Source organism: Dysidea avara, chromosome 10 (genome assembly GCF_963678975.1).
Source record: "Dysidea avara chromosome 10, odDysAvar1.4, whole genome shotgun sequence".
Classification (NCBI taxonomy): Eukaryota; Metazoa; Porifera; class Demospongiae; order Dictyoceratida; family Dysideidae; genus Dysidea; species Dysidea avara.
The window spans coordinates 9,253,205-9,396,629 of record NC_089281.1 but is presented as its reverse complement, the minus strand read 5'-3'; the positions used below and the strand labels follow the sequence as shown (position 1 = coordinate 9,396,629).

Here is a 143,425-nt window from a genome sequence, read left to right as displayed (position 1 = left end):
CACAAGACGTACTGTCATCTTCTTCTGCACTCCTCCTGTGCCTTCTGCGAGGTCTTACCTCAGTTTCTCTGCACAACAAAATTTACAGTTTATAATAGATGTACAGGTCTACATAATGTGGCTATTCCGCTGCTTAACCTAAATCCATCTACTCTCATGATGTATTATTTTGAAATATGTCAAGCGATTAGCCAATAGAATTAGTATTAAACTTGTTTGTCAAAGTCCCTTGACAAAGAAAATCTACAGCCTAAACTCCCAAGTACAGGCAGTGCTCAATTATTGGCACAAGATTACATGCTATGCTTCAATAATTTACGACATCTCTTGAACAGGTGGTGAACTGAAAAAACTGTCTTACTAACTCTAAAAATTGATTACAGTGGAATCTATTAATAGATGGACAACACTTGGGGACTGTGCTTGCTTGTATTTTATAGGAAGTGTCCTAGCTTTGCAGAGAGGTTGAGGTTATTTACCTTGAAATTATTAGTAGCTATAGTAGCAACAATCCAATTATTCCAAAGACTACATACACAGATACAGGGTGTAGTGACTATAATAGCTACACAATTAGACTGATAAGATAGTGTGATTACTTCTCTACCTAATGTATTCATAATGAAATGTTCCACAGCAGTCCTCCCAATATATGTATGACTTAAAAGAGTTAAGACATGTAAATATTCCAATAATTTACATGTTGTCTCTTGTAAATGGAGTTACCTGTACACAGTTCACATTGTTATTTGTAGGTATATATCAAGTCGAGTTTAATGGTGTGGAGGGTTGAGTTTAAGAACTGTAACCTGAGCTATTAGTAAAGGTGTGTTAGTACAGCAGCTAAGCACAAAAATCGCCCACTTTTTCATAAAAGCACCAAACTTGGTACAATATTCGCTTGATTCGTACTATTTCATATTGGATATGGTGTCATTAAATTACCAATCATATCACGCTCAACAAACCTGATAAATAAAACCTATTTAAAATGTATTGAGGAAGCCATAAAAGTTGCTTGTCAGTTTGCATACACTAGAGCCCAACATGTGTTAACTCCCAATGGTTTTATACTGGATGTTTTCATGCTGTAAACATGTTTGCACCCCTAAATGGTCATACTATATGTATGGATAATGCAAAAGCCTCATAACTCACTTGTTCTTACTCATATCAAAGCTTTCAACATTTAAAAGGCTTCACAGAGCTACTCTGACCCATGTAACAAGGGTTATTAACAAAAAATGAGGGCTCAGGTGAAAGGACTATAGTAATAGTTGCCAGATTAATTTGTAATAGGATGGCTGGTTGTAGGTTAGGTGGTAAGAAATACTGTGGTTCGCTAAGAGTAAAATAGTTTATCACACACATTTACATGCATGCACACACACTGCTACAAAAAGCAAGGGTGAAATCATATTCCTTTTCGTGTGTTGTCTGCTCACTCGATTATTGCTATAAAGGGTCTACAATAATAAAACTATGGCACATATATACATGCAGTATAGGACCACATATTAATCATGCAGGCATTCAATTCTGTGAATTTACAGATGCATTCAAGTCAACCAGTACTACCAAACAAAGAGCATTACTCAAGTGCTCTTTCAACTATGTAATACGATATGTTATTTAACCTGCACTCACTCGTTTCCTGGTGTGATAAATGCTCCTGTTTCTGAGGCATCTCCTTCAGCACCAGTACCATCATCGTTATTTTGATCATCATCAATACTGACCAGGGTTAAATTCTGCAATACGGAATAAAACACGATGTCATACAACAGCAAACTAGATCTAATCCCAAGCTAAGCAATGAAAATGGCGTGGCCTTCCAAAAAAAAAGCTAGTATGAAAAGGATGTGATATTAAGGGTGGCAGCCAAGGGTAATGCAACGCCAATTATACAGTATTACACGCAAATTAATTTGCATGTTGCAAATTGACATTATAATCACGTGATTACAGTGGAACCTCAGTTATCTGGACCCCATCCGGATTCTCGGTTAACTGAACTACAGAAATAACTGCTCTATCAGAGTAGTGACTGTTTTATTAGGATAGTTAATATTACTGAGAACGTTTTTTATGCACAGTTTCAGAGATATGGACTTTTCAGACTTACGCTGGCCCCAAGGGGTTTGGATAACTGAGGTTCCACTGCATTATGTATGTACTGTAATTGTTAATAATTTTGCAGTACTCTAATAGAGTACATGTTTTTCTGATGACTTCTAATACAATATACATAGAACAATCAGAATTTTCACGAAATTATAAAACTTTACTATTCTGGTGTAGCAAATTAAAAGTTTCATTTATATGCTGTTTTAGTTAGCAGTGGCTAAGCCATAAAGTGTTTGGTATTATGGGTGAAGGACCCTGGATCAAACCCTCAAGAATTTTTTGGACTTTTTGTGTACCTTTCAGTGACTGTTTTATTAGAGTATCTTGGTTCACTTGTTCAGTTTTTGTTTTCTATCTCCTCAGCTAATACTAAATCACAAAAGTTTGCACTACAATGGTCAACCTATCTGCACACCAAATTTCTGTAAGTAGTTCACCCTGTAAGTGTGACAAATTGTACTTGTAACAATCACTCGTAACCTAGTACTTGATATATATAATTAGACATTGTCAACAAACAGACCACTAAACACGGTGCTCTATAACTGATTGGAAACCAGATTACTAATGTGAATCATGGTGAGATGGAGCTGATGGTACCTAGGAAAACTAGGACAAGGATTGTGAAGTCTCCAGTCTGCTACAACAGCCAAAGTTTGGGTAGAGAATTGTTCAAGAGAGGAAGTGATGTAATGCATTCTCCGTAAACTAACAACAATACTCATTGCACTCAGTTACTGTTTAGTTATCAAAAGTGGCTGTTATTAGTAACTCGACACTTCCACTCTCATATCAACATTGTATATGGAGTCTCGCTTCATGATATAAATTTGGTCCAAACTTTTTTGTGAAGTGCACTTCCTTGGAAATGACAAAGATGATATAGTAAAAAGAGAGTAGCAAGGTGACATCACTACGGACAATCCTTGTTACAGGCTTGACTTGTCTTGGTTATGGATTCAGTAATTGACAGAAATCAGCCTCAGTTCACAAAAAGTCCTACATACAAATCTTCAACCATTGTGGACTTAAAATTCTCGTACCATATGTCAGGGTCCTTAATAATAGTGCTACAAAAATTGTTAGTGGCACGCCTGGGCAACCATAATGATGAAGTTTGAAACAAACTGGTTCTGTACCACCGTGATGTAATAATAGTGAAGAGGAAACTGTCAAGGTAAATTCACAAAGAACCGAAATAGAATTAGTGAGATAAGGCTACTCAACATCTGGACCGTAACATGGATTGCCTGTTCATAAAACCACTGTTGCAAATTCCTATTTTATGCTATATTATGATGATACTATATACGATTTTAGACAGTATAAATACACAAAATACAAGAGGGCCTATAATGACAGCATGCAAATTCCCAAATGTATATATGCAATACACAACTCCTATTGCATACATGTAAACATTGCCTTCAGTCAAAGTAACAGTTTAACACATCAACAAACTAAGTTACCAACATCTAGCCTGGGAAATAAAAAAAGTTACCAACAACCATTGCAACAGCTGCCTGGTGTACTGTATACACTTCTGATTAATTTCAAAAGACAGTCGTGTACACTCACTGATAAAAACACGTTAGAAACTTACGTCATTTGAACCAGTCGCTTGAGTAGGGCGCTCATCGTCAGACATGGTGTAGAACGAACTAAAAAATTAGAATAGATCTACTTGTAGTGCGCTTTAGTTGGAATCATATTGTAATCCACTGTAATCCCGCCCTCAACTTCTCCTGTGCAGTAGCTGGAGTACTACCATGGCTAAAGGAGAAATCGTTTTTGTATTTTTTACACTATCAGTGCTATTCGCAGGATGGCTGTGGCTACAGGGCCCCACACAAGATGTTCTACCTAGTTGGGAAGAATGGTTATACAATAATGGTCTGAAAGATGCTATGGTTGATTTGAAAGAAAATGGTGAGTTTACGTATATACACTTAAATTAAGGTTATTTCTACCAAGTTGGCTACTTGGTGTGCCACAAGGTTCAGTTGTTATTTCCACTACTATGGTACATATTAGTCTCGCCCCCAGGCTACAAGGGTCTGGTGACTCGTAATGCAAACTCTTGGCAGTGACGTATACGACCAAGGAATTCATCGGTCGCCAATCAGATTAGAGTATGCCTCTGACATCAGATGTTCCTATACTTTCACGTAACTAGAACTCACTTTGTTCTTTATCGCTGTGTCCCATTCACGGTCTACATCGATGCTTTTTTACCGTTCTTTAGCAGTGCTCCATCATCGCTGACAATTTGAATCCATGCCTCAGATTATGTCATATGTCGTAATGTCATATGGAAATTGTAAGGCTTTGTTTTATACTGCCTAGCGTTTCTATTGCGTGTCACCAGACCCTTGTGGTCTGGGGGCGAGACTAGGTACATATCTGGTGGTAGCTACTTCTGTGGTGCAATATTCCAATGTAAAGCTGTTCACTGATGATCTTACCATTTATAAACTACTGAAAGGATCATGAAAAGTTGTAAGATAATTTATACAGAATTTTTCTGTGGAATGTGAAACTTTGTAAAAATACTATACACCATCATATTAAACAAACCTACCTTAATAGTTTGCCTGAGTTCATATCAATTCTCATCACTGTCACATCACTACAGTAATATATGCCAAGGCACTGCTTGGGGTCGTCAAATACTTTGTGTTCATGTATAAATTAAAGGTGGACCGATACCGATACCGATACCAGTATCGGTATCGATGCCGATACCAGTGGTATCGGTATCGGATCGGTATCGGTAATACAAGGTACAGATACCACAATAGACACTCACCACTTTATTAAACCATCTCTAGCTAAGTTTCCAGTAGCTAATAACTTAGTTGAACTAATCAGTAACTTAACAAAGTAGCAAAATGAAGCCTCTGTTACTCTTTTCCAAGTATTGCTGCAATTGCTCCGTGTGTATTCTAATATATTAGAGCACGTGAATCCTTTGTAATTAAATGGTAGTGCAGTTGTTCCCCAAGAAATAAGTTTATGACTAATTGGCTTGCTTTTTCATCAAAAAGTTTGGTTGAAAAGCTGTAACAAACATTGTACAATTATCGGCCGCCCACGCAATTGATTGCCTTATCAATAAGCTTACAAGAAAACTACCTCAAATCAAGAAATTAGTAATCCACAATGATGTTTATCATGTTTAGCTGTTATACAATGAATATTTTAAAACTTGATTGAACTGAGATCAATCAATTACTGTGATATTTTAATAGCTAGCTATGTATCACAACAATGAAATTTCTATAATAAACTTGTCTAGGCTTCAATGTATAGTATCGGTATCGGCATCGGTATCGGCAAATAATTTCAGTACAAATACTCGTATCGGAAATATCGGTAAAAAGTGGTATCGGTCCATCTCTAGTATAAATTTGAGTATTTGTAATGGAACTTTAAATCTAGTGACTTGTGATCATTTTGCACAATTTGTTCAAAGTAGTGTCCCTAAGTTCATGCTTTACCTCCCTGTTATTTATGCCTCATTAGTTAGCATTAATAAAGCATTAAATTTGTATGGATAGTTATTGCTTGTCAAATATGCAATACGTAACAACTAGGTATTTACATTGGAAAGTGTTTTCATTTGTAATCAAACACTGCCCTGACAAGTATTTTCAATATATATTGTATTTAAATGCTAAAGGTAAGGGTGGGTGTTTCCAGACAAAATTTGCACATGAATTAGAAATTTGCTCATGGGTCACTCCATGTCAAATCACCGAGAAATTGTAGGGTCACCTCTCGGATTTCAACGAAACTTGGTGTGTTTGTGTTACCTATGGTGCTCATCACCCATACCAATTTTTACCCTCATACACCACATAGTTTCTGATTTATGACCACAAATATTTAGAATATTTCATGAAAAATTGGTCTGTCTTGCATTACAAAATTAACTGTAGCTCACCACTGTGTTAATATTTTAAAATAAAATTTTCAACAATTGAAGACTGTTAATTGAATCCATTAACTATGGGATATCAATGTAATAAAGGTACAAAAAAGCTCCATTAAAAACTTTAATCCTTAATATTTCAAAAAGTGCTGCTTCAAATTCTTTGAATTTTTTAGTAAATAATAATTAGGTTATGATCTTGTTGGTAGAATTTTTGTGGTGGGGCCACAATGGGTTCAAGAGATATAATTAAATATGTTGTGGTATGTAGTGGAATTTTGTAGTCTATTGTTGCAATATGGGAGTGTACACCTCTAATAACCACTGCTGATAAGGCCATGCCAACTTTGTCTTACACAATGAAGGTGTACAAGTACAGTGCAATCTCTGTTAGTGACCACCTGTATTGAAAGACCACCTAGCTTTGTGCTGCAATTTATATAGTTGGATTTACTGAATGGGTAATTCCATATCAGTTTTGCACATGGCCCCTCAGAATTGGACGAAATTGGTGTGTGGGTATCCCAGTGGTCAGATTTGTCTCTTCACCCATTGCTTGTATGGCTTCCCAGAAAGGCTTATTTAGTATTCTATTTTTGCTGTACTTATGATCATTCATAGCATCATACCTTGGGTGTTTAGAAAATGAATTGCACCACTTTAAAGCTCAAAGAAAAAGCTTTCATTTGGTATATTTAACAGCTTAATTTGATGAAGTTGATAATTGACCTTTACTCTACCAAAAAGTGCTGATTAGAATTTTTGTGGATGCTTGTCAGACATTCACCTATTAGTTGCAAAAGTTTCAGCTTGGGGTCTCTATGGGATTATGAGATAGATAGCTAGCGGTGTTTGCGGTATTATAGTAGATAACCCATGCAGTATTGCACACCTTGAAGCCCATTCTGCTGATTTAGGTTTGCAGACACATACGTAAGACTCTTTGATTCAACTGCAAGTTAATATAAATGTATGCATATATAAACAGGCTGTGACAAAGGCATGCAATACAAGTTTGTTACTGTGGTGATACAGTGCGATGCTGTTTGGTAGCAAAATATATTTTTGTCAGAGTACACACAACCACTTCTTGTCCTTGGGTCTACGAGAGTTATAATGTCATCCATTGGTATAGTGTGGATATTCTGGGGCTCTGGGTACTTGAATGTGTTCGATGGACCATGTGGATGCAGAAATGTCAGTTTCACTTCCTTAGTGTCACTGCAAACTTCAAGCACACAAGCTAACCACCAATTCTCTTCATGTAAACAAGTGACAAATCCAGCAAGCGATTCTGGTGAAGCTTCATTCTTTGCTAGAGCAACTTGCTCTTTCCTGAAAACATCAGATTATGAGTAAAATTTTTGTTTCCACTCTGCTATCTGAGATTGGCACAAAAGAGTGCAGTTTTCTGGTACCATGGATTGTACGTGAGAGTTGAAAGCATCGTCCCTGTTGTCTCGAGTAATCTTCATTGTTACAATACCAAAGTAAGTAGCAGGTATGTTGCTACATGCTCAATCGAACAACTGACGTGGTGTCAATAGCTGGTCATTGTACTGCCTTTGCAAGTTATATAAGCTGGCTGTATTTGAAAACTATACAGCTAAATAAATTGCAGTACAAAGTTTGTCTTTCAATACAAGTGGTCACTAATACAGGTTGCACTGTACTTGGATACCTTCATTGTGTAAGACAAAGTTGGCATGACCTTATCAGCAGTGGTTATTAGAGGTGTACACTCCCATATAGCAATAATAGACTACAAAATTCCACTACATACCACAACATATTTAATTATATCTCTTGAACCCATTGTGGCCCCACCACAAAAATTCTACCAACAACAGACCATAACCTAATTATTATTTACTAAAAAAATCAAAGAATTTGAAGCAGCACTTTTTGAAATATTAAGGATTAAAGTTTTTAATGGAGCCTTTTTGAACCTTAATTAAATTGATATCCCATAGTTAATGGATTACTTGAAAGATCAATTAACAGTCTATAATCGCTGAAAATTTTATTTTAAAATATTTACACAGTGGTGAGCTACAATTGATTTTGTAATGTAAGACGGACCAATTTTTCGTGAAATATTCTAAATATCTGTGGTCATAAATCAGAAACTATGTGGTGTATGAGGCTAAAAATTGGTATGGGTGATGAGCACCATAGGTACTACAAACACACCAAGTTTTGTCGAAATCTGAGAGGTGACCCTATGATTTCTCGGTGATTTAACATGGAATGATCCTCATTTCTCCTCAAGAGAAAACAGATTTTAGCATGCTTGGTGCCAAATTGTAGCCTGTGGACATAGGCTATTGGTGATATAAATTGTTGAGTGTGGGTGCTAGCTAGGAGAAAGAGCAGTCTTTGTTTGTAAGTTCAAAAATTTATGTGGATGGGGTTTCCGGACACCAGTAGTTGTACCTGGCATTGTTATGGTCGAAATACTGCATTCCATTGAGTGTCGTGCACTGATAGCGTTCTGATTGACTGGTTACTTTGTTTCTTATACATGTATGCTGTTCCAAGCTTTATTCAGATCTTGCGATGCTTTAAAAGATGTGGCATTTGATCTACTGCCTGGAAATCTGTATCAGCCCTTGCAGAATTGGCAATGTGGCCCAGCAGATCCTTGCTGCAGGCTGCTCTAGGGTGGTGTTTGTGTTAATTGTACACAAGTTAACACGATGCAGGTTGGATTCCATTTGTACTATCTGACTATCTCTAAATCGTATCCATTCACTGTATAGTGTGAATGATGATTTGTGCTGCCTATGCTCAATTAGAATTACAAACGATTTCCTCAGTCTTGCTTATAGATAGTTTTTTCACACAAAAATATTTTACGTGCAAAAGCAAATCATGATGGTTCTCAGCAATCCTTAAAGCTATCAAAACAAGTATTTTATAGCAGCACACAAGTAGGGTACTGTACTTGAGTACTCAACCATAACCTGATTGGTTTCCAATCGATTCTTCAGTAGCGGATTATAAATGAAGTGTCCGGAATGTGCAGCCCCCTTACTTACCTTATGCCTTGTGTATGTAATGTACAGTATTTGACTTCAAAGTCTGCTGGCTGTTACAACAATAGGGATGCCACAGAGGAACAATCCCAAAGCAAACAACGCATAAAGTTCAGGCACTCAGTATAGTATACGGGACAAACATTGGAATCCCCATGCTGATAAAGGTGGGAATTGGTCAATCAATGTGCTGCCTGTTGGTCAGCAGCTGATGGAATTCTGTTTCAGTAAATGGTCTGATAAATGTTTGCACTGGCAGTTTGTCAAAACATCTCTGTGTTTTCTTTTTCTATGATATTTTGCACAACTTACTAGGCAACATCCATATAGTCCCGGCCACTACTAGCCCCACTATAAATTCTGTAATGTCTGTCGCTGGTTATATGCCTTGATATTTCTCCGTTCATATGTATAGATCTGTTTGGAGGAAGCTCTAGGACAGCGGCGTGCGCGGAATACTTATGAGTGTGTACATAGTTACCAATCTGCATTAATCTGGCAGTAATTATCACCTGCATTATCACCCGCGAAAATCACTGAGCTATCAACACCTCCATGATAGCATTGTACTCCCCCTTGTATGTCATTCTATTTATCTATCTAACTAGCTATCCACTGCGTGTTTGGGGGTAATTTGGAGTACACCTGAGTGGACTCCTCGGTCCAAAAGAACTCTGTTCCTATACCCCCAAACCAATGGACACTCTTAACTTCATTCTTGGTATCGCTTCCTGCATTTTGGTTGGTGGTGGGGTGCATGTGAGCGTACAAGTACCTTGCTCTATCCCCCATGTGTCCCCCCCCCCCCCCTTTTTTTTGTCTATCATTTAGCTATTACTGTTAATATTACTATTTCTTTTTTTTACATATCAATATTTTTACATTTGAAAAGCTAGTTATTAGCTACTATTGTTGGTTTTTATCTTGTTATGTTGTGACTGAGGAGGGGGAGGTTGCTAGTGTGCTGGAGATTGCAGCCAGATGTTCTCTTGGGGTCCTTATGTACACCAGGAAGACAGAGCTACTCCATCTGCCCATTTTTCCTGATAACGGAATTTTCTATGCATGCTTGAACGGCGGAAGTCGCTGCTCCAATTTGAAAGCTGTGTCCGGCAAAGCTGTCCTGTGGAAGGCCTAGAGATGGGAGAGCCTGTCTAATTCTGGCGGTGAATGCTGACTTAGTGAGAGGTTTCCCGTTCTTGAAAAGGAAAAATGGGCCAGGTTTTGTTCCTCGTGTGGCCATGTACTGTAAGCAGGCGGTTATGGGGGCATAAGGACCATCCGGTTTTCCCAATTTAAACGTCCACTCCTTTTCCCAATTGGTCTATCTTTGATTTCTTGAGATGTACTTTAAGCGTTTGTGGATCCTCCGAGCAGTCTATTGCCACTTCCCCCCATGCAAGATGTTGAGTAATGTCGAAGGAAGTCGTTGTGGTCAATGAGATTTCTCCAACTCTGAAGAAGCCGAAAAAACATACTGTGGCTGCTGCCCAGAGCATTACAATGTCGTTGTCCTTATTGTATGGAGTCTAGTGTTCTTTAATTCTGTGTAGTATGGATGGGGTAATGGGCAGGTGAATCTTCACCTTGTCTGAGCTGTTTGCGTGTACTCTCTGAATGCCTGCCTGGACCAGGAGGAGGTGTGGCATTGAAAAAAATTTGCATGGTTCTGGTAGACCCATTGTTATTTGCATGTGCCTTATAGCCGATAGGTATACCTTAATAGTCTGAGGCGCCAATTTGTCACGAGATAGATGTGTTGTAAAATAGCATAGTAGTGACTCCAAAACTGGGAATGGTGTTATATAATGTGCAAAATTGTCGCAGGGCTGACTGGTAGGTCTTTCATGTCGAAGCTGATATTCCCTGCTCACAAAGGAATTGAACTTCTTGGTCCAGCGATGTGATGTCCAGTCTAGTTGAGGGTCCAGTAGCCACTGTAAAAGAGAAGGGGGAACATATGATGGGTGTGTGTCTGCATGCGGTAAGTTAGTGTGAAATTCTCTAAGTTGATTCCTAGATAAATAGTCAGCCGAGGTGTTTGATATTCCTGGGATATGTGATGCAGAGAGCTCGAAAAGTGTGCTTCAGTGAAGAAAAGAATTCTTAGCATGTGCATCAGGTAATCGTCCCTGCTATATCTGCTGTTCAAAATGCACACCACAGCTTTGTTATCACAGTGTGCTGTTACTGTGCTCCTTTTCCATTTATGCCCCCAGATCATTGCTGCAACCAGAATTGGGGCCAGCTCTTTAATAGCAATTTGTAGGTTAATTGAGTTCGTGTCCCATGGGAGTTGGAACCGGCTTGAGCCTGATCAGGTGCCGCAGCCCAAGGATCCAGATGCATCTGACGTCAGAGCTATTCTCTTTGAACTACTTTTTGGAATTATCCCTGTTCCATTCCAGTGTGGCACAAACAGTCGCCACCATTCCAGGTCTCCTTATTGAGACGTCTGTGATGGTAAGGTTTCTTGGTGCCATGAACGAGGGTTATAATGTTGCGAAGGAATGATCTACCTTGTGGAATGACTGTACATGCGTGCGATAATGCTCCTAGAAGTGATTCAAGTTCTTTCCTTGTACAAGAGTCGCCCTTGCTGGGTGTCCAGGTGGATAGCAGGGCCTTCAGCCTTTCCAGTTTGTTGTCTGGCAGGCGAAGCTCTTGGCGGACAGTGTCTATAGTTATGCCAAGGAATTCTATGGTGGAGCTGGGTCCGGCTTGTTTCTCCATTGCCAGGGGTATGCCCAGGTCTCTGCATACTGATTGTAGGATATGGAGGTTTTGCGCGCACTGTTCTGAATCCGGGAGGCCTAGCACTACGAAGTCGTCAAGGTAAGGCCACTCCAAATAAGACTGTAGTTTCCCGTCCTGATGTTTTCGTTATTTGGTGCGGGCGGGAGGCTTATTATCATTATTCATTATTAAAGATGTGACTGCTCTATTACAGTATCTCGATCTTGAGAGGATTTCAAGGTCACAAAAATGGCTTCTTTGCAAGCTAGCATCCACCAAAACCGTGTTTCATTGTGCTTTTTAGCAATGCAAAATAAAAGGCTCCATAAGAAGTTTCCAGAAGGCAGCACAGAAAGTGGCTTTGGAACAATAATGACATGCAATGTGGGTGCCCAGACGTGATGCGGGCGGAGGACAGGAAACTGCACTCTCATTTGGAGTGGCCTAATGGTACATGAATTCAACTCCTTGCTTTGCTATGCACCACTTTAGTGCATCCGCTGGGGCTGATCTTAAGCCAAACGAAAGCATTCCGTCCACGTAGATGTTTTCCCTCCTCCTTTTAATTCTTAAGAAGTGGCGGTCGCATAGGGCTACTGGTACCAGGCGGTATGCTGACTTAATGTCTAGTTTGGCAAGAGAGCTACGGCACAGTGCTACCGCTTGCCTAGCAACCTCTTCTAAAGTTATATACTTCAGTGAGCACAGCTTTGTGTCAATTGTGCTGTTGACAGAGGCTCCTTCTGGGAATGATAAGTCTGCGATTAGACGCCATTTATCTGGCTGGTGCTTCTTTGGGATGACGCCTAAGCGATTAATATGAACCACTGGGGCTGTGTGTAGAGCAAAGGGTCCCAGGAAATTACCCTGGCGAAGTTCTTTCTGCACGTACTCGTCGATTACTTCTGGATGTTTTTGCGTTGAGTGCACGTTGCTTTTTGCTGCTTTAAGGGGATCGGTGAGCTTGATGGAAAAGGCTCCAATGTGGAAGCCGTATTGAATCCCTTGAAGGATGTTCTTGAAGAAGTCTTTGTAGAAAGGTGGTTGCTCCATGACTTGATGTTCAGGGGAGTTCTTATACTTGCCAGACGAGGGTCGACGCTGGTACTTGGTTCCGTCGGCTCTGAGGCGTGCTGTAGGTTTAGCAGGTCACTTGTGTACTTGTATGTGCTGTCTGCACCTGGGTGGGGGATATGATGGAGCTGTAATTCTCACCTAGCATTTACAGATATTCACTATATCAATATAGTTATACATGTAATAGTTATACTTATCTACTGTTGTTAAACCGCACCGGGTAGGTGGGTGATCACATCCTTTAAGGACGGAATTATTGTTAGCACTAAGCAATGCACTCTGCATCATTTTTTATTTGTTTTAAAGGGAATTAGCTGTGTACCTACTTTGTTTTTAGTTCACATAATAAGAATTGGATATAATTTGAGCTTCTGACAAGAGTAAATGTGTGTTCCGGAGTACAGTGTTTAAGTCTCGTTAACTGCTGTTAATTATAACATGTGATCATTGAAAACAAAAAAAAAATGACATGTGTTAATAAAGCCTAGAATTGCCAGTTATAGTAATGACGCCCAGTGACTGCGGTCACTGGTTCAGTATCCCCTTTCTCTCTTGGTCCTCTTCTTGCTGTGTCCGTAACTTGTGAAAGTGTTTAGGGCATTTATGGTTATTGGGACATTCAGAGTAGGAGTGCTGGCATAGCATCCTGAGCAATTATGTCTGAATTTGCAAGGGTCGTAGGTGCACCTTTTCCCCTTATGGTCATTGTACAGTATACAGATCAGGGTAGCAGATCATCTTTGGGTAGTTGTGGGGGAAGTCGAGCTGCAGTTAAGTAAGGTTCTGGTTGCCTGAGCGATGCTGGGCATTGCGGAGCAAGGTGTGTCTCACTTAGACAGATGCTGCAGCGTGTAATAGCCCTGGATCTTCCAGTAAATATCTTGTTGTACAGATCTCCATCCTTTCTGCCCCAATTCAATGATTTGGCATTAGCTGCCTTCCTTCTAAAGCAGGTGTCGTACTGGACCCAGGCATCTCCGACGAAGGATTGATGGGCATTGATGATGGTCTTTTGATAAGCCAGGAAATGGTTCATCTTATGTGGATGAGCGGAGCATAACACAGATACCAGTGAGGCATAGCAGTCTAGCCATACTAGTATATTGTTAACTGGTCGGTGTCATGAACCTTTAGGTTGATGACTTCCATAGCAGTGGGCTTCGGGTTCTTCTGGCTCCCAACTACCCTGGATCAGCTCTGCCATGTCTATGTATTCCAGGTTCTGGATCTTTTTAACAATCTTGGCTGGGATGTCTTGTAGATATGGGGGAAGGGTTACACTTGTATCTGGGAATGTTGGTTGATTGTTGAGTAGTGATAGACGAGGGACTGAATAGGATGAGTGTGATGTGGAGGAAGCAATTTGCCCAAAAGTTGGGATTGACTGCAATAAGGTGGGTGTGACAGTTGTTCCCCATTCTGTAATGAATATATAATGTAGTATGCAATAGAGGTTGGTGGTAGCAGTTCGAGCAATTTTATTTGCATGTCTGCTTGGATTAGGGCTACTGAGAGGGGAACAGATCGTAGCCTTAATTATTTATTTATTTGTTTATTTTTATGTCTGTAAGTAAACTCCTGTTTAACTTTGTGAGGTTAAGGGTGTAGGGGGAATTATCTTGTAGTGATTTATTTATTTTTTAAAAACCTTGTGGATACCTGAGGTATGGATTGAGTATGACCAATAGCTTATAAGTTTTAGTTTATTTGTTATAATTATATCCCGTTACGAGGGTGATATCATTGTTATTACACGAGGCGGAGCCGAGGACGAGTGTAATAACAATGATATCATCCGAGTATATGGGATATAACTATTTTATATCCCAGTGCACGGGAGTGCGTAGAAGTTTACGGATAGTAAATTAAGTTCCAGTTTGAGTTCCTGTCACTGTGTTCAAGGTTTCGTCCGAATTGTGTGGAGATTCTACTTCATAGCTACAAGAGAGACCTTGCATACTGCCTACAAACTGTAGTGAAGGGTGGTGTTACGAAGCAGTGGTTCCAGGTACAATTCACCTTCGTCAGAAGTTGGTATGGTGGTGTCGCGTGGTGTGCAAGAGAAAAAAAAAGACCAACAAGTGGCTACCGTAGTCCGAGATAGAACAATAAAGCTAGAGGAAGTTAGTTCTTCACCACAGTGACCATTGGGAGCGATTGCTGGAGCAGACTGTTCTTGACATTTGTTCAACTATCGTATTGGTAACTTGTAGTGTTACTGTGTAAAGGATTAACAGTTTTCTTGTAAGATTTAGCTGGTTTTAGTGCTGTATTGGTGTGTTTTGTATCAATATTTCCTTATTTGGCTCTTTGTTCCATTGGTAAAAAATACCATTCACGGTTATTATGATGTCACGAATGAGACTGAGTGGCTCCGCAACAGGGTGATTAGTTAGTTATCACTGGGTGATAACTAATATATCGTACAGTAGCAGTGCCGCTCTGTCTAGCTGTATGGTAGTTATAACCCAGTGCAGCGCTTTGATACTCCCACGCACTGGGATTTAAATTTATTTATTATTTTTTGGTTTTCTTTTATTAGACCTCACCATTATTCATGATATAAATCATATAGATTGTTAGCTTGACTTTTTAGTTAGTGGTTATTCAGCTGGCTTCTGTTGATATGTTGCTTGACTTTGTGGTCATGCTGAGCATAGGGAGCGTAGAACCCAGCTTGAGCTCTTCCTTTTATATTTCTATATATACTTGCCTTTGCTTGTCATCACAGCTGTACATTGCGTATAAGTTTAGCTTGAATTCCTTTTTATTTTATATAGATGACACTTGCTTGACCTCACTGTTACTCTGAGTGTAGGTTGCGTAGATTGCTAGCTTGACACTATGTCCTTGCTTGACGTTGCGGTTATTCCAGGAGCGTAGATTGTGTAGAAGCTTAAGCTTAAACTTTAGCAAATGATTGAATGACTTATCTCTGATGACGCTTGCTTTGCCCCACTTGCAGATTGTGGGAGGGGGCAGCATAGATGACACTTGCTTTACCTCACTGTTACTCTTGAGTGTAGGTTGCGTAGAATGCTAGCTTGACTCTATGTCCTTGCTTGGCATCACAGTTATTCCAGGAGAGTAGATTGCGTAGACGCTTAAGCTTAAACTTTAGCAAGTGATTAAATGAACAATCTCTGATGATGCTTGCTTCGCCCCGCTTGCAGATTGTGGAAGGGGGGCACCTTAGTTTCTTTTATTGTTATCCTATTTTTTGGTCATTCAGTAAGCATGTATTGCGTAGGGCTTTTGGTACTCTGGCTTATGGCTAAGGTGCAGTTGTTGATAGAGTTCTATGAGTGTGTGGGGTGTGCTCAACAAATATTTGCTAATACCAGATAAAAATATTGGGCTTAATGTAGGTTTACTTGCCATTATGTTGTGCTTCTATTAGAATGGGATTGATTACATAGTCTGATATTTCCAGAGTTCTCCTTGACTAAGGTGTCTATAATTAGATTGCCTGGACTTCAGTAGGCAATTGGTCTTCACTATTGAAGTGATTTAACACATGGCTTCACCTACAGGGGTGTCTATTTGGATCCTCATGTGAAGAAACAGCACCTTTTAGGGGGCACACTGTGTCATTCTAAGGGCACAGACTAATCTGCATGCAGAACAATACCGTAGCTGACCCATGAAGAGTGTAGCTATGCTGACATATTAACGTGTGTGAAGGTGTATGCGGTGGATAGAACACACAGGCGGCGAAGCGTCATAGATGAGGTGGACATTGTTCCTTTTGACAATTTTATTCTTATTTCCAGCCTTAGGGAACCTTTGCAAAAGTGGGGGGGGGGGGGGGGAACTCGACGTGGCGGAATGCACTAGCAGATCCGCCGAAATGAACAACGTGACCTGGCCGCCTGGTTGTTCCATAATAACAGGTAACTCGCTAAGATTTCCCACTGTGGTGGAAGGGGTGTTGGATGATGACGACTCGATGGCTAACGATGAGCTCACGCAGGTAGAAGTGGTGGGTTGAAATTCCTCGCTTTGCTTTTGAAGACTTATCACGAGCTCCTTTATCCACTCCTCCTGTTCCGCCAAAAATACAACGTCGCCTTTGTCCACCATAGACTCCAAAACGCTAAGAGAAGTTCCTTTAAGCTGCTACCACTTATTCTGAGTCAGCAAAGTGCGACTGCAGAATGTGCTAGTAGATCCGCCGAAATGAGCAACGTGACTTGGCCGCCTGGTTGTTCCATAATATCAGGTAACTCACTAAGATTTCCCGCTGTGGTGGAAGGGGTGTTGGATGATGACGACTCGATGGCTGACGATGAGCTCACGCAGGTATAGAAGTGGTGGGTTGCGATTTTGCTTTTGAAGACTTGTCACGAGCTCCTTTATCCACTCCTCCTGTTCTGCTGAAAATGCAACATCACCTTTGTCCGCCATTACGACTTACAATAGACTCCGATAAGAGAAGTTCCTTTAAGCTGCTACCACTTATTCTGAGTCAGCAAAGTGCGATTGCGCCTGCGCTTGGCAGTGATACGTAGATGAGTGGTGGCCGCTGCAATTGGCCTCCTCCATTAACTCCGGTTAATTGTGTTAACCTTCATTATCGGTGTTCACATGTTTGTGAACCCACCATTCCGTATTGTCAAGAGTTCATATTATATATACTGAGGAGAGTGTCATACTCTCATATACCCCTGTAGAAGGGCGTATCGTGAAGTTATGATGTAGCACATCTTAGTTCACCCGTTTTTCTGTGTATAATTTGTGATGTCATTAGTTGAACATGGTATCGATTGAACGCATGCCTAACAACGTCGCTAGCAACCACATTAACTCCATCTCTAAGAGTTTCTCACCGCACTACAATCGTTCCTTTGTGGGTTAAGACCACTTTGTAGGCATTTCTTGCTAAGACATTCGCGAATACGGCTATCCTGAGCGTCAGGAGTGTGAAATGGTGCTAACGATTCTTGCACTTTTACAGCTGCCCGTATGTCACAAACCACAACATCTTGTCATTACATCATAACTTCACGATACGCCCTTCTACAGGGGTATATGAGAGTAGGACACTCTCCTCAGTATATATATATATAATTTATATATATATATATATATATATTATGAACTCTTGATATTGTATACTGGGTCTAACGAAAGTTGCTACTTACTTTAGATTACACTTATTTCTTTTGATGTTTAGACTTATTAGATAACCTGTTATATCACATATTTTCTATTTTGTTTTGTGTTAATTTTGTGTACACGTCATATATAGTGTATGTATGTATGTATGTATGTATGTATGTACGTACGTACAGGGAAGCACTGTTATGCCTTTTAGTGCTTTGATGCTCAGACAATAATTGTAATCTATATAATCTCTAGGTATCTTTTCACTACATTCACTAGTTGAAAAGGGAAGTGATCCCCAAAATATGGACTATTTGTCACATGCACAAAGAGATAAACTGGAGCTAGCACTACCCAAGTTGAAACTGTTGATTTGGCTAGACAAAAAAGGATTATACGATTTCCAACACATATTAGGTGATAAAGGCTACACAGACTTACATTCACTAGCTGAGATGGACATTAAAGCTGTTATGCTGTTAGCATTGCATATTAAAAACTTTCATCAGCATCAAAAGTTTCTTCAAGCACTTGATGAATTACGTCAAGAAGCTAAAGCTGATCTAAACTTTGATGGTAGTACTTCTCAAACAGGTATTGGCATGCAATCATAGTCTTTTGTGTATATGTATACTGTTGTAACTTGCATATGTGTAGCTGTCTAGTATTTTAATTGCATGTGATCATTTGCCATTCGATCATGTTGTTTTGTCTATTTCAGGTGTATTGTGGAGCATCTTAAAAGTAATTCTGTGGGTGATTATGGGAATTCTGGTGTGCTTGTTTATTGCTGTAGTTATAGGTAAGGAGTACACAAATAGGTACGTTATATCCTTGGTATATTATAGTTGGAGTGTTTATTGGACTATTTGTACTTTCACTAATTGATGCATTTGGAATGGTAGGTTATAATCCGTTGTCAATTAACTGGATAATGGATTAATCTTTTAGTGGTTAAATGGCAAAACTAGTAGTGTCGCACAGTACAGACCAACTTTTTTCAAGTGGCTATCAAAAGCCTTCAAATTATTACGCAGGAACAGTGCAGTTTACCGATCCTCGCTACCTCATCATCCAAAGGTTTGTACACTTAAAGAACATGTGACCATATTGATGCTATTCAGAGAACAAGTGAAGCTCCTTTCCGGCCTGGTATGTTGGCGAGGTTCACAGGACGTTTTCTGGATGTGTCCAAATGTGAAGTGGATTGGAGCCATGATGATCAACAAGTTGTAGGTGGAACTACTGTTGTAAAAATTAAGGTACATATATACTGTACAGGAGCTTATATGACTCATGTGACTAAACACAAGTGCATGGTACAATTTTATTTATGCTCCATCAAACTCATTCACATGCTACCAGAGTAATATCATACAGTACGATAGTACTGTATAGTAGGGGTTGGTAAGAAATCATATGGTTTCGTGGATTTTTGCACCTTAAAAATGGATTTGCAATAAGTTTTACCCCAAAAAAACCACCTGGAATGCATTAGTACTGTTATAATGATGCTGTACCTTGGGTAAACGGAGCGAAAAGTCAAATGTTTCGATGTACAGTGAGTATTAAAAATTTTGAAATTCACCTACATTTCGTCTGCCAGCCTGCCTGCTGTAAGACCCGGTAGTGCTAGGTGTACGGCTCCAGAAATTTCAAACAGTCAAGGTAATGTCGTCGGATTCACGAATCTGTTGTTCCGATTACGTTCTGTCCACTGCACCATGCTGTTTGCTTTCATCATTCATCCGCTTATTTGTTCTTCTCGAAGGATAATTGATAATTGAGGCGCTTAATGGTTGCGGCACGCGCCACAACCCAAACATGTGATTTTAATGAAGTGTGAATACATGTGCGTAAGATGAGGGTGAACTGGTGTAGTACCTAAGGAGTTATCTCTAGCATTTGTTAACGCTGGATAGTTGTCTTTTTGTGAGGTAACTATAGCTAATAATGTCTTTGAGGGGCACATCTACTTCAGGATCCAGACTTCTAAAAGCGAGGGTTCCATTCTTATAATGGTGGACTCTCCAGCAATGTTTTACTGTAAAATCATCAACATTTATGCCATTAGAAATGCAGCTGAAACCTTAAACAGTTGCTGTAATAGCCTTAAAAGACAAGACGATAATTATTTTAGAGGCGCTTATTGTGTACGAAGGTGAAAGATAGTTGCTTCAAGTGATATTTATATTATGTGGAAACCAAAAAGAGTATAATATAGCTAGCTAGCTAGACAAAAAAAGTAAACAAACTAGCTATTACAAAATTTCAAAAAGAAGTAGAGGTTGATATAATATATAAATATTATACTACAAAAAGTAAGGAAACAAGATTAGATGACTACTTGCTAAAATGAGACACACTTTAATCCCTACTTTTGGCAAAATTGCCAAAAGTAGGGATTAAAGTGTGTCTCATTTTAGCAAGTAGTCATCTAATCTTGTTTCCTTACTTTTTACTGCTGGATCATTTCTCATTTCAGCTGTAACGTTTTTGAGCTTGTTTCCTTACTTTTTGTAGTATGTATATTATATCAACCCCTACTTCTTTTTGAAATTTTTAATTTTTTAAATAGCTATCTCCTTTACTCTTGTTACTTACTGTTGTGAGTGCAACTTGTAGGCAGTTTGCGAGTATAAATATAAGGTAACTTACATACAACAGCATAGCCTTATACATTACAGTGTTTTCAGCATGCAGTTATCAGTATGCATGGACTTACTGCATGTTTGTGTTTTCAGTGTGCTTTCAGTTTGTCAAGCAGAAAGTCACTTTGTGCGTGCGTTTGTCAAGCAGAAAGTCACTTTGTGCGTGCGTGCGTCCATACGTGCACGCACGCGTGTGTGTTTAGCTCATTTCCATGTGATAACATTGCCTTGCTGTCTACTTGTTGTATTTAGCATGTTGCCCTCAAATCCCCCTATATAGAATGCATACTTAGCATACTTCATTTCATGCATAGTGATTATCAACCCTTTATTAGCCCTCACTGTACAAATTGTTGCTCCTGTTAACACCCCTACTAAATCCTGATCTACCCTGTGTACTGTAAGTCACACTCATGCACTACACACATATGTGTTGTTTGTAAGTACCATAGATTGGCAGATATTTCTGGCACTAATTTGCAACAGTACTAGCATGTATTCATTGTTCTGGTAGGTAGGTTTATTGAGCAGACTATCTTGATGGAACAGTGCTAAATATGTTGATGATGTACTCTTAATAGAGTAGTCAATTAGAGCTGTGCACTTACAAGATTTTGATCACTGTTTTATAATTAAATAAGCTTTGTTTCCTGTCATTTCACTACCTGGGCTGCATCAACTTTTTTTAGGTACTAGCCGCTTAATTGGTATAATCAAATTCCACTATTTAAGCATGGTTTTAAAAATAGTAATATTTCTTTATGGAGCACATGTACTTGTGATTGTGCATGTGATTGACATTAAATTCTTATCAATTTAAGTGGGTGACTATTGATACAGTGGAACCTTTCTTATCCGGGTGGTCTGCTACATACCACCGTCCATATCAGAAATGTCCATTAACATGCTATTGTGCACTTAAATGCAAGTATTGTTGTTATTACTATCAGTTAGTGCTATGCAGTTTAGTGGGCAGAAGAAGACGTCACTATAGAGCATTCATGGTCACTCTCCTGGACTGTGAATATTCATTATCACCTAGTGACCAAGTAGTAGTTATTATTACCACCAAACAGACAAACAGCAATGTTTAGGCTTGCTCCTTGTGCTTTTATCTGAACCAAACTTCATTATGGTCAATAGACAAGCCACATGACCAATTTGGGCTGTCCAGACAATGGAGGTGCATAAAGGAGGTTCCACTGTACATAACAAAATGCATCATATCAAGCCAAATTATGATGATTGGTATGTTCAGCACTCAAAGGCTACTCAAATGTTAGTGTGTATTTGAGTGAAATAATTAGGAACTGATTATCAGTTATTTAATATTGATCACTGGTTATTGAAATTTTGTGATCGATTGATTGGTTATTCAGTGACACAATAGTCAATGTTGTAATACTCTAATAGAGCAATCACTGTCATAGATGTACTTTAATAAAGCAGTCAATTTCACTGCACATGCTAATATGTGGCCTAGCTGGTCTGGGAAAACCAGTCTTATCACCTATTTAAAAGTATTGAAAAATGCCAGTTTTAATATGCTTTAGCTTGCTAATAGAAATTTTCTCATGTTATATACCAATTCCAGAGTATCTACTATACAAGTAGCCAACAGCTTGATTTCCTGCCATTTTAGATAGTTTTAAATTCGATGTTGACTGTATCAGGCAAGCTCTAAAAGAGCTGGGTGGCAAGGGCCAGAGGAGGGCAAGTGTCTGTTTTAAGAAATTAAATAGGAAAGCATAGGGATAAGTTAGGCCAAGTTGGGCCATTCAGGTCTCAAAATTGACTGAAACAAAAGGACATTTACAGCTCAAGTCTTATTCAACACCACAGAGCTGTACAGCCACATACAACCATCTCCAGGCTGGCCAGAGCTTGTATGGACCACCACTGTACTTATGGTAGCTGTCTCTATAATTTTTATTTGTTTACATTCTCTATTAATGCATCTGTAAGAAAATCACCCAAGGAGCTAGTGTGCATGACAAAACCTGTTTCTTTGCATCATACTCTGATACTCTACATCCTAAAAATAACTATCCTGTTTTCAAAAGCTAAGCTTGGGTGTATCCATTCACTGGACTGGATTACTGGATTGGGCTACTGGACTCAAACATTTTAGCCTTTTATAGCCACAGGAGTCTTTTAAATATTACATCATTCACCACAAGACATATACTTGCACACAAGATATATAAATCTTGCGCATTATTCACAAAAAACTACACTAAAACTTTGTTATCAAAAACAATTTGCCCACCGCTAGCAACGAGATACAAGCACTGTGCACTGTTAACACTGCTAAATACATCTGTCTATCTTCTTTTGTAAAATAGCACACATTGACATAACATTCAGTCAGTTTTACACCTGCAATTATACTGAATTAATGTAGCATCGCCTAACCTTTCAGTATAGTCTGCATATTCACTATAGAATAGCCACCTCCTTGGTTTATAATGCTTGTAAATAGCAATTAGCTAGAGAAACGCTTCCCAATCTATGTAACAGGTAGGTAAGGCTACATCTTTGTTACATGTAATGTATATAAGAAGAATTCAACCTATTGATCATGAACTTATGTCATACCACTAAATAGACCACTAAAACTAGAATACAGTTAACTGTATGTGACTTGTGAATAGCAGATTCAATGATCTCCAGCATTCACCAAACTACCAGAGGACTTGTTGGTTACCAGCTCATTGCGGCTGGCACAAAACCAGTAAATGCAAGACAATTAAGACACTGGAACCCTGAGTGTGTGTGGAATACAAAGTAATCTAGCTAATCACTTTTAGTGGTTGAAAAAGGTAGTTGAGCAAACTTTATGTTAGTCCAGTATTCCAGTCCAATAGTCCAGTCCAGTGAATGGATATACCCGCTAAGCTCTGGTCCAGCTTGCAAACTTGAACAGATCGTTATACTCTAATAGAGCAGTCACTTAGTATAGCAGTCAGTTTCTAGTGTTGTTTTAATTAACTATAACTAAAACTAAATAATAGTTAGACACCAAGACCAAGGGAACTAAGCGATTTAGTAACCCTGATGGCCCGAGGCTGTAGCGTCCCGAGCGCAGCGAGGGCGCTACTAAGGGCCAGAGGGGTTACTAAATCGCTTAGTTCCCGTTGGTCGCGGTGTCTAACTTATTTAGACTATGGTTTAAAGTACATACCTTTATAGCCAGAGCATTAGGGTGGGGTGAAAGAGCAATGCAGAACAGCAGAACGGTTTCTTCCTGAAGTCCTTACAGCGCCCACAAAAATAATTATTCGACCGGTAACCAGAGTAACAGCTAGAGCTATAGTAGATATGCCGCTTAGTCTACTATTTCTCCAGAATAATTCGCAGAACACGGAGAAGAATTGTATTACAGTATTATCAAGTACTCCAGTGTACCTTTCGTGTTATAATTATTTTTCCCGTACAAAATTGCCTGAGGGCGGGTTACTAAATGAACATGTGTAGGTGACTAAATGAGCATGTCAGGTGACTAAGTGATTTAGTAACCCTCTAAATGAGCTATATCATAGTCTAAAAGTACTTTTAGTAAGACAAATATGTTGTAGTTACCTAAAACTATAACTAAAGCAAATCCATATTATAACTAAAACTAAATCTGTTTTTAATAATTTACCAAAACTAAATAATAGTTAGACACCAAGACCAAGGGAACTAAGCGATTTAGTAACCCCGATGGCCCGAGGCTGTAGCATCCCGAGCACAGCAAGGGCGCTACTAAGGGCCAGAGGGGTGACTAAATCACTTAGTTCCCATTGGTTGTGGTGTCTAACTTATTTAGACTATGGTTTACATACCTTTATAGCCAGAGCATTAGGGTGGGGTGAAAGAGCAATGCAGAACAGCGGAATGGTTTCTTCCTGAAGTCCTTACAACGCCCACAAAAATAATTATTCAACCGGTAACCAGAGTAACGGCTAGAGCTACAGTAGATACGCCGCTTAGTCTACTATTTGTCCAGAATTATTCGCAGAACACGGAGAAGAATTGTTTTACGGTATTATCAAGTACTCCAATGTACCTTTCGTGTTTTAATTATTTATCATGTACAAAATTGCTTGAGGGTGGGTGACTAAGTGAACATGTGAGGTGACTAAATGAGCATGTGAGGTGACTAAGTGAATTAGTAAACCTGTAAATGAGCCGAACCACAGTCTAAATCTAAAACTAAAAAGAATTGAGAAAGATACTAAAACTAAAAGATTTTCTTTTGCACGACTAAAACTATAACTAAAACTAAAATGTTTTCATGTTCTTAACTAAAACTAAAACGACACAGACAATATAACAATAACTAAATTTGTAACTAAAATTAATTAAGAAGAATTACTATAACTAAAACTAAAATCATTGAAGAAACTAGCTATGACTATATTTAACTAAAACTCCTGGCAATTCGTAGTTCTATTACACTCTATAAAAAAAAAGAAATAGTTCATCAAAACGGTCAATCCTCTCAAACTGTGGCAGCCGCCAGATTATCCCGCTTTGACCTTTTCGCTGCCTGCAATGTGAGAGTGAGGCAGGTCTGCAAGAGATGAATGAGCAATGTTAACACTGAGGGTCCATTCATGTGGGCAGGGAGGGCAGTGTCACATTTGCTCATTTCACTCATGTAATCATGATTTAACTTCAGGCCCTTTGGACCCTTGTCAAATCAACAATTACATTTTGTGAGATTCGCTGCATGTAACACTGGTAGACTTCAAAACCCCTGCAAGAAACTCACCTTATTAATCACACATACACATTACAAGGCATGTGAAAATAATTATATATACACACACACACACACACACACACACACACACACACACACACACACACACACACACACACACACACACACACACACACACACACACACACACACACAAAGTAATGTACCTCTGCATAGAATAACCTTAACCCCTCCCCTCCACCTTAGCAATAGCATGTGCCATTCATAAAATTGTGTATGCCATCTTGGCTACCATATAAACCATCCGGTTACCATAGATATACCATAACGGTTACCATTTATTAAAGACACATTTGTTTACAGGAATAATTATGTCATGGAGCAACAAACCAATTACAAATACAACCACAGAGATGACGCAGTCAGTTCAACACTTTGGAGGCATAGCCATCATCTGCGACTGGTCTGTAGTAAAATCACTTGAAAGTAGAATTTTTGACTAGTCTACTGTCTGTAGGATATCACTAATCTGTACACCCTTCCTCAGTGCTGCTGAACTTGATGTTCCTCTGACTGAATATGCCTTGAATGTCTTGGTATCAATGCCTGCTCCTGATAGCATCTCCTTGATCCAATGAGCCAGCCGTTGGGATGTGACTGGTTTATGGGGTTTTACATACAAAAGAGAAAGCGGTTGTGGATTGTTTGGGGTTAACTGGCAAAATGGTCTCATACTGACAAAGATATTGGACCACACATAAGCTACTATCTTCTGTAAATGCTCTGAAGAAGCATTCCTTTGGGGAGCTGCCCACTTTGCGCTTCTTAGTCAGAGAAGCTAGCATAAACAGCACACCTTCAGGTCTGAAATATATGAAACGTAGGTCCATCGCTTACAGTTCTGACGTTCTACTAGCCAGGATTAAAGCCATCAGGTGGGTTAGCTTTCCTGATAGTGTCTTGAGTGACAAATTAGCATTGTTTCCCAATCCTTTGAGGTGTCGCACCACTAAGTCAACATCCCATGTGCAAGTGTATCGGGGTCTCAGAGGCCTGGAGTTATAAATTCCCCTTAGAAGCTGTGAAACTAATGGGTGCTGGCCTATGGGAGATCCCTCTAGAGGTGCATGGGTCGATGAGACTGCCGACCTGATGACATCAATGGAGCGGTACTCAAGACCATCCATAAACAATTCGGTTAGAAAGTCTAGAAGGTGCTGTATCCCACAATAAATGGGATCGACTTTCCTTGAATGACACCAACTATACCAATGTTTTCAGCCTGATTGGTAGGCTGTGTTGGTTCCTTTGATCCAGCCTGCGGCCAGCAACTCTGCAGCTTGCCCAGAAACTCCGATTGAAGTGTGTTGTCTCCAGTTACTTTGCAGGCGGCAAGACAAAGAGTCTTCTGAGGATGCGGTTGATTGTTGTAAGCTCTGGTGTTTGGGCAGGAGGATTGGAAGATCCACAAGCAGTTCCAGCAGGGCTGGGAATCATGGTTGAGTCCTCCAGCATGGAGTTATCAACAACACTGTGCACCTCTCTGTTCTGATCTTCTGGAGGCTATCAGAACAAATGGAGGAAAGGCATAGCCCATCAGCTCTGACAGGCTGATCTGTAGTGCATTGGTTGCCATAGCAAAGAGGTCGGGTCTCCAGCTCACGTATTTCTCTAGCTGGTTGTTGAGCCATGAAGCAAATAGATCCACCTGAAATGGCCCAAACATCTGGCACACGCTTCTGAACACCTCTTCGTCTAGTTTCCATTCTGCTGAGGTCTGTACCAGGCGAGACTCTCTGTCCACTACCCAATTGCTTGTTCCAGGTAGATACTCTGCCTACAAGGTTATTCTCCTCTGCAGACACCACTACCATAGATGGCAGACTTGTTCGGTTAGACTTGGGGAGTGGGTCCCCCCAATCCTGCTGACATAGAAGCTGTTGTCCATTCGATGGTGGACATGTATGTTCTGTTTGTCTTTTGTAAAGGACTGCACTGCAAAGGAGCCCACTAGAAGCTCCAGATGGTTGATGTGGAGACTCCTCTCCACTGGTGACCACAGTCCTCCCATGCGCACACTGTTGCAGACTGCTCCCCAACCTGTCAGGGAGGTATCTGTGTCTATTGTCATGTCTGGTACCTTGGGGTGGACATCTCTGCCATTCCACAAATGTAGCTGGGAGCTCCACCACTTCAACTTCTCTATATAGAGTGGATCTAGGGTCACCAGGTCGTCATACGATGACGACCATCTGAGTGACTGGATCTTCAGTTGCTAAAGACTCCGGTACCATAGTGGTGCTGGGAACACTGCCAGGGTAGTATCACACATCTTTCCCAGTAGCTGAGAGAGACTTCTGAGGGATACTGTCTGTTGAGACAAGAGGCTCCAGGACCTGCTGCATTGGGGAGGAATAGCTTCATGGCCACTGAGTCCACCTGAAAACCCAGGAATCCGATCTGCTGGGAGGGCACTGGTTGGAATTTCTCCCTGTTGATAGTGAAGCCCAGCAACTCCAGTAGTGACACTATGTGGTTCACTTGGGATTGTAGAATCACCAATGACTGGTTCATTATCAGCAGGTCATCCAGGTAGATGACGGTTCTTAAGCCCTGTCCAGGCCATCACAAGTTTCTGTAGCTTGGTGAAAACCCTTGGAGCACTGGTCAGTCTGAAGGGCAAGGGCGTGATTTCATAAGTGTTTCCCATCCATGTGAAACGGAGGTATCGTCAGTGTTCCTGGCAAATGCTCACTGATAGGTACTGATCTTTCCTAGCGTTGATCTTGACCACTGCCTGCTTCTGTATCAGTGTCTGTATCTCCTCCTCTATTAGCTGTTGTTCTGGAGGTGACTTGGCCATTGTGTGAGATGGAAGAGTCTGGAACAGGGGATGGGAGAATTCCAGATGATATCCTTTCACTACCTCCAGCGTCCAAGTATCTGAGGTTATCTGTTCCCGGCTGTGCAAAACAGTGGGTTACTCTGCCTGCTGGTGGTAGTGCAGGCTGTGAAACTGTGCTCACAGAGGATCCTAGCAAACTTATTTGGAGGGATTGGCTTGGGCCGAGCGGCAGGGGGGTTGACCTCTTGGTTTCTGCTGATGTGACCTGTATTGCTGGTATGGCCTGTTGTACGGCTTGGTGTGGTGCTGGTGCAGAGGCACCTTTTGATTTTTAAAAAACAGCATAGGTCTGTCTTGTCATCATTCCAGGCTCTCTTGTGAGATGCCTGCTCTATGAAGACTTTGGCCAAAGCTTTCTGGGTCTCTTGAGGCTTTCTCCAGGAAGCCAGGTCCAAACAACTGGTCCTCCCTCTTCTCTGTGGCTAGTGCCTTTAGATTGGCGTTAATCCTGGCGAATGCTATCTTTCATCTCTCCAAGTTGACGGCATTTGATGGACTCCCAAGGAGGACAAGGGCACATTGGGTGAGTAGCAAAGTTTCCTTCTTGGATACCTCAGCCTGGGGATTGGTTAGGTCTGACCAGAGACACATGAGGGGTCCCGACACATCCAAGAGAGCCTCCTGCAGCTTGTACATAACTTTCTCCTGGCCATAATGGGGGTCCTTCCCATTGCTCTTGAGCTGCTTGACAATGTCATTGTCTAGTATTGGGACCACAAGGACTGGGGTGTTTGGCTTTGGGAAGTCGCTAAGGATCTCATTCCTTTTGCTGTCAGGCAGACAACAGTTACGTAAATATTTTCTTTAAGAAACTAACCATCATCTCTGACGGGGTCCAAGCAATGGCGCTTTGACTGTGGGGTCGAATTCCACAAACTCCAAGGCTTCGCTGTTGTCTAGGAGTCCCACAAGGTCTTCGTTGACAGACTTAGGATCCTTACCGGTCTCTAGATCTGTGTCACCAGAACTGGGGGCGAGTTGCTGTTGAGAAGATCCCTCCATGTGAGGGCCCGCCATGCTTGCGCCAAATGCCAGGTTCCAAGGTGCAAACATTGGAAAGGGGCACCACATTTGTGGTAGAAGACCACCTCCACCTGTATCCTTCCCACTAGGGGTCAGGACGGAAGGGTCAGGAAGTCCGAGCTTCTTTAGAATCTCCGAACGCTTCATCAGGTCCTTGAGAATATCATCTCCGTCTGTATTCTGAAGCTGTTCGTCCACCAGAGGGTCTTGCGAGGTGTTATCATCCACCACTTGGCTCACCATCTTCACGAGCTACAAATGTTGTGCAGCAAAAGAAAAATGCAGGATAACCTGGCAGCCGCTGCAGTTTGAAAGGATTGACCGTATTAATGAACTATTTCTTTTTTATAGAGTATAATAGAGCTACAAATTGCTGTATTTTGTGTGTTTGCAAAAGAAATACCAGTGTTATATGCAGCGAATCTCATAAAATGTAATTATTGATGAAAATGGCCATGACTAGCTAAAACTAAAAGTCCTTACTAAAACAACACTATCTTTTTCATACTACTGTAGGTATTATTACGTATTATATTCTCTTGAACAGTATGGTAGCTACACACTGTATATGCCTTGCCCTGGTGTTAGGTTGTCCCGTTGGCACATGTACTTGGTTGTATGTGACACAGTCCTAGATAAAATGTAAAATAAATAAATAATAAATAGATCTTCAAGCTGCCAAATGATTTTAGTGTACAGAGATCTGAATGTATAGAAGCATTAGATTGTTGCTGTTTATATACTTAGTGGTACGATGTAACTTAACTGGTTATGACAGAGAGCTGAGTAAACTACCACTGGAGAGAGCAAATTGTTCAGCATGGTTAAATAACTTTGTTGGAGTGGCTGGTTTACATGCTGTTATTTTAGGATGTGTATTATATCTCCTAGTTTAAAAACAGAAATGGAAATCCATACAAATTGGCTCACTCTGACAAGTTTGTGTGCCTCATTAAGCACAAACCAACAGCTACAGAAATTTCTCATGCTGTGGAGCCTTCTACACTTGTTGAGAGTGATGAAGCGACAATTTCTTTCACAACTAGATTGTCAGGACAGTATACTGTGCAGCTTAAAGTCAGTAACAGACATATAGTGGGTTCTCCTTTCACTAGAAAATATTTAGCTGGTGAGTGTTATATGGAGTGTGCTAAGTTTATAATATTATTTGCTGTTTTCTAGGTCCACTTGATTCAAGCAAGACAGTTTTTTTACGCTTTAGTAATACAATAGTATTAATTGCTGGCTTATATCACACTATTGCGATTGAAGCTAAAGACTGTTTTGGAAATACTGCCACTGTTGATCAGTCAAAGTTAGACATTGAAATAAGAAAGGTAAACTGTTTGTAGTGTGTGTGTGTGTTTGTGCTGGTTAGAACTTTTATTCCTATCTACTGTACAGTACCTAGTATGATTTACTATGGGCAAATGCCAACTGTCAAGATCAAGGGACTTTGGGTCCCCATGCATGAAATGAGCCTATAGAGATACACCAGTCAGAATTTCACTGCATGAGTAAGGGTCAGTTATGCAAAAATCAGTAAATCAATTGGTTATTGCTGAGGATGATTAATGATCATAATGATCAACTATGTATATGCATGCTACCACCAATTATATGCATAATTGGATCACTTGACCACAAAATTGTATACAGTTTTGGGTACATTGTTTTATGACATCATTTTATCTTATAGAATGGTTACAATGGAGCTATGATTAATCCAGAATTCTTTGCTGACATGAATGCTGCCTCTAAATATGACTTATTCTTGAAGGTGGAGCAAGTTGGCTTTTATGTTGGACGAGTAAAGTATAACAATGAAAGGATTGGACCAGCATGGTTCAAGTTGATCAGTCTTACTGGTTAGTAGTGTACATATGTGTACAGGTCGTGTACAGGTGTTATGTTTTGTTGCACACTATTTGTAGCTGAAGATATGAACAAGGTGGACAAGTTCATTGCAAAGAGAAGTCACAACTTGTGGTTTGAAGCAAGGATGATAACAGATGATCACAAGGATAAGAAAGTTTACTGTTACATATCTCCAAAGGTAAAAGCAATGCAGATTAGAAGTAGGTTCATATATTGCTTGGGAAAAAAGACCTCCCATGGACAACCATTTTGTGTAGGTCACAGTTTCTATATCATACACTATGATAGTAGTGTATAGTAGGGACCACAAAGGAGTGGGCGTGGCCCACGAAATAATATCACCCAAGAACAGCCTCAATTTCCCCTAACGACGATCAGGCAGTATTGGTTAGGTGAAACTAAGCCCAAACAAGCTTTCAGATCGACCCAAAACGTTTTCAACAAGTTGCTAAAAGTAATTTATTTAACGAAATTTTCTACTGACTGAGTAGTAAGTAAGTAACTGACTGACTGACTGATGCCTTCAGACAAGCGTAACTTGATAACGGCTAAGGCTATGGGCTTGATTTTTTCACTGTTTGACATCGCTTTGGCCCGACAGGTGCCTTTTGGCATACCACAGTACATGCAATGAATGCATTCTTCATGGACTTACCAGTGTCCTCCATTCATCTTTGCTGACAGCGAAAAGTGTTGATTTGGCGATAGCACATGGTGGCTTCCCTTCGTAATGGAAATCGTCCGTATTTGTCATAGTGGCTATTTTGATATTAGAGGTGCTTTTCAAACAGTTCTTGATTCATACTGCTGTGTAACGGGTTGAACATAGCTGACAATGAAGCGTAATGGATACTTCACTTTTCAGACGATAATTGATATAACTGGGGGGCGTGGCACCATTTCTTTCTTTCGGTATGCATGGATTGCAGAGGTGCTTTTCCAACAGTTCTTGATTCGAAATGCCTGGTAACGGGTTGAACATAGCTGACAACGAAGCGTAATGGATACTTCACTTTTCAGACAATAATTGGGGTGCACGGCGCCATTTCAGATGCGGTATGCGTGGGTTCACCAGTCATAATTATTATTTGAAAAAAAAAAGTTAACAAACAAGTACACAGAAAAATTTGGAAATTTCAACTAGAGTAGGGACCATAACACATCGATACAAAGTACTGAAACAAGCTGGAGTAGCACACGACATTAATTCATAGTAAAACTATAAGTGTTATATCCCTACTGTGCATTTCCATTATGGTATCTTGAGCACAGTAGGGATGTAAAACACTTCTTATAGTTTTACTGTGAAATAATATCGTGCACTACTCCAGCTTTTTTCAGTACTTTTTATCGATGTGTTATGGTCCCTACTCTAGTTGAAATTTCCAAATTTTTCTGTGTACTTGTTCAGTAAAGAACTCATACCTTTATTGCTGTACTACTGCTGCCATTGCTTTATTTATTGTTTTTTTTTTATGGCGGCAGTCTTATTCATGCCAAGTATTATTCTCCATCCTCTTCACCAGTGAGGGCTACATTCTAAGAATTGCACTTGTGAACAATGTGAAATCCATGACCACATCGTGCAAAGCCCAGGAAATTGGATACTGAGAATAAATGAGTTGTCATCCAATAGGTAGCTACAGAATTTTTATTCAACTAGGGATCATAAGAAAAAAGAGTAGTGAAACAAGGGAGGTTGCCTATACCCGAAGATATACTAGTGGACACTTAGACTAAATTAGGGATTAAATGTCTACTAGTATAGCTTCTTGTTTCACTACTTTTTTTTCCCTATGATCCCTGATCAACCTTAAAATTCCTAATTTTTCTTGCACTTGTTAGTTATTGTCATCAGCAAATGAAACTACTAACATCGTTGACTGTCAAGGTGCATGGAAATATGTTTTATGATAACCGTTTCCGAAGCTATAGCTATGTATATCAATTTAGCATGCAGCCTTTACACTGCAATCACATTGGAAGTGTACTGTAAGCCATGCTTGACAATAGATTAATCAATGTCTCATACTTCATCTGTCTCTCTCTTTCCAGCAACTGCAGATCAAAGAATACATGAAACTGTTATTGCTGTATATTCCTAAAAAGAGGGTATTTGCATCTCGTGTGTGCCCTCTTACAACCGTAAGAAGCATGACTTATGTATTACTGTTATAGCTATCTCATGTGTGTAGTTTGAGTTCTGTGAAGGTGATATGTTCAAGATAGATGATGGTTATCGTCCACCAGTCACTTTATCTTCCAAAGATAGGTTGATCATTGCTGCAACTTTCTCCAAGTATATTCTAAGTAATGTTGGTAAGCCTTAGTATAAAACCAATTGTACTGTACTGTAGGTAGACATATTAATTCTGATGCATATCCCATAGATAACCATAATGGGTGTGGAACCTGTTAATCACTTGAAATGACGACACCTGCATAATAGGGACACTTGGTAATGGTCCCCCTTATCATGTGAACTGACCTGACACTTTTTGGTTAGTCCCAAGGTGTCACATATTCAATCAGTGTAAACTATCTTCATCACAAAATAAGTCATCTTTGTGATGATGTCAATAGCTCACCTCAAAAACACTAGTTTTCAAATGGAACTTAAATTCCCAGTATCATTGTACTACTATTGCTCATACAGTACATTAGATCGAGTCAATGTCATATATCTGTTGTATGCTTAGGAGGTTCAGAGAAATTTCAAGACAAACAGAGTTATTTCTACAAAGAGGTTTGTCAGCTTAGTAAGTCTGCTCGTGATGAAAAAACCATCGAAGTTAGACGCACTAATCTCCTAAACGATGTATGTGTATTGGTTGAGTGAAGGTTACTATATATTAGTGCTGTAATTGTGCAGGCTATAAAGGCAACTGAACATTTCAAGTTTTCTGACTGGAGGAAGAAATTTGTCATCAAATTCAGAGGAGAAGAAGGTATCTATACTTAGTACAAAATACAACCCCTAAAGTTAAGAGTGTTCATTGATACATGGGAGATAAGACAAAATTAAAGAAGTTTCCTTTATAAATGTACTAGCTAAGCCTGTCACTACTTAGTACATTGTTGAGCTACTGTATAACTGCCAAGTACCTAAATTGTGTGTTAAGGTATCATTTGCAATATAGTTACATGTGAGTATAGATTACAAAAAGTCATTCTGCTGTTTGTACACACCATATGCAGACAACAGTGACAATAAATCCAGCCATGAAACTACAGTGAAAGCTCTATAATTTGACGCTCATTGAGACAAAAAATTGTGTCAGATTAGTGAGGATGTCATCAAGGTAGAAAACTATGTCAGATTATAGTGGGTGGTATTCTGGCACTACAGAGGTATCAGATTAGAGAGGTTTTACTGTATAAGAACCCCTAGTCAATTCCTGAAGGACGAAAATCATTAATGTGTCACAGAGTAGTGTTGTTAAGGAGCTGCAATGTTTACATCACAGTTTTGCATGTTGTTATAAATTCTGTGAGTAGGCAGATAATGTTGCACTGCATGTACATAGAGCAGTAGTCAGGGTAAATGTAAACAACTTGTTTTAGCTATATGAATTTTAGAGTATGGAGTTTGTCCTACTCACCAAGCAATGGCCACTAAACTAAACAGCACCTTAGTAACTACCATTAATGTTACAATGGCCATAGTTAGTATTCATATTCTAATAAAAATCGTACGGTTTTACCAAACGCAACTGATTGTGCGATCATTATGACGTAATGGATGACAATGATAGTCAGTCACAGAGCCACGCATATTGTGTCAGCTAATGCAAGCTGTGACCACCACACCTTACTATTACATCATCCCTAAGTAACTCCGTTACATATCATTTCCACTTTAGAAATAAGTGTGTGAGGTGGTGGATCGGACCTATGTCATACTTAATCATCCTGCAGTTCTTGGTGAAGTATATTTTTTGAAAGCTCTACAGTGTTTCGCTTTCCAGTCATTTACTTCATACACAGTTTATACCAAAGCCATTTACTAACTAACAAATTACAGATTTTAATTTTGTTCCTTTCAGGGCTGGACTGGGGAGGAGTGAGTAGAGAATTTTTCGAACTCTTGTCAGTGAAATGTTTTGACTGTTCTAACAAACTGTTTCACAGATTTAAGGACGACCACCAAGCTTTGGTTAGTCTAATGATATACATGATTACTTGTGAATATGTATCACTTTAGGTTCTGCCAAATCGATGCAGAGTCAGTGGTTTAAAACTGAAATATTATAAATTTGCTGGTTGCCTTGTTGGTAAATGTCTATACGAATCAGCTGTTTCCAGTCCGCTGTTAGTGAAAGCAAGATTTGCTCGTTCTTTTCTAGCTCAAATAATTGGACTAAAAGTCAATTACAAGGTAATTCCAAGTATTGGTACTCTAATTATTATTCAGGCTACCTTCTTTTAGTACTTAGAGAGTGACGATCCAGAGTTGTACAAAACAAAGGTGTGCTACATTAAGGATAATGACATTGCTGGGCTTGGTCAAGTATTTGCTGAAGAGGAATATACTGATTCCAGGTGTGAGCCACAAGTAAGCAAGAAAGTAATTTAATAAATCACCATAATACACCAAGCCAGTAGTTGAGATGGAAGTTTCATTGTAACTTCTAAGAAAAGCTGTTTACTTAGTATCCATGGCATATGGGAGGGAAATAGGTAGTTTCATGGTTGTTGAAGCAGAAACCTTGGATGAATTCTGTATTCAATATAGATTTCCCTATACAACAAAAATAAACTATTTTAGTGCTTGGTTCGTATCCATGGATACATCCATAAATACATCAGCATTAGTATTTAGAGCTACAGTACATCCTTCCTCTATTAGATGATCCCACTTGTACCAAATGGACAAAACATTGAAGTCACAAATGAAAATAAGATGAGTTATCTCAACCACTTAGCTGAATACAGATTGTGCAACAGAATTGAGGATGAAATACACTCCTTTTTAGAAGGTACAGTATATGATAGTATATTTATACAGTATGATCATTGCAATGCCTGGAATATTTTAAGGTTTAAATTCCATCATACCTGATGAATTGTTGTCCATATTTGATGAGACTGAACTTGAGGTAAAAGTGTAGATATAAAAGTAGTTATGAATAGTGTTGCGTCCTTTGTGTAGCTATTAATATGTGGCACAAATGATTTCAACTTTGATGAATTAAAATCACATACAGCCATAAATGGAGCAGGATCTTCTTTCAACAAAGTCATTTCATGGTTTTGGACCATAGTTAGCAATTTTACACATGAAGAAATGGCAAGGTAATTAACTCTTGTTGCTATATGACATTTTATTACATTTGTTCCTCCAGGCTACTACAGTTTACAACAGGTTGTTCGCAGCTCCCTCCAGGGGGGTTTAAAGACCTTACTCCAAAGTTCCAGATCTCTCCTGCGCCGACATATGGGCAGCTACCTACTGCCCACACCTGGTATGCAGTTATGGTACACATATTTACTAACATATGGTTGTGGCTTTTATTTTGCAGTTTCAATCAGCTGTGTTTGCCAGACTATGACTCTTATGAACAATTTCAGCATTGCCTTATGTTAGCGATTAACGAAGGTTCAGAGGGGTTTGGGTTTGCGTGATCATTCATTTGGTTGTATGTACAATTTTAATGAAATTAATCTATGGAACCCATCCAACCGGTAGCTTAGGTGACTTCACCAATGTATGGTATCTATATAGATGATCGCATGCACACATGCACATACTTTTACGTACGATTTCTTCGGTTGCTCCCTTCAACTGGTACACTAGCTGATACAGTAATACTCATGGAAGAAGAAACTGGCACTACTTCGCGGGTACCCCCGCGTCGGACACGGGTGGGCATTGTTCAGAAATTTAGTGATACCGATAGTGGTAGCTATCGAGGGAGCGGAGAAGCCTCTTTAGAGAGAAGGGAACCTACACGCGATGCTTTTCTAGCTCTACATCGTGCTGTTCTTCGAATTCCCAGCTCGGTTGAATTATCGGCTTCGTCAAGAGCGTCGTCCCAAGAATCGCTTGCTAATCCTACTGCTGTAGCACGATGGTCGGAGAGATTCGAAGAGGCCTTTCAGTCTGAAGAAAGTCTTGACAACACTCTTGATGGACCACAGGAAGAAGAAATTGACAAGCGAAGAAGAGCTAGTGCTAAAGTTCTTAATGGCCATGGCTTGCCGCCTTCCGAATCTAACACTCCAATTCTAAATATGCTCTCCCCTGATTGTCGCTCCATCACCTCGGAGAGTTTAACTGGATTTGAATTTGCTATGATGAATAGTAACAGAACCACTTTAGACCACTCTGCAACAAATGGAAAATCCGAGGGGAAAGCTACACGTCGTGAGGACAGTGTGGTGAGTTATCTATATAATATATTGATAGCTAGAACTGCTCAACCATTCATTTATGTAGAGGTCTTCCAAGAAAGTAGAAATTTATAGGACGTCGTCCTAGCTTCATCATTTTATATAGCCACGATATTTTACAGAACACTGGACGTATTTAATAGTTATACCATGGCTGCGAGGGATTTGCTGATATATATACACCCAAAGCCCGAGGGCTGCGGGTGTATAGTATCAGCAAATACCAAGCAGCCGTGGTATAAGTGATATATATCACTTTAGTCTCGCGTGGCCAGACCGCTTTTTTCTCTTTGTCATTGGGTAGGGAGAAAAAAGGGTCTGGTCCGGTTTGAATCCCACACTCGTCTTGACACTACCCGGATAATTGGGTAGTGTTAACCAAAGAAACATGATACATTTTGTATGGATAACGTTCTGATGGCTATTAGCCCACGCTATTAAAACCACAATCGATCTTCAGATGCTACTGTATAAAACAAACGGGATGAGTTCTCAGTGGTTCTTTCACCTATTAGGTGAGTGCACCCCAAGTGATATTAGTCTCGCGTGGCCAGACTGCTTTTATCTCTTTGTCATTGGGTAGGGAGAAAAAAAAATGCATCACGTTTCTTTGGTTAACACTACCCAATTATCCAGGTAGTGTCAAGATGAGTGTGGGATTCGAACCGGACCAGACCCTTTTTTCTCCCTACCCAATGACAAAGAGAAAAAACAGTCTGGCCACGCGAGACTAATATCACTTGGGGTGCACTCACCTAATAGGTGAAAGAACCACTGAGAACTCATCCCGTTTGTTTTATACAGTAGCATCTGAAGATTGATCGTGGTTTTAATAGCGTGGGCTAATAGCCATCAGAACGTTATCCATACGTTAAAACATCATTAATACGTTACCATGCTTCAACATGCAATATTAGAAAACTTGTGATTGTAGGATGGAGTTTATATTGTTACATTTTTGTACTAAGTTAAGCCAACTAACTTAGCTATTGGGACAGTAAGTAAGTTATTATATTAAGTTAAGTACTTAGGACTGTAAGTTACTAACCTATTTCAACGTAGCAGTAGTAGCTTTGCTGTTCCGTGGTCTGTTCAAAGGCTGATACGCGGTGGGTAAAAATACGCATCCACGATCGCCCAAACAATTATTTTGTGCCTTCATTATCCTTTAGTAACAACCAACTAGTCTATCTTATCAAAACTACTCAGCTTAGCAACCACTACAAATATGAGACCCACAATACAAAGCTCTATATATGTCGCTCAATATAACGAGTCAAAGTGCATCGATTCTTTGAACTGGCTGGGTATCAAAGTCATTGGCAAACCGCTTTCCCATGATATTGCCCAGGCAATATGCGAGTTAAGCATCGAGCAGCACCTCTGAACGCCCACGCTAAAGTGGTATATATCATTATAACTTGGTACATGTATTAACATTTGAAAGCTGCTGGTGCAATGAATGAATGTGTACACTGGTATTGTTAAGCACTATTATGACCATACTGTCTGTGGAGTCTTAATTGTGGCAATTCGTGTACTTGCCTAAAACCTTGAGCTCTTGGTGATAAAAGCATACTTACGACTACTTTCCTTGAAATATAGTGCTAGATGGTACAAGTGTGTCCATCCTTCACTGTTTCTTGAATGACCATAACTAGATGTCATTTTAAAATAATTAATACATCCATAGCTTAGCAGTAAGACTATTATTTTTTCACGTTTTCCAATATTACTCGTAGAATATCTACATGATGTAACAGTGTCCCATAAGTTTCGGATTCTTTGCATTCTCGGATTCTTATGAAGACCTCTATATACATAGTTTAATTATTTGCACAACTGCAATCACATTCAACAGGACTACCGACTTCTTTCATAGTCTTGCATAGCCAGACCTTGTATGCACCAGGTGCTTATTGATTTTTAGAGTATAAGCGCCCAAATCAATAAGCACCTGGTGGAGATAATCATTTCATCTCGTGATTTCAAAGAATCGCTGTTGTACTAATACAGCATTGACACCTCCTAATATTCTAAGGACAAATTGTACATAGTACCATACCAGGAACATTACAAGCCTTCTTGGCATGCTGCTTTCCTAACTAAGTTGTGTAATCACACTTCATAGGGTTATGTTGCTTGACCAACCTCCTCTGCATTGTAAATAAAATGTCTAGGACTAGTTGGTCCTTCTACTGTAACTCCTTGGCAAATTGAATATTAGTAGATACGCAGATGTAAAATTATGTAGCCAAATTTGTACTATTACATGTAGCAGCCACTTTTATACCATTTTGAGCCAGTATAGATGATCATAGTCGTGGAACAACCCCCACACAATGTCAAGCTAAAAGTTTGTTGGTTAAACATCTTAATTTGTGAATGAACCTTGGTGTCTAAATGCTAACTTATAGGTGATAGAGAAACTTCTGTAGCTAGGTGAATGGCATTAAGCAATCAGTTACACAGAGCCCTTATCTAATTACCTATTGTTTCATTCACTCCTTTGTTTAACACTGTAGTCAAGGGAGTTTCTTGAATGGATAAGCAAATCTATATTTTAGCATAATACCATCCTAAGACCTGATGTTATGGGTGACATGTCATTAATTTTGTGAAGTACAACAGACATGCTTCACTATAGCTGCTAATGTACACAAGTATCCATAGCATCACTGGACTTACTAACTACATGATTATATTGTGCTACCTGTACCATTGTAAGTGTTTATTATCTTTTGAGACATATGATAGTATAAGTTATTTGACTGTTTATGCCAATGATCAATGCCTTAGTTAGTTACACCGTACTTGTACTATGTTGTGGGTGGTGATAGATAGTATGACAGAGTCAAAGAGAAGAATTAGGGGCTTCATGTACTTTCTTGGCTGTACACAAAGCCATGCCATTTCGTTCTTGTTCAAGAGGTGTTTCACATATACTACCATTGACAGGTGAATTAATCCTATGCAAGGTATATTAACTCTTAAGTATGATTAATAACCCCTCCCAGTAATAGTAAACAAACGTGCATGTTTCTTGTACATGCACCATATAGACACACACAACTATGCCTTCCATCATTGACAGTATGGGATGTTTGGATATGCAGTACTATATACGTGCTACATGTGTGTGCATGAAGGCACCAATTTTATTCTGTTTAGTCTTTTTACCAATACTGTGTGTACAGTAGGCAAATCCTGTTCAGAGTTACTGACTCGATTGACCCACTGAGCCAAATGCAGCTGTAGTAATCCAGATGCAATCAAAACAGAGGCATGTGTCTACACAGCCTTCTTGTCCTTATGGAATAATTTACACTGACATAGTGAAATACCTACATGTATACCCTAGCTAGGGGGACAATTTCTGTAGTTGAAGTTTGCCATTACATGCGTTACAAGCAACGGACAGTACTAAAAGTGTCTTTAATTAATCCTCTCACTATGGAAATTACAGATGATTCTCATGATGGATGATGAGTACACATACAAAATTATCTTGTAGACAAGAATTGTGTAGTGCTGAGAGAATAGTTGTTCCATAATTTGTTCCCACCCCATAGTTTCACCCTATTGGTATCTCCACACATACCACACAAAGGACAAAGCTGTACACACTGTATATCACTCATCCCTTAAATACCCATACAATTGAACCCAGATAGCATGTTTACACAGTACAAATTTTCATACAAGGCCTGATCAAGAAAACTGATTGCCAGACCAAACACTACATCACAGTGAGACCACACAGTACAAGCATATTGGAGATTTCATGTCCATACAAAAAGGTAAGAACTGTAACAAAAAGTACTTATGTTCTAAATGCCATAATTACCTCAAGGGTTGACTAGATACCCTGGATTTTAAGTCCTTTATGTAAAGTACAGTATGAATCTCAGTGAAGAATGTTTTCATATATAGCACAAGCATCCTTACAAAAGAGACCCAACAAACTTGTAGGTATTGTTTGGCTATGAAACTGAAATAGGTGATCATTGATTTTTCTGGTATGCCAGGTGTGGGATTATCAGAGAAATACATCCCAAATGCCATTCATGACCACTTACCTCTTTCATATAGGAAGGTTTATGACTCCCTGTATTCACAGGCTTTAGCCTTCTCACTGGTCTCTAGTGGGATAACATTTAATAAAAGGTTGGGGTTTCCTGCTCAAAAACCATCCAAAAGCAACAGTTGGTAGTATTGGTTAGACATATTCAAGTTCCTATAGAATTTTAACAATTTTCTAATTACCGTATTGCCTTGAATTACGGCCGTCTCATATAAACGTCTGGTCCCTTTTAGTTGTTGGGGGTATTCAGCATCATAACAAAAATAAACGCCAGGTCTCAAATATACGTCTACTGCAGTCATTATTTTTAACAATTCTGGGTGGTGTTATAAACGATGAAGTGAAGATCGTTTTATAGAGTTCCTATTAAGCTTGAATCTGTATGCTGAGGGAAACATCAAGGAGAGTCCAGGAGAGTACAACACCAAGGTATGAAGTTGACTCGTGAAGGCTGATCAGGCATATATATACATAAACGCTGGTCTCATATAGTCGCCGGTCTCATTTAGTAGCCAGGGTATAAAGTTGCTTGAAAGAAATAAATGCCCGGGCCATAATTCGAGACAATACAGTAACCTAATTTTTCAAGTTCCTTCAGCCAAGCATACATGCATCTCAATTACAGCTGGTGCTACGGACTTGAGTGTTTCACTGTTCGTGGTTACTTAAGCCCAAGACATGCCTTTTTGCATACTGCAGCAGTTACAATGCATGCATATACTTACCTTTGTCCTCCTTTGTGTCCCATTTCTTTCTCTACTACCGGTAACATAGGTGTTATATTTGGAACTGAAGCAGTCATTTGAATCGTTCAGACCAACAAGACACACAGTAGTGTGTTGTGTGGCCAAAAAAGCCGGCACACCACACTGTGAGTATATTGACAGGAAGAAAGAAAACAGCTTTTTCACGCATGCATAGCTCCATGGCCCCTTCTCCAAAGCACACCATTTTTGCAATATAGCTGTCCGTCAGGTAAGGTACGCCACACAGCAAATTTGATTAAATTCACAACAGCCGTTTGCAAGATATGGGCATTCAAAGTTTCATTTTACTTTCTTCATTTAAAGGTGTACAAAAAAATGTCGAGAAAAAAACCTCAACAGAGTTCAAGCCAGGGACCTCCATACCTACTGCTGTTACACCTGCATCCTTAACCACTGAACCACTGCTACCTTGGCTGATCACCTCACTTAATTTCTGCTTTATAAATGAAATTTCTAGTGGAAATCTGCTTATAATCAAACGTTTATAATTTCATAGAATGTTCAGAACATTCTATGAATGTTCTACTAGAAGTCCTCAAAAAAATTTTTGCAGTCTTAAAAAGCCTGGGTGAAAAAAGTTGTGAAATCAAAGGTGGTAACCAAGAAATGGCTGCAACGATGTTAATGATAATAATGGCTGTATGCATTGGGGTCATTCCATACCAAATCAACCAAAAAAAATCCGACCCGTTTGGGTTTTCATGAAGTTTGGCATAGACCTGGACTCTACTAAGAAACTTTCTCACACCAAAATTTGGCCCATTCTATTGATCTCCCTTTAAGATATGGCTGCTCAAAATTTACTTTAAAATATTACAGCAGCTTACGTAGGTTTATTAAAATGGCCGTAACTTTGGCAGTCATTGCCACAGAACCTTTCTGTTTAGATATGCCAAAAGGCACATGTCCAGCTGAAGTGATGTCGTAAAGTGAAAAAATCAAGCCCATAGCCTTAGCTGTTCTCAAGTTACACTTGTCTGAAGGCACCAGTCAGTCAGTCAGTCACTAGAAAATTCCAAATTTTGTAACTTGAAAGCGTTTCGGATGCTTGTTTTTGGCTTAGTTTTACCTATTCATTACAGCTTCATCATCATCAGGGAAAAATGAGGCTGGTTTTGGGTGATGTTTTTTCATGTGCCACGCCCAAACTTTTGTGGTCCCTACTATACAGTACTATTGTACTTAGTGGTGTGCGATATATCGAAAAAATATCGATATCACGATAATTTATTAATATCGTTATTGGATCGATTTCTATACCACTTTAGCAGATTTCGATATTATCAAAAAGTTTCGATAATTATCAATATTTCGATAAATCAACAGCATTTAGTGTGTGACTGCGCAATCACGCTAGAAATGAAGTTTGGTTCTGTACAATCTAGCCACTTTAAAAGCTTGTCTACCAGTTTTCTAGGCTTAGTATTAGTTCTATGCAATAGTCTTGGAGTGCAAATTGTATTTGTAGCATATTTATAAATATCGGCCACCCACGCAATTAATCCACCTACACAATTAAAAATTATCAAAAATCGAATCGAAATTTTGATATTTACCCTATTATCGTATCGATATCTATCGAAATGAAAATCCTGATATCGCACACCACTAATTGTACTGTATGATTATTTCAATATGATCATTTTTGCACAATCTGTTACTTTCAACTGGTAGTAGGACTATGTTCAATAAAAATATTTTTGTTAGCATACATGGTCTTGTCCTACCCCCAGGTAGAAACCAATCAAGGATACCAAATATCTGCATTTATATACCTGCATCTAGATGATTCATGTTGTTATGCTTCTTTCTCCTCTAAATTTTTATATTTTACTAGGAATGTTTTGATGATGACAGAGAGGATTGTTGTGAGAAATGTACATGTTGTGTCAGCAATGGAAATTCCAAGGACAGGATTAGCAGCATTACGTGCATTTGTATTGTATTAGCACTACTTTCAGTCATCCTCATTCCATTTCTGATATCATGGCTGCTTTTCAGTTATGTAAGTTGCTACAGTATATCATGAACTAATAAGCACTTCCTTGTTTCATGTTGCGATATGGTGAAGTTCCATTAGTTGTAATAATACCATGGCTATGCATGAAGCCAACTATTATGTTGATGTTTCCACTTCAAATAGTTGCTGTATTATTTAAATATTTCACAGCTTTAACTTACTACAAGTGGCTGTCTGACTGCCTTAGTAGAGTGGCTGTCTGACTGCTTTATTAGAGTGGTTCACTGTTGTATAGCTACTGGGACTGTACCAATATCGATGCTATATTGGTACGAGTACTGATATTTCGAGTATTGGTTGGCTACGAGGTGTATATCACTAATATTTTTATTTATGCACAATGTAACACATGGAATTTGGGAAGTGACTTTATATTGCAGTGGTAATGTCTAAGATAACAGATATATGTGTGTGTGAGTTCAAATCACAAGTTGGTCAGCTTTTGTATTGGTTCATCAGAACACCTGTACCATAGCTGGACAATAACTAAAAATGTGGTATTGGTACAGCCCGAGTGTCCTGAAAAAATGCATGAAAAGCAATTATTCTTAAGATTAGCATAATGCCTGGTTTTGATCTCTCTGATGGGAGTGTCTGATACCTAACAAGCGTTGCAATGCTTGGTACTACAAATGTTTTGCTGAAAATTTGTTTATATATGAGAGTTCTTATCATCCCTACTTAATTAAACTTATTCGCAACTTATGGCACTCTACCTGATGTGTGATCAATTGGATTATAATAGTACTTTCTGTTTTGTGTACTGTATGCTTGTCACTGTAGAGTTCTCTACCTATGTACATTTTTGGGATCTCCTGTATCAACCTCCTATAAGGTCACAACCATAAAATTTTATATGTTTGTAGTCTCACCACAGCGACATGATTATGAACTGGCTACTGGTGAAGGGTTTACCAGTTACATGCGGCCCTTAAGTCTACAGTAAATGATGTGATTTGTGGTCCCATAAAGACGTATTTCTACTATGTAGATATACAACGTGGCACGAGTGCTCTGCTTGATACATGCAGAGGACGAGTGCACGTTCCACTCACCTAATAGGTGGGGAGAGTCTCACAAGGCAGCTGTACATCTAATAAATGCTAGGTTTCTAACATCGATTGTAGGTGACAGAGCCGAACGCTGTGGTGAAATTCTCCCTACAGTGTCTCAGCCACCAGAGATATTGAAAGTTAGTATGCTATGGGATACCTATAGCACTAACCTGCATTTGCTGTTCGACTCTCATCATGTAGTGCTCAGCATACAGTATGTGATCACTTGATCACCCATGATTCGAGAAAAGCAGCTAATAGACAGTTTGAATAAATAAGACTTTAACAGTACTAGTCTAATTCTTACTATCCACACTGGCTAAACTTTGAATCTGGTGGCATGACAAAAACTGATTGCCACAATCAAATGTTATAGTGAATATTATTTAGAATATAATAGTTTTATTGAGTCATTGTTGAAATGGACTATGATTTAATGTGGGTTCAGATAGCACCAGACTAGTAAGGTGTATAAGCACGTTTATATATATATATATATATGTAGTCTCACGTGCCAAACGGTTTGTGTGGGGGCAGTAAATAAACCGTCTGGTCACTGTTGCACACTTTCCGTGAACTCACTGGAATGCAATTAGATTACATCATGGTATTGTTTTGTGCCTAGGATGATGTAATAATCGCTCCATTCACCTCTGTGAGCAGACTAAGACGATAGTTGTACTGGTAATGTCCTGGTGATGTATTCGAAACATTGCTGAATGTCTTCTTCAACAATTTTGCCATTTCACAAATCTGTCGTGAACCATAATCATTCTTATACTAACACTTTTAAGAGCCCTGTACTAGGGAAACAAAGATCCTAAGCCCATGGCGTTGTTAAACTTTCAAAAAAGTAATCTGTAGCCGAGATTCAGTTCTTTATTTCAATTTGAATTATTAGTGTTTGTCTCATCACAGAGTCCACAAAGCGATCTGATTGGCTCTGCCAACATTCCGGCAGTGGTCACGGACTGTGTGCAACAGTGACCAGACAGTTGATTTGCTGCCGGCACTCAAGACTAATATATATGTAGACTAGAGTTGTGACCACTGCATTGTGATCACCATTGGCTGATTGGTAAACATTATGTGTATTGATGACGTTATGGTCTGCAATTGACTTTTACATGTCAGGCTATAAAAATTTGAGTGATCTGTGAGGTGTCTCTCCACCTATTAGGTGAGGTGTCGTAGCGGTCTCAGCTGCTGGCACTTGTGCAATGCTGCACAAAACCACAGCCAGTGCAATATTATCTGTATATTGCACTGCGGTCAGTACATTATAACGTATAATGTACTCATTGCGGTCTGCAAAACTGCAACCAGTGCGTTATAAGTTGTAATGCACCTACTGCTATCTGCAACAGTGCCATATACACATTATGGCACTGGCAGCGCCTATGAACTGCCCACGCAGAGTGGTATATAAATGCCTAAATCACTGCATGCGATAAATACCAGGGTATTAAGGGTGCATATAAAATCATATCACAACAACTGTCCTGGGGCCACCATGAAGGATGAGCACTTTACACTTTCTGGTTCTTTCAGCATCACAGACAGGACCATTTGTATAAATGGAAACAAACACTGCAGGCAAACACCAGCAATGATCAACATGGAGCAACCAATATTGATGCTTATGCTTCACTAAAATTCTCTGTAAGGTGCTGTATTGTAACAAATGAAGATTTGCTGCCAGATTTGATCACAGTCCATGGTAGTCGCAGGCTACCACAAACACTTGCTTGGACTTCTAACTCAGGAAGCAGCTGTATGGAAACCAAAGATGTTTATGACTTACAATGGCATAGCTACTACACTAGCTGTGTGAGGTAGTTACCTTATCACAACATTATATTCTTATCATAGAAAACAGTTTAGTGTGTACATTGTACAGCTGTAATATTATTGTGCCTGCAAGTATTTACCCAAAAGTTTGTTCTCATACGTTACATGAGACAGGGCTTGCATGCATCTCGATAAAGCTATAGGTATGCATGTATTCCTCACCAGGCTAAAGAACACCCAGCACCTGTGTCATCTATGCCCTATTATTATTTTCTCTTGTGTAGGGAAGATCAAGGCAAACCATACGCTGCAGAAGAAGATATCAGATTACATCTGTTATCTTCTGTTTATTCACCTACATGCTGTTGATTGTAGTAGTTGGACTTGTAGTGGTAGTCTTGCTATGTAATAACTGTATAGATAAACCATGGTAGATGCATAATAATAATATGCATTCTTTATATTGACTATTTGTATCCATAAGCCTTTGTAACCAGTACACATGATATTTCTTGAAATTCACATAATATGCCTTTGGAGTCTATTGTGTTTCCAAATACAAAAGGAAAGCTGTTACATACACAGAAACCTCATCTGAAAACTCAAGACTAAAATGAGCGAAATTTTTGTTAGGTATACTTGTGAGTAAAATTTTTAGATTGATCCTCTTCTTTCATGTTGATCTTTTGTCAAATCCAGTCAAAGCTAACAACATTGCTTGCTATTTATAAATGCTAATTTCACATGTAGGAAAGCTAATTAACTGCATGCAGGGGCGTAGCCAGAATTTTTTTGAAGGGGTTCCAATGGCAGTATTGAGTTACGAGAAGCTGGGGGGCACAGCCCCCAACCGCTGAGGGACTTTCAGTTTATGCAAAAAGTACATAAATTATAATACATATAAGTGCCTCTGGGATGAAGCTAGTACTAGATTAAGCTACTTAGTGGAAGCAGACAGCATAACACACAGACACATATAGTAATCTGTAAGTGATAGTTATCTCGCTAGTAATAGGAACCATAAATCCACTGATATACAAATGTCATGACTTACAATCAAAACTTAACATTACAACTATACAAACATGCATAGCATGAATTCATTTGCATAACACAAGTGATAGCTAAATTGCTGGAATTCTATATCTTTAAACACTGCACACCAAAGCTACAGCAGTATAAGGTCATGTTCAGTCTTGCATTTAATGTTATGATGTCTGAAAAACTTTATATGGATGGATATTTACATGCTCGTTCTATTAAAGTATATACCTGACTGCTCTGTTAGTGTATATTGATCTTTTAAACAATCAATTTTTGTGTGTGTGTGCCATTACACCATATTACTGTCCTGCCACACTAAATGGTGTGTTAGGGTCCTGCTTGCAAAAGTCTAAATTTTACAGGGGGATTCCTGAACCCCTCAGAACCCCCCCTCCCTACGCTCCCGTGCATGCCATGTCTTGTGTCTTTAGCTAAAGAAATCTTAAGTACATTCAGTATAGGAATGCTAACCGCATGCCATGTGTTCTGAAATTTCATGTATTGTAAGGAAATCTAACAGCATGTCAAATTTTTGGCAGAGAAAATGTCCAAGATGCATGAAATTTCCAATATACAGTGCTCCCTCAATTATCCAACCTCCTTGGGACTAAGACATGTTCAGATAATCAAAGCCATTGATTTATATACAGAGCCCCGTTCAATACTCTAATCAAACATACATCTTAAACAGACAAAATACTCTAATAGAGCAGTCATTCCTACTGCTCAAGTGTTCGGATAATACAACTAGGTTTGTATAATCAAGGGAACACTGCATTAGGAAATGTGATGATCACATGACATTTACAGTATACTATTTTACTCCAGGTGTGATTGGTAAATTCAACATTGGCATGTCCTGCACATTTCCATGCCATTTTCTTGGTCCAGAAAAGCTAAATTTTTTTCCCTGTGCAGAAAACAAGACACAGTCCTACCTCTAAATTATGGTTTCAGGAACTAGTCCTACAGTTATGTTTCAGCATATATATGGGTGTCTATGGTTCAGAAACTACAATGAAATTTCCAAGACATCTAGTACTCATCTTGTTGAATGATCTAAAGTAGTTATCTGCCCTTCCACCAACTCATATCTTGTGTATTCAATAAAGTTAAGCATCAGTTGAGAACAGATACTGAGCGTTCAGTCCAAGTTAGGGGCTTAGAAGGTTTCTTGAATTGGTCAACTGTGCAGCTTCCATCAAGCTCATTTTGACTCAAGGAGTGCACTCACCACCCCACCAGGCCAGTACTACAACCCACATAGGCATATTACTCTGAAGTTTTCTCTTTCATTTCTGCATGTACAAGGCACATTCACTCATCGCAAATCATCTTCAATCAACAGTTATAGATAATCGTTTTTTGTAAACAGTATTTTTTTCACTAGACTAATGTTCATGAATCTATTATGTATATCAACCATTTTAAACATCAGCTATATTCATCTTTGACCACCTGATTTTTGTAAATCTATTTTTGTTGAGTTATTGTTGTATTTTGTTCTATATAACTTTAGGATTAAGGAAGAAAATCCATCCCTCCTGGAGGAGACTGAGTGTGGCCCCGACTAGACATTGGGTGACCTGCAGTTCGATTCCTGGGGTTGGAGGGATTTTTTTCCTTACTTTGGCCCCTTTTCTGTTACACCTTTTCAGCTATAAGTCACTAAGTCTAAGTCCTTGAAATTAGGTTAGGTAATCCTAAGGCTGCAGCACATGTTGCTGCAGACCTTCAGTGCTGGTCACTGTAAAGCATTAATACAATACAAATAATACAATAATTACATACACACATTAGCTACTGCTAGCAATTAGATTCGGTAACATAGCTACATACAAATACGAATTAGCTAAAATAGCTACGAAATTTAGCACTCAATTTTACTAGTTCTACTACCCCAGCTGGCAGGATTATTAGATCTGGATTATTAGATGAGAAGGCTAGCTACTAGTGAAAACCTGTGAATACAGGGAGTCAGAAACACTGATGCCGCCGGGGTATTTGTCTCAAAAACTCAAAAATTGAGATCTAAACCAAATATCGTCGATATTTACTAAACATCGACAACATTTGCTAAACTACGTAGCTAAATTCATTTTATGATTGCTTTTTTTCCTGAGCATATCAGCTGTGCTGCCTGCTCAGCAACAATAATAATAATAATAATAATAACATCGACGACATTTGCTAAACATTGATGACATTTGCTAAACATCGACGATATTCAGCAACTCAGCTGCTTTCGCGTTTTAATTTTCTGCGGATCCTTTACTATAATAATATTATAGGCGCGTACAATACTAATAATTGCTGATTAGCTGCTTGCGACTGTAGATGAATCATCTGTGGTACTACGTGACTCATTAGGCATTCGGACCTCCTTTAATGCTGCGCATCTGTTAAGGTTAATGTTGCTGTGTTGGCGACGAGTTGGACTGAGAGGAAGGAACTCATCTGTGAGGATAAGAGGTATGGGGTTAGCCTCTAAAGCTGTAAACGTGACAGCATGTACACTGCACGTTTTTGCTTTTCAATGTTCCAGTGACAGAACTCGGTCTGGCAGAGACAGACTCTCACGTGAACGAGGGTCTAGAGACTCTATAGCATACAGGATTTGTGTACAATGACAGCTACATACTTTAATTTGTGCATGCGTGGTGTATGTTGGGTTGCCTTGTGTGGCCAGACCAACTGGGTAGGGAGAAGAAGGGATCTAGTACAGTTCAAATCTTGGTCTTGACACTACCCATTTACATGTAGTGTTATTAGTTGAAGATCAGCAGAATTTTTTTTGGTGGAAACCAAACTGATTGGTTGAGAGGATATTGTTACATTCTAAATGCCCCATCACATGCAATTAAATAATGTGCTTGAGAGCTGACTGTTTTATTAGAATTGTGACTGCTGTATTAGAGTAAGCGACTGCTGTATTAGAGTATATCAAATCAGCCCAAAACTGTAAAAATAAGAGTACTGTGCATTTGATATCAAATGCAGCATTATGCACAGTGTGTTCATGTTTAGCTGCACGTATTTCTTACATTCACATTGCTTTAAAATCTTGTATTATTTGCTGGCATAATACTTGATGCTTTTGCTAGCCTGTTAATATACAATCATGCCAACATAATTGGCACAAGCACATTAATTTTTAAAAGATATTAGCGTTTATAAAATACAAGTGCACCTGTAGCTTCTATAGCAGTACCTTCCTATTGTAGTTACTACACAGTAAAAAGAAAGTGTTCGAGCACCCCTACATCTATTCTTAGATGGCCTTTTGTAATAAAGCACATCTTATCTGTGCTTGGCAGCTACAGAGTTACACATGTGTACAGTACTTATGTATTTTGTACTGATATTAAACATAAACATGTTTAACCTTTTATTAATTAAAATAGTATGAAGTATGCAACCATTGAAATTACTACAAAAGATCTTTGGTGACAATCAATTTCACCATTGCCAAAGTTTCTCAAGTAGTGGAACAAAGAATTAAGCATATTACTAAATGGTGCAGTGTCAGTGTAGGATTCTACTCCACTGTATTTGCTTCGTATGTAGGTCTACCTAGTATGCAGTTGCTCATCAACTCGCTATCGATGATCCAGTCAGAGCTCAGAAACGTACTGTTTTGGGTTTCTTTTGTGATTTGTCAGAATGTCCACATCAAGTTTGTGAGTGTATACCAGGAGACAACTAAAAAGGAAAGAAAACAAAAAAAACATAATATAGTGAGGCTAGACTTTAGTGACATCACACAATGCACATGTGTGTTTTTCAGTTTGCTGTACAGATGTAAAAAAAATACACTATAGCTGTTTGAAATTACAGCTGTTGATTTACACACAATATGTCTCATGTTCTGAGGTGTTTAGTGACATCACACAATGCACATGTGTGTTTTTCAGTTTGCTGTACAGATGTAAAAAAATACACTATAGCTGTTTGAAATTACAGCTGTTGATTTACACACAATATGTCTCATGTTCTGAGGTGTTTGCAAATTGTTGACTCTTAAAACTGGAAAAAACTGTGACGATTTATTGCCATTGACTTTGAAAATTGTAGCAGCCTGCTGCTGAGTACTGACAGGGTAGCAAAAGGTAGAAGCAGTACTTTCCAAGTATTAATTAAATTATGAACTGTTTATAAAAATTTCACATACTTTCATTGACATATAAGTGAACCAGAGGATGTACAACACACTCATGTGAGCTCATAGGATTTGTACAGAGTAATAAAGCTACTTTATAAGGGTTTCAATAAAAACTGGTTGACCTCGCTGAACCCCAGGAAATTGGAGACGTCATCAAGTGATAAAGAGCTTACTGCATGAAATGGTAACAATGGAAGAGATCAGCACTGTCAATTTTATTTATTAAAGCTTTACAATACAAGTGCTGAAGAAGGTCTATAGGATTCCTGATCCTACCAACCTGTTTAAAGAAAGTATGTTTGAAAAGGTAAAGAAAGCAATTGTATTCAAGGTCTCCACAATCCAGTAAACCTAGGCTAAGCAGCAGTAGTTTAAAAGTAAAAAATAATTATACAATTAGCACAAATTCTTATTGAAACACTTAAAGAGTGTCATACCTCTTCTGCAGATCTGTGTGGGTATTCTTCTCCAGGAAATGTTTGACAAACTGCTTCTGGTGCTTTCTCAGGTACCCAAAAATGATTAGACATAATCTCAGGTTATGATGCACTACCCCCCTATATAAAACCTTGTAAATGTGCAAATGATAGATGACTAAGGTCACATTAATTTTTGTTGTAAAAGCTAAGCAATTTGTATTTGCATAGCTAGTTGGTCCACTTGGACAACATGGTCCAGGTCCACCACCATATTCCAAGACTGAAATTATACATAGCTGTGCTTAGTAACCACACACAGCTATTTTCCGTATACCAGTTAAGGTCAAGGTGTATATTTTTAATGTATGGGAGTAAAAAATTACAAAATGTGCTGTAGAGTTTCAACAACTATGTTGTGGTAGTAATACAACATTGCAAAACAACATCTGTTCTTGGGAGTGTGGTACTGTGGTCCACAATAGTGATGATTTCCCAAAATACTCCTCAGCCAGACTCACAAATTACTGAAGCTGGATTCTTATAATTTCAACACAAGTAACTACAGAATGAAATAGGTCTTATTTCTAAAGTTAATGTTTGTGAAGATGTTTTATTGGGCCATTATTACTTTCTTTAGCTATATGAAGGCTTGTATCTTCATTACTGGGAAAAACATGCCAAAAATGCTCCAAATAAAATTTAACACACAGTATCAATATGCCCCAGAAATGTAGAGTCTACATCTTTTGCAGAATCATGCAGCAGAATAACATGATAGCTGAGTGAGAGCAGACGCTCCAACCTTGGATCTTTCTTGGGAGTGAGATTTTTCATAAAGGTGAACAGTGGAGATGTAGCCCAAGCATGCAATTCAACAAAGTTAAATTATAACCAGCACTTCAGGATTTCATGACATAATAGCATGGCCTCCTTGTACTAGTTATATTTGAAAGTGTTTGCACATAGTTACATCATTGAGAAGCTGTGTATTACTAGCTAAAAGTGTAAAGCTGGTGTGTATGTGTGTGTGTGTGTGTGCTACTGTACATTACAACTGTGGCAATTCATTACAATTTCTATGACAAACGTGACGCTCATGTGATCCACTGGAGTACACACTTCTACAAGATGTCTTGCCAGCTCAACTATCTAGCTTCTAACCATGTCCACACAGGTTGTAGCTATCTTGTAGCAACCAACCGCCTGGATTCCCAGTGACCTTTCAAAGTTCCAGTACACTGTTTGCTGTCCTTATACAACTCTCCTCAGTCGTGGAACCAGTCAACCGCCATTGAGAACTCTGACCACCAAACTAAAGTTTTAACGAGAGATCACCACGTGACTGCTGAAATCCTTGCACATACCGCAACCTTTTCTAGCCTCAGGGAGCCTTCAGTGAAGCATAGTCAGCAATAGAAAATTCTGGGAGTGAGCATCAATTTTAGACATGAGAATGTTGGGCGTGATTGAAGGCCAAATTGTGAGAATCACACCTAAGGCATGAGAGTTGGAGCCTCTGTGAGAGCGAGGTACAACTGACTTACCAGTGTTGCTACTAGTGGTGTGCGATACAGGATATTTTCATATCACGATTATTACACACAATTATCACGATACAATATATATCACGATATACAAACTCATCACTCAGCTTGTGTACTTACACCGATGACACTTGTAGCACTAATGTACTAGAAGTACAATACAACATGGTACATCACTAGCATACAACATTACAAGCTCTTTTATCAAAAAATATTACAGTGTACAATGACATCTTGGGTACAGTTTTCTCTAATTATAACTAAAATCTATACTTCGGCTTATATCGCGATATAACGATTCTATATCGTATCACCATATAAAGAAATTTATCACGATGTTTCGATATATATCACATATCGCACATCACTAGTTGCTACTACAACTTGCCTGCCTCAAACTACTGTATATAGCTACAAAAGTTCTCATTCATTTTAAACTTTTCACACTGATACAGTAGATAGGCGATCATTGACACAAACTGGAATCATTTTTCACTTTTAAATTCAACTGTACAGCCTCTGACTCACACATTGCTTGACAGGACTAAGGGACCTGTGAAATAACCTTGAAATCTCCCTTATCTGGACCTCTATTATCCAGGCCCAGACAGTCCAAATTAGTCACATGCATGTGGCCTGTAGTCTATTGACAATAAGATGTTTATATGTTAGGTGGCTTGTTGATTCTAACTACCACTTGGTTGCTAGGTGATAAAAAATTTACAACCCAGGGGAGTGACCACGAATGCTCTGTAGTGACTTCCCCTTCTACCCACTAAAATGTATAGTAGCAATAGTAACATTGCAGAACAGTTAGCTTTACTATATTAGCTAGTTACGGATATTTCTGAGATAAGGACAGTATACCAGACTACCTAGATAAGAGAGGTTCCACTGTACCTACTATAAAATGAATTATATGGATGACTCTATAGCAAATAAAATTCTTCAATTATCCCTGTTGCCTCTCTATAATGTTGATGATTCTATCAGAGTAATTTAATATTGACTGCTCTACTAGAGTATCTTGATCTAAGTTACCAATATTAAAATTCCTTGAGGGTAAATTAAAAGCTTGTAACCAATAATGCACAACTGGCAATCAAGCTTAACAAGTTGCTCTACCTTTGAGTTGGGAGACCAGGCAGCAAATTTCTAGAACTACCCTTGTGTGTAGCTAGTTGACAAGTTGAAATGATCTCAGAATTTCGTCTTTGCAGGCAAGTCCATATTATATCGTTTGGTTGGGAAATTTGACTAAATAAAAAGTACCAGTCTGACAAGAGCATTCAAATTGTGGCCTGCTGAGATTCATATGAATATTCCCCACCATCCCCTACCCTCAGCCTGTATCAGTGGTAGTCGGGAATTACATTGATATGTGCATTAGTCCTGTAAAGTATTAATAAACTAAATAAAACACTACTTGATTCATGCAACTAAATAATTATACTCAGCCGAATTATACTCCCAGTGACAGCGGACAGCATTATGTATTGGCACCCAGTGATGAAAAGTGAAACACGTGCAGATTACAAGTTGTCACATTTACAACTGAAAAGGTAACTCCATACCTCACATCCTTAGTCACAGATGAGATCAGTTCCTCTCGTCGCCGATGACAGCAACATTGATCTTAATAAACGCGCAGCAATTATTTCCATTAAAGGTCGTGGACTCATCCGAATGAAAACAAGCCTAATGAGTCACGCATAGCACCACAGATGGTTCATCTACAGTCACAAGCAGCTAATCAGCAATTAGTATTTACAAGTATAAGCGCCTATAATATTATTATACTGAAGGATTCGCAGAAAATTAAAACGCAAAAGCAGATGAATTGTTAAAATTAATATCGTCGATGTTTAGCAAATGTCAGCAATGTTTAGTAAATGTCGTCGATGTTTAGCTAAATGTCGTCGATATTTAGCAAATGTCGTCGATGTTTAGTAAATATCGACGATATTTAGTTTAGATCTCAATTTTTGGGGTTTTGAGACAAATGGCACCCCATACCTGGGTAGTAGCTAGGCCTCAGTTACACGAGTTTTAGTCAGGAGATTTAGCAAACTGCCTACTAGTACAGCAGACTCATAATTTTCATTAAGCAACTCAATGACTGAATGTCAGGTTTCGTTTGGTTATTATTTTATTTAACTGACTGGTTTTATTTTTTGCCACTGCAATAATTCTGAAGCCCCTCATTATCGATAAGCGCCGCGCAGAGAGTAAGTTACCAGTTACAACCGTCAGTGAAGCTAGTCTTGTGCCCAGACCACTTTTTTTCCCGCCCCACACACATGCACGCACACGCACCCACACACAAAAGCGGTCTGGGCATGAGACTACAGTGGAGCCATAGATAATAGCTACATGTAATAATACACGTTATACGGTGCTGAGTTTCGATCTTAGTGCTGGTGTTGACGATTTTAGTAGTTTTGGCCAGTCATATGACGGGTGGTGTGTGCCCCACCCTTCCAAACTGATTTGCTGACCTTTGTGACCCTTATAGCGAACTAGTTGAGATACTTATAAAATGGGATGCTGTTGTGCCACCCTCAGTAAAGCACCTGCAGAGGTTACAGGCACATATGAAACAGCAGTACCGTACTATGTAGGGAAGTGCTTACCTTCTGATGAAGTCATTGTGGATCAGTGGTTACAAAAACAGATTGAAGAAGTTGAAAGGAAGACACCGCCTGACCCATTGGACCAGGTTGTTCAAAGATTCAAAGATGCCATTGAGAGTAGTGCTGAGCTATCAATGTTCTTCGGTCAAATGTTTGCTGAGGTTCCAACAAACTACCACAAGAAGACTCCAACTTCTCGAGGACTGGTCAAAGATTATCATCATATGCTTCAAATTATTAACCACGTGTTAACAAAACCTCCAGAATTTAGGGATAATACTACCACATTGACTTATCCCATCACTGCAATACTTACTAAGCCAATGAAAACAATTGATGGGTATGTTGCCTTTTTAAACCCTAAAGTCAATTATCATATGAAAAGCATCTTAAATAAGTGGGGAGACTTTCTAAAATCACCAAATTCTTGTAGTGTTCTGAATACTGATGGATGGTTCAGTGCAAAAGCCATAGAAAAAATGGGAGGAAACTTTGAAGATGATTTTATCTGTGATCCCAGTAAACCACACTATGGATTTGTCTCATGGGATGATTTCTTTACCAGAAAATTGCAACCTAATGCTCGTCCTATTGCTTATCCAGATGATAGAAGAGTCATTGTTAATGCATGTGAATCAATGCCATTTAGAATTGAAAAACAAGTTACAAAGCATGGCAAATTTTGGATAAAAGGCCAACCTTATAATTTAAAATTCATGTTAGCTGATGACACACTTGCAGAAAAATTTGTTGGGGGAACCGTGTACCAAGGTCTTCTGATGCTCTACAATTATCACCGATGGCATAGCCCTGTAGATGGTAAAATTGTAAAAGCATTTGTTGCAGATGGCACTTACTATTCTTATCCACTGGGTAATGGCAATGAAGACTATAATAACCTTCCAGTTTCTGATTATGTTCAAGGCTATCTCACAGAAGTAGCAGCGAGAGCTATAATTTTTATTGAGGCTGACAATCCGTATATTGGCTTGATGTGTTTTATAGCTGTTGGCATGTTAGAAGTATCTTCTTGTGAGATAACAGTCAAAGAAGGACAGAGTGTGAAGAAAGGTCAACAGACAGGGACATTTCACTTTGGTGGCTCTTCACATTGCCTGATTTTCCGACCTGGAGTGGAACTTGAATTTGACTTCCACGGTGAGGAACCAGGCTTTAATACAAACAGCATTAAGATTAACTCCAGGATTGCTACTGTACCAAAGTAACACAGATGTATTGTCAGTTAGTTATATTCAAATATCCAAGCATTACAATGAGCATAATTTTGATAATAGTGCTGGACATTTTGCATGTGAGCTGTATATCCCTTCGTGATAGCCAGAGATGATAACCAGGATATCTAGCTAATTGGTAGCCAGTACACACTGTGCATGCAAGCCTAAAGTACAAATATACATCAAGTAAGTAGGTTCTACTAGTTCTTATGTGACCAACAAAGTCATGTGCACAAGATTTTGACCAATCCAGTCACTTCTTTTTTATGACTTCCGCTTTAAATTTATTGTCCACAAAAACTACTGGGATTAGATGGTCATGTGACTCTCTCAGTCACATGTCTTCAGTCATGTGACTCAGCAAACTAGAAAGTGTATACCACAAACAATAAATGATGTGGTCACTATGCAATCAATGCCAAAATTTCGTTGTTTACATGCATGTATTGAAGGAAAAATAATTGCATGCGAGAGTTATATAGTTATGATAGTTACGCTAAGCAGCTTAGCTTGTAGTCAGGTTCACTATGTACTTTTGTTCAATTTAGCAAACCTATACATTTTTGGAAAGCTTAGAGCATGAGGAATCTGTTTACATTTACACAGATTTCTGCAAGGTCAGCATTTTTAAAATTTCAAAATGGTAGCTAATAAAGTGAAAATTCCTGGTATATCAATTTTAATTTAACATAAAAGTTCATTAATGAACTCAACGGATTCTCTGGTTACATTTTTCACATCCCTATTCATTAGAGGTGATAGTTAATCATGAATAATCAGAAATTTTTACAAACAGAATAGAAGAGTATCCATTATGCTGCAATAACTCAGGAATAAGTTTTAGCAAAAAGAATTGAGGAATATTAAATGGATGAGATCTATGTATACCTGGTGCAAAGTATAAGTTTGGATTCCACTAAAACAGTTCAAGCCTAAAAACAGCACAAAAGATTGAATAGAGCAGTCACATTTTCCAATAAAGCAGTCAACTTTGAGTCCATATTTCTAATGTAGCAGTCACTTTTGTGAAAATTCGAGCTAGTGTGTTTATGTTAGGCATAAATTTCAGGAGATTAGCTAATACTGGAAAATTTGTAATTTGCATAAAACATTCTCCTTTAAAAGGTGACTTTTTTTAGCAATTGGCAACTATGATTTCACCCTGACTAGGTCCAAGAGTACTTTTGCACCAGTTGGTGGCATGCATTGACATAGTTAATTATGTCAAAGATAACTTTGCTCAAAATTTATGGGCCTACATAATTATTATTAGAAAACTGAGAGCATGGAGGTCAGTGAAAATCAATGCTTACATTTATACAGATACCTACATGTTAGTCAATTAGCAGTTATTATTATTATTATTATTACTAGGCTGGGGGCAAATACAACCAAGTACAATTACCAACGGGACAACCTACTAATGGGCATGTACAAACAGTGCATGGCCAACACAGTGTGTGCAGATCATGTAGAAAGATGCACAGGAAATGATACATATGCATACGTACACAGTCAAGGGAGTTTAACTGGCATCAGAAAACCACAATACTAAAACACAACTGACACAAAAACCAAGTTAAGTTAGCTATATTGAAAGTTTATATTGTAGGTGTGACGTGTCTCTGAAAATGACTCAGCAGTGAAGTGAGGCTATGCAGAACAAGGGACGTGGTGATGGCACAATTAGCAAATGATCCCAATCAAGCCAATATGGCACAACTGAACAGACTCTATTGTAACTAGAGGCCACTGGTGATGTGCTAGTATATCAGTGGTGTGGCAACAGCCATGCACAACATACAGGAGATAGTTACACATTGTTGTATATGCAGTAATGCATCTTCTTGTTTATTACAGACTCATAGAGTACTAAGAACTCCATAAACACTAAATTGAAAAAAAGCACATAACAACTACTATAAAAAACTGTTTGATAACTCCTTTAGTGGTAACCGACGACAATTTTGGAAATACATCAGAGCTAAGCGTCAAGACAAACTTGATATACCTGCATTATTCGTAGACAATCAACCAATTCATAGTGCAAAGGATAAAGCTAACGCTTTGAAAAGTCACTTTAAATCAGTTTTACCGAGGAAAACTTGTCAACAATACCAACTATGGATAATCATACTGATGCACCCAACATGCCTGATATATCTATTTCTCAAGCTGGAATATACCAAATACTTACATCACTTGATGAACACAAGGCCAGTGGACCAGACCGTATATCACCTTACATCTTAAAGCACTATGCAGATGAAATAACACCGATATTATATATAATTTTTACTTTACTCTACAAGTCTTTTACCAAATGACTGGCTAAAAGCTAATATATGTCCTGTACATAAAAAGGGTAGTCGTAGTAATGTTGCTAATTATCGTCCTATTTTATTAACCTCCATTTGTGCTAAAGTCATGGAGCATATCATATATCACTCTATCATGAGCCATCTAAATCAGAACAACATATTAATTGAAAATCAACATGGATTCAGAGCTAACCATTTATGTGTAACCCAACTTATCACACTAACTGAAGATACCTCCTTTGCTTTAGACCACCAAAAACAAATAGACATCATCCTATTAGACTTTTCCAAAGCATTTGACACAGTACCACACCAGCAACTACTAACTAAATTAAGATTCTATGGAATTAATGGTAATAGTTACAATTGGATCCAAACTTGGCTTACTCACCGCTCCCAGTGTGTTGTGTTAGATAGTGAATCCTCGAGTCCAGTACCAGTGCTTAATTACTGGAGTACCACAAGGCACAGTGCTCAGACCATTAATGTTTCTGTTGTACATTAATGACATTACTAAAGATATCAACTCACCACTCCGCTTGTTTACTGATGATTGTCTACTTTACAGAGTTATTAACGGTGCAGAAGACGCCAACATGCTTCAAGAAGACCTGAATAAGTTATCAGAATGGGCAAACACTTGGCAACTTAGCTAGATTCAATCAGTGTTAGTAAATGTACTGTCATACGTTGTACAAGATCCTTGACACCACGTCTATACCCTCAATAATCACATCTTAAATCTATCTGATCAACATACTTACTTGGGAGTAATCCTTAATACATCACTATCTTGTTCACCACACATTTCTAGTACTGTTACTAAAGCATCTAAAACACTTAATTTCCTGAAACGCAATTTAAACAACTGTTCAAAACAAGTTAAAGAATCTGCTTATCTAACAATGGTCAGGCCACAACTAGAATATGCATCTGACGTCTGGGACCCTCACCAAACTGGAGATATTGTAGAGCTAGAAAAAATACAACGAAGAGCAGCACGCTGGGTAATGAATGATTATGGTAGACTTAGTCTACCACCTCAATGTTAAATCAGCTTTCATGGCTAACTCTCCAGACTCGCCGCAAATTATCTCGACTACAAACATTACACAAAGTTTTTTACCTCGTTTTTTTACCAACAGATATCACTTCCTACCTACCAACATCACGATCCACGAGACAGTACCATTCACCAAGAGCGGATTTGGGGGGGGGGGGGGGTGTTTGGGGCGCTGAAGCACCCCCCTCCAAAATTTTACAATGAGCAAACTAGGAAGCTTCTAGAAGCTGTAGTACAGGTGCAGTTGCATTTTATACACATGTATGGGCAATGAAAAGATGGAAAGAGCAAGGGAATAGCTAATCTTATCCAAGAATTACTAAGAAGGGTTCAAAATTATACTTTTGTAGTAAGTCTTACCTTAGAAGTTGCTAAATCCGAAATACTCTAATAGAACAGTCAACTACTCTAATAGAACATCCAACATTAAAACTATAACTTTCAAGAAGTTACTAGAGTGTAAGCTGAAATTAAACCTATTCTGCTAGACCTGTGCACTGCTACCCTCACTAGTCTCGCGTGGCCAGACCGCTTTTTTCTCTTTGTCATTGGGTAGGGAGAAAAAAGTGTCTGGAACAGTTCGAATCCCACACTCGTCTTGGCACTCCCCAGAAACGTGATGTACATGTGTTTTCAAATAGTAGCCGCTTGCGTCAATCAATTGCAAGCGCGTATTTATAAACCGATCAGCATCTAAAGCTGCCTTTGAGGCGATAATAGATTGAATCGATTGATAGTTCTTTAAGTAAGTTAAATCTTTGTTTATTGTTGTGCTGTAGCATTCTTGGAGTTTAAGCGCATGTGTTGCATTAGTCTCGTGCCCAGTCGGGCTCACGCTAATGCGCAAACACCGTCTGGTGACAATGCTCAAGTTTCTTGGGCCCGGAAGTGCGATCCAGCCAAAATATTGGCTGGCCAATCAGAATCGAGGAGTTGCACAATCGCATGAATGTATTGGAAGTAGACGAATAAGCAAACGATGCCTTTTTATCTGTTCAATTTGATAAAATAGTTGCAATTTAGGATAAATTGGTTGACCTCGAGGACCCTCAAGTAGAGTTGCATCTGCTTAGGAGCTGTCTTAACGTTTGCAAGGTCACTCACCTTTTACGTTGTGTGCCATCTTCCTCTTTGGGCTCCTTTCCCTCACATTTTGACCTTAGGTTGCGAGAATGCCTTAGTAGTATCTTGTGTTGTGGAATTTCTGATAGTAGTTGGACACAAGCCACCTTGCCATTTAGGTTACGAGGCTTGGGCCTACGTGAATCTGAGCGTTCTGCTGCTCCTGCATTTGTGGGGTCTGTAACGAAAATTTTGGTCCGGGGCAAAAATCGGTCCGGCCGGACCATTTTCAGTCGACCAAATTTAGTCCGCCCGGACCATTTTAAGCATCCGAAATTGGTCCGACCTGACCAAAATTGGTCCGGCCCAAACCTAGTTGGCCACATGCACTCCTGACCACTCGGCCAATATTGGTATACCAAAATGGGTCCGGGTGGACCACTAACGCATGCAGCCAATGATGCATAGCTATAAATTGTTTGTGACGGAACACTGCAACCAACTTAGCTATAGCTATTCTCATTTATCAATCTCGAATAATGAGCATTGCAGGCATTATCACTGCATGGATTTGTGCTTAAAAGGTTATCCAACAAGGGCACGGATCATTGCATGCACAGGATCAGCTAGCCGCATTGGAGGTGCTTAAGATCGAGATACTCTAATAGAGCAGTCACCTATAACATTCATCACCAGGCACTGATCCAGAAATAAATGAAGGTAGGTGGCTACCCAGCCTGGCCCAGATTTTAAGTTGAGAGTCCTAAATGTCTTAATATTTATATACATCAGGAAAAGCTGAAACTGTTATTGTTTGGCTTGTACAGTGAAGTGCATGCACAGTATCATGTGTACTGTGCTCTTATGCACATATAATGTCTGATCATGAGTTAACACTAATGGTTAGAACAATACATCTGTAACACCTGCATGTGTACATACTGCACATTCCTCTCTGTCATATGTGATATGTAGGAGATAATAGTTTAGGTTTACTCCATTGAATAACTAAATGTGAACTATCATCTCCTACTAATGACATGCCCCACAGGAAGAAACATCACCTTATAAAGGTTATAGCTATAATATTCTCAGTATGTTTTTTACTACTTAGCCAACTTAAAATTTTGAGGCATGCAGTCACATTATTCCACAGCCTTAGGGTGAGTTGCTGCAGACATAAAAGTAAAATCGACTCAATCCTAAAGCAGACCCCATATTTTCCTTCAAGAAGTCCTCTGCCTGGTGATAGTTAATACTGCCCATGATCATAGATAAATTCATGTATACTGCTACCATCTACTGTAAGGTTATAGCCAGCTAGCATTGGAATCTGATGCAATGTAGGGATTTAGTTCATATTGATATAACAAAAGAGTGTTCATGATCAGTAATATTCATTATTAAATAATGCATGTCTGAGTGGCTGCAAGGCCATGCATGGTGGGTGGCTAGCCACCTCATCCACCCCTCTGGATCAGTCCCTGAAATAATATGTGTATCTGTTTATGACAATGCGTGCATGGGTATTCCCAGATTAATAAAAAACTGACCAAGGGTCAGAATTAACAAATTAAATTCTGAGCTATATATGCAGAAGTTGAAGATAAGACATGTTTTAATGATAGATTTTATATATTGTCTACCATCCTCAAGTATAAGTGATCCAGCATAGGCTGGTGATTTCCATCATGTTGCTATATATAGTTGTTTGTCATAATCAACACAAACAAGCTGGATGAAAGATTCAACCAAACACTGCAGAGCTGATGATGCTTGTGAAGTTTATTGAACATTTAAAAAAAAAAATTTAATTGGTAGTTAATATCAATAATACAAGAAAAGGTTTTCACATTCAAACAGTGGTTGAACATATAAAAGCGTACTTGGGAAGAATATTTTGATACCTGTGTTTTTGCATGCAACATTGACCACCATGAATCCAGCATTGACCATGCATTTGAGTTGATATATGCCGGAAGAAAACCTCTGCTTCCCAGCTAGCTATTGACATGGAGAAGAAGAATGCAGGACTTTTATCATACCATACTGCTTTAAATTAAAACAACATTATTTTTGCGACTGTTCATCGCTGCATATCAGGGGCATAGCCAGGATTTTTTGAAGGGGGGTTCCAGCACCAGCATTGAGTTATCAGAAGCAGGGGTCTGGGGGCACAGCCCCCAGCCGCTGAGAGACTGTCAATATTTTAATGAATCAAAACTCAGCAAATTGCTATATTTTATGCAAAAGTACATTAATTATGATGCATATAAGTGCCCCTGGGATGAAGGTAGTACTAGATAAAGCTACCTAGTGGAAACAGACAGCTTAACACAGAGACACATAATTATAGTAATCTGTAAGTGATAGTTATATCTCACTGTGGTATAGGAGCCATGAATCCACTGATACAAATGGAATGACTTACAATCGAAACAATATAACTATACAAATATGTATAGTATGAATTCATTTTGCATAACACAAGTGATAAATTACTGGAGCTCTATATCTTTAAACACTGCACACCAAAGCTATAGCAGTATAAGGTCATGCTAAGTTTGTATTTAATGTTAGAATGTCTGAAAAACTTCATATGGACATGGATATATTTACATGCATGTTCTATTAGAGTATACCTGACTGCTCTATTAGAGTATAAACCTGACTGCTCTATTAGAGTATATCGATCTTTTTAACAAGTTTTGAAGAGGGCTCATGTTACCTCTGTAAATCCTTCCCTGAGAGATGAATGTAAGTTTTATCAATTGTTGTGCTGCGCCATTACACTATATTACTCACTCATTTTGTCCTGCCACACTAAATGGTGTGGTAAGATCCTGCTTGCAGAAGTCTAAATTTTACAGGGGGTTCCTGAACCCCCCCGGAACCCCCCCTCCCTACGCCCCTGCATATATAGCTATATGACATGGAATTTAGTTTCTAGCTACTATATGCATTTTCCGTAAATCAACTCGGGAAATTAAACTACGCTACTCATTTCTATAGTTTCCAGGCTAAGTCGGCTGCAGTGATCCATCACAATATACTTAGCACGGACCGACCTGTCCACACAATGCCGGGTACACCCTCGGGCCAACCAAAATTGGTCCAGGTGGTCAGGGGGTGCATGTGGCCAACAAAGTTTGGGCCGGACTAAACTTGGTCAACCAAATTTGGTCCGGCCGGACCAGTTTTGGTATCCAAAATCGGTCCGGCCGGACCGATTTTACCCGGACCGATATTTCCGTGACAGGTCCTGTAATTCTGCCCGTATTTTAGTGTCGCGTTTAGTGGAAACTTTTGATGTTTTTATGCCATTTCCCCGGGGAGGATTGTTCCCTCGCTTTCTTCGAAGGTATGTCTGTTTCTGTGTTGCATAACTCCTCTCAAACTGACTTTCAAGCCATTTTAGATGATTCACTTTTTAAACAGCTTGTAAGCAGTTCCACTATTCGTGATCAAGCACGTCTGCGTGCTTTATCACATTCTTCTGGCACCAGCAGTGGTTGGCTTAAAGCACTTCCACAGCCTGCTTTGGGTCTAGCTATTCCTCCTCACGATTTTACTATAGCTTTACGTTTGTGGCTTGGTATTCCTTTGTTCCCTTCTTTACCACTCTGTACTTGTCTATCTGTCATTGACCAGTTTGGTGATCATCTGCTGGGGTGCTCTCATGGTCCCTTGAGGATCCAGCGTCATAATGCTTTAGTGTCTGTTGTACACCATGCCTTGCTCCAAGATCACCCTGGTGTTCTTAGGGAGCAAGGCATTTCATCTGACCAATCTCGTCCTGGCGACATATACCACCCTGACTTTCATCTTGGTCGTCCTACCTATTTTGATCTCTCCGTCAGGAGTACCACTCAGTCTGCTGTCATATCTTCTGCTTCTTCTCAGGCTGGGGTGGCCGCTGCTGTTGGTGAGATAGCTAAGGACAACCAATACCAGGACATTGTGAATGATAATGGAGGAGATTTTATCCCTCTTGTATGTGAGACCTTTGGTGTTTGGTCACCATATGCCCTATCAATTTTAGGATCCATAGCTGACAGAACAACTGTTAGAAATGGTTTACCTCAAAAGTTTGCTATGCGCCAACTTCTCCAGCAACTGTCTGTGACTTTGTGGAGGTACAATGCGAAAATGATACTCTGCCAATATTCGCTTACTGCTGAGGACAAATTTCCTGACTTTGACATTGGTTAAGTTAAGTACGTAGGTAGTAATAAGTATATAGTTAGGTAATAAGTAGTAGTATGGTAAATAAGCAGACTATTTAAAGCCGTTTATTAGAAGTTACTCTCCTACACTATTCAAGACGTAAGTTGTCAAGTTGTTTTTTCCGGTTTCACCTTGTGAATCGTGACTCGATGTTTCACCAGAAATGATACGCTATCCTCTACTAATACGATAAATGAAGAAATCACATTAAGTAAACACCCTAATTTGAGTTTTACTTTATTCCTAGCCATTTTGGAATGGTATTTTAGTGTTTTAAAATGATTACGCAACTCCTCGATTCTGATTGGCCAGCCAATATTTTGGCTGGATCACACTTCCGGGCCCAAGAAACTCGAGCATTGTCACCACACCAGACGGTGTTTGCGCATTAGCGCGAGCCCGGCTGGGCACGAGACTAGGGTTGCATACTTATGACATTGACTCGTGACGTGTCAAGACGATTGTGGGATTCAAACTGTTCCAGACCCTTTTTTCTCCCTACCCAATGACAAAGAGAAAAAGCGGTCTGGCCACGCGAGACTATACCCTCACCACTGTACCAAACATCCTGCCATATATCAATCACTTCAGGTAAAAGATTTATACCTTTAATGTACTATAAATTGTATAAAACATCATTAATTGAAAATCCATTCTGAAAATAACCTTTTCTGTCAAATATATTTTAAGGCTCTGCTACAAACTTGATTCTTGGGTTGAAATGCTTCTCTTGCGAGTAAAACAGTAGTCTTATATAATAGTGAATTTCATAGCTTTTATAAAGTTTACAAGGCTGTGACATCTGTGAATTGTTCGTTTTTGTTTTCCCTTGCTTAATCAAATCCCATGCTACATTTGTATAAATGTAGCAGCTTTGGAGTTTGCACTATCAAATCCCTTGAAGCTCAACTTTTAAGTTTAAATGATACTGCAGCATTTATGTTGTCATGATCAATTGTGTGCTAAAAAGGGGTTAGTTGTGGCCAAAAACTAGTTGTATTTGTAGACTAGTAGTAAAACAATTATAATGATGGATGGATCCATCATTTTAAAAGTTAGATTGAAATAGCAACCAGCACTTCAGAACAGTGGCTACATATGAAGTAGATCCAATCCTGTGTTTTAAATAGGTTATATCCTAGGGTTTATGTGCAAAATATTATTTTTATCACTATTGTACTTAGTTACTGGTGTAACTTATATAGTTACTTTTTGGACAGTTGTAACTTGTAACTAGTTACAAAGGATGTAACTAGACTAAACTAGTTACAAAGGATGTAACTAGACTAAACTAGTTGTATTACTTATAAGTAATGCATATAATTAATAAAGAAGTCACCAAGTATATAGAGAGTTTAGTTGAAAATTACGTCTTCCTCCTGTAGATCCAATCCTTGACTTTACATTCAATTAACTTTATTCTCTTTGACAAGCCACTATTATACATTTTCTTAAAACCAATAACAAGAAACAGTGTATAGTTCTGTTTTTTTAATTAAAATTACTTCCAACTGAACTCATTCAAATTAAAATTACTTCCACCTGAACTCATTTATTTTGTACCCAGATTTGATTAAAAATAGCTTCTAGATTCAATCTTGTGATAGCCATTTTCCAAAAATTTCCAGGGGTCCGGGAGTACATATGCCACCAGATTTAAAGCCCCCTAGCTGGAGAATTATATACAACTGAGTGCACATGCACTCCATACACTGGTGAGTCTACTTGCCCTCTCCACTCCCACTTACCCTCTCTACTGGTGTATAGTTTGAGCCATGAGACTGTAAATTATGCTATACTTCAAAACACTAAATTTGATCATGTGCAGCTGATACCCATATGTTTCCACTACTAGTTCTTTAAAATGTTAGTCTAAGATTGAATTTTAGCTACATGGCTGCGCCCTTTAGTTACATTGACAAGCTGTAGGGGAATAATGGTATCACATAAACAAAATTTCATTCAAAATTACTACCAAATTCAATCTCAATAGGCCAAATTTGCAAAATTTTCCTGTGGGGGCATGCCCCCAGACCCCCCTAGATAGAGCATGCTCCGCATGCTGAGTGTGCTTCTCACACTAATTGTATCAACTATCTTGCTACATATATAAATGTCCATGTTAGCACCCCCCCTTCTGAAATCCTAGATCTGCCCCTGGCTATGGTGCAAATTTCTCCATAATTATGTCAGCCTCTTATTCGCAACAAACACTATTTCTATGTTCTCATATCCATATAGAATCCATTGATAGCCTCTAAAGTGCTAAGAAACTTAATTTGGCATAGTTATTGCATAAAACAAAGTGAATTATTAACATTGAGATTTGGGGTATAGCTACATATAAAAACATCACAGCTATGTATCTCAGTACGTGCATCATGATACGTGGCCGGCATTGTATGTATTAATATCTAATACAGTTAATTCAAAGATATGAGCCTAGCAATCATCAGCACTGTTACTGTTGTCATTTTCGATGCATTATACAGTGCGATAGTACTAAATATTAGGGATCATGTAGGAGCTTTCCAGTTCGAAGTATCACCCTAAAACCAGTCTCAGTTTCCCTTCATGACAGTTTAGCAGCATTGATTAGGAACAGCCAAGCTCAAAAATGTCTTCAGACTAACCCCAAACTCTTTCTGTAGCATTAAAAAATTTTTACAGAATTTTATGCTGACTGACTGACTGACAGCCAAGTATAACTTGACATATGGACTTGATTTTGCCAACCGCAGACATACAATACATGCATTATGGGCTTGCCTTTGTCTTTGTGTTCTAGTTCTCTTTGCTGACAATGCAAGATGTCAATCCACACTATATAGCGTGATACGGCTTAACTGTGGGTGTGTAAGCTTATTGCCTGTATTTTCCATAGCAATATGATTGATAGTTGAGACACTTCTCATGCTGTTCTTTTTTTGCAACACTGTGTAATGGAAAAAGCATAGCTGAACATGAAGTGTAATGGCTACCTCAATTTTTGCTTCATAATTGATAGTTGGGGCATGCTACCAGACATTTATTTTGTCAGGTGCCCTTCTTCCTTTTGATGCAGTATATGTGCGGGTTCACCAGTCATAATTACGACAGTCCTACATTTAATCCCTATACTTCAGTCTAATACAGTAGTGAAAAAAGAGAGGTTGCATATATGCTGCAGTGGACAGGGCTGCCCACAGGGGGGGGGGGGGGGGGGGGGCAACTGGGGCATTTTGCCCTGGGTCCCAGCCTGAAAGGGGCCCCCTGAATACCTGTTTAAAAGATCAATACACTCTAATAGAGCAGTCAGATCTAAATACTCTAATAGAGCAGTCACAGTATTCTCCAGAGGAGCAGTGTAGCAAGCTTATAGATAAGGAGATATGGTTGGTGATGGGTAGTTATTGTCATTGCCAGCAGGTTGTGACCTTTTTTTTTTTTTTTTTTTTTTTTTTGGTCTTCACCTTACAACTTGGGTCAAGGGCCCCACTTTAACTCTTTGCCCTGGGCCCCTTAATTTCTCTGGGTGGCCCTGGCAGTGGACATTTAATTCCTAATTCAGTCGTGGTTATAGACTGAATGAAGTATAGGGATTAAATGTCCACTAGTATATATGCAGGTGTATAGGCAACCTCTCTTCTTTCACAACTTCTTATATAGCAATTCCCTACTTTTTCATCCCTAATCCAACTTCAAAATTTTCATTATTCCTTCTACTTGTGTGTTTAAGTCTTCATCCGCTGTACCACACAACTATGCAAGGTAAATTGTTACAATAGCACTAGCATTTTAGCATGGAGCAGTTACTTGTAAGCCTGTCATTAAAAAACATGTTGGCTAGATATTTAAACACATATTTTATTACTGTGCCAAATGTCCTTGTTTATTTTTGTCCTCTTCTGGATAAGAATCACTCCATCGATAATGGAAATATTTGGATTATTTGAAGATGTATGATATGCAATCATTCTGTCACTGGAAAGCTAATTTTCATTGGATTAACAGTTAGGATCCTATAATTTTCAAAGATAGTGTATCAGTTTTAACTTGTCGGTGTAAGTCTATCTGGCAGTGTTGGGGAGTAACGCGTTACGTAATATTATTACTTTTGTGGTAACTAAGTAATATAACGAAATATGCTATAAAAGCAGGTAATATAACTCAAGTTACTTTACTTACAAGTATAACGCGTTACCTAAGTAATATAGTTACTGTAACGAATCTAATATTACGTAATATTATTACTACAAGTAACGAAGCTACTAATCTCGTTAGTAATCCACTGAGTAACGCCTAGCCACAATGAAGTAATGAAGCCTACTGAGTGAAGCTTATTTACCAGCTTCTTACTTAAAACCAAGATTTGCACATTGTCCAACAACGCAATCATGTCACGTGATAAGGTGGTAGTTTCACACGTGACAGCTCAGGGCTGTGGACACAAAGTAATATAATATGCAATATTATTATAGTTACTTTATTTTATGGGTAATATGTAACTGTAACTAAATAGTTCAGCTGCATGTAATATGTAACTAGTTCCTTTTTAAAAGTAACTTGCCCAACACTGCTATCTGGTGCATAAAATTGCTCTTGGTGATCAGAGTAAATTCACTGTTTCCAATTGCTTATGTGAAAAGGAAACTTCCCTTTTAGGGCAGAGCTAATTCCAATTACTGTAATTTTAAAATGAAAATTGTTTCAAAATTCATCTAGTGCTAATTATTGTAAACATACGTAAGCACATTAGTGAAAAAGTGGGCTCAAAAGTTGACTGCTTATAAGTGACTGCTTTAATAGAGTATCTAAATTTTCAGCTTTTTTTTAGGTTTGAACTTGTTTAGTAGAAGTCATTATACTTTGCACTAGTTATAGCTACTTTGCACTAGTTATAGCTACTTTGCACTAGTTATAGCTACTTTGCACTAGTTATAGCTACTTTGCACCAGTTATGCCCAAATAATCCAGAATATTTGTTCACTATATATTATTCCTGAATTATTGCAGTATAGGTGTTCTTCTATTCCCTTTGTCAATTATTCATGATTAACTGTCTCACCTCTATTGAATAGAGGAATAGAGGTGTAAAAATGACACTAGAGAATTTGCTGAGTTCATTTATTAAATTTTATGTCAAATTAAACTTGATATGTTAGAATTTTCTTATTTTATTAGCTGTCACTTTGAAATTTTAAAAAATGCTGACCTTGCAGGAATCTGTGCAAATGTAAACACTGATTTTCAGATTCCTAAGCTTTCCAAAAATGTATAGGTTTGCTAATCCCCATAAACTTTGAACAAAAGTGTATTTTTTGACTATTGTGGAGTATTTTACACAGACAATGCTCTTTAAAGTAAAGTACTAGCACTAAAGGCAATTATAATTTATACTACATTTGCAGACGTACTGCATGCATGTGCACTGAAAAAAACAACATTATGTTGCTTGCATGTAAGGCCCATGCATTCCAAGGTTTATTTCCTAACAATGAAATCAAACAAATCTAATCTATATAGGGGCTACATATGAAAATCTTCTGAAAGTTCCTCTAATTCTTTTTGGCTGAATCATCCATTGGGAGTTGGTGAATTGAGATCTCCTTGTATTTTGAGTGAATAATCTGACGAAAGGACATTGTAATTTCAGCATTATGGCCTCTGAACTGGATGCAGTGGGTAGACAAAATCTGTTTCATCAATTCAATAATTCTTTGTAGCTCTTTTTTGAGTTGACAGAAGAATTTGTCTAGTCATTGTAACTCATAGCTATACCTTCTGAAAATGTTAGCTATAACTTTTAAATTGTTCAATTTGCCCTACTGTCTCATACATAGTTCACTATACACTTAGTGTACAATAACCATTGTGGCTTAACCACATTCTTATTATGGATGATGCAGACCATGGACAGGTTATTTACTAACCCATACACTAAAAGATTTCACATAATTGATTCTATAGAAACTATATATGATGTACATATAAAATATGAGTAATGCTGCAAAGTTAATACCTCAACTGAGAAAACGCTCAAGGGATAAACAGCAATCAAGTATTTTGTAAGTCAGCCTCAGTTAAGAGGTATACAGGCTACTAGCTAATACTGTAAATTTGGGCAAGGAGTTGTCCAGAATTTAGGGGTGTCGGGGTTCCACTGTATTTTTGAAGTTTAGAGATGAGAGACATCTTATTTTATTAAGACAATATACAACATTAGGCCATTTTATGCCACCTGACGTAATTGCCCACTTGTCAAGTGATGAAGAAAACTATAAGATCCCTAGGCTGCTTGCATTGCTGTCTCCTGCTTATACAGGATTTTTAATTCCCTGAACTGGGATCTATCGGATTGTCTAAACTGAACTTTTCTGCATGCTATAATTTTTTTTGTACTGTAATTTAATAGTGCAAGTCTTGCCAGGGCTCCTGTACTGGGTATCAGTGCATGGTTTAGACCCCTGTACTTAACAACTAATCTCGATGGAAATAAGATTAACAGTTAAGCTAGAAATATATATTGATCTTCCTTCCGAACTCTAGTAGCTAAACGATGTTGCTGGGTATTGGTGGTGACAGTTAATTAGTTCGAACAAAGAGATAAACCAACAAGGCTGGAGGAAAGATTGGTTGGAATGGTGCTAGGAGAGCAGACACTAGCAGGATATCCTGGAAGGTCAACATAGAGTTTAAAATGTCAGGTACATGCCGTTGGAGTCCGTGAACGAGAACCTATACATGTAAGACTGAATCATGTCTCCAGGTATACCAACCTTGGTCAAGAGCAAGAGGACATCTATGGTTTGTTGTGGGTTGGGGAGGGGTAAGTAATGACCTAGCCAGGTTCATAAGAGTTGGTAGAGTATCACAACCAGCATGTAGCAAGAAGGACAGCTCTTTCTCATGGAGGCCATACGTCAATCTCTTCCACAAAGGACAAGCTTGCTCTACAATGACAATGTCTAAAAAATTATTTTAAACAGGGATTAATGGCTCAAAATTTGATCAATGTGAGTACAATTTAAAGTATGACATGCTTGAATGTAGCAGAGTGAACGTTGGCAACTGAAGCCCTAGCAGCAGATAAAGAGTTAAGGTGGAAGAGACATCTGGACTATTGGCTAGTACAGAATATGCAGTTCTACAATCAGTGGATCAACTGATTGCTCAACAGCCAGAACGTGCTTCAGATGAGGGAGATTTGGGTGAAAACAGTTCCAGGAGTGCAATAGAGGTTGCATGGCCACCACAGATATTTACACCTGCAACCTGACAATCTATGCCAGGAATTCAGGTTGTTATAGGGCAATGAGAATTCCCCATTTAAGCAGTCCCATTCTTGTGGTGCTCCTAGATAATGGTGGGTGATGAGAGATAGCACCCAAAACTACAATTTGTTGTTTTAAAAAATCTCCAAGTTTTGTATGTGTATTCATAATCACTTTCATGATGATCATTGAGTATTCATCATACCATAGATTTATAACCCCAGGTACCTGGGGCTATAAATCTATGATCATACTGACTCAATCTTTGACTAGTCTCATGGTGCCCAACCGTTTTGCAGTGGAACAGCAAGGGCGGATTTAGAGGGGGCTTACTCCTCCAAAAATCTAGTTAGCTAGAAGGCTAATAGAAGCTACGGTACAGGTACAATTGCATCTGAACTCTGAAGCATACAAAGGGGCAGTGAAAATATGAAAGGAAAGCTAGAAATTAACAAGAGGGGTAAAAATTATATTTCAGCAGTAAAAAATGCTCACTAAAATCAAAATAATCTAATAGAGCAGTCAACTACTCTAATAGAATACCCAACTCTTCTAATATTTACTTGTAGCACTGCTATCTTACTATTATACCCAACATACTAATTGCAATTGTTTTAAAAGTTACAATGAATACCTTTTTATGCTATTTGAATCATAAAACATCAATTCTTTTTCTTTGGTTCACTATAAACTTGATGCAGAAATGGAATTTTAGCATCTATGAGGTTAACAGGGTTATAGCATCTGGGGGCTATGCTCTCAAAGTTACTTGATCAAGCTCCACACATTTTCTAAAATTATAGCTTTACTGAGAACAAAACAAAAAATTAATATAACCACTATATACATTCATCTAATTGGATGTTGCATTTGAACGTACATATTGGTGTATATATCAAGTTCTTATAATCATCATATTGTGAATGTTGAAAGTACCCCATTGCCATAAATTCCAACTTTCCAAAGGAGATGCTTTACAATCACAGTATGATCCTGACCATAAATTAGGGTTTCCACTCAAAATAAAAAGATGCTTCATTTTGTTGTTTCTGGAGATTTTCACACAGATTTACGTTTAAGTTAAAGTAAACAAGTGCTAATTTGTTATTGGAATGTTTGTAGCCGTTGCTATCAGCACAATTTTAACATATGTAAATATTCAAAAAATGGTCACGTGACCATGTAAATATTCATCCCTTCATGTAGGATTTCCACTGCAAAATAAGATGATGCCTTAGCCTTTTGCATTGTTTCTGATGATTTTCACGCAGGCTGACCTTGAGATAAAACAAACAAGTGCTAATATATTATTAAACTGTCTATTACTTTCAATATATCTATATCAGTGCAGATTTAACTTTAAATCCACAAAAAGTGGTCATGTTGCCAACAATCCCATTACAGCTATAAAATTTGCAAAAAAAAAATCCCTTTGGGGACATGCCCCCGCATGCTAAGTGTAGTTCCCACCCTCTTAACCAGTTGCCACTTTTTCTTAGTCCCCTAGCTTTAGCACCCCCAACCCTAGATCTGCCAGGGCCCGGATCCGCCCCTGGCCGATGGCGCCGTGAGGCTCACACGAGACTATAGTCTCGCGCCGCCCGCCCCTATATACCAAGACTTACACTTACTATCCATCTACTGTCATCCGAGAAACGTTGATGACAAACTTTTTTGAGCTAAACTAAAAATCATCGGATTCCTTCAACACAGACAAGACAGTTAAAAAACATATGGTTCATACGTCATAGATAACTAGACTTATAATAAGTCTAGTCTAGTATCTATGGTTCCACCCTTTATAAGCGCGTAGTGGTGGCGTTTATTCGGGTTAGCGGACCAGAGACAGAGATCGAGTTCCACGACTGCACTGCGAGATACCGATATTGTAAATGGAATCTGAAAGGACTCCGCTTATCGAGGGTATGTGCGTGTTCAGTGTGTGTATATGTAACCGTTTAGAGCAGATGAAATAGGCGACAAACAGCCTTATCAGGAACCGCCTCCAAGTTATGATGCAGTGATAGCAGGTAATCTTTGTGTACTTCTATAGTTATGTGCTAGCCTTGTCTGTTGTCATCTGACAGTGTTATGTAACTGAACTAATTAAACACTCTGGTCTTTTTTACTTGACACATTTCCTTGAGCCTGGATGCATATATACAATCTATTTCAGGTTGGTTGTCCACATAGGTCAAATGCAAAAATATCACATGAATAGAAATAACCAATGAAGTTTCATACCAGGCAGATGGCACTAATTTAAACTTAAGGCTAGTGATCTCATTGGCTACTTTCAAGCACGTGACTTAACACTAGTCGACCAACCATAAATAGGCTGTATATTAGTCTTTGCTGTTCGTATAGTCATGTATGAATAGCTGATGTGCTAGTAGTACGGTTACATACGCATAGCTCATGTGTGCTATTCATATAGTCATGTACGAATAGCTTTGAAATCACCTTGTGCTATTCGTATAGCGGTCCATGTGAATGGCAAAAAGGGTATTCGTTCGACCAAGAGTATATAATAGAAACCAAGAGTGTCGAACAGTGTATTAGCCCTTGATTAATGATTGCGTAAAGTAACATGGATATTTCAGTAATTGTTTGTTTACGCGAAATGGTAATTTGAAATGCGTACGTGACAATGGGTCTTTGTTCACCAGTTTTCCGCCAAGTATTCAACAGTTATTGTACAAAGAAAGTGTAGAAAGGACCCAAGATAACTCCAGCTCGCTAAAACAACGGTTGCACAAACGAACGTGTTGCCATTCCTTCAGAGATTCACTTGGCAGTGCCAGAACTTTAACATTGGCCAATTCTCTTTAACCCTATCATGTTTTCGCTTGGTGTAGTGGCCGAATTGGGCTAAATACAGCAACCCTTAATGGCAATGAAAACCGTGATGATCAATTACTGAAATATCCATGTAATCATTAATCACGGGGTAATACACCCATTCGATACTCTTGGTTTCTATTATATACTCTTGGTACGACAGTATGTACAAATAGCTTACGTGTTATTCGTATAGTCACGTACGTATTTGCTGCAACATTGGATCAGCTGCCATATAGCTAAGGCCTCCTCCTCAGTGACAGAGATTGATATTGCTCATTCAAACTCAGCTCATTATGCTGAAACTTAGCAGCTAGCTGTGGTATGTATATATGCTTGTAATTTTTGTACTTTAGCTCTATAGCTAGCAGTTAGATAACTGCTATTCCTGTAGTTTGAGTGCATGCAGCAACTAACTGCATGAATATTGGTTTTGTGATTGTTATTATTGTATTATAAAAATTATGCTCTTATCAATATTACAGAGGCTACAACACATACATAGTACAAGTGAGCATGCAGTCTCACAGTGCAACCCCTCTGAAAATTCCAGTGCTGAGTGAAATGGGATTCAAAACAGCTAATTCTTAGTATGCTCATATCATATTACATTGGCGGTGTATACAAAATGACATAGCTACAAACCCAAAACATAAAAGCAAGTGCTCAGATAAACATTAAATAGTATTTTTCACAGCCTTTGTAGTAACTGCATTTCTGTGTATTGCCCGGGCATTATGCAAGTTAAACCCTGAGCGGCACCTTTGAATGCCCATGCTAAAAGTGGTATGTATTATTGAACAAATCCTGTATAGTGCTGAGGTCAGCTAAGCTATGGTTAGCATGCATATGCAATGGCTTCCCAATCAATGTGGTGTCCACAAATAGATTATTTCATAATCCACAAACTCCTCACAACAACTTGTACTCTGGCTTATTTTTTGAGCTTAGTACAACAGATTTCAAATCCATCTATTTACAGTGTGTTCTATGGCTTCATGTATAGAATGGCATCTGAACAAGAAACAGTTTGGGCTGTTCCTGCATGGAAAATTAAGTCATGGACAATGGGGAAGGACTCTGTAAGCATGGCTAACAACCATAAATCCCTCAATTCAAAATGTGGAATGGAGCATGTTAGTTATGTTTTATAGCAGAGAGTATTTATTTGTGGTTTACATTACCGACTCAGCAATGCCTTCTTGTTTCATGGCTTGACTCTCCTAATAAGAGCTAAAATTTACATTCTAGTGCCTTTAATACTGTAGTTGTAAAATTTCAGTGCAATCTTTGTTATCAGATAACACTTGACTACATTTATTTACATAACCGCTCTATAAGAGTATTTTGATCATTGGACAATATTAAAGGCACTGTATTCCCTAGTATACATAGGCTAATTGACTTCCTCTTAGCCTATGCCACCTCTTGTTTAATAGGATATTGTACTTGTAGACTTGCTTGTAGGCAGATATATATATATCAGTGTGGCTATTCATACGGCAATCATGTATGAATAGTGTTTGGGCTGTTTGTATGGCAGTCACGTGAGGTAGTTCAACAATTTTCGCTTTCTGGAAACTACATGTGTCTTTTGGCGCGTAAGTTTGGTGGTGTGAATGTATACTCTACACTGGTACACCTTTGACTAGAGTAAATTATCAAATGCATCAGTGCGGGATGAATTTTTAAAGTATTGCCGAGGATCTTTGTGATGTATTATGGACGTTTCAGCAAGCCGGATTTTGTGACTCTATATGCCAGCCGGACACTCTGACGATTTTCAAGGACAACCAGATGAATGAGCTGCAGCGTCGACAACACATGCACCAAAGAAGTACTCAGAAAGAGACCATATAGTTGTAGAATGAGTAAGCATTACATTAGTATCTAAATTAATTGCATCATCTTTTATTATAGATTGTATGATTATAGATATTCAAATATCTATCTACAGTTAGCTACCACTTCAAGATAAGCAGCTACCCATTGTACTCATCACTTCCAAGGTGAACAGAACCATTGTACAGTCATCATTAAATAGCGACCCATTGCAAACTTGGTACTTCAAGATAAGCAGTAATCCATTGAACAGTCACCACGATGTCTGACAAGGCATGGAGGAATGCTGTAGAGATTTGGAAAGCAGTGTCTTCCCATATTGTTATATACTTTGAGGCTGTTGTTGACTGAGAAAGAGATTCCTGGCCTGAGTGGCTTCTCAACATTACTCTTCTAAGAAATGTGTTTCCAAGAATGATTTGTTGATAATGGTGGGTGATTTTAATGCTGTAGGTTGGAAGTACTGTACATCAAGTTGACAGATCCTTGTGTCATGATGTGAGTGTTCAACGTTCTGCAGAATGCTGGACTGACCATAAATTTTTGCTTTGTGCTAAATTGGATTTGAAAGTGAAGAAGCATTGCGCTGGACATTTGAAGTAGAGAAAGAGGTTTGGAAGCAAGAAGCTAGTGCTAGAAAGTGATTAGAGACAGTCTTTTGAAAGCTGCCATGTCTGTATTGGGATATGGACTATAAACAACCTGACCAGTTTGCTGAGGCATAATCAGTGCTTCACCATCTGATTACAAAGAGGAATCGGTTATTTCAAAGATGGCTAAGTCACTCAGCTTGTAGTCCAACATTTGGTGTGACTAATGGATTGTGTCAGGGCCAGACATGGGGCCAAGTACATTTAAAAGTACTTAAGTAAAGTACAAGTACATGCTGGAAGTACTTAAGTAAAGTACAAGTACATTTTGCTGTAGTGAAACATATGCTGTATCCAGTGTGTTGTAGTATGTAAGTGTGCCTAGGGGGGTTGGTTTTTGTCAACCAATCTCTCTGTTAAACTCTTAAAATGTACTGACTTGAACAACAGCATTGTTTTTGTTTGCCAGAATGCTATGACATCATTAATCGTGGCAACATGATACATAGTAAGGTTGGGGGAGGCAGTAGAAGAATTGCAAGAAGTTGTAAACTGCACCTTCATAAAATTCTGTTATTCTCATTGTACACCCACTGTGTACAAACTACGTACAATGTTTGCAGTACTTACAAGTACTTTAAGTACTCAAGTACATAGCAAAGTACTTGAGTATAAGTACAAGTACATTGGGGAAATTAAGAAAGTATTTAAGTAAAGTACAAGTACTTTCAAATCTGTACTTAAGTGTACTTAAGTATAAGTACTCATGTCCCCATGTCTGGTCAGGGCTGTACTATTGATACTTTTTACTTTGTATTTAGCTAAACTAATTTTAAATAATGTGAAGGTATTTTATAAGTATGGTGGAAAGTTGGTTGGTAAAAGGACAAGGAAACTATTAAGTTTTGAGATAAATGAAGCGTTATAAAATTTTCTAAGGCTGCTTGAGTGTTTGATGAAGAGTTTGGATTTACTGTAAGTGTTGTCAAACCAAGTTGTGGGGAGGGAGACTTGGCTCCATTACACATCAGTGGTCAGCTAATGGAGCAGGTGCAAGACTTTGGTTCCTTTGTTGAAAGGCCTCTCGTGTCTTTGGGATCTTAATTTAAAGGTTCCTGGTTAAATGCCAAATTGTTGTTACTGTTTCCTTGAACAAGAAACTTTATTCACATTGCTCCAGTCTACCCAGCTGTATATTGGGGGCCATGTGAAAGACAGCTATTGCCGCCTAGTGAACCAGCACTGGGATGCCTGTACACCACTCAGGCACTTAAGCCTTGTCACTTCTTGGGCAGGGCTAGTAACTTGGAGAAGGACTGTCCAGGTCTCACAGAGAGAGGTCGTGAAACCCAAAGTTTCACAACGACCCAAACACCGCCAAACGAGACAAGGACAGTTGGGGCATTCGCTTCCCCAGTAAACACCAGGTACCCATTGATGTTACAGCTGGGTTTCCACAGTTGACACCAGGCCACCAGGTGATTAGCTGATGCCTCCAGCCAAGCATAACTCGACAATGGATAAGGCTACGGGCTTTATTTCTTCACTGTTCGATGTCACTTTGTCCAGAGACATTCCTTTTTGCCAACCGCAGTACGTACAATACACCCATCATGGACTCCCCTTTTCTCCTCCTTTGTGTCCCAGTTCTCAATGGCTGCGTTGAATAGCTATCACCTATATTTTGTGTAGCGACTGAATTGATTGTAGAGACATTTCTTGTGCTGTTCTTCATTTGTAATGGGCAGAAATAGCTGAAAACAAAGCACAATGGATCATCCAAAATTTCAAGGGAGGAAATTGTGGCTTCTTCAGGATCTTTTATGTGTTTAAGGATCATTTTGATTGAGCTACAAATATTCAGGCAGAAAATTTTGCAGATTGGAAACAAAAATTTTGCAAATGTAGGGAGTATTTGTACTGTACAGATTTAATATGTGGTGTTGTTTTTAAACACTATCACTGCATACAATGTTGATCTTGTGAACTGTCATGATATCAATATCACTAAGGCCATCATTATTATATTGCTTGTTCGCCATCACTTAGTTGAGCAAAAACTTATGCGAGCGGGAGGTGATTGATTAGTAATTATACAGTTGACTCTTATTATTTGAGTATGTGACTGCTATATTAGAGTATCTCGATCTTGAAAGGTGCAAAGACTGTGTCCCCAGGCTTCTTGTTGAGCAAGATTGGAATGACTCCAACCCTTTAGTTACCTTTTATATACACAGTTAATACCTCTACCTTGGCACTCAGTCATTCTGTGCCTCATGAAATAGTGCATTCACGTGATCTATAATCAAATAATTAAAATTTGGTGTGGCTACCTAAAATTTGATGCAGGTGGTGACGGGAAACAAGGAATATAATAACGATGGCCTAATGTCTGTTAGCTGCTCTGTCGGGCTGTTAGTGAAATTCTTCAAAGTAAAGAGAGAGATGGTTGCATACATTTTTACTCGTATATCTTTGTTGTTGCTGCAAGTGTCCATTAGAGAGAGGTTTTACTACTCGTGAGCCTGTGTAGTAATGTCCTTGCTTTACTTGGGTGCTGTACTACAAGCCTTTGGATGACTGAATTTCATAGATATTGCACTTGTACTGTAGCTTAGGGTCTTTTATCTAGGACTGGCCTATGGACCCACACATTCTTTGTTTAATCAGCCACCAGTAATCCTGTTATTTTCATATTAAAAAAATCATGAGGTACAGTATTAATTGACTTTATGAGGTACAGTATTAATGCCATGAAAGTATCTGTTACAAGTTTTCATGGTGACATGAAGTTTTATGCATAAAATTTCACACTATGATATTATCTTCATGGCATTTGTTCCTACCACTTCATGTGTATTGTGCATACAGGACCACCACAACCAGTGGCTCCAACTGCTCCTCCATTAAGTGCCATTGAGGAACAGCCGTATGGACTTCATGCTTATCAGCAACCACCACAGAATGCTCCAAGAGCTACCACTACCACCACCACAACTACTTACACTACTGTTACAACTACTGAAGATACGGTAATTACAAATAGTGTACATGGTATAAAGTTCTCATGCCTTAATTAAATATCTGCAGTAGTTGTTTAGCTTACTTGTACCTGCATATTGGTTAGCTTGTAATCTACATATGCAGAAAAGGAAAAAAAATAGAGAAACCTGTTTCACATTAAGAAACGACATCTGTACAAGACATGTCATTATTTTAATTCACCAATCATATAGCAGCCAGTTCTGCTACCTTTTATCCTACAGATTCAGAAGAGGTTCATCACTGTGTCATCATTCATCTCATGATGTTGGAACTAATTGAACTCCTAATATTTCATAAGGACAGATTGTATATTCATACTAGTGTGTTCAAAGGCCTTACAAGTCTTCAATACACTGCTTTCCTAGCTGCATTAGCACCTCAATCAATGCTTGGTTGTGTAATTATGTGTGGTTATGACACATGACCAACCTGGCATAATTCATGTATCCACTAACCATATGTCACATGCAATCAGTCAAACTGGTGTAAAATTCACCTGTTCTTTAAGTTGCTGCCTCACCTGACTTTACCACTACAGCTTTATGACTATGTTTTGAATTTTTATTGTATGTTTTACATGTGCATGTCTGTATATTCGTAATGTGGTTGCGTAAATTTCCTGTGCCCGTATGTGTCTATACTCATGTGGCGTTTGTATGTTGTATATATTTCCTCAGGAGCCCTGAGTTCCACAAGGCACTTTGTGGTGTTTATGGGCTCCTGATTTCCTGTGTGTGCTCCAGTGTGGAAGTACAGCTAGTCCAAGCACTGGAGTGTACAATCAATATCACTAATCAATACATATGTTATGTTTTATAGCGTTATAGGCAGAGATACAGAAATGACTACTGTCCAGACATTCTCATTTGTTATGGCTGCTACTTTTGTTATGTTCCTGGTCCTGCACCAGGAGGTGGCTGCGGTGATTGTGATTGCAACTGCCTGCCTCCTACTACATCATGTTGTGAAGGCAATCATAATTGCAAGGATTGTGGTAACTGTGGAGACAATGATAACCCTATAGGGCTTATAATCATACTAATCTTGTTGGCATTAATCCTGGTTGCTCTTATTGGGATCATAGCTTATCTCATCTATCGAATGGTTAGCCATCAAGCATTACAGTATGTTATTGACTTTTTGTTTTACAGGGTGATGACAAGCCACCAGCTGTGGCTAAAAGATATCGCATATTTGCAGTAGTATTTGGTGTGGTGGCCTATACTATTATGATTTCTGTTGGAATTGCTATGGCAGCTGTGTATGCATGATTTTTATATGAAAGTGTGAGAGTTTGATATTACAGTAATACATGTATTCTTGTCACAAAAAAAAAACATTTGTACAGAAGAGTTTGCTTTTAACTGTTTTAATATTCTCTCTACATGTACATATCTACTATGAGCTACTGTAAAGTATAAAGATTCCTCAGGCTATATTTAACAAACTTGTATTGCTAGTATATACATGTAAGATTGTCAATAACTAGAGTGAAGGGAAGCAGATGGAGTGATACATATACATCAGTGATAATAAATTCATGCTGTGTAAATACGTAGAAGTTTTCTTATTTGTTCCACTTTGCATATCCCTATCTAAGGTGTAATCAACTATCTGTAGATGTCTCACAGTACTCAAATACTGTATAGAGGGAAACTTTGACAATTTGCTACAAATTTGCCAGTTTAATCTGCCAATTGCTTGTATATATAACAACTCAGATTAGCATCTTCGATTATTCTTTTTATAGCTAAACATTGAAATTGAATTTGCCAAATGCAATTTAGCTTGTTATTTGCCGAAGTTTAGCCCTGCCAAAGTTTCCCTCTATGCAGTACCAGGATATTGTTCCCCACTGACCTTTAAAATTTCCTCCCATAACTATTGTAAGCTTATCTTTTTCTTTTGACCAATTAATCAAATGCACAAATAAAAATCATGAACATGCATGTATACACTCTGGTGTACGAATTTCATATAATACATTATTTAAAATAATTTATTGGGAGATTTTTGCTTTGGGAGGGCGAGGGGGAACCTTATCTTGTGAAGTATCAAGTTCAGGGACAATTGATGGAGCAGAAAGTCTACCACCACTACCACTAGTTCTCTTTGGCGGTAATGGCAACAAGTTTATACCAACTGGTTCCTTTGGTGGCAATGGTATAGAATTCTTGATAATCACTGAAGGAGAGTCTAATTTGGGAGCCAGTGTTGGTGATCTACTTCTTGGTGGTAAGGGAAGAGGATTATCAACTGCAGGTTTTGGTGGCAGGGGTGGCGGATGGTAGTCATCCCTCGGTGGAACTGGAGGTGGTGTAACAGTTCTTAATTCTTCTGGAGACTGTGATATTCTTGTTGTTTCTTCTTCGTCACTTGGATGTTGTTGTTGTTGCTGAGGGGGAGGAGCCTTCGGACTGCTCACAATATCTGGATTAGGAGACAATGGTGTCTGAGGAGAATCCAAATTGGCAGGCATTTCTGACATGGACCATGGAAACCGTGGCTTTACTGATGACCTTGACATAGTTCCTGCTTGGTTCTTTGGCTTATGGCCAGGTGATTTCAAATCATATTTGTATTTTCGTGGCTATATTTAGCAGACATTGGTACATGCATGGGCATGTAGTACTACAAACATGCCACTTACATTTTTAGCTGGTGGTTGGTTTTTTGGTTCAATCTCTTTAGACTTATCATACAAATAATCACTGAAGTCATTTTTATTTTTACCCTCAAATGGATCTAAGTTTGTAAAAAACTCCTAAATATACAACAGCAGCAGTAATCAAAATCACTCACACTGTTAACTACTGTATACGTACAAATTTTCGAGATACATAATTTTCACAGATAAAATATTTTCATGGTTACATTTTCAAGGATCACTCATGTTTCACGTATGTAGGTTACATATTGTATAGCATTGAGCTATTTCACGGGCAGCCAAGCAACCATGAAATCTGCAAAAATTATGTCCTTCAAAAATTATTGCATTTACAGTACTTAAAAAAGGAAGTAGATAAAAACAGTTGTACTTCCAAACGTAAACCTACTCACTTGTATTGCAGTATTGGTTTCAAGGCAGTATGGCTCATTCTGATACTGCTGAATTTCTGCGGTCACACTAGCAATTAGTCTCCTGCAAAGTATCATGCTTACATGTTGGACTGCTAAAGGTTAACATTAATCTCAACTAGCCTTTTATTAAAGTTTATCATGCCAGGTTTTCCGATTATAAAATCCTTGTTTCCCTCCTCAATGAAAATGAGATGGGACAAGTACATTCCTGTGAAGATAAACATTTATATGAGCTTTTCACAGTAACTAGCTATGTTCTCACTCACCAACAAATGGTACACAAGGTGGATTAACTGATCTTAACTTCTCCTTGTAGTCTCGAAATTTTCGCTGTGTTAAATTCCGTGCTGCTTCAAACACCTGTTTTCTTTTAATAGATAGTTCCTATAGTGTGTGTGTGCGTGTGTGTGTTAGTTTGATACCAACAATGTTATAGGTATGCATACTTTAAATGTTGCCTCTAGTCTATGCACTGAAGCATTATCAAGTGCAGCAGCTACTTCCAGCATTCCATTGAAATTGTTAAGTTCTTCCATAGCCTATACATACAGAAAAGATACACTGAAACAAACATAACACTATAACATAGCTAATCTCTACAAGAAAGGATTTAAAATAGTGGCAAAAAAAACAACAGAGCTCAGAAATAATATGGTGATGGCAGTTTGATCAATGAGATGTCTTAAGTCACAAAAGGAGGGTTGATGCCTTAAGCTGTTAGTACTATTACTGTACAATAACACAATTATTATACTACAAGCACATGTTACTTGTAAGTGTAAACATAATTTAGGCTAGGGATGTGGTGATTATGCTGGCATATTTTCAGGCATAATAGGTGTGTGGGAATCAGGAATTATGCTAGCATTCTGAGGTGACTATAAAGCTTTAACAGTAGGGAAATCTGCAGATTGCACAATTCAGTTAAAAGATCGAAATACTCTAATAGAGCAGTCAGAAATTAACAATCACTGAATATTATTTACTCTAATAAAGCAGTCACATATACTCTAACACAACAACCAGCTAAAGAATTCAAGACTATTTGAAGCTTAAACATCAATGAAAATAGCCTGATGCAACTATTAACTGGCATTATTAGCCAATTATGGTGGCATAATTTTGAGAATAATGGGCAATTCTCAAAAATATAATGGGTGATTTTTTTAGCACTGCTCTAAAGCATAATGCTCAATTTTTGGAACATAATAGCCTCATGCCTAATTTAGGCCCAGCTGATTATGCCAGCATAATCGAGGCTGATTAGGTCCACAAGGTACAAGTAAATACATTACAAACATTCAATTATGGCGTAATCAAAAGCATCAAGCACTATACCAGCATAATAGTGACGATTTTCAAAAATTCAATTAAAATGTGCAATGGGTGTGCCAGAAAGACAGCAAATAACAAGCACAATTATTACTGCTGAAAACAAGTAATATAATGATTGTTTATTGGCTGGATATTCACACACTTTGTAGAAATAAGATCTAGATACTCTAATAGAGCAGTCAATTACTCTAATACAGCAGTCAGGAAACACTGATGTTTAATCGTATAACTTTAGAGCATAATAAGCTTGATTTTTTAGCACTGCTCAAAAGCAAAATAGGTAAATTTTTGAGCATAATAGGCTGGCCAATAAAACATGTCACTTACCATCATTATGTCAATACATCTTGACACGACAGCAACTCTCTCTTCCAAGTTCTCTGTGAACGCTATTGACTTTGCCAGCCAGAAAGATATCTACCATAAAGATGTACGTGCATAGTATACTCAATACCATACAATTTTACCTTGTCCGAGTGATGAATTATTCTAAGAACATTTGGTGATGTCTTTTCTTTTTCTTCTTTTGTCCACACTAGTCCAACTAATTCCTTTGGTCTAATAGCCCTGCAATACCATATGCATTGAAATAATACATACAGAAACATGCTATTCTCTCACCAAAAATAATTAGCTTCCATTAATGTTAATTGCCTTGCAATTTCCAGGGGATGCAACTAAAGAATGCATATAGCAAAGTGTTGTACAAACACCAAATAAAATAGTGTCAATGATACAAGTAGTAACAAGCTCATCTTTTCTTTTTTAAAATTTACAGACATGTAAACTTACAGACATCAAACTAAATTCTTCCGGTACTTTTGTAATATGCCATTCAACTGGAGGTGGAACCTGAATTTATGTTACATTTTACAATAAATTTAGAACTAAAACATTGACATACCATGTTTTGAGCCCAGGTGCTTTTTCTTTCCTCGTCCCCACCTTCAAGCTATAAATCAAGACAAATAAATATCAGAATACACACTAGGGCTTATATAACCAAAAAATTTACCCAGCTAAACATCTAGCAACTTGCACTAAAAGTTTTGTCTGTATATATTCTACACAAACCTGTCTCTGCAGTGCTCTGTGTATGGAATCAATCCACTTTCTCAATGCCTTGCCCTTTACTGTAGCAAGGAAGTCAGTGAGGCTCTTAAGTAATGCTGAATCTCGTTCAAAGTCAGCATAATGATGCTCCACCCATTGCCGAAGAACATTTAATACTCTGTTTATTATTGCATGAGATAAAATAGCATCATATAAGAAATGATTACTTACCGTAGTTGGATTGGTGATGCATACTGACGTCTAAATCTTTTAAACCCTTCTCTCAACATTTGATCATGTGCATTAGCCTCATATTCTTCAGGTGTTGGGATATTATATGTACCAATGGGTTAAGATGATCAACTAGATGTTCTGAAATAGCATATGATGGCTATATCTTTGTGAGTATCCTAATTAAGCATACACTCTGAGAAATTTGTGCTACAGTAGTGCAATTATACTTACATAAGACGTCTCTAGGATGATTTTTGAAGGAAGCATATTTTTAGGGGGACCACTACTTAAATAGTACTACCGTACTGTTTGTAATAGCAATAGTCACTGCTCAGTATCACACTGACTGCTCTATTATAGTATCTTGATGGTCTGAAAAAGTGGTCTGGACCATGAGTTGTTTTAGTTAATTATCAAAAGCCCGAATAATACTTCTTTTTCTTCAAACAACATAGCTGCACTGTCACTAACACATAAATTGTTGTATTATTTTACATATCACATAACTTAAGGATATCTTTCAATAAGCAAATTGAGTAGCTCAGCTGGTTTGCAAAATGACTGATGTGTAGTTAGAAATGTCTTCACAAAGGATGGATCTATCAAAACACAACAGAAATTTATAATAGCAGTAAACATTCATCAAGCATTAAAATTTCAGTACTAACTTGCATATTTGTGGTACGTCAATCGCTCTACAAGCTTAAGCAATGTGCCTCCTTTGATGTTAGTATTTCTTTGTTCTCTGTTATCAAATAAGATGTTACTGTCTGAATCTGGTTCAGCAAACCTGCAAAAGAAATGATAGTTACAATGTTTAAGTCCACAAATTCCAAGCTGATAAATCATGGAGTTGGTATACTACTTCCCAGAAAAGCTCACCACGCCCAGTAAACTCATATACTTCCCTAAAGCTGATGTATAAGATTGCCATCAGGCAGCTGCAACCAGATATGTAACCTTCAGCACACCCAACAATAATTATTGTTAACTCCAACCAAATTGTGTGTCAGAGAAAACTAATCATGAACAATAACTGGAATAACACAAAGTGGGTCCTAAAAAGTAGGGCTAAAACGAATACACCGAATATTCGAATTCGTATTCGATTTGAATTCGTTCGAAACAATTTTGCAATTCGAAACATCGAAGCTAAAGGATGGCAGACACTAGTAATGAGGAATCTTTATCAGTCTCTACAAATGCTCTGTGAATCGAGTAGTTTGCATGGAAAAATGAGTACCAGCAATGAAATACCTTTTCGCTCACTACAAACAAATAGAAAGTCTCTCTGCAATTCCATAAAACGCTAAGTTACGAGAAGCCATACAACTGCGCGTGTCAGTGTTGCTATTAATGATAAAATATTCTTACCCAAAACAGTAGCTGTTACACTTTAAGATAAGAACTGCACCACAGGAAAACTATAAATTGATAATCTGTGTATAACAGCCATCTTGGTAACTAATCAAAACACGGAATAATCCGGACAAGGGAGCACGTATTAAAATATCTGTGGTGCCTAATCATCTGAGTTGTGTAAAAGAGGCCACACCACCATAGGTAACCAGATATAGTTGTGCTATACAGCAAAAGTTACATCACTTCTGTTCTCTCATACTAAAAATCATTAGAACAATGCATCATGCAGTAGCTACTATAGTTCAATTTCACAGAATATGCAATAATCAGATCAGTATAATCAGTATCAGCTCTTTTAGGTACAGATTAATTGGATTTCAGTACAACTGAAAAATCCTTATTGGTACACCTCTAGTAGCTAGCTACATCAGACACTTCTACTTCATTTAAAAAGCCATGCACCTAGCTACTGGAGTTATTAAGATGTCAAATTTTTATGATGTTTGGAATACTAATAATAAGAAATAACACATAACTATACACTGTATTTCAGTATTATACTGTAAATAGAATATTCGATTATTCGTTCTTGACTAAAAACATTCGTTCTCTTTCATTTAGAATATTCGTTTTAGCCCTACTAATAAGCATACATTAGTTCGTATCCAGATTAAGTTTATTTAGAGCTTTTTCAATTAACATACAATTAAACCATTGATATAATACTTAATAGAACAGTCACCTTTTCACTTTTGATTTCGTTGATCATGGGTTCGCAAAACACAAAGGCCCTATAGTACATGTATGTGGTTGCGTTTACTATGTTTACAGAATTCTATAACACAATCAGCAAAATTGTCTAGAGAATTAACATCAGGAGATTTTAACCTATGGAAAGGTATACACCAAGTTTCGTTCATCACCATGGAAATGTACCCACTAAGATACCAGCATGTGAAATGGTATTTTGCAGTCACTTCTTTACTAGTACCTCACTCTTGTGGCATACGTTCCATTTACTGCTAAAGTGTACTTCATAACCTCATTTAGATTATCGAGGCCAATTTTTGGTCCCATACATGTAGTTGGTCCTATTAATGAGGTTTTACTTCCCTCCGTTTGTGTAATGGATTGTTCTATTACAGCATGCTAGATTTCATGTAGAAGAAAATAGTGAAACTTGCACTATAAACTCTTTATATCAACTTTTATATCAACTTCACAAAATACAAATAGATCATGTAAAACAAAGGTTACCTGTATTCTGTGGGTTTTGGCATTACAATACGAATATTTTGCTCCATTTCTCGTAACTTGGCATCCAGCATACGTTCATAAGTACTACAGGAAATAACAATAGCCAACCAGTGCACACTATAGTAGCCACACCTCTTAGTTAGTGATGAAATCAATACAGCCATCCACTCAATCTTCTCTGGCTGGGAACTTGCAATGAAAGTTAACGATGGCTGATCTCTTTCACGAAGTTCAAAAGCAAATTTAAGATGATCTGAAACCAACAAAACAGCACCAATATAACCCTATCCTTAAAGGAGGAACTGAAACGGTAAAGCATGAATGGTGTTACTTGCATAGAAACCTGTGATCACTACAATTTGTGAAGGTTTCTTAATGATTTAATTACCACCTCTAGCCCAAACACTATAACCTCAGACTGAAAGTGTTCCTACACACAATATACAGTGGAACCTAGCTCTCTTAACAAACTCCCCAAATTAAGGACACAATAGAAAAAACCTCCATAATAAGGACAAAAAAAAATTGGTCTCAACAGGTATGGTTAATACAACTAGCTGTGCACTTGGAGGCCAGCAAGTTTATTTCACTGAGGACACTGCTAGGGATTGAGCTCCAGGGGACCCTCCAATGACCACCTTGACTGAATTCTTTGCTTTGTGTCAGTTAGACGGCTTTGGCAAGATTTTTACCTCTGAAAGAGGAAAACCTCTATATTACAGCAAAAAGTGGCCGAAAATTCTGGATCCCAAAATGTCCGTAATAGAGAGAGGTTCCACTGTACAGCACTGCGCTGGTCAGATTCTTGTGGGTATAAGTACATGTAGATACATAAGAGTATACACAGACATTTCAGTGATAAGTAGTATGGTTCACACACACACGTACATACACACAGAAATACATTCAAGTCTCTATATAAAAAATGTGGTGCACTCAGCATATGAAAAGTATATAAAACCTCTTTTCCTAACATTATAACCCATGTAGTGATTTATTCTCAGAAGACAACATATGTATCGCACAGTACTGTATGATACACATGTCAATATGCATGGTGAAGTGCCTATTCGCCTACTACTGCAACATGCATCACTCCTTTATGTCCCATTTCTTTCTCCACTACAGGTGTTTATTCATGGCAATGGGTTTAATCACAACAATTGTCTTAATTCCGTAGTGCATGGATTGATTATAGAGCTGCTCCTCATACTGCTCTTTTTATTTATAATACTGTAAAACGGGCATATCATAAAAACACAGTAGCTGAAAAGCTGAAAACAAAGTAGAATAGCCACTTGCTTTTCAGTAACTGATAGCTATGACGAGCTTTCAATCGCACAACTGCCTAATAAGTCTGATGCCGTTCTTTCTTTTGATGCAGTATGCACCAGTTCACCAGTCATAAATCACAATACAAAACATACACACACACACAAAAACAAAAAAAATGAGAGAGAGAACAATGAGAAATTTTACATTTGAGTGGGGATCATAGAAAAGAAGTAGGCATTAAATGTCCACTAGTATAGCTACAGGTGTAATATATATACCTTCCTTCTGTTAGGCTTATATTATAAGTCAAATTGTGTATACTGTGTATGTAGATCATAGACTAAAGCATAATTATGCAGATCATAGACTAACCTTCACTACTATCGATGTCAGTTAGAATTGCTGTTTTCAGGCTTATCTTTTCCTTGAACCTGTACTCTGGCGATAATTTAGTTGTGGATGATCTTCGGCTATTCTAAAGATATATGTAAGAGTTAAAGCACCGCCATGCGTGTGTACGGAAAATACAGTAAGAGACACCCCCCGAGTACTGTATTTTTCGTACACATAAGCAAGGCGGTGCTTTAAGTGTTATATTGTACTTCCTGGTCGCGCCTGGCTCGGAGCGATTTTCTCTAGTACTCAAACTGCTGCGATTTTTGGTAATAAGAATATCAGTAAGTGTTCATATAATCTATTTCTAGTCGTAGAACAAACTAATAGGATTAGTTTGGCTAGTTTTAGCGATTTACAATGTCACGCACGTGATCAATCGTGCTGTCTTAGTGAAGTCGTGTTTAAAAGCTTCATGACCAGACGATCAGTAAGTGTTTATACAATCTATTCCTAGCCGTAGAACGAACTCGTAGGATTAGTTTGGCTGGTTTTAGCGATTTACAGTGTGTTGTTTATGAAACATTCCTTAAATAAATTCTCCGCATAACTGTACTGTATTTGCCCAAGTGTGCTGTATTGGCTCAATTAAGTGCATAACTGTACTGTATTTGCCCAATTAGCTACATAACTGTACTGTATGACTCATACAGTACAGTTATGCAGTTGATTAGTACTGTATGGACAATACGATACGCGGCATTGCTTTGATCCTCACATGCAAAGTACAATATAGTGTATTGAAGCTCACATGTATGTTCACTACACGTGTGTGTGTGAGCGTGTCATATGCACACACACTACTAAATATACTACACCATACATTTCTTACTTGTTTACAGGCAACAAGCAAGCCATCCATGAGAAAAACATAACGATCTGTTTTCTACAATACATACCACACAACAATACTGACCATAATCAACACTGCTGGCACTTACTTTTTTACTTCCTTCCTTCATTTGGTACAATGGTCCCTCTGTATCAATAAATTTACATCTTAATAACCACACTAAACTATTAATACTTGCCTTTTACAAATTCAGTACAAACTGTATACAGGTCTGGCCCCTAAGTGACAGAAAGATTACACACGTACACACTGTACATTAAATATTGGACTGCTTTGTTACCTCCCATCCTTCAATTTTACTTTGCAAAGTACTCAATTTCTTTACAGTATTACGGTAGTTTACTCGATGTCCATGTAAATTAGCAAATTCTTCCCTGCAATCATAGTACAGCATTTAACACAGGAAGTCATAAACAAGAGGTTACTTTTTCTTGGGTAAAAATCTTGCACACTCTTTTTCCAGTTCAGTCTTTAAGCTGATCATACTGCTTAATGCCTACATATGCACAAGAAACAAACCAGCTTTTAAATGATTTAAAGGAGTTGCCTAATTCATTACCACTGAAAGCCTGCCTCTTCAAATAGATACCAATTATACGTGCATTACATTAATTGTGTATACTTGAACTTACATTTCCCAAGTTTTGCTGGTCTTCTTCACAGGGGGATGTTCTTCGTAATGCCTAACAACATTCAAATAATTAATTTCAAAAAATTAAACATTACTAGCCCACCTCCATTATTTCAAAATAAAAGAAACAATGATAAATTGGCTCCAATAATTTCTTGGGCAAGTCATACTGAACTGATTCCTTAAACAATAGCTGAATCCGCTAAACACACCAAAAAGAAGAGAAAGATAAAGACAAGTCTCCATTTGTAGAGCAACAATGATAAATTTGTCTGTAACAATCAATTACATATGCACATTATAGACTACCAATCACAGTTCAAAAATGCATTCCATAAATGTCCATTTGGATAGACATTCGTTTAATTCTTTTCATAATAAATTAAGTTGTCTACTCATTCAGGCTTCACCACCAAAAGCAAACAATATATGGCCACCTTTGAAACTAACATAAAAGTGCTAACGGATAAAACATATGCCTGGGAAACTCCAATAATTAACTTCACCATCACCGACAAGTCTCAGCGTCCCACAAGCTTTCCTAGAACAATCAAGCTTCCAAAATAGCACACGTTACCAAGAGCTGGTCTGAGGCTTCAATCCCTTAGTTACACTGTAGGCTCTGCCACAATTAACATATCAGAAAACAAACATGTAATTTTCACTCACTCCTAAGTATTCAGGAGCTCCTGGCTTGCTGACTAGCTTATCAAGCATCATCACAGCTTCCATATAATTTTCTGCATAATCACTATATATTGTAAACTCTTCATTCTGGAAAAAAACCCAGCAATATTAGTACAAAGAATTCCAGTACTGTATCTGTATGGTTAGAAATTTGTAAAGACTGAAGTTTGAACACAGCTATGCTAAATTGAGATTTACAGTGTAATTTGAAGATGATTCAGTACTGGCTCTACATGTGTATGTGTATTTTTTTTGTGAGAAAAAAAACAAAATTGTTGTCCCTCTAATACTTATGTACAAACAGTAAACAGAACCCTCTGAAGTACATAAGCATGGCCCTTCAGACCTCTTAAAATAATTATAACTTGGCACCAAAGTGACTTGTAACCTGACTAACCTCGTTATAACATTTACTCAATACATGTAAAATTACCTCAGCAAGATCCAAAAAGCATACTCCAATGTTGGGACAACTGTATGTTCCTTCATTGTCATCACGATTCTCTTCTGCCATTTCTAGGCAATCTTCAAGTGCTGCCTGCAACTGCATGGTCATCTCGTGGATCTCAATAACTCCACTAAACACTATATCTATTTCCTGCAGTTCCATATATAGTAGTAAATGCATACGTAAATATTGCATGTTACAAAAAAGCATATGCATGCACTATCCTATGGGTGATGATGTGCCCACCAGAAGTCCTATGTAGACCTTACTAGTTATAAACCAAGAGATGGGTAGTTTCTCTTCATATACAAATAAAGACATTTGAGTAGAGATCATATACAGTATAGAAATAAAAGCCATAAAACAAGATAACTGATGCAGATCTAATCATTACTTCATTCATATACAGTCTGCAATCCGCATATCAGTGGTGTAGTCATGATTGAAATAGGGAATAAACGTCTGCTAGTGTGGCTGTGGGTAGCCTTCATTACTTTCTATTTCCGTGATCCCTACTAAAACGTACTGTATAATTTTTTATACTTGCTCAGAGCAAGTATAATTTTTCTCGTAACATGATTCAGATACAGCATTAAAAAAATAAAAGGAATGAAGAGCACCAGACCTATGATATAGACACATCCCCTGTGTAATGGCTATCATGATGGCCACATCCCCTGGCTATCATGCAATTACTGAAACATGAAGTGGTTCTTTTGCTTCACTTTCAGCTATGTTTGAGTGTCTCTACAGCCAATCTACTCACTATGAAAATTATGGACAATTATTTGAATGGCTCAGAATCACAGAGTGATTGCCAGCTATTCTGGAATACACGAGGAATATGAGGTGAACATATTAACGTGTTTGGCCTAGTTTCCAGATTTCAGCAAGGTTTTGTAGGATTAACAATAAAACAGGAAGTGACATCACTATGACAGCCATATAAGTACTGCTACGTGTTCACACCAATCGGCCTTTTTACGGCTAACATATGTATTGTTGCTGATTGGAGCAATGTAGAGATAGGGAAACTCTGCTCGCTATATACATCAAACTGGGTGGGAGGCTCTTCTCCCTAAACAAGACAAGTTAAACATATTCACGGGCAAGGGGTGGGTGGAACGTTGATATGTTCACCTCACATTCCTCGTGTAATCCAGAATAGCTGGCAATCACTCTGTGATCTGAGCCATTCAGGTAATTACATTTCAGAATGCTCGGATCACATATCAATGTGATGTTTGTGGAGAATCTGTTGAGGATGAGGACAGCACTGTTTGTCCCACTAACTGGTTTGCAATAAAACCTCTCAAAAACAGATTCAAATATCCCATCAGCAGCATACATTATTTTGATTTGCTGTAATTCCAGCTGATGCTGCTGCAGTAGCTGAAGTACTTCTCACTGAATGTGACTTAAATGCATCAGTGAGCTAATTTGAGCAGGGTAACTATCCATCTGGCCACTGAAGATGAATATATGAAGATATTGGACTGTGGGGCTTGACATACAGTATGAGAGGAGAAGCTTGTCCTTCCCTTCACCTCTAAAGGACTCTGTCCTTGCTGCATAAGCTTGTAGGGCCTCCTTTGGACATAGCCTCTTGTCAAAAGAGAATGAAGGGAATGTACAGTGTAAAAGGCTTGAGTGGCCTGGATTGAGAGACTGCTTTGATAAACAAACTCACTGTGGCTGGGCAAGTTGCCTGGATTGGCTTCTCTGAAGCCTTTTGTGTACCCTTCAGAACATTCAGTGGTGTGACCTCTGACACCCTTTGTCTTTGTGTACACTCTGGCACTTTTGGGGTCACAACGAGTGTATTGTTGAGTTTTCGTGACCCCTGCCCCTGCTGTTTTCACCTCCCCGGGACTGTATGGGGTGGATCTTCTGAAAGGACTTCTGTCGTCCACATGAGGAAGAGAATTGTTTTAAGTTCCTTATTGCCTCCATGTGGTCTTTCATTTTCTGTTGAAAGTAAGGACCAAACAGAAATGGAGCAGCGTCCTTGAATGTGTCCTCATCATCAACCAGGGAGGTCAGTTCTCTGTGGAGACAAATTGTGGCTTTTTGGCGTTGCTCAGTGGAGAAGTGGGCTGACGCATTGCCAATCAGTTTCAGAGCTTGCTGGGCAGACTCTGCTGCATCTTTGGGATTGAGAGTACTCGCTTGAGCTGACTCTAGCATGTTAACTAGTGGAATGACTGCATCATGGATGTATCCTTGCATTCCAGCTAGACTCTTGTTAGCTGTCTTGGCCGCTGGAGTCATCCTGGACTGGATGGTGGGGTCCAGCTTGGGAACCTTGGTGAAGGGAGTATGAGGAATGGGTTGCTTTCTCTTGATGCTCTTCCTTTTGTGGGGCTCCAGGGGGCAGGAGAAGGCGTCCTGGACGATCTTGGCTGTAGTAGCAGAGATCTTCTTGTCACTATCAGCCGAGTCTGAGTCGTCTGACTGCCAGTAGATTTGTCATAGTCTATGACTTTGCCTCCATCCTCGCCCCGGTCCCATGTTGTGGCATCAGGTCGCTCAAGAGTCGGGGTACCTTTTATTTGGGGCTCTGCCCCGTCAGCTCTGTCTATGTTGTAGAGGAGGCTTTGCTGCTTGGCCTGGGCCGCTGCTGTAGGGAGGCTCTGCTCCTCGCTATGTACGACCGGTGGCGTGGTGTGGAGGCTCTGCTCTGGACCGGATCCAGTCTGAATAAAGGAAGAGCTCTGCCCTTCCATGACAGCAACTTTTGAGGAGATTCTTCCGAGTTCTTCATGGAATAGGGATTTGAACAGGGACACCAAATGTAATGATTCCCTGGAAGGACTTCGTCTGTTATGGCAACAGTGGCGATGCTTCTTCTTGTGTCGGCGATGAGATGAATTGCTTGAAGACATGATCTTCGATCCTACTTTCGCTATCTGAGAGCAAGAAAAAGGCTGATTGGTGTGAACATGTGGCAGTACTTATATGGCAGTCATAGTGATGTTACTTCCTGTTTTATTGTTGATCCTACAAAAACTTGCTGAAATCTGGAAACTAGGCCAAACATATTGATATGTGATTCAAGCATTCCGAAATATAATTCTTGTGATAGCTAGCACAGCTACTCTACCCACAAATCAACACTTGTGTGGTAGTGGAGGAAGACATAGGGCACAAAGGAGAACAAAGGTAAAAAAAGACCACGATGCATATATGTATTGTAGCTACAGTAGTAGGCAAAAAGGCACAACTTGGGCCTAAAGACATCACACAGTGAAGAAATGGAGCCCATAACATTTATCACAGGCAGGATACGCATGGCTGAAAGCATCAGAAAATTCAGTTAAATAAAATCTTAAAGTTCTGTAGTGACTCATCACAGGCATTTTTGAAAGCACCTAACCAATTGCAATACTGCCAAGTCATTGCAAAAGAAAGGTGAGGCTAGTGATCATAATACAGTGTTGTTGTACTTTATGATATAGCTGGATAGATGAATGAAGTGAGTAAAGTAGCTTTAGAGAACCAGTACAAGGATTTAATTTATTGGGACCATTTTCAGGCCAGTGGTCTGACTAAGCACACACACACACATGCACGCACGTACACGCACTACTTGCACACATTTACAGTACTCACAACTTACTTACAAACATGTATGCACAAATGCCCACATAATTACAGTACCCTCAAGCAAACATATTTGTATGTATGCACATGCATACACACACAAAAACTTAGCTACTACTGTATATATTTACACAGCTGACTACGTATATAGACAAATTTGTAGACTTAGCAATACACACTATGAAGTATGGAACATACATCTTTTGTGAACAGCACTGAGTTCTTCATAAATGGATCCATGTACACCTATGGAAGATAAGTACGATGTTTGACTTTTATAATATAAATAATACATTCTACAAAATAGGAATTGTTGACTTAAAAAAGCCTACCCAATTTGAAGCACCTCTTAAAATTTGGAGCAGATAAGGAGGGCTTAAGGTTTTTTGGGGTAGTTTTACACATGTAAGTCACAGTGTCTAAATTTCAAAGTTCCCTGTTATAAAGTAGTAACTACAATACCACCTAACCTTCAAGATCATGTTCAAATGTCTTATATATTGTGTCTCGCTGTTCTTGAAGTCCCTGACAATGTCTTCATAACGGAGACTAAGATGACTATTGGTTGTTTCAGTGACACTTGGTAGATGCTACAATAAAAATTTTACTAAAATACTTACACACACTAGCTATATACACAAACAAATGTACAATATGCAATTAAGTCTTAATTGGGTATGATATATACTGCACTGTACTTACGGGTGATTTCATGTAAAAAAAATTTTTTTGCTAAAGTTTTGTACTCCAAAGACAGTTTCATTGATAACTGTGTAACTTGATTCCATCCCTACTTGAACATAGAAAGTTGGAAGGCTTCTCATAACAACATGGACCACATACTAGACCATTTATTTGGTGCAGGCACTTAATATTGGTGATAAGCACCTGCATTGAATAATACAAGGTCTGGGTATTGATTTGCTATTGTTGTAAAATTTCTTCCATCACTGCATAGTGGATCAGCTAGGGGAACCAATATTTGGTGATGAGCACGATAAAGAAACAACAAGTGTCTAAACAAAAAAAAGACATAGTACTAAGTTGATGAACACAGACCTATACTACTTCATAATAAAATAGTGGTCTCTTCATTCTCTATGGTTATGATATGCTGGATTAAAGACTAATTACCTTAGTGGTATGCAAGAGTAATTTATGGCTCGTTGGTAGAAGTTACATTTTTCCTGTTCTTAATTTTTTTTCTTGTCATCATACTTCTATGTACAACATCTATTTAGCCAGCTGGTGTTCTAATATAGATGTCCTTATAATTTTTAAGTTAATTTTTAAATAGAGTTCCATACTTCCTTATACAGGAAAAATTCTGTGTACCACCTTACACTGAATCCAAAGAATTGTAACTATTTAACCATAAAATATGTATGAAGTCAACAAATGGGTGTTATCATGATTTCTAAACTAAAACCAAAAATTGGTGGGCCAATGGGGACAAATTGTTATTGTTATCAATGCAATTGTATGTCACCTTGCCTTGGCTAGTGGACACTTTTCAGTTTCGCTTCCTTTCAGCACAATCTGCTTTGTTGCAATTTTTTATTGTTGCTTTTGATTTACTGCTCTACCTATTACGTGCATCTAGGCCAATGGCTGCAAGTGCCAAATACAATTCTTAGGCATCCTTAGGCATATCTGTATGCAGTGTGCACGCTACACATTGCTAATAGCTCTATTTCCCTTCCAGTGATTTGCTGATGGTATCGGGAGTGCTTTGTAGGCATTGGAGTGAGCAGTTGTGAGATAGAATTACAAGGGGCTGATTGCAGTATAGTGTGGCCACCAATAGTGCAAAATGCACCCAAGTATGGGTGTCACTATTCAGTGGACTGGACTACTGGACTGGAACACTGGACTGACATATTTTTGGTTTTTGCACATTCTATGGTTGGATTTACGGAGTCTTGCTAGTAAGAACTCTTTGGGCACCTGCAGCCCACTTCTAAACACTTCTAAACACTGAAGACAAACAGTGGAATATGTGAAAACTGTCTCTTAATAATTTCGCTACTGTTCATTATGCCACTATACAACACTTATTCCTTACCTGGTGTGTAGTAATGCTGCAGGCAGTGCAGGGAATTCCAGCAGTGAATGTGACAGCAATAGTTAACTAGCAATCAACTAGCCAGTAGACAATATCCTTCAAGATATATCCTTAGAGCAAGCTTGAGGAGCAAGCTAGTCTCATTAGTCTTGCTCTCACTAGTCTTGCTGTTTCAGTGTAGGGGCTTATCAAATAAAGATTATAAGCGCCCATGCTGAAAAATCTCTAATTGGTAAGCCCCTGCACTGACTAGAGAGGTCTGGCCATGCCGGCGAGACTAGCTTGCTCCTCAAGGATATCTCGAAAGATTGTCTACTGGCTAGTTGATCGCTGGTTAACTATTGCTGTCATATTCAGTTCCCTGCACTGCCTGCAGCATTACTACACACCAGGTAAGGAATAAGTATTGTATAGTGGCATAATGAACAGTAGCGAAAATATTAAGAGACAGTTTTCGCATATTCCACTGTTTGTCTTCAGTATTTAGAAGTGGGCTGCAGGTACCCAAAGGGTTCTTACTAGCAAGGCTCAATAAAACCAACCTCAGAATGAGTAAAAACCAAAAATATGTCAGTCCAGTAGTCCAGACCGGTGTTCCAGTCCAGTAGTCCAGTCCACTGAATAGTAACCCCCCCCCCCCCCCCCCAAAGTATCATGGATCTAGTGGCATTGTCACTTTTGACACAATCACATGCCATATATACAGATGTCCAGAAATGATACTGATATTTTGCCACATGCATGAAAAGTATGGATTATGTACCATGGCCACTGGTGGCTTCTCACCTCCAAAGGCCACGCATGGTGAGGCAGTGGTTGAAAGAATACCTATAAGAGGGTTTTGGGACACATATTGCATGGATGTCCATCATTAGAATTATTGGTATCGATAATTGCATTAGTATCAATTAGGATTCAACTTTTCTGAGCTTTACCAATACTGATCTGATCTGGGAAATTTATTACCGATCTACCAATCTGACATCAGTAATATGATGACTGATCTTATACATGTAGTTCTTGTAGCATTTTATAACCTCAGACTAAGCTAATTGGTCAATTGTTAGCTGAATGATGATCACAGCATTGTTACTGGAGTCAATAGAAATGGTGGTATGGCCTCAAAATTACACCATCCAGACAATCAGCAGTGACAGCGCCCACAAATACTTTAATGCAAGCTGTTGTAGCAGAGATTCTAATAGTTTAGTCTATTTGATATTGTGTAGCACAATTCATTGCTTTCTGCCAAGGACCTCTGGTAAGTTCAAGGGCAACTTTAAGTAATTAGAACAGCTAACTTATGTGTGCTTATGTGGTGGCTTCTTGTAGTTTCAATGGGCACCAGGCAAAGAAATGGCACTATACTTTAGTTTATTTCGTAAATGGAGAAGAGAAATGATACTAGTGTGTTTGAAGAAATGGTGATTAGAAAGATTGGTATCATGAATTGGTGGCTTCAATTTGCTCAAATTGTCGAGATCATTACCGATCCGAAACTACATCGGTAGATCGGGACATCTCTAGTATCAATACTATGGTGCTGGGATTATGTGCTAATTAAAGGTGTGGAAACGAAAGCAATTTGTGGCCACTTTCTAAAGAGACACGTTATTCTGTTACATTGCTTCTTCGCACATTTGCTTTTACCACAGTATTACTTAAAGGCATGGTTTCAATAATGATAATCTAGCTTCACAGCCCATTTAGACATCATTAAATTATGGTGATATAATTAAAAAAAAATTAAAGTGCCACTTACATGGCAAATTTTTATTCTTCTTTTTTTCCCCCCAAGCCTTAGCTCCTTGGTGACCTTAAAGTTCATTTCCAAGAGTACCTCTCACTTGTTGTTATCTATTATATACAGTCAGCACTAGATCATGTGACAACAACTACAATTGGACACACGAATGAAGCTCTAAAGGAGGAATGTTGTCAGCTAGTTGGCATTTATAATAGTTGAGGTGTGCTAATAATACAACTACCTCCTAACACTCAATATCAGGAACACAATTGACCATTCTTTTGATTGGTATGTAAATATTTTATTACTCACTTAAAAATTCTTAGTCAATGTATATAAGCACACTTTATGTAATGCCAAGCATACACACATGCATGTACCACTATACAGTGACAATACATAGACACAAGTACACAAAAAAAATTTGGAATTTTCAACTAGAGTAGGGACCATAATAGCATACCGATAAAAAGTACTGAAACAAGCTGGAGTAGTGCACGATATTAAATCACAGTAAAACAATAAAAAGTGTTATATCCCTACTGTGCATTTCTACTATGGTCCCTACTCTAATTGAAAAAAAAAAAACTTATTGTGTACTTGTTTGTCTGAAAGCATCAGTTAGTCAGTCAATCAGTCAGTAGAAAATCCATTGAATAATTATTTTTTTTAAAATTCCATAGCAACTTGTTGAAAGCGTTTCGGGTCTTGTTTGGGCTTACTTACCTAACCAATACTGCACCACTGAGCAGCCAATCAAATCATGGGTGGTGGTGAAATAAATGGTACTGTTCAGTGAATAGTCAGTTGACTCTTCAATATTGCACTCAATCTGCAGACCTCTCAAGCAGTGTACGTGGTAGCAAAAATAATATCAGCCTCATCGTCGTCAGGGAAAATTGAGGCTGGCTTTTGGGTGTTTTTTTCGTGCACCACGTCTACACCTTTGTGGTCCCTACTATACATACTATCATACTGGATGATGAACACAGACAATGACATGTACATGCAAGCACACTCAGAACTCTCTCACAGCAACCAGTAAGAATTCTGGAAAGTACAGGTGGTTCAAAGCTGACACTTGCTCTTGAGACTTAAGAGAAGCACCACAATATTCACCACCAATTAAGGGAATATAAAATCACAGAATCTATGGGCTGCATGTAATACCTAAAAGAGACTAGCTACAATGTTTCAACACCTATCCTTCAAGTTGATATGCTTCAATATTCCAAGGTGGGACAATGTAATGCTTTGAACTGTACATATATAGGTTACACATCAATGTGCAATTCCCTTTTCAGCACATAGGCCCATAGTTCATTACTTTTGTTCAAAAACTCAGTGTGCCATAGACAAAAACAATCCCCCCCATCCAGTAGAGATGTACCGATAATCGGATCAGCTTTCAGCTATATCAGACTTGTTGGTATTGCATTGGTAACAAGCAGCAGACACAGATATACATGTAACACTTTCACACCTCAGATCAAAGGAACCACCTGGGCTACATTTCATATGTAGCCCAGCTAGCCGGGCTACATACGAAATATAGCCGGTCTACAACTGGGCAGTGATTATATAGACGTTGATGCTGAAATCGATTGTGAGGATCGATTAATACTCACGTGATTAGGATGCACGACTTCGATTTCGCTATGAAAACCACTCAGACGGAGAGCGTTTTGCTATCCTCGCCATCCTACAAGTTGAAAAACGCTGGGAAAAGGTGAAAACTAGTGCTATAGCTTATTCATTCAATCGTTTCCGCACGTTTTCGAATACGGACACATCCCCATCATGAAGCTACCACTCTACACGGAGTAATCACTCTACAAGCAAACTTATTTGTCTAGGCGTAGTTTTCCCATAAACGATTCAATAGCACTGATTAAAACATTAAACTTGCGTAATTCTAATCAATACAAGAAGATTACAAGTAGAAACACATGTACATACTGAAAACTACACCATACTACTACTTATTACCTAACTATATACTTATTACTAGCTACGTACTTAACTTAACCAATGTAAAAGTCTGGAAATTCGTCCTCAGCAATAAGCGAATACTGGCGGAGTATCATTTTCGCATTGTACCTCCACAAAGTCACAGACAGTTGCTGGAGAAGTAACAGAAATTCTACGTGATATCTCTAGGATATGTCTGTTTATCATAACCGAACGTAACCAGAACATATTAGCTGCTGACCCATAATCGAAAATTTTAGGTGTGCATATATAATACATCCAGTGGCTGCACTTGTATTGGCTTGGGTGATTGGTCGCCCTGTACAGGCTATCAGCCTAATAAGTGTTACATACTGTATTAGTTGTAACACGGGGTATTCGGGCTTTGCCTGATATGTACGCCCGTGTTACAACTATTACATAAACATCTATTTATGGGCTCTTGTACTGTAGTAATATTCTATCAATGCTTTGTTTATGTAATGCCAACTGCTATTTTAAAGTCCCACACTAGCTGTCACTTTATATATAACTAAATTTAGAGAGCATATTGTTCGAGAAAAGGTCTATATGCTACTGTACCATATCAGATTGGGTTTGTTTATCGGCTTGATAACGTTTTTATATTGGTTATCGGAGTAGCGGCTAAAGATCATATCAGTGCACCTCTACTCTCCGCAAAAAAAAACCTATCAACACCAGAGTGCTGGATTTGTATGTTACAAAAAAATTAAATCGAGAAAATACTATAAAGATGGCAAACTACTCTACACATTGTATACAGGTGTAGCTACATGGTCTGCACTTTTCGTAACACGTTTTCCAGCAGCTAATCAACTACTAATATACTATGTGTATATAATAAGATACTGTATTAGTTTGGCTCTATATTCGCACTTAGTAAACATCCAGGCTAGTGCACAAGCAAACAGATGTGCAATACACAAAATAATAGCATTTACACAACCTACAGATTGCAATTAATAATGCTAATTTCCTTACAGCTTATAAACAAGAAGCCAAACAAACACACCAAATTATCCCATAACTAAACCATACGGTTGGATAGAAAAATGAGTAGTTTAATTACACAGGCTAATGGCCATAGTAAGTGAGTGGTTACACAAGGATGCAGCTAATGGTACTATCAAGTCCAAAAAAATACACATTGTTTCGGTTATTTTACATTTAGGCATATCACACATACCAATGTTCAGAACACTGATAATAACAGCCAGCATTCATATGCAACTAGCTCAAAACTTGTTAATTATTCAGAGGAGGTATGACACATGTTAAGTGCTATCAAAAAGAATTTGTGTCAATTACAACTTATGTCTAATCTGGCTTTACGAGATTTACGGAGACATTGAATACAATTTCCAGTGCTATTCTCTTCAATTGTTGCTGTTTGCCCTCTACTGCATGCGGCAAGCTCTTCATTACATGATGACGTCTCCAAACAGAACTAGGTGCCAATCAAAAGCTTTATGCATAATTTAATGGTGTGATGAACCCCAATGGTTTGATTTTTAATTGCTCTGTACAAATCCTATGAGCTCACATACAGTGTAAGTGTGTTGTACCTTCTCTGAGCTATACTGACACAAACTACAATGGGATATATACCTAGGGAAAAAAAATACCGAGGAGGTGACATGAATACTTTCAAATTAAAGATGAACACCATAAAGGTTTCAAATTATATACAATAACTAATTGATAGAAAGGGCAAACCTATTCATAGGAGGTTTTGCACCCCCCAGAACATTATTGTGGTGTTAAACAACCATACTTGTTGGGAGAAACAATAGAGCATGATGACTTAGCAGGAATTATCTAGTATTCACACACGTACACCCCTCAGTCCATATAAGTGATTCAGGCAGAGAACCATTTCTTGACAATGTGCACACACATGCAAACCGCATGTACACAACGAAAACAACAGATGTTATCTGGCCACACATATAGATATACATGCTTTAGACAGCATGTCCAAATCCAACAACACATCTATGGAAACATCAACAAATAACACAGCTTACCACAGGATCAGGCGAGTCTGAAGACTTGGCCAAGTATGGTCCTAGCAGTTTAATCAGTTCCTGAACAGAGAAATAACAATTTGTATTGGAGTTATTGCTACAACTTAGACTATATGTGCTAATATGTTATTAATCCTTGATGCTACAGTAAATTAAAGTATTTAAATTCAAGCTGTCAAGAAATTCAAGCTGCCAAGAAATTCAAGTATTGTTGCTTCAACAAATTTTTGGGTAGTTACATATTGCTGTTCCAAAATACCTGTCACTATTCAAGCATAATGTGTTGTGGACTTATGCGATTCTTCATGTGGCTGGCTCAGTTATAGTAGAAAAGATAACCCACAGTTGGACAAGTGAAATACATTTATCTACACATTAAAAGGTTCCATTGCTTACATATTTAGCCAATATTTCTAATATTTGTAATCAAATAAACATAACCTTGAATGCAAACCTATGTGCAGCAAAATGAACACACTATTGTACATAAATTAATACCTTGTCAGCATTGATGGAAACTTTCAGATCACGTGTCTCAATGTAGATTGCTCCCATGCGGGAATTCTTTGCAAAGTTGCCAGCAAGCTATACACAAATATGTCTTGACAACAACTCAATACCTAGTGTGTAGATGCACCTTGAGTATGTCTGCTGATACATAATCCAAGATAGCAATAATGTAGTTTGTAACAGACTGATCCACCTTGTAGTTGAAAACTTCCTAAAATGGATGACAAAAAAAGAGTCCCATAAACAGCAACAATATGCAAGCTTAGACTTGTTAGTAATCAAGCTGGTAATTTAGAAAGGATTCTGTTGGAATTCCATACCTACAAGTTAACCTGTTTCTGAAAACTGATAAATTAGCCACTCCTTGATGTCTTATATAAAAAATTGTATACCTTATGCAACTTCAAATCGAAAAGGAACACTTTGTAATATTAAGTAACTACACCTGTAGTAATACAACCTGGCCCACACACATACACCCCTGTACTATACACACAAGCATGCATGTTATGCAGGCTTACTACATTACCTTAGATAGTAACTGGTGTATCTTTTCAACAGGAAATACTGACACCCCTTTCTTTTTCACAGCATACTTTTCCATGACTTTTTGTGCTTCTCCCAATGCCCACTGATCGATAGGCTCAGGAAAAGTCTTAGTCACATAGTCTTGGGAAAAAAATCATGTAGTTCAAAAGAAAAAACTGAATACAGTTCTAAATCAAAGAGAAGCAAACTATATAGGATACATATATTGTGATTGGAAAATCCCTTTCATCATATAATATACAAAGGACATATACTGCAAACGGCATCCTTGAAATTAAGGTCCCTCCAGCTCCAACTATAAACTGTAAAGTACTACTACAATTAAACCTGGCTTCAAACTAACAAACTGAATACAAGGATGGCTGAAACTGAAATCATAGCAAAGCATGCCAGATAAAGTCAACCACACACTAATACTTAGTACATAAACATACAATTCTTACCAGCCACATCCTGCAAATTGTGAGGGTGAGCAGCACAAATTTGGGATAGTAGTTTATAAACTAGCTCCTCAAGATATTCCAAAGGTTCGGTTTCAATCTCCAGCCGTGGATGTACTTGTTTTTGTATCTAACAGGCCAACACACAAAAAAGACAAGTGAAAATTTGATAGAAACCTATTTGTTAAACCTTTGAAAGAGCTGGTTGTAACAGTGACTGCCACTTTGGTGCATTCTCTTCACTGAGAAACTTGTACAGGTGATTAGTCAAGGCCATGTTACACACACTTCCTCATGAGGAACAGTATCCACACCCTAAGATAGCAAAAACCTTTTATGCATAATTATACCATTTAGTTTGACAATTTATGTTCAATTAACAGTTAATATTGTTCGCGTTAGCACATAAAAAGGGAATGCACTCCTTTTGATGCCCACTAAAAATTACTATGCATTATATATGCCTAACAGCATTATACACCAATGTGCATGTTTACAACAACAGCATTCACACGTGAAGCTTGAACGGTTTACATTAGAACAGTGTCATGTACTGATGTCAAGATATACTGAACACACATCTTGCACTACTACACTGTACGTACCTGACATTAAATGAAAAACACTCGTCTGTTAACGATGTAGCTCAGTCTAATTAAATGACTAATGGCAGTAAATGCCGTGGCAAGTGCCTCTCGAAGTGCCTACGATAATAATACATGTAGCGCTCGCGCTTAATGATAAACTCTTGGATAAACTAGTGTGCACGTGATACACGCAGCTGGTTAACAATGTCAGACTTCGAGGATGATTTGATGGAAGATGACGATGAATACGACCTGGTAAGTGCGTGCAATCAAAGAGGCTAAAATTTGTAGCTGCTTAAATATTTTTTACAATTGAATTCTAAATAATGCGCAACACCTTTATAATGCTTTTGTAGGAATATACAGAAGAGAGTAATAGCGAGCCAGATGTCGATTTGGAAAACCAGTATTATGGTTCAAAGGGACTAAAGGAAGAAAACCCTGTGGCAGCTTTACAAAGCTTTGAAAAGGTGGTGTTGCTTATACATTTTGTACATAGATAGTATATCCCTACTGTTACAATCATGTTATTGGTACACATTTATATCCAGGTATTAGAACTAGAAGAAACGAAAGGAGAATGGGGCTTCAAGGCTTTGAAACAGATGATTAAGCTACATTTCAAATTGGTTTGTGCTTGTCTTAAACAACAGCTGTGGTACATATTATTTTAAGCAACATTTTAATGAGATGATCACCTGTTATAAGAAGATGTTGACCTACATTCGTGGCTCAGTGACCAGGAACTCTTCAGAAAAGTCCATCAACTCCATTCTTGACCATGTATCAACTTCAGACAATGTATGACATTCTGATATAGTATGAAATCTCAATAAAAGTATGTATACTGTAGATTACACTGCTTCAAGAATTTTATGAAATAACACTTGAAGCTCTGAAAGATGCCAAAAATGATCGCTTGTGGTTTAAAACTAATACCAAGGTTAGCAAATAGTAATGTATGCTGTACAATTACGTGTACCGAGTTCTTCTCCAGTTAGGAAAGCTTTACTTTGATCGTGGAGATTTTGTAAGCCTAACAAGAATCCTTAAGCAGCTTCACCAGTCATGTCAAACAGAGACAGGAGAAGATGATATCAAAAAGGGCACACAATTGTTAGAAATCTATGCCCTAGAAATACAAATGTACACAGAACAAAAGAATAATAAAAAACTTAAGGTATTTGAGTTCTGCATATTTGTGTAGAATGTGGTGTGTATGTATGTATGTGTGTTGTTATACTCTTCCGCATGGGAGAGTATATAGTACTTGGTTAGTGTGTAGTTAGGTGGTTTCTTTCATTTCTTATGGACTTAGGCACTGTATGAGCAGTCCCTTCACATCAAGTCAGCCATACCTCATCCACTAATTATGGGTGTTATCAGAGGTAAAATATTAGTGAAATGGATGCGCAAGTACTTGTGACTATTTCAGAGTGTGGGGGTAAGATGCATCTAAGAGAGGGTGAATTCAGCAAGGCACACACTGACTTTTTTGAGGCTTTTAAAAACTATGATGAGTCTGGAAGCAGAAGGTGAATAAGATAGTGGTGGTTTCAAATTTGTTATTCATTGTCACATATACAGGCGCCTGGCATGTTTGAAGTATCTTGTGTTGGCTAACATGCTGATGAAGTCAGGAATTAACCCCTTTGACTCACAGGAAGCCAAGCCTTACAAGAGTAATCCTGAAATCCTAGCCATGACCAACCTGGTGAGGTAAGGAATAGATGATATGGGTTTTGTTGACTAGTTCCTGACATTAAATGACATAATGTGATGTAGTGCATATCAGAATGATGATATCAACGAATTTGAGAAGATCCTAAAAACTAACAGGCAGACAATAATGGATGATCCATTCATTAGAGAGCATATAGAAGGTGTGACCAGGTTTGTTGAAATTATTATTAATAATGTTTTATTTATTAGAATTATTACGGAACATCCGTACTCAAGTTCTGATTAAGCTTATAAAACCCTATACAAGAATTCACCTCCCATTTGTTTCACAGGTTAATAAATTTTTTTGCTACAATCACACATATTTGACTATTTGTATAGGAACTAAACATTGATTTAGATGAAGTAGAAAGTCTACTTGTACAGTGCATTTTGGACAGGTATGTAATGTGTGTGTGTTTAGTGTATTGAGACAACTCATTTTTTGTAGTACAATTCATGGTCAAATTGATCAGGTCAATCAAATACTTGATCTTGACAAAGAGGAGCAAGGGAGTGCAAGGTTAGATATAAAAAAAAGTAATGAGTTGTAGATTTCTATCTACTTTACAGGTATTCTGCGCTGGAAGCATGGAGCAGTCAAATCAGTTCACTACATTCAACTATTGTTGGACGAATCATTTAGCGTATCACTATTGGTAAAAGCATTGAAATAAGACATAAAATTACTTCCGCTATTGCATTGGGGATGTAGCTCAGTGGTAGAGCGCTTGCTTCGCATGTAAGAGGCCCCGGGTTCAATCCCCGGCATCTCCATTTTTTTTTCTTTTCGCGCAATACTTTTTGTTACACATTTTTGCATGGCCAGTCGATCCTAATGTATTTGTTTCAACGTGTCCTCTATTATAAATAGTAAATAATTAATTCACACACAAGTCTGTACAGCAGTATTCCCAAATTTTCACAACTCTCTCTTAACTTCGATATCATCATTGTTGTACACAAGATCAGGTCTTGAAGGGTATGCAACTAACAAAGTCCCAGTATCATCTATTACTCTGCACTGTTCTAGCACAATCTCATGACTGAAGGATGACTGCTCAGCCACTCCACAGCTGAAACCAGCCTGCAACATCTCAAATGCTAGTGAATCAACTGCAGCTTTACAAGCTTGTAGGCTTCGTGATGAAGTGACTTCAACTAAAACATTGGTGGTGCTAGGTGTTATCTGTATGCGTATCAGCAATGAGTAAGCATCATAATATGTTTTACATACCTTGGAACATTCACAGTTGGTCAGTGGAGGAAGTGAAATCACTCTATCAGCAGAATCCACCAGATAAGCAAAGTTTTCGGATATATTGATCAGTTCTAGATACCTGTAATTTTGAAAACATGATGCAGTGTTTCCACAAGGCTACTGGACAAATCTCAGGAATGTGGGGTTGGTAGAAAAAAAGCTTAGAGCCCTAAGTTCCTAACCATATACAGTAGGATGCACAAAAAAAACTGCAAATTTTCATCAAAGCATATGTTGTGAACCATAAACTCGTTGTGAACGTTCATGAATTAATTGTACATAGCCACACAGCTGTTTAGACAGTTCAGTTCGTTGTGAATTCACCAGACAAGTGAGCCTTTGTGAAAGTTCAAAAAAATTTTAGAGCATGTCACAAAGCTTTTTTAGTGCACTCTACTGTAATAGGCTAGTACATGAAAAATTTTGGCAGAAATATATTTATGAAAAGGTGGGTTCAGTGCAACTAATCAGGTCCAATCACCATCCCATACTTGCTAAGAGATGCGGCAGTTTGGTTTGATGGCTTATCCTTATCAGCATTTCGTGCTTTAGCCCCACCTCTGGTGGCTGCAGGTTTGTTTGCCTCAAGAAATGATACAAACTCCTTTACAGAAATAGCATCATTAAACCCCAGTGGTGTCAGTCGAATGTCTTCTGGAGCGCCTGCAGTGTATACCAATGGCAACTGAACCAATGAGAGATCGTGTGTAGCAATGGTACAAAGCTTCCTCTTACGGCAGACACTATCATGCAGTTTTGTCTACAAGACACACATACTGCAATGCTCACAATAAATTAGGCCAACCTGAATGGTAATGAACTTCTTAAAATTCCCTGGTGATGCAAGATCAACCATTTTTATCACACAGCATACAATGTATTGGCGAACTGCACGTGCAGACTGTAATGAGTGCACCTCCAGAACATCACTAGGTTTGACTACTTTAATGCAATATTTAGCACCAAACACAACTACATCGTCGTCGTCATCATCATCATGTCCATCGTCAACTTTTTTACTAGCAGCACTAGTTTTCTTTCCTTTCTTCTTTCCTTTTGACTCACTTTTTGTTGGTACTGGCAGGGTACCAGTACCATGTGAATGTACATAGTCAAGTATGGTACGAGGTTTTGTGGTACCATGCTGATTTATAAGCTTTAGTAGTCTCCTGTCAGCTATAGGATTCTCCATAAGGAGAAGAGACCGTAACTTTGAACAGTTACTCAATTTACGAGGGAAATCAGAAATAGAGTTCTTACTTAAGTCCAACGTCTTCAGTTGGCTCATATTCCCAATTTGGTCTGAAACATTTTTGAGTAAACTACCTGCCATAAACAGTTCTGATAGTTGAGAACACTGAAACAAGAAACCTGGTAGCTCCTCAATCTGGTTATGTGCCAGGTCTACATACTGCAGGTGTAGTAGGCATTCCTTCTGTGAAACATCTGGAAAGGAGGCAAGTCGTAACTTATTGTTGTTCAGTATGAGAGTCTGTAAAGCAGATAATTGATACAATTCAGCAGGCAGTGAGTCAAGCTTATTTGAAGACACGTCGAGGAATTTCAGCGATTTAAGAGCACCAATCTCTGATGGTAAACGAGTCAAACCATTCTGTTTTAGAATTAGTTGCAACAAATTCTCCAAATTAACTATTTTCGTTGATAAATTACAAAGCTCAACAAAACCGGACACTTCCAGATTATTTAGAGAAACAACATCAAATATTTCTTCACCAGGGAGTTGTTGTGAACTCGGAGTAGTCCCTTTTCTGATGACCAGTTCTCTCGGATTACTACCACGTGCAGCCATTGTGAAATATGGGGCACACAATTCAAAAGTAATTGTGGGAGTGGCAATCGAGAAACCAGCAGAATGAAGGTGACCGTCGCCGCACCGCTAATCGTTTTGCTCCTTGAATCATTCATTAGTGCTGACTGGCTCGATGGCGACATAGGAGTAGACCGACCAAATGGAGATCTTCCCAACATGCCGATTCCACTTGAAGCTTCGCAGACGGCTGCAGACTGTGCAAAGATGTGTATGAATAACACGAACTGCTTAGCTTGGGCATATTGTACACCGAACTGCGGTGGAGATAAGCAGCCATCTTGTTATTTGAAGGGAAATGTGACAGAACAGACTTCCAACCCATGTAGAGTAAGGCCGCGTGTTTTAGCAGTCAATCCAAACTAGCTATGTATGTATAATAGGCCACTCCAAATAAATTCTCTGTTTCCCGTCCTGGACTCTGCTTGCGGGGGGGGGCGGTCCATTTCCATTATTTCATTATAAGATTGGCTAGCTTTTCAAGCCATTATTTGCCTGGCACAGCCAAAAAGGCTGCATAAAAGCATGCTTAAACTTGTTCCTTCCTTTGCTTTGTAAGTTGCAAAAATAACACAAACGTGAAGTTCTGCCGACTTGATAGCACTGTTGACACGTGAGCTGTCACTGTTTCAAGATAGCTTTTACTGAGCCTATCAGTATGCAAGAATAACCGGGAAATAATGGAAGAATACGGAATAATGGAATATTTAGAGCTGGCAATAACCAGATGCGGGCAGTGGACGTGAAACAGAGAATTTATTTGGAGTGACCTTATGTATATGTATGTATGAATATATGTATGTACTGTGTATACTCCTCCTATATGGAAGAACGGCTATGCTGAATATAGGAGTTTTAAAAAAAAAATTCTAATTCAATTCAAACTACATGTACTTGCATCAGACTATGTTGTTATTGCTATATCTTGTGTTATATTAGGTTTCTGGGGTCACGAAGCATGCACTTGTACCTCTTAAATTTACTCCACTACCTGTATCTGCCATCAAGCCACTTGGTAAGTAAATTCCAAAACTGCTGAAATGAACTATTAGAATGGCATTATATAATTTGTATCTAGGTTGGCTGAAACAGCAGTTACAAGTACAGGCTGCTGGATTGTCAGGAAACTTACCTCTATTCTGGGCAGATGTTGAAAACTCCAGTTGGGTAGGAGGTAAAGCTGATGGCGGATTGCACGAGAGAACTCCTTACTGGCTTAATGGCTTTGTTCCACTAGCATTTCAATTGGAAGATCCAGATCTTATATCTATGGTAATCTCATTATGCCTAGCAATTTGTTAAAGGTATAATGTTTGCAGGTCAACAAATATATTTCCTATATTTTAGCACACCAAACAAAGGATGGCTGGTTAGGAGCTGATGATATTAAAGATGGCAATGCTTACTGGTCAAAATATCCAATGTTATTTACATTACGTCAATACTATGAGGCTACAGAGAACGCTACTGTCATTGCTGCAATGCATCGTTTTATAAAAGCCGCCCATACCAGAATGTTTAGTATTGCATTTGGAACTACATGGTAATCCCCAGACTTATGCATGAAATGTTTTATACATGCACATGCAGGTCAGGTGCACGTTGGCAGGACTTAGTACTTTCTGTTCACTGGCTCTTAGAAAACCATCCAAATGGCAATGAGCAGCTTTTGTGGGATATTGCCGAGTTGGCACACCAGCAGGGATTTGATTGGAGAAGTTGGTACACTGATAAGAACTTCCCTAAAAATTCAGTAACCCAAGCCACTTTGTTTACACATGGGGTTAACAATGGCCAAGCTATCAAATCTGAGGGTGTCTGGTACCGACAGTCAAATGACAGTAGAGATTACAACAGCTCATATGAACGGATGAGACTTTTGGACACTTACCATGGATTGCCATCAGGAATCTTTGCATGTGATGAGCACTTAGCTGGTAATATGCCATCAAGAGGTTAGCTATAGCAAATGCATGTCTGTGTACAAAATGCAAGGTTTCATTTAGGGACAGAATTATGTACTGTTGTTGAAGCAATGTACTCCTATGAAGTTCTATACAGTGTTACAGGAGATACGATATTTGGTAAGTATTGTCAATAAGATTGGAATTTATCAAGACCTTTTCGGACTTGATAAACTCCTGATAATGCTAATAATGCAATCCCAAGTTCCACCTAGCTGAAAGAGCTGAGATGCTGGCTTACAATGCTCTACCTGCCACCATCACTCCTGATATGTGGGCACATCAGTATCTGCAGCAGCCCAATGAAATGAATGCGGTGCATAGTGATGATCATGTGTGGGTTTTTGATGGTCCTGATTCTACTCTGTTTGGACTAGCTCCAAACTATGGCTGTTGTACAGCCAATTTTAACCAAGGATGGCCAAAGTTTACTCAAAATTTAGTAATGTCTACTCAAGACGGTGGATTGGTATGTTATGTTTGAATGTGCCTACTGCATAATTGCATGTTTCAATTTTAGGTTGTAGCAATGTACTCTCCAGCGTCTGTGCAAATCAAGGGTCCATCTGGAGGTACAGTGATGTTAGAAATTGATACTGATTATCCGTTTGATGAACACGTGACAATCACTGTCGATAGTGAAGAGGAATCTCTACCAGTATATTTTAGAGTACCTTCTTGGGCAGTAGGTACAATGTTCAGAGTGAATGGTGGAAATCCACAGCCTGCTACCAATGGAAGCCACTTCACTGTTGTATGTAGCAGGAGTTCTACCAAGATAGAGGCTGTATTCCCAATGAAATTAAACATTACACGTCGTTATAACAATGCCGCTTCAATTTATTACGGGTAAGTATAGATAAATCCAAAGCAACTAAAAAAATAAATACCTTCCCGTCACATAGGCCACTTCTGTATGGTCTCCACATCAATGAAGACTTCAAGATCCTTCGTAACTATAGTTTCAATAGTAAAGATTATCAGGTCACACCTGGTAGCCCCTGGAATTATGTGTTATTACTCCACAATGATTCTAAACCAGAAGATGATTTAAAGTTTGTCTCTGCAGGACTCAAACCTGACACCAAGTACCCATTTTCTTCAGATGGTGCACCAAGTTATATCACAGCAATGGTAAAATAATGTTGATGCTAACTGCATACATTTTGCATTTTTTTTTGCAGGGCTGTGAGCTGGATTCATGGGGACTATCACACAATGCTGCTGCAGCTCCACCCATTAGCCCAGTAGCCTCTTGTTCTGGTAATTACACAAGTATTAAACTGTTACCTTTTGGAGCAACTAACCTCCGAATGGCCGAGATGCCAACAACAGAAAAATAGGCTAGACTCCACTCTTTGTGGGTGCTGTCAATACATGGTGTTAACTGTCTGCTCAATTGTTGAATGTATTAAAGTTGTATCATGATTGCTGCCAACTGGGGATGTAGCTCAGTGGTAGAGTGCTTGCTTCACATGAGAGGCCCTGGGTTCAATTCCCAGCATCTCCAACATCTTCTCTCTATTGACTGATTCAACCTTGCGATTTTTTTGCGTTCCGGGGGAGAAATGATACAATGTATAAATCCCGTATGTGCTTATGAGCAAATTGTGTGATTTTAATATACTTACTGTTCATTCTCATGCTAATTGGGCACTATCAAACTCATTGCAACATGTATACTAATTATAACTTGTACCACATTATTCCTGCAGGCCTGACTGCACAAATCGTCATTATTTTGTTGATTTCAAATCCCAATGTGTTTAATAGAACAGACACGTGCAATGATGGCATAATACAAGTACAAAAAATTCATATTGCAAAATATACATAAAATATCATGGGTAATTCAATTAAAAAAAACTCTTGCAACATTTCAACACCTGTTCTATACATAATGAGGAGGGACGAACTTGCAATCTACATATTTTTGTCTAATATAGCACTTCCTTTCTTCCCTGTTAAAAAAAAAAACAGACTTTTAAAATAGTTTAAAGGATAATGTTGAACTTACTTAGAAGCATCAGCACTTGGCCTTTTAACATCTCCCAAAGAGCCTTCATATTTTGAATTAGACATGCTGTTCCCAATTGACTCCATAAACTGAACACCAAACCAAACAAAAGTAATGATTTTTATTATACTGGGTAATTACCTTGATAGTGTCTTCATCCCACCGATCTAATGTTAATGACCTCACCTTGCTGACATGAACACCAAGACTACGATGCACCCCAGAACATTTTATGCATATAACTATGCCCAAGTTTATGCTGGCCCAGTCTAGGTCTGTTGTATCTGCAATTGGTTAATAGCAACATGTGTTACAATAATTAATAGTAGTGACAAACTTGTGCTGGTGCAATCGGCACAGTGCTGGTTTCCTGGTACAGCCAGTATCCTTTCTCTCGCATCAGTAGCTATATTTTCCATTGAACAACTTGTGCTCCCTTCCGTGCTTGACAATGTGTTTGTATCCTAAAGAAAGTAGGATATGCTACAAATCTGAACTACTAGCCAACTGCATTAGCTTACGTGGTCACTTTTCTTAAGAGCTCTTGCAGTCGCAGACTACAACAACATAACATGGCGTATACAACAAATGTACAGGTTTTATGCACTTACATTCAACGAATCAATCCAAGCTAATGACTCATAGTTAGTTAATGCCTGGAATATGTACTCCATTGTAGGAGTGATGAGCTATCAAGAAGAGAAACAATTGATTATACACTCCTTCCTACATATGTGTAACATACTCGAAAGCAGCAGTTTCGATCTTGTAAATCTGGTGTACTAACTTTGGCAGTACAAATCTGAAGATTGGCCAACTCCACTAGCTGATCGTCTTGTTCACTTTGAGCTAACATATAACCATTGGTACTGTCCACTACACAATACTGTAAGAAAGATACACCCAGTAAAAATAAATGATCAACTACTTATACACACATTACAGGCTATAAAAGATCATCAGTATAATTATGGTGAAACATTGAACGTCTCACCATATAAGGAATTCGGTTAATTGTGCAAGGAATTGTGCATTGTGCAGGAATTCGGTTAATGTATTCATTATTACTATAGTAATAATGAATACATTTCAAACAATTAAGGACAGAACATGATAAGAAATACTTTCTCTTAATCTATAAGCTCAAGTAGCATACACGCAGACATATTCACAAAATACCCAACACACAATTTCAGGAAAACAACTGCAAGTCCACATGGTTGAAAGTCCAACTAGATATGTAGGTGGATTAGGTGCATACATATGGTAAAGCAAACATTACACCCCAGTCAATATTACTGATGTACATCTTATACCAGGTATTGAGTTTCTAAGAGCTATGTACATACGTAACGTGTATGTAGCTCATGGTTTATGTATACACTGTCAATGAAACCTAATCTTAAACTTGAATTTACTGTTTTCCTGAGAGCATGACAGAACAATATAACTGGCCATCAAATATGTATGATAAAAGTTTGATATTAAAATTTTTTAAAAAAAAACAAAAAAAAACAGCCCTTTTTGCTGTTCTTGTGTTTCTCAAATCCTATACTGTGATTACATTCCTTTAAAAACTTCACTGCTACTACTATCTTACCACATTGTTCCATTGTAATTTGGAAGAACTACCAGCAGGCTTTTCTGCCATTGATAAATAACCCCTTCGATGCCATCCAACTGGGGCCTGCTTTTCCACCGACTTCCACTCTAAATCCTCAGCTGTAAGAGAATTTTCCAATTGCTGTTTGGCTATTGGTGTCCCAGGAATTTCCAAGTCAGAAGTACGTTTACTTTCTTGCTGACTTTCCAAAGAGTTCCTGTGAACATCAGTTTTAGAAGAAATGTCCTTTAAACCACCTATATAATTTTTAGCTTTTTTCCAAATTCCCTTTGAAGCAGTTTTCTCTGGAATCGGTGACACTGATGCCTTTATTTTGCTACTACTGCCATTCCCATTAGGACTGCCAACATCGGAATTACTTCTTGCTAAATTTTTCTTTGCAGCACTAGACAATTTCTTTTCCTTGCCTTTCTTCTTAGAAAAGACATTCATAAATGAGCCAGATTTCAAGTTTGAATTCTCATCAGATTCAGGTGATGTACTATGTCCATTTGATACCTGTGTTGAGTTGTTCGCTAAATTGTATGCAACAAGAGACTGAGAACGAGGTCGACTACATCTCTGACGTGTCACGTCATCTGGTGACATTACACGAGGAAAATTCTCTGCAGTGCTATCTGAATCAAGATCCATAGCAGACGAAAGCAAGTTGGGATTAGAGCTGGATCGACGTATGGTACCAATTCGACGACGTACCATTCTATCACCACCAGTAGAATCTGGACTCAGTGGACTATAAGTGGTGCTCCGTTTTCGGATTGGTACCTCACTATCTGATGCATTTTCATTATTTTCTCCTTCCTCTTCAATAACTAGCCAATCCTACAGAATGAAACAATCTCTATGAGTTACAGAATTGTGACTATGTAACTATATTCTCAGAATCACTGTTAAAAGTAGGCAGTCAATAATCTGTTAGTCTACAAGTATAAGGAAAACTGAACAATTAAGTAGGAATCATAGAATTAAAAAAGCCACAAAACAAAAGGAGGTTGCCTATAGTTACACTGAGGTTCAATTCCCACTTCAGCCTAATCCATGGCTGAAGTTTGGGAGCTGTAGTATAGCTATAGGTGACCTCCCTTGTTTCATGGCTTTAATTTCCATGATCCTGCAAAATTTATACTTATTTTTTCAATGTCAAACTTTTAAAAATGAACTGAACGCGTGGCCCGGCAATCAAATACCAAAAAGTAAACTACTAAAAAAACAACGTGGTCATGGATTTACCTTTGTTCTACCACTGGCTTCCTTTGTTGGCTATCATTTGTGATTTTCCTAGTGAGTGGATTGTTTGTGGAGGCACCTCTCCTACTGTTCTTTGTCTGTAATGCTGTAACATACCTGGAAACTAGCTGCATAAGTAGCAAAAAGGCTAACTGATGCCTATAGCCAATCATAACTCAACTATGGTGAATGCTACGATCTTGAGTTTCTGCTGTTTGATGTCAATTAGGCCTGAGACATGCCTACTAATAAAGTTAGCTACATACTTGTCAAAAGCATTTAGAGTCACTCTGAAAATACATTTTTTGCCAAACCAGCCAAGCCATATAAAAGGTGATATTGGTTTGTGAGTTATTGTAAATTTAAACAGCTTCAATGAAGACTAAAAATCCATACAACCACTGGGAATTATACATATCATTGATAAATACTACACATTGTCAACAATTCTTGCTCATTAACCATATCCTGAAAGACATATTCAACACAAAAAATGTGGAAAAACTTCACAGGGCTGTCAACACATTCTCAAGGTAGAGTACAATAAATCTTGATCACTTCATTATGATCATGTCAAGTAGTCAGTAGCTACTTCATTAGGCCATGCACCTTGATATTAAGGTCATGCTTATTGATTCCTATTAATTACCTACTGTGAGCAACATCATCACAGAAGTCCCAGTGATGCACTATTTATTTGGATAAAGTTTAATTTAAACCTATTCTTCTTGAAACCTATGTGTATCTGCTACAATAAGTACAATCCACAAACCGATCACTAGAGCATTACTTAATTTACAACTGTCTAGATTATCTCATAGCATTCAAATGCCTTCACATAAGAAACCACTGGAGGAATTCATGCATTACTGATTTTCTGTTGTCAAATTGACAGTTGAGTAGTCTAAGGTGACTTGTGAAGTGGCTGCCTGCAATATGGCATGGAGACAAGAGCTATGAAAAAAAAAAACTTTTTGTTTCAGCAGACAATATTTCCATATCTCTTAAATACCTGGTATGTAATGATCATACCTGGACTACAGGGATCAAATGCTCATATTCCTATATCGTGGTCAACATATGGTTTTTATATGCATGTGCCTGTGTGTACATGCCACAAGCATGCACCATAGATAATACACCCCTATGGACGTGAAACTAATCAGGTGAGTGCATCTGTTTCTACAGAAAGGCAATGGTCCTATCCTAGTTTCATGTCGCTGTCTTTTTGTTTATTGTTGTACAAGAGAGAAACCCTTTAGTAGTCTGATACATCGCTTGTAAAGGTGATTTCATAAACATTTCCACTGGAAAACACAGGATGGTTTTTGTGTTTGATTCCTGGTGAGCCAATTTTGTCTAACCATTTTCAAACAAATACTCTCTGTTCACTAACTATGTTCTTTTGTTGTAAGGTGTGTACTAAACTTATTATAATCGTTTCGTGATGTTGCAATTTCCATCACCAGAATAACCCAACCAAACATGTTGATACATAGTCTAGTGTGGCACAGACCATATTTTTTGGGCTTATTGCTTTCAGTATAAGCGTCCACACCTAAAAAAATCGGTCTGGCATATTTCTGGCACCAAAGTTGCTCTTAAAGATCCCAGAAAAGTTAGGATAACGACTCAGGTATAATGGATTCACATGCACACATTTGGGTAAGTAGAGATGGCAACGAAGGCTGTTAATGTTGTCAACGAAGGCATACAACGCTTACGGAATAAGAGGGTAAACATTGGCTTCTACTACGCATTCCTACTAGTCTTACTTGTACAGTCGATTGCAGAATTCTTGAAAAAATATGTCATACCATGAGTGTTTCTGTAAGGCTCCTTGTGAGTAAATTTTGTTGTCCTTTGTCACAGATTCAACAGCAATTGAACCAAACTAATTTTTTTTCCTCAGTCTGGCTGATCCGGTGTCATTACAAATAGTTTTCCAGCCCAGGGAATGTTTACGGCACAGGAAGAAAATTTTCAATAATTCTGCAATCGACTGTACAGTGAAGCATTGCTGAGAGACGCCATGAGTTGCACCTGTACTGGTACAGCTTCTTAGAACAACTTTACTGCCGAAAATGTGCCAGATCGAATTCTTTAGGCATGGGTGCTTATACTGAAAACGATAAGGTCTTGTGCCTAAAAATATACGGTCTGTGCCATGTGATACTAGTTGTTACAATAATAATAGATCGGTACACTTTACAATGAATAACGAATGCCTCGCAAAGATTTAAATGCTATTACAAGCTTTTATCATTGAGAGAATGTGTAGACAAACTTGATAGCCATTCACTGGGGGCATGAGACTAGCCTAGGACAGGTGACGCTTATTAGTTTTACATCCATAGGGATGTATATGATCTATGCATGCACATAGCTCATGGACATACACATTTACACGAATACAAGCAAAGAAATATAGAAAATATAAAAAACACACTATGTGGAATTGTACACCATGTGAGAATTTACACCAAAACTTTGTAGCTCTACAATGGGTTGTATCAATATACCTGATACATGGTATGTATCAGTAATGCTATAAATGATAAAGCCAAAAGTACAACCCTCCACATCTACCATGTACGTACAGACCAGGCTTATGATCAAATTAACATGTTCTATATAAAAACTCACCGTAGATGCAGCCCTTTTTAAGTCTCCACTAGCTTTGCTGGCAGAGCCAGCCCCAGGCAACACACGCCAGAAATGTCTAGCAGCTCTATTTCCAGGAGTACCTATATATGCTGCCCTGTAAATTACAAGAACAAAATGGTATACAAAAATTCATTAGAACACAACATCGGCTGTAATATTCATTACTCGGTGTATTCGTACTTTGATGCCATGTCTGAAAAGTTAGCCATGTTATCTTGATAGTCAGCTTGTATCTTCAAGTTAACATAATTCCGTAGCTGGTGATATACTTTCAGTTCATTCTGTGTGCAATATATCGGCATGCATATACACCTCTGTGTGTACTCTACATACTTCAAAATTGTCACGCAATAGCTTAGCTTCGGCAAATTTTTGGTCAATGTATAACTCAATTTCCTTGAGTAGCTATATACAAAAATGCATGCATAGATTATTAGTACATATTATCATCAAGCTCACTTACTTGTGCTGCATAGTTGTGGAATGAAAAAGAAGTCAACATGTGCTCGAGAATACGACGTAGCATTGACATCTGAAAAGGTTGTTATGAAAATCTCAACATTGTGAAATACATACACAAGTTTGAACAAGTACAAACCAACATTACAGAAAATGAAGTCAACAGTTTTTCATAACATGTAGCACAACCATACCATATCACACGAATGGACTTCTCGGAGTTCCATAAGATATTTTGATAATGCCATCTGATATTTCCTCTTTTCATCAAATACCGTCTCTGCCAAAAGTCTCCAAGCAGAGTATTGTTGCTACAAGAAAAAAGACATTAGCAAGCCTAACAAGTCAACCTTCATTTTATAGTCACACATACTAGGCTTGCAATCTCAATGCATAGCATTTTATATATAAAGGTTTCAATGAAACTAGATCCTGATATCCCCCTCTCTTAAAATTAAGTCGGATTACACAACAATACAGCAACTAAGTATCTAGCTCAAGCAAAGAATGGCAATATTCTGAATCTATAAAGTGTACAGTTAAGAAAGTGCTATAAATGGATAAAACAATATGTCAATCCATTGAGCACAATAATCATACACATGTATATTATATACCTCACTCATTTTAGATAAGTGTCTACAGGCACTGAATCTTCCCAAGGCTTTGTTGTATTCTTCTCTACACTGGAGCACATTTTTGTACATATCCTACATGAAAAAGAAGTCATAATTACATCCTTCAACAGCAGAGCACAAACAGAAGTAAACAATGAAATATTTCCACATTTTTTTCGAACCATTATATAATTCAGCTTCTTGGCTAAGTCACCCAGTGGAGCAGCAGTTAACTCTGATACTTGATTCATGAACATTTCACGATAAACTTCAATCTTTTCAAGAATTCCAGCAAACTGCAGGTAAATAAGTGGCAGAATCAATACTAACATGATGCATACCAATACTGCACCTTTTGTACTGGTTCTGATAGAGTTTTCTTTCCAATTTCTGAGTCCTCATGTACTTCAGCCAGTTCCATTAAGTTGGTAACTAATAGAGACGCAGAATTGTAGTGGGCTACCCCATGCTTAGTAAAATCTTGGAGATGGTTAACAATTCCCTGAAGGCTAGATGCCAACTACAGTACAATATCAACCTAAACCTTGTGACACAATTTTAAACGTATTTCTCTTTACTTTCTCTGTCTTGAGAGACCACTTGTTCAACTGTCGCCTGAAATTTGGATCGTCATCTAAAGAAGTGTCGAAAACAGGGAAGTCTTCAAGTAGTTTCGAGTCGCATTGAATATCCGTGGCCATCATGGTTCAGCCACAACATAAATTTGATCTAGTCTTCTTCTTCGCACGGCGCCAGATATTTCAAGATGCCATTAAATCATGGTTTCGTCACGTCACGTGCTAACTAGTGAGTTTATATTACCACGGTAACGCTATAAATCAATCATGGATGCCGAAGGACTGCATGTTACCGTGGAGTATTTGAGCAACAGTGGTGTAATTCTTAGCCCAGAACAGAAAGCGGCACTGCAGATTTCACTTCCTATCCTTCGTAGCGATCACAAGCTGAAAAGAGTGAAATTGTGGGGCAAAGTACAAGGAATTAAGGCGGACTACTTCATCGCACACGGAGTTGGAGAAGATGAATTAAAGGATAGAAAAGCAGTTTATAGGTATTTCATAAACTATTTTAAATGTAATAGTTTCAAAAAATATATAGCCAGGACTGCCTTCTATGGGTATTGTTGCCATTTGCAACTGATGAAATGATATCAAACGCTGCAAAGTTGATGGGTAGGTTTACAGGAGACCCTTCTTTCATTAATGAGTACAAGTACATTCGCAAAACTGGAGATGGTGAGACGATGCAAGAAGAATCAGTCACAGTAAGAACCAAGAAATGATGATGATATTTCATGTTTACACATATGTAGATTGAGATGAAGGAAGAGGACAGGTTAGCTGCTGTGGTTGCATCCATTGATCAGGAGGTTTCTGTAGTCCCTCGTGGAGCATATATAAAAAACCCACTGGGTGGAGTTAGGATGAATAGGTCTTTTGAAGGTACACATTTGCAATGGTTATGTTATGTAACTATGAAGTATATGTTTCTTAGGGCTGTCTATTGCTGAGTGCAAAGACCTCAGCAACTTTCTTCATTTCAGGGAGCCACAGTTAGAAAATAACAAAAACGCTCTTCTCAGTATTGACCAGTCTCTAAATTTCCTAGACAGCATTGAATACGACTTACCAAAAGGTAGGGTGAAACTGATGCCACTATAATTTAAAGCTACTGTGATGTTGCTTAGGCTGTTGGAGTCTTCAATTTGAAAGAGGTAGTGGAATGGTTGTTTTGAGAAGTCTCATTTGGTTCGGTCTAGTAAGCTACCACATACCCAACACAACAAAATATGGTTACTTTTACTGTGGCACTGGTGAAAGGAACAATGATCTTCCATTTATGCTGTAACCAGAAACTGTTGTGTATTTCAAAGTACATATAACATGACCATTATTTGCTACTAGTATCTGAATCAGATGCCTTGAAGACGTCAAGTTCTTTGTATTGTCTTAGTAACTTACTACAGATGGTAAAATAAAAAATACATACCTGGATGCACATGATTTATTTGTCATTTCACTTACTTCTGCTTTGATATCATGTTTTTAGTGGTTCTTACGGTGTCATTTTGCTGGGCGAGTGAACTGTCCAATCCAGGAATTAGGTCCAAGAGGTACTTGCAACGTTGTAATTCTGTACGTAGTTCTAAAAACTACACAACTTTTTGATGCTAGCAACATGTTTTTATATCTTACATTCTGTGCATGCCCTTGTCCATGAGAGGCACTTGTTAGCAGCTGTAGAATACGAGGCATTATATTAAACGCACTCTTGAATTCTTCATTAGTTGGTTCTGCCACTTCTCTTTGTGCCAAAGTACTGTTTGCTGCAGATACCCTAAGTCTATTATGTTCCTGCAAAATTCATACTCACAATAAAAGCATTAGGCCACATAAACTTAATTATTAGTTTCTCATCCCTGCCCGCATCGCTGTTTTTCTTACCTCATCAAGGAGTTATTGCACCACTGGTGGCTAAGGGAGGCCAATTAGCACCTTTTATAGTTGGTACCTAGCTAGAGTAGCCTAACAAAATCGTATTTTGAGTCATTTTAGCTAGCTTATATAATTCAGCTATTCTAGTTAGTAAAAAATAAAATAAAAATCCGTCCTCCCACACTGCTATTTTGAGTACAGGAGGAAGAGAAACTAATAATTATGCACCTATCAAAAATATTATGCCCCACCACCCCCTCCCGGGCAAGGGTGGGGATTTGACTTTCAAAAATCAAATTCCACACATTACGAGTAGTCAAATCCCCACGTAGTGTACTTTGGGAAAGTAGGTTATTCTTGCAGGAGGTGCATAGCTTATAAAGTCAAGCAAGTGCTAAAAATTTTGAGTGGTGAAATGGGGCGATTTTTAAGGTCAAATTGGATTAAATCCCCTACTATTCCCCCATGTACGCCCGGGGAGGGGGGTAGTGGGGCTTAATATTTATGTGGCCTTAGGTGCATACATACAGTGCAACAATACATAGGGCAGCATGGGCACATGTACAACACAAAACTGAGAAATGTAAACCAATCTATTTATTTATTTTCCAAAAATGTGCAGCCTCAGTTTGAGGATTAACACACATATGAAACATGCATACAAAATGTTTTACAATATGATGGGATTACTGATTGGTAGGGGAAAGTAATAATAGTTTCAGTTGGTGCTTAAAAGTTTGTATTGATTGTTGTTGGATTAGGTCAGGTAGGAGTGAATACCAATCATACATACCAGACCCTTTTCTTTCCCCGCCCCCACACAAAAGATAACCTAGCCAGACCCTTTTCTTTCCCCGCCCCCACACAAAAGAAAGAAAAGTATCTGACTACGCAATTATAAATAAACTTACATCTAAACTGTACACGGAAGATTGTTGGTGTTGCTGCTGAACCAACGAAACAGGCACCGGTACGTTAACGTTCATTAGTTGTACTTTAGGCACATCTCATCTAGCGCGTTTAAAAATGCCTACCCTTGTACGTAACAGTTACGTAGCATACTTACAAATCATCTTTTGTAACTTAGCAGTGTATTTCGAAGTTCAGAAATACCAATTAGTATGACGCCGCCCGCCCATTAACAAAAAGTTTACGAAGGTGCGGGCGGCGCCAGACCATACATGTCATCATCAGATCATCAATGATTAACTAGCTCTAATTGAGGGCATGTGTAGCAGATGTCAAAATCTGGCTAGGGAAGAGGGCCTATAAGAGGTTGTACTACAAAATGCTCAATGCAAGAACGGTAGTTGCCGATTGTCAGAGGGTAATTTAATCATTTATGATCATTTAAACCTGTAAAGGTTTTGGGCAGCTTTACTTACTGCATACCAAACAGAAGTTGAAGTATAAAGGGTGTAAAGACCTCAATCAGGTCTGTTCCAAAGAAAGATCACTGCCAAGGAATCACATTGACAGACAGAGATATATTAGATATACATTGACATTCATTTTGGTACAGTAGCAAGTCTGGAATTGATCAAAACGCTTCAAGCACTAGCACTTGGCGTTTCACCATGAAAATCAAATTCAAGTTCCACTCCAGGTTGGAAGATGAGACAATGTGAAGAGCCACAAAAGTGAAATGTCCCTGTCTGTTGATCTTTCTTTACTCTTTGTCCTTCTTTGACAGTTATCTCACAAGAGGATACTTCTTGCATGCCAATGGCAATGAAGCACATCAAGCCTATGTAAGGATTGTCTGCCTCAATGAAAATTATGGCCCTTGTTGCTACTTCTGCAAGGTAGCCTTGTGAAAATTCAGAATCATCAGGGCCACATGTCACAGGAAGTGAATAGTACGTACCATCTTTGATATATGTCTTGACAATTTTACCGTCCACTGGGCTATGCCATCGATGATAGTAGAAGGCACTAAGAAAGCCTTAGTACACAGTACCTCCTACAAATCTGTCTGCAAGTGGGTCATTGGCTAACAAATTTTAAATTATAAGGCTCTCCTTTAATCCAGAATTTGCCATGTTTTGTAACATTTCTTTCAACCCTCAATGGTGCTGCCTCACAAGCATTGACAACAACTTTGTCATCATCTGGACAAGCAACAGGACGAGCATTAGGTCGAAACTGTCGAGTGAAGAAATCATCCCATGAGGCAAATCCATAGTGTGGCATGCTAGGATCACATACAAAATCATCCTCAGTATGGTACACTTTTGGCTCGAATTTTCACTTCACAACTCCCAGTATCTCGCCCTGTATCCTCTGTAGGTTCCGTAAACTCAGTTAAGAATGGGACAACAGCAAGTGGTCCTGTTGCTTGCCCTCTCATTGATTTTTTTTGAGTTTACAGTCTTTTTGTCCAGCACTTTTACCATCTGGTGCTGGGGGTGGTGGCAAGGGGTGCAGGCACTCCGGGAAAAAAAAAAAAAGACAACAGCAAGTCATATTGAATACGTGAGTGGTTTTTTTTCGCGACCGAGAACCTCGAGAAGACCGCCCGAGACCAACACTGACTCTCCTAGCACCTGTGACCGAGCCTGAGACCGAGCCTGAGACCGAGCCTGAGACCGAGCCTGAGACCGAGCCTGAGACCTCTCGCACTCAACTTCCACACCACACACCCGCGGTCGCCTATAGTTTTCTCCTTCGGACACTTTTTACCTATAATGAGCGAGTCATGCATGCCATGAGATATCGAGGTAGATATCATAGTGTAAGAAAGGCAGCCATATACAAGGGGGTGTCGCGCAGGTACGCGCTGTAAGTAGATCTGCGACCGCGGTCAAAGTCTTGACCGGCTGAAAATTTGCTTTGACCTGTGACTAAGAGCCTTTTTCGACCTTTGACCGGTGACTTAGCGACGATATTTCAGCACTTTTCGATTGTGGGTTGGAAGCTTTTACCCTTGACCGTTAAATTGGCACGATTTTGGTGGCCTTTACCTTTAACTTTGACCGCGGTCGCAGACCTACCTACAGTAAGTGCCTGTGTGTCACCCCCTTGCATATAGAACAATAGTTAATTAACACTATAAAGTAGTAAAAAGATAGACCTTTTTAGAATTGTAAATGGTGTGTTGTTGTGTCTGCTCATTGTTGTTATAATCACTGATATAAATATCTCCGAGAATTATCTCTCACTACATTTACGATTGCTAGCTACCATCACAAGAGTTTACGGAACCGTACTCCCCTTACGGATACCTGAATGCATTGCTGACTGTTCTATTGGAGTAATTACGATTTTTCGCACTTAATTGATGCACAACGAAAATTTCACAAGTGATCACATATTCACAGTGTGACACATTAACCTATGGAAAATAAGTTGTTGGCAATATTAAAACACACCTTCATGATTTGTTTTCCTGCTTCTACAGTACTCAGGCAGAAATATACTCTAACAGAGCAGTCAAATATAACATTCAATTTTAAAATGGGCATTGAAGAATAATAAATGTCTGAAGATGACTCAAATAATTTTGTAGCTAAATCTTGAGTTTTTCATTGCTGGCAACTAAAAATTTAGATATCTATGTATTTGGATCAATGCAACACCTGACCTGTCAATTGACATTTTGGACTATTAAAACTAGTCCTGGGCGTAGAAACCTGGCTGGATAGCCCCCCTTGTGATTTTCCGATTGTAAATTCAAAAAGATCGAAATACTCTAATAGAGCAACCAGTTACTCTAATAAAGCAGTCACAGTATTCAGAGAAGCTGTGTAGCAAACTATGAAGTTGTGAATAAGGATTTTTATAAGTGGAGGGCAGCCATTCTTAGCAGGTGTGACCTTTTTTTTTGCTTTTCAACACAAAACTATAGCTAGAGCCCCCCAATCTAAAAATATCTTGCTACGCCTATGCTGGATACCACCTTGGATACGCCCCTGTCCATATACTTATAATCAATCAATTATAATATTCATATTCTACTTGACCAAACGAAATTTGTCTGGTCAGCTTTAGGGACCCGCCGATTATGCTGGCATAATTATGAGCATAATAGGTGTCTGAAAGCATTGAGCATAATGCTAGCATAATAGGTAGAATATTTGTGTAATAGTATGAATTCTTGCTTATCAAAATAATCGATATACTCTAATAGAACAGTCAATAACTCTAATAGAACAATCACATAACTGACTGTTCTATTAGAGTATATCGATCTTTTCTGTGATATGCATTTTGACAAGTAAGTTTGTGCTTCAGCCACTTATTATTTATCCATAAATTGGAAATTATTAGCAGAGCATGAGAACTGAGGCATAAATAATTGGGCATAATTTGAGCATAATGGGTAAGTATTGAGCTTAAATTTAAGCATAATAGGTAAATTTTTGAGCAGTGCAGCATAGCATAATAGGTTAAATTATGAGCATAATCGGTGGGTCCCTAGTCAGCTTACAGTGGCCAGCACCGAAGGTTTAGCAGTTGAAGTTTATATAAACACATGTGGAGCCTTGTGAAAGATGGTTTGCAGAGATTTATGATGCACAGTGGAATGCAAAAATGTTAATGTATCATTTTATGTTATGTGATCTTTTCATTGCGCCAGTACCAGAAGGGACACAACTCTTGTGAAGCACAATAGCTGGGAAAAACATGTTTGGAATGTTCTTCAAAATAAAATTCTGTGTAACTGAATAAACCAAACTCAAACAAGTGAACAATATGAACATCGATATATCTCCCTTCTCCTGCACACACCTATATTCACACATGTACATGCACCCATGCATGTACACACGTGCATGTGCACACACAAACACACACACACACTTGCATGTTATCATATAAATAAATATAAACACATCTCTTTTAATAACTCAGTACCATATATTCTACAAATGTTCTAATTTGAAATGTACCAAAATAGCTATACATTATCCACACAGTGTTGCACACTAAAATGACTCAATGTGGCCGTAGGAAACTAGGGATGATAAAATGATGTAAACAACCCATAGAAGTACAAAGAAACTGGCTGTTATGATTTTGTAAATCAGTGGACCTCCGAGCTCTCCTTTAACTTGAGGCATATATCTTCTGACCATCATAACGATAATACAGAGCACGGCAAACACACAGAAAATCACAACAGAAAAACCCAGTGATTCTCCACCAGCTACTTCAAAAGTGTCACCCTTGGCAGCATGGTAGATGCTAGCTACCAACCAGGCCAGTCCAAGGCCTAGAAACACATTAACGGAATTACTTCCTGTCACATTCCCCAGTGATCCATCAGCATACTTGTCCTGTACAGCAGCTGTTTTACTAGCAAACGCATCTAAAAAGAAGATAAAGATATGTTATATACACCAGTACACCAGAAGCAACACACCTGGAAGACTAGTTCCTAAAGCAACAAATGTTATGGCAGTAACATCAGCATTAAGTCCAGCAGAACATCCAAATGCGTTAGCAAGATCACCAATCAATGCTGTCAGTATCCCAATGAACACAATGGCAACTACAAAAGTTGCCCATCCACCCAGTATGTTGGTAGGAGGCACCAAAGCAAACAGCAACTGTTAGATAAAAACACACCCATAAAATACCAATCTAGTCTTATGCTCAGACTGCTTTTCCCTTTTGTGTGATGGTGGGGAAAAAATACTTCCACAAGTGGTCTGGGCATGTAGACACAAATTATAGGACACTATTGCTTAACACAGTTAACTTGGTTTAGCTGGTTGAGGCGTAGCCATATAATTTGGTATATGAGGCGGGTAAGTCTGTACTTTACTCTAGTATTGTACCGATGCATCTTGGTCTACATGGTGTCGGAATATTCATATCTAAGTCTAAAACAGATGCATGCAGTATCTCTTTATCAATTTCAAGCTCAATGTCTTTTACCATCTTGGTTGCCTCAACAGTATAATAATAGAAATATGTATGGTTTTGAATGTGTAAATGGAACGACACACACCACAGATAAACAAAACATTAATAATCAAGGCTTGCACGTCATTAGAAGTATAGATGTACATGTTAAGAACTTTGTATGTATGTATGTATGTATGTACATGCACATGTATGCATACATATAAAGCAAAGTGATGTTGCATGCACAGTATGAGAGAAGTCATTACCTTCCATGGAAATGTTGCAAAATGCAATACATAGTCCAACACTGTTGGATCAGACCTAGTATCAAGTGATTCTGCTTCACTCCAGTCTGGCTTGCCATTGACATAGAAACAGTCTATGAACTGGTCAGCCCAGCTGCTACTACCGACTTTCAAACGCAGTGTAGCCATCTGGATAACAGCATCTATTCAAGTAAATGAGTCAATTATGTACAGTACGGTCTTGCTAGTGTATACGTATCTTACTATTGCATGTTTTACATACCTACATCACTCTTAAACTCATGGTCTTCTTTAATGATCACTGTAGTTTTGCAACAATTACCAAGAATAGCTGTAGGATTAGGACCATTTGAGGAACCTATTGTCACATCACCCTCCTGTGGTTTTCCCAACAATACATAAAATTCCTCATCTCTTTCATACTCTTCATCATCAATTATGTGAATCTTAATTTCTTTTCTATAACAATATAATATTATTATATTAGCAACCATAGAGCTGTATATTACATCACACAATACAGAACTATGCACCATACTTGGTCATAACAACCTTTTAGTGATGACATGGAGAGATTGATTACTAGCAAAACTTGCTTGTACAAATGAAATCTAGACCAACGCAGCCCAGGCCAACTATAGAAATGGGTGTAAAATATAAAATTCAGTAAAGTTGTTCTAGCTATATACTGTTATCAACTTTTACAATCTACGGCATGTAGTAGGCTGAATATGGTTTACAGAAACTTGGTACCAGCTGCCATTGTGAAGTACATGCTATCAGCCTTTGGTGGTTCATAATTTATAAGCTACTGATGTTATGCAGTCTATATGATTGCTCTATTAGGGTTTAAAGGCTGGTATATGTGTGAATACCAAGCATGCTTGCAAAAAACAACAAACTGAGAGCTTGTGGTTTATGATATGCTGTCACTAGAGAAATGAGAAACATGTATATAGCTAAATCTATTATGATCACAAAATTGCTGAGGAGCCAAATTATCATTACATTGTTTTTATTATTATTACGGCTTTACAGTGCTAGCACTGAAGGTGACAGTAACTTGTGCTGCAGGCTTTAAGATTACCTAACCTAACCCAGCAAAAACAATCCTGCAGGATGTGCTGCAGGATTCCTACAGGATTTGCAAGAATATGATCGGTTTTTCTTGAAAGCATAAAGCTCTTGCAAGATTCTTGGAAATTCTTGCAGGAATTTATAAGACTCTTGTAAAATCCTGCAAGAAATGACTGGTTTCTCTTGCAAGATCTTGCAAACTTTCTTGCAGTTTGACGCTATATAGTAATGCAAAACTGAACACAAAATACTCTAATAGAGCAGTCATTATAATTACATTACAATTTGATCACAAAATACTCTAATAGAACCATCACCATTCTCCTAACACTAAAATTAATATACTCTAATAGCACACTTGGTAAAGATGCATGCATGGTCCCCTAAGGAGACTAACAGTGATAAAACTGTATGTAGTACTTCCAATAAAACATTTTGCTGGCGAGAAGTCAATGTGTCTAGTAAAAGTTCCAGATTACAGATATTGTGGTTCCTTTGGCGTATGCTTAGACTGAATGTTATCGGAGGACCAAGTCACCACTGGGTATGGGGTAATATTCTACATTCAGCAATATTTAGCATTGAGATACTGACAGTCTGCATTTACAGACCTTCCTGTGGGAATAGCAATGCAAAATGGCAGAAACTCTAACCACACTCATCTCCACAAAATGAAACTACGCTGCCAACCAAACACAGCCACTAGAGCATCAAAAATGTTCAACTACGTTAACTAGTAATATAAAAGTTAATAACCAAAATAGTTATGTTAAACTTCTAGCTATACACAAAAATACACCTGAATTAAACACTTATGACTTCCTGTAATGTTGAATGTAAACAATATATACCTGCTCTCTCCATCCTCAAACTGAAGAATTTCATCAATGTCATCATAATCATCTCCACCACCTTTAGCAGTGCCTGGTTTAGTTGCTATGGGTATGGATACATGGCCCCTAGCACCCATCTCCCGTATAACAGTCACAATACAATGTCCTAAGGATTGAGATATTTTTAAGGTATGAGATACTATCTAGAAAAATCACTGACCTTCAGTTTCTTGAACTTCATATTTGTCATGTTCAAACACAAATTGTCCATGGTGGTCATCATCCAATATAGTCACCATGCAAACATCGTACTCTGGTCTCAGTACGGCAGTTGGTGCACTCAACCCTTCCTCTGGTGATGTAACTGTTACATCACGTAATTTTACAAGGAACCTTTCAGTGTCCTCAAAAACATCATCATCAATCACTTCAATAGAGATCATTTTTTCTGACTCTCCGGCATCAAAAAGCAACACACCATTCTGTAGTATATCAAACTATTTCAGTGCATTTCACATCATGATGACTCATACTTCAACTGGTTTGTAGTCATCTCCAGCCTTAGCTTCTTTATCTTCAGTATAATAGTGTACCTGTAGCTTACACAGAGTGGTCCCATCTCGTCTGACCTTCAATGTTACGCTGCCAGCATTTTCCATTACTGATACAGATGTGTCAACAAATCCAACACTAAGTGGAATTTCATCTTCTTCAATTGATGTTGTGCTTAGCTAACAGCAGTTCAAAAATCATTACACAGTATAATTTTATGCACACATTACATACATACATACATACATACATACATACATACATACATACATACATACATACATACATACATACATACATACATACATACATACATGCATGCAGACAATTAGCAGCTTGCTAGAAGGTACAAGGGTGCTTACCACAGAAAACAAATACCCATATGCATAGAAAATCTTGTGGTGTATAAAATTTTGTGGTTTTTGTAGTATGAACCTGATCCACAAAAATTAATCCACATGAAACTGATGGTTTTCTTTTTAAGTATCTGCGATTAGTTTCTACCTCTGATCCCAACAAGCAAGATTCCTCTGTGGTGTGAAGTATGGTTTGTTTCCTCACTATCCATCATGAGACCATGTGTTGCTTAAACGATTGGTTCTAATTATCATTCACATCGTGTCCAGTCTGACAATCATAGTGTTAGCGTTGAGGTGATAACACTACTCATCCACAATCTTTTTACCCATGAAATTTAATACATGTGAAAATTTCACAAACCACGAAATGGCCTGGTAAAGTGATTTGTGAAAAAAATTTGCCTACCCAGATTGTCAATCACTTTAGTGGTAAACTTGAATTATAGATTGCCAGATCATTTTAGAAACAATGTAACAAAACGCATTGGAGTATAATTAGCATACATAACAAGCATTGATAATAGATCTTATATTAGAGCTATCATACCTTCTCTTCATCAACCTTTGGTTTCACTGGAAGAACACCACGACTTCCTGTTAACCTTCGGATGGCATTGATACGATGGAAGGCCCTTGACTTTGGCATACTCTCCACCATCTCATATGCAGCAAGTTTTCTGGTTGTGCTTTTATCAGCTCTCTTTAGTGTAGCGTTATGTGATTTCAAAGCTGCAGATGCCATAGAAATATCACCCTTTCGCTTTAGCTTTCTAAGAATAGCTTGTCTTTCATTATCATCTCCATAGTTAATGACAATATTATCCTCTGTGCCTTCTTCAAAACCACTGGTAAAGTGTACTCCTTCTCTTTCTTTAACATTTTCAGCCACTACCACACGACGCTGGTTAAAATGATATTTTCGCCATTTACTAATAAAAAACTTGCGATCAGTAAAGAATGCCAGTATAATCAAGGCAGGAAAGAATGCAAATGTTATAACGGCTTCCCAAACTTCAATCTCATCCTTTGAGGTTCCCTGTAAAATGGGATAGTGGTTAGCAATGTATCTTATGAAAGCCGCAACACAAAAAATAATATTAATAATATTTTTAATATTCAGGGGCAGGTGAGAGGTGAAGCACTCCACTCGCTATACACTAGCTACAGGTGTAATTAACTGAAAGAGAGGACTAGTTTATGATAGATGGCCAAAATAACTTGGCTTAAAACTGAAGCTGTGATATTCTCTAATAGAACAGTCAATTACTCCATTATAACATTCAACTTAAAACTGTATGGAAAATAGACCAGTGAATGGGCTCATTTCTTCTGGTCTCCTTTATATCACCATTGTGCATGTCAAAAATCCAAAGTTGAAATCATAGCCCTTTATTGACATACACTTTTGCCTTGTTGATATTTCAGTTTTAGCTACAAACTTGATGTTTGGGTTGAAACACTACTATATCTGTAGCTAAATAACTATGGCCTCTAGTTAACTTTAAAAGCATATATAAAAGGTTAACAAAGCTATAACATCTCCACACTAATCAAGCTCCACAAATTTTCTCTTACATGTCTTACTGTGGTAACTATAGAACTTCAGGACAACAATATGACAACTATATATTATGAGAGATATACTAATGCAAGAATTGATTTTAGTACTTTCTTGTGAAATCCTAAATCTGCCCCTGAATGCATACAATTTACCAACACTATACATAATGCCCTACCCGGACAATGATGAAAAGCCAGACATAGGCAAAAATTGATGTGGCTGCTGTAAGGAAAAACACTGGGAGCTCACGAATTCTACGTGTTTCTGAGCTAGGCACAACTACTACACATATAGCAAATATCACAAACATGTTGAATGCTGCTGAGCCCACTATGGTTGATGGTCCAAGCTCGCCACCTTGGAAATTGTTGCCAACAATCTCAATTATAGACAGTAGGATTTCTGGTGCAGATGAACCGAGTGCCATCAACGTTAAATTAGCTACAGTCTCATTCCAAATCAAAACCTTGAACTTCTGTTCGACACCATCTACTACAGTTGTCACAACCCTTTTCTGTGATGTAATGACCTCAATTGCAGCCATGAACCGATCTGCTATTATAGACACTCCCAGAAAGCAGTAAAACAAGCAGATAAGGTATAGGATGGATCTTCCAGCTGCTTCTCCACCAGGAATATCATAGCAATAGTTTCTCTCTTCTCCACCCCATACTGGCAGAATAATACCATTAGAACAGTCACATTCGTAATCCTCACATATTTGGTAAAGAGAAACAAATTCGCTCTCATCTATACTTCCATCGCCTACCATCAAATCGAATTCGCTGTAGGTGGCATTTCTTGTGCCGTTACCTATGACTTGGTTACAGACTTCTTCTAAACGGTCCTCTGAACGGAAAACTGCTTCCACGTCGATCTCCATCATGTATTTGAACAACTATATAGTTAATCCTCTGCAATAACCTTCGTATTTCAACGAACTAGGTAGATGCAATAACCTTCGTATTTCAACGAACTAGGTAGAATTGACCTATACATGGGCGTCAATCCTTAACGACCTGGGCGTCAATCCTTAACGACCTGGGCGTCAACCTAAAACTCCAAGCTGTTCTATGGCGCCGGCTAGTCTGGCGCGGCCGCCCCTTCGCATAAAGAGGAAGGGTCTGGCATTACAAATTTGTAGCGTTGGAATGTAATTAAACAATGACATCGATGACATCACAACGTAAAATATCCAGATTACAAGCACTTTTTAAAATTATACATCAAGATTATTCACTGTCAATTCCTCCTCATTTTATTTCAATGACAAGATCCACCAGACTATATCACCCACATCGTTTTATTCTACCAAATTCATCTACCTATTCATACCAACAGAGCTTTTTCTCCAGATCAGTTAAGGATTGGAACAACTTACCATCTTCCATCATTGAGAGCAACAATATTGACTCCTTTTTAGCGGAACTGCAAACATTGTATGGAACTCAATAACTGTAATCTTTGTAACTACGTAGCTAATTTCACTGAGCATATCAGCTGTGTTGTCTGCTCAGTAACAATAATAATAATAACAACAATGGCAACAAGAATAACATGTCTGACGACCATACAAAGTAAGCAGATCTCAGTTACACCGTATAGACGACTACCAGCAGCCTCAATCATTATTTCATCTTCATGAAACTTTGCGATAATCTCTTTCACTTATTTGTATTTGTATTTTAAGGATAAAGGCTTATGTCTGTACATCCATAAACAAAATTAATAATTATTATGTACTTAGCTATTCTAATTACTATACAAAATCAAATAAGCAATTACTGTAGTGTCTGTCCAGCAGTGTTTTAAAATCATTGACAGAGGGAGAATCAACAATAGATTGGGGTAATGAATTCCAGTCATTGATTACTCTGTTACTATAAAAATTAGATCTTGTATACGAGTTAGTGTGATGTTTGAATAATTTCCTTGTGTGACCTCTTGTTACAGTAGAAGTGGATGGGGTAAATAAATGATTTTCTATATCATAAATGCCTTTGAGAATTTGGTTCAAATCACCCCTTCATTACGTAATTCCATAGTATCTATGGTAACTTCTAAACAAACGTCACAAAAATTACCAACACCGCGATCTGATTGCTGTTACCTGTTTTCGGTAACAGGCTACAAATTTTGTATGCTAGAGTGACCAGACCCTTCCTCTTTATGCGAAGGGGCGGCCGCGCTAGACTAGGCGCTGTGCCCCATTGGCGCCCGCCGCCTTTTAGGAATTACAGGCGCGGGGGCAGATTATAATCATCTGAGGTGTGCTGTGCTGTAAGCTACGCTGTAACCGTTCAGCTATGCTGTAACCCTCACCAATTTGTTTCAGCCCTTACGATGATCTCTGATTTTAGTAGCTGCAAAAAGAATATTGTTGTGCCATCTGGGACCCACACCACCAAAATGACATTTCTAAACTTGAAATGATTCAACATCGAGCTGCTCGTTTCGTCTTAAATAAGCCTTGGAACAGACACCACCGTGACAGTATCACAGACATGTTAAATGAACTAAATTGGCCATCTTTACAAGAACGCAGAAAGCAAGCACGCCTCATCCTATTGTACAAGATAGTTAATCATTTATTATTGGTCCCAAATCGCTGTCTGCCATCATTAAATCAAACTGCTACCAGAGCCCATCATGATCAGAAATTTAATCATATACAGTCTTCAGTAAACACGTATCTCTATTCATTCCTACCCAGAACTATTCCCCATTGGAACGATCTATGTATCCCTAATCTATCTACCATTGATCTTGAAACATTTAAACAATCAACTACTCCTACTTTGTAACTGTAACTTAGCACTTATTGTATTTATTGTAACTTAGCCCTCACTGTAATTTAGTAAGGTAAATGCGGGTATTTCCGGACAGCGCACAATTCCGGACACTTTATGTATAGCACCCAAGAATGAATCAACTAGAACACACTTTTCGATTTTTATAATCCCTATAAGAATAGCTATTCACACCAGAAATTTCAAGGCAATCCGTTGTTTCGTTCCTGGGCTAGCTTGGTAAAGGTGCCAAAGTGTCCGGAATTGTGCGCTGTCCGGAAATACCCGCATTTACCTTATTCATTGTAATTCTAGCACTTATTGTAACTTAGTACTAATCATTATTGTAACCTAAATTATAGGCACTTATGTTATTGTAACTTAAACTAGGCACTTATGTGTACGTACCTTGTACATTAGCGTAAAAACCCTGTTGGGTGTTTGCTAATCAATAAATAAATTTAAAAAAAATAATAATAATAAAAGGACTGCAAGTATGCAGCTTATTTGTGACACGAGCAGTCGAAACGCAACCGTCAAAAAATGGGCATTTTTAGTTGCAGCGCAATTATTACGTAATGTGAAAAATGGCGATTTCGAAGTGCCACGTGGATGCGAGACTTAGCGTTTGTTTGAAGAGATGCAGTGGTGTTTTTGCTAAAAATGTCTTTGAGAATACATGGCGAAGACAGCTGTTTAGTTCGTTAATCATTGGAACTCACGAGTTGGAAGTATTTGTCTATGAAAAAGTTGACGTTCTTTAACTGCCCCGAACTTTTATCCACCTTTGAAAACTGATGAGGAGTGCACAAAATCTGACTTTACGGATTTTGAAAGGTTTGTATGGCCTACTTGTATAAGCAATATAAAAGTATGTGCTTTTGTGAAACAAATTGTACCACGTGCAAACTGATAGAGTGTAGTATGAGACCTCATTAACTTACACAAAAACTGATACATAAAATATTGTTAAACAATGTAGTATTCATAAGTAGTATCATAAAAGTCATCTTCAGTTATAATCTCTTCTTCTATTGGCTCTAATACTACTTCAAGTTCATCACAGCTGGTTCCTTCAAAATCAATCTCTTCATCTTCACTGCTGCTACTCTCACATTCATCAGTGTTCATACAACTTTGGCATAGGCACCCTGGACCACACTTTCTTTGTTTCCTTCTGCATCCACATTTCATAGTATTGCAGCCACTTTTACAGCTGCAACCTTTCAGCAAAAATTCTATGTTATCCCTTATTTTCTGTTGCGTATCAGGGGATTCCCATTCAATGGTGTAGTTTCCATCAGTCAGTTTCCAACCATAGTCATTTGGGGGTGGTAGTGATCCGTAAATGTCTGGCTTACTAGATTGCTGCCACATTTGACTAATCCAGCATGATCGTAGCCAGTGCTGCCAAAGAGATGTCACAGTGGGTACTCTTTCCTCTTCATGGATGATTCTGGTACCAACTACTTCTCTAATTTGGTTTAGCCATAGCCGGTGCCTCTCTTCAGTTTGTAACAATGGATCTATGGAGTTATAAAGGTGGATGGGGGTTTTATGTCCTTTAGCTGCTTCAAATGTTTTTAAATGCTTTCTAAAATACAATGAATAACAAAGGCTAAAAATCCTTGTTCTTTGTTATGTGGTGATGTATCATGTAAACAACCAGGCATGTTTTGTCCACAGATAAATGATGCATACTGAAAGAAACAATTGAGTACTGTAGCCTTGCCTATGGACCTGAAGTAGGAGATGTAATCACATCCTGAGCAAATAAATAAAGTTTGCAATACCAAGCCCAGGTCATTCTGCCGCATACTCCTTAAATCAAAGTCTTTCAACATTGCTGTTTGTAAGTTATTGATGTTGATGTACTTGTTGCTGTCAGAGTGTGGAACATTAATTTGTACTATGTATGTAGTTGTAGGATGTTGCTTCACGAAACTTAATCCAATGTTGTAGACATCAGTATCTGGGGAATAGATGAGAACACTGCTAGCTTGTGACTGCACAGCATGGCGCCACATTCTGGTGTCAGCTTCTTGTGCAGTTGAGTAGTACTCCTCAAGTTGCTCTGCAACAAGTTCACCGGGGCTTAACAACCATGCAGTGTTCTCACCTAAACCCGAGAAACACCCAGCTAGAATCAGTCGTTGTTTAGATGTTAGGAGATAGCGTCCCTTCTGAAGTAGAGCTAGCCCAACAGCTTCAACTAATAATCGCTTGCACTGTTGACACTGTAAACACTCCTGCCACTTGTTTGGTACTTGAGCGTCAGGACCAAAAGAGCCATGTTGATGGTCAGTGTTGCTGTTTGAGTACCGTCTTGCCTGCTCAAACTGTTTGGGGTTAAACGCTTGCACATTAGGTTTGTCAAATATTAAATGAACCTCTGATGTACCAGCCTTAAAGTGTTGTAGAATGAACTGATTAAAAAGAAAGACTGTATATTCAGAGAAAGTCTTAGTTTGGCGAAGTGGTCTTGTGTTTAGTATAAACATGGCATCGATAATAGCAATGTGAGGTATAAATGGCAAGTGTGAAACTAGGATGGGAGCATCAGCTGACTGATACCGGCTAGCCAGCTTAGTGGTCCAAGTGCTCTTATTACCTTTGTGAGGATTACCTTGCTCATCCGCTAGTGCCCGTGGCCATTCTGAATATTGTACTTCTGATGGGCTCCCAAGCTTATGATAGTTGGACCAAACTAAATGGCGTCGTAAACATGTGATTAGATGTTTATCATCTCTCTCCTTGGCTGTGCCCTTAGGTTTAACTGTTTTTTTCGTTGCCATAGTCAACAGTTTATGTTGTCTTAGAGTGGGCTTTGTTGTGGTTGGATACTGCAACATGTGGTACTTGACGTAATCCTGAAATGCTTGCTCTCCAATCTGACGAAACGAAAGCATATCACATGCTTGTTCATTGGTGGCTACTTGTCCAGTGAATACATTTAAAAGCTCTCTATTCTTAGGCTGTACACAAAACAACTGATTTTCTGAAGCAACACTGCAAAGCTGTTTGATGTTTTGTTCATATTTGCATGCCTGAGGAGAATCATCAAGGATGTTATTATTTGACTCTTTGTGGTGTTCGAAACGTTCTGGGAACAATTCTTGAATAAGATTTTTGTGTACTTTAATTCGATCATTTAAAAACAATGTGGTTTTCTGCAGGTAAGGTTTAGTAGGGCGAGCTATGGCAGTCTTTAAATCTTTATTAATGCACATTTCATGTGCCTCATCGAGGGCTACAACTCGCCAATGTTGCTGAGTTAGCTTGACAGTAAATGCTCCTCTTTCCAAGCAATTCAAAAGCACTGGTGGGTAGTGTTGAATCTCACCAAGATGGTGGGGCAATATTCTGGCATAATATTCCCTGTCAAATGCTGCAAACATGGGAGCCATTAGCTTTAAACTGGTTATGCGTAACTCCCAATTGCTACTCCTTATGGCTAAATACAGAGCAAAGTAACAAAAACAGTCGGTAAAAACAAACTGGGCCCAAAACTTCCATGTTTTGTCATTTTCACCCATCTGTTTCACAAACTTCTTGAAGTCTTCTCCACTGTTGCTGTCCTTCACCAG

At 38.4% G+C, this 143,425-nt stretch overlaps 13 protein-coding genes, 2 long non-coding RNA genes and 1 other non-coding gene across 17 annotated transcripts in view; 8 read left to right on the top strand and 8 right to left on the bottom strand.

The window, feature by feature from the left end:
• The window catches only part of LOC136236252 (presenilin-1-like), a 5,922-nt gene extending 2,064 nt beyond the window's left edge, over positions 1-3,858 (bottom strand). Inside the window, exons 1-3 of the mRNA XM_066026379.1 lie at positions 3,731-3,858; positions 1,648-1,751; positions 1-68 (exon numbers count right to left, since the gene is read on the bottom strand). The exon at positions 1-68 is cut by the window's left edge and continues 229 nt beyond it. Coding sequence (XP_065882451.1) covers positions 1-68; positions 1,648-1,751; positions 3,731-3,775 — 217 coding nt within the window. The 5' untranslated portion in view covers positions 3,776-3,858. The remainder of the gene's footprint in view (positions 69-1,647; positions 1,752-3,730) is intronic.
• LOC136236250 (apoptosis-resistant E3 ubiquitin protein ligase 1-like) lies at positions 3,814-47,840 on the top strand. Its single transcript, XM_066026376.1, has 24 exons — positions 3,814-4,056; positions 18,274-18,612; positions 18,740-18,820; positions 18,867-18,919; positions 18,970-19,098; positions 19,143-19,280; positions 30,200-30,437; positions 30,491-30,645; positions 31,008-31,176; positions 31,243-31,364; positions 33,242-33,331; positions 33,382-33,505; positions 33,886-34,004; positions 34,059-34,134; positions 35,233-35,342; positions 35,391-35,564; positions 35,616-35,741; positions 36,036-36,165; positions 36,227-36,285; positions 36,339-36,481; positions 36,532-36,651; positions 36,709-37,567; positions 44,268-44,435; positions 47,581-47,840. The coding sequence occupies exons 1-22, from the start codon at positions 3,897-3,899 to the stop codon at positions 36,809-36,811; spliced, it is 2,958 nt and encodes a 985-aa protein (XP_065882448.1). The 5' UTR covers positions 3,814-3,896; the 3' UTR covers positions 36,812-37,567; positions 44,268-44,435; positions 47,581-47,840.
• Positions 47,841-49,387: 1,547 nt separating this feature from the next.
• On the top strand, positions 49,388-52,188 carry LOC136269412 (uncharacterized). Its single transcript, XR_010707319.1, has 2 exons — positions 49,388-50,812; positions 51,908-52,188. It is a non-coding gene; the product is annotated as an uncharacterized lncRNA (long non-coding RNA).
• Positions 52,189-56,949: 4,761 nt separating this feature from the next.
• LOC136268985 (uncharacterized) lies at positions 56,950-58,381 on the top strand. The gene has a single exon (XM_066064455.1). The coding sequence runs from the start codon at positions 57,005-57,007 to the stop codon at positions 58,322-58,324; it is 1,320 nt and encodes a 439-aa protein (XP_065920527.1). The 5' UTR covers positions 56,950-57,004; the 3' UTR covers positions 58,325-58,381.
• Positions 58,382-60,592: 2,211 nt separating this feature from the next.
• LOC136269410 (uncharacterized) lies at positions 60,593-61,852 on the bottom strand. The gene is made up of 8 exons (XR_010707318.1): positions 61,818-61,852; positions 61,696-61,753; positions 61,419-61,628; positions 61,186-61,369; positions 61,046-61,145; positions 60,848-60,993; positions 60,742-60,796; positions 60,593-60,683 (listed from the first exon to the last, which is right to left on the bottom strand). It is a non-coding gene; the product is annotated as an uncharacterized lncRNA (long non-coding RNA).
• A 14,170-nt stretch (positions 61,853-76,022) lies between these two features.
• Positions 76,023-83,999, top strand: LOC136236341 (uncharacterized). Of its 2 annotated transcripts, none has more exons than XM_066026485.1 (5): positions 76,023-76,182; positions 76,236-76,289; positions 82,404-82,564; positions 83,397-83,681; positions 83,729-83,999. In XM_066026485.1, the coding sequence occupies exons 1-5, from the start codon at positions 76,152-76,154 to the stop codon at positions 83,846-83,848; spliced, it is 651 nt and encodes a 216-aa protein (XP_065882557.1). In that variant the 5' UTR covers positions 76,023-76,151; the 3' UTR covers positions 83,849-83,999. The 2 variants fall into 2 exon arrangements, with proteins under 2 accessions (XP_065882557.1, XP_065882556.1); XM_066026484.1 differs by having other exon boundaries at positions 76,024-76,182; positions 76,227-76,289.
• Positions 84,000-84,499: 500 nt separating this feature from the next.
• On the bottom strand, positions 84,500-108,880 carry LOC136236334 (son of sevenless homolog 1-like). Its single transcript, XM_066026478.1, has 36 exons — positions 108,725-108,880; positions 108,310-108,434; positions 108,123-108,249; positions 107,660-107,799; positions 107,258-107,341; positions 107,119-107,205; positions 106,621-106,680; positions 99,260-99,379; positions 98,988-99,035; positions 95,172-95,336; positions 94,721-94,825; positions 94,155-94,253; positions 94,053-94,103; positions 93,846-93,916; positions 93,701-93,794; positions 93,599-93,638; positions 93,509-93,546; positions 93,400-93,453; positions 92,547-92,649; positions 91,032-91,152; positions 90,900-90,983; positions 88,949-89,070; positions 88,798-88,879; positions 88,278-88,385; positions 88,068-88,224; positions 87,898-87,945; positions 87,786-87,845; positions 87,615-87,670; positions 87,461-87,560; positions 87,321-87,410; positions 86,105-86,197; positions 85,925-86,042; positions 85,779-85,866; positions 85,638-85,719; positions 85,228-85,341; positions 84,500-85,167 (listed from the first exon to the last, which is right to left on the bottom strand). The coding sequence occupies exons 2-36, from the start codon at positions 108,394-108,396 to the stop codon at positions 84,577-84,579; spliced, it is 3,687 nt and encodes a 1,228-aa protein (XP_065882550.1). The 5' UTR covers positions 108,397-108,434; positions 108,725-108,880; the 3' UTR covers positions 84,500-84,576.
• On the top strand, positions 108,852-111,117 carry LOC136236339 (COP9 signalosome complex subunit 2-like). Its single transcript, XM_066026482.1, has 14 exons — positions 108,852-108,961; positions 109,063-109,176; positions 109,258-109,335; positions 109,382-109,507; positions 109,560-109,649; positions 109,704-109,886; positions 110,025-110,094; positions 110,142-110,241; positions 110,294-110,425; positions 110,492-110,589; positions 110,639-110,721; positions 110,771-110,829; positions 110,880-110,951; positions 111,002-111,117. Exons 1-14 carry the CDS (start codon positions 108,911-108,913, stop codon positions 111,072-111,074), a joined length of 1,329 nt encoding a protein of 442 aa, XP_065882554.1. The 5' UTR covers positions 108,852-108,910; the 3' UTR covers positions 111,075-111,117.
• Positions 111,118-111,133: 16 nt separating this feature from the next.
• Positions 111,134-111,205, top strand: Trnaa-cgc (transfer RNA alanine (anticodon CGC)). The gene has a single exon. It is a non-coding gene; the product is annotated as a tRNA-Ala (tRNA).
• An 80-nt stretch (positions 111,206-111,285) lies between these two features.
• LOC136236337 (leucine-rich repeat-containing protein 47-like) lies at positions 111,286-113,508 on the bottom strand. Its single transcript, XM_066026481.1, has 4 exons — positions 112,495-113,508; positions 112,181-112,449; positions 111,666-111,768; positions 111,286-111,617 (listed from the first exon to the last, which is right to left on the bottom strand). Exons 1-4 carry the CDS (start codon positions 113,497-113,499, stop codon positions 111,351-111,353), a joined length of 1,644 nt encoding a protein of 547 aa, XP_065882553.1. The 5' UTR covers positions 113,500-113,508; the 3' UTR covers positions 111,286-111,350.
• Positions 113,494-117,118, top strand: LOC136236336 (uncharacterized). Its single transcript, XM_066026480.1, has 10 exons — positions 113,494-113,847; positions 114,457-114,532; positions 114,596-114,789; positions 114,837-115,060; positions 115,108-115,472; positions 115,524-115,601; positions 115,697-115,950; positions 116,002-116,330; positions 116,387-116,615; positions 116,666-117,118. The coding sequence occupies exons 1-10, from the start codon at positions 113,563-113,565 to the stop codon at positions 116,822-116,824; spliced, it is 2,193 nt and encodes a 730-aa protein (XP_065882552.1). The 5' UTR covers positions 113,494-113,562; the 3' UTR covers positions 116,825-117,118.
• A 99-nt stretch (positions 117,119-117,217) lies between these two features.
• LOC136236335 (uncharacterized) lies at positions 117,218-124,901 on the bottom strand. The gene is made up of 17 exons (XM_066026479.1): positions 124,671-124,901; positions 124,445-124,612; positions 124,275-124,388; positions 124,093-124,185; positions 123,670-123,786; positions 123,480-123,548; positions 123,350-123,421; positions 123,197-123,297; positions 122,996-123,110; positions 119,099-119,944; positions 118,244-118,384; positions 118,110-118,187; positions 118,020-118,055; positions 117,836-117,962; positions 117,640-117,782; positions 117,499-117,587; positions 117,218-117,442 (listed from the first exon to the last, which is right to left on the bottom strand). Exons 1-17 carry the CDS (start codon positions 124,794-124,796, stop codon positions 117,373-117,375), a joined length of 2,505 nt encoding a protein of 834 aa, XP_065882551.1. The 5' UTR covers positions 124,797-124,901; the 3' UTR covers positions 117,218-117,372.
• On the top strand, positions 124,889-126,030 carry LOC136236340 (radial spoke head protein 9 homolog). Its single transcript, XM_066026483.1, has 5 exons — positions 124,889-125,164; positions 125,212-125,377; positions 125,426-125,555; positions 125,608-125,748; positions 125,801-126,030. The coding sequence occupies exons 1-5, from the start codon at positions 124,938-124,940 to the stop codon at positions 125,959-125,961; spliced, it is 825 nt and encodes a 274-aa protein (XP_065882555.1). The 5' UTR covers positions 124,889-124,937; the 3' UTR covers positions 125,962-126,030.
• LOC136236342 (uncharacterized) lies at positions 125,923-127,649 on the bottom strand. The gene is made up of 4 exons (XM_066026486.1): positions 127,460-127,649; positions 126,309-126,467; positions 126,138-126,265; positions 125,923-126,073 (listed from the first exon to the last, which is right to left on the bottom strand). The coding sequence occupies exons 1-4, from the start codon at positions 127,532-127,534 to the stop codon at positions 126,004-126,006; spliced, it is 432 nt and encodes a 143-aa protein (XP_065882558.1). The 5' UTR covers positions 127,535-127,649; the 3' UTR covers positions 125,923-126,003.
• Positions 127,650-128,056: 407 nt separating this feature from the next.
• Positions 128,057-129,022, bottom strand: LOC136268897 (uncharacterized). Its single transcript, XM_066064363.1, is given in 2 exon segments — positions 128,057-128,546; positions 128,548-129,022. Coding segments are annotated over 2 exon segments (684 nt in total). The 5' UTR covers positions 128,742-129,022.
• A 2,348-nt stretch (positions 129,023-131,370) lies between these two features.
• On the bottom strand, positions 131,371-138,068 carry LOC136268919 (sodium/calcium exchanger 3-like). The gene is made up of 9 exons (XM_066064394.1): positions 137,225-138,068; positions 136,036-136,524; positions 135,111-135,308; positions 134,798-135,059; positions 134,596-134,743; positions 132,930-133,126; positions 132,668-132,849; positions 131,914-132,100; positions 131,371-131,859 (listed from the first exon to the last, which is right to left on the bottom strand). The coding sequence occupies exons 1-9, from the start codon at positions 137,933-137,935 to the stop codon at positions 131,477-131,479; spliced, it is 2,757 nt and encodes a 918-aa protein (XP_065920466.1). The 5' UTR covers positions 137,936-138,068; the 3' UTR covers positions 131,371-131,476.
• Positions 138,069-143,425: the final 5,357 nt, after the last annotated feature.

Bases quoted from the DNA above. Each gene is read 5' to 3' on its own strand.
- LOC136236250 (XM_066026376.1), top strand. From the start codon at position 3,897: ATGGCTAAAGGAGAAATCGTTTTTGTATTTTTTACACTATCAGTGCTA. The intron at 30,646-31,007 runs GTAAACTGTTTG...TTTATCTTATAG, and splicing joins TAGACATTGAAATAAGAAAG to AATGGTTACAATGGAGCTAT. The intron at 35,343-35,390 runs GTTAGTCTAATG...GTATCACTTTAG, and splicing joins AGGACGACCACCAAGCTTTG to GTTCTGCCAAATCGATGCAG.
- LOC136268985 (XM_066064455.1), top strand. From the start codon at position 57,005: ATGGGATGCTGTTGTGCCACCCTCAGTAAAGCACCTGCAGAGGTTACA.
- LOC136236341 (XM_066026484.1), top strand. From the start codon at position 76,152: ATGGAATCTGAAAGGACTCCGCTTATCGAGG. The intron at 76,290-82,403 runs GTAATCTTTGTG...TTGTGCATACAG, and splicing joins TTATGATGCAGTGATAGCAG to GACCACCACAACCAGTGGCT. The intron at 82,565-83,396 runs GTAATTACAAAT...TATGTTTTATAG, and splicing joins TTACAACTACTGAAGATACG to CGTTATAGGCAGAGATACAG.
- LOC136236334 (XM_066026478.1), bottom strand. From the start codon at position 108,396: ATGGCCTTGACTAATCACCTGTACAAGTTTCTCAGTGAAGAGAATGCA. The intron at 94,826-95,171 runs GTAATTTTACAT...GTTTTTTTCCAG, and splicing joins GCTTTTTGGATCTTGCTGAG to AATGAAGAGTTTACAATATA. The intron at 92,650-93,399 runs GTAAGAAATGTA...ATATATCTTTAG, and splicing joins TGCTTGTTGCCTGTAAACAA to AATAGCCGAAGATCATCCAC.
- LOC136236339 (XM_066026482.1), top strand. From the start codon at position 108,911: ATGTCAGACTTCGAGGATGATTTGATGGAAGATGACGATGAATACGAC. The intron at 110,830-110,879 runs GTATGTAATGTG...CATTTTTTGTAG, and splicing joins GTACAGTGCATTTTGGACAG to TACAATTCATGGTCAAATTG. The intron at 110,952-111,001 runs GTTAGATATAAA...TCTACTTTACAG, and splicing joins GAGGAGCAAGGGAGTGCAAG to GTATTCTGCGCTGGAAGCAT.
- LOC136236337 (XM_066026481.1), bottom strand. From the start codon at position 113,499: ATGGCTGCACGTGGTAGTAATCCGAGAGAACTGGTCATCAGAAAAGGG. The intron at 112,450-112,494 runs GTTGGCCTAATT...TGTGTCTTGTAG, and splicing joins AGAAGTTCATTACCATTCAG to ACAAAACTGCATGATAGTGT. The intron at 111,618-111,665 runs GTATGTAAAACA...ATACGCATACAG, and splicing joins CCAACTGTGAATGTTCCAAG to ATAACACCTAGCACCACCAA.
- LOC136236336 (XM_066026480.1), top strand. From the start codon at position 113,563: ATGAAGGTGACCGTCGCCGCACCGCTAATCGTTTTGCTCCTTGAATCA. The intron at 114,790-114,836 runs GTAATCTCATTA...TAATGTTTGCAG, and splicing joins ATCCAGATCTTATATCTATG to GTCAACAAATATATTTCCTA. The intron at 116,331-116,386 runs GTAAGTATAGAT...CCCGTCACATAG, and splicing joins GCCGCTTCAATTTATTACGG to GCCACTTCTGTATGGTCTCC.
- LOC136236335 (XM_066026479.1), bottom strand. From the start codon at position 124,796: ATGATGGCCACGGATATTCAATGCGACTCGAAACTACTTGAAGACTTC. The intron at 124,389-124,444 runs GTGCAGTATTGG...ATTTACCTGCAG, and splicing joins TATCAGAACCAGTACAAAAG to TTTGCTGGAATTCTTGAAAA. The intron at 117,443-117,498 runs GTAAGTTCAACA...TTTTTTTAACAG, and splicing joins CCAAGTGCTGATGCTTCTAA to GGAAGAAAGGAAGTGCTATA.
- LOC136236340 (XM_066026483.1), top strand. From the start codon at position 124,938: ATGGATGCCGAAGGACTGCATGTTACCGTGGAGTATTTGAGCAACAGT. The intron at 125,165-125,211 runs GTATTTCATAAA...AAAAATATATAG, and splicing joins GATAGAAAAGCAGTTTATAG to CCAGGACTGCCTTCTATGGG. The intron at 125,749-125,800 runs GTAGGGTGAAAC...GATGTTGCTTAG, and splicing joins TGAATACGACTTACCAAAAG to GCTGTTGGAGTCTTCAATTT.
- LOC136236342 (XM_066026486.1), bottom strand. From the start codon at position 127,534: ATGAACGTTAACGTACCGGTGCCTGTTTCGTTGGTTCAGCAGCAACAC. The intron at 126,266-126,308 runs GTAAGATATAAA...AAAGTTGTGTAG, and splicing joins GACAAGGGCATGCACAGAAT to TTTTTAGAACTACGTACAGA. The intron at 126,074-126,137 runs GTAAGTGAAATG...TACCATCTGTAG, and splicing joins AACATGATATCAAAGCAGAA to TAAGTTACTAAGACAATACA.
- LOC136268919 (XM_066064394.1), bottom strand. From the start codon at position 137,935: ATGATGGAGATCGACGTGGAAGCAGTTTTCCGTTCAGAGGACCGTTTA. The intron at 133,127-134,595 runs GTATATATTGTT...ATATTGTTATAG, and splicing joins TTTGAGGATGGAGAGAGCAG to AAAAGAAATTAAGATTCACA. The intron at 131,860-131,913 runs GTGTGTTGCTTC...TCTTCTTTTTAG, and splicing joins TTTAGGAACTAGTCTTCCAG to ATGCGTTTGCTAGTAAAACA.